At 49.1% G+C, this 129,170-nt stretch overlaps 1 protein-coding gene and 1 long non-coding RNA gene across 5 annotated transcripts; one reads left to right on the top strand and one right to left on the bottom strand.

Annotated features, from left to right (window-relative positions):
• Window positions 1-13,405: 13,405 nt before the first annotated feature.
• Window positions 13,406-79,199, bottom strand: COLQ (collagen like tail subunit of asymmetric acetylcholinesterase). Of its 4 annotated transcripts, none has more exons than XM_027549292.1 (17): window positions 78,960-79,199; window positions 47,750-47,862; window positions 46,575-46,676; window positions 42,131-42,175; window positions 41,780-41,806; window positions 39,974-40,045; window positions 38,144-38,206; window positions 37,610-37,636; window positions 36,660-36,704; window positions 35,999-36,034; window positions 32,772-32,852; window positions 28,171-28,276; window positions 20,682-20,821; window positions 19,577-19,696; window positions 19,135-19,255; window positions 17,299-17,401; window positions 13,406-14,810 (listed from the first exon to the last, which is right to left on the bottom strand). In XM_027549292.1, the coding sequence occupies exons 1-17, from the start codon at window positions 79,063-79,065 to the stop codon at window positions 14,741-14,743; spliced, it is 1,377 nt and encodes a 458-aa protein (XP_027405093.1). In that variant the 5' UTR covers window positions 79,066-79,199; the 3' UTR covers window positions 13,406-14,740. The 4 variants fall into 4 exon arrangements, with proteins under 4 accessions (XP_027405093.1, XP_027405082.1, XP_027405071.1 ...); XM_027549281.1 differs by having other exon boundaries at window positions 47,750-47,865; XM_027549270.1 differs by lacking the exon at window positions 78,960-79,199 and adding an exon at window positions 55,566-55,696.
• Window positions 78,051-79,398, top strand: LOC113897037. Its single transcript, XR_003512218.1, has 2 exons — window positions 78,051-78,213; window positions 79,367-79,398. It is a non-coding gene; the product is annotated as an uncharacterized LOC113897037 (long non-coding RNA).
• The last annotated feature ends 49,772 nt before the right edge of the window (window positions 79,399-129,170 follow it).

Below are 129,170 nucleotides of genomic sequence, written 5' to 3' on the forward strand. Positions count from 1 at the left end.
GGCATCACCGACTCAATGGGCATGAGTTTGAGTAAACTCCAGGAGTTGGTGATGGACAGGGAGGCCTGGTGTGCTGCAGTCCGTGGGGTCACAAAGAGTCAGACACAACTGAGCAACTGAACTGAACTGAACTTCTGTGGTGGTTCTTAGGTGAGACATCTACCCAGAGCAGGCTCCTAGGTCCCCCGTCCAGCAGCATCAGCATCCCTGTGACCTTGTTAGAGACCCGAATTCTCACACCCCAGACCTGCTGGGTCAGAATGACCAGCCCTTCAGCTCATTCTGATGAACCCTAAATCTTGAGAACCACTGCCCCAGGACATAACTCCCTTGATGAGCCTCAGTGATGACCGGTGACCACAATGACTGCCGGAACTTCCCATTTAGGTGTTGGATGAAGGTGACTAGGGGTGGGGCACCCGCGGAATGTGGTATGTACTGTTTATAGGTTGGAACATCGAAAACAAAATTCATCATTGCCCTTGAATTGTCTGGGGGCAGAATTTAACTGTAATGTGGGCTCTTTTCCCTTTCTGTGAAGGGACTGGGGCAGGTGGGGAAGAGAGGCAGGGGAGTTGGCTGGTTTGATAAGGTTGTTTCTTAGAGGCTTGTCTAAAAGTCAGCTGCCTGGAGCTGAAAGGAGTTCAGGTGGGCCCTCAGAGAGAAAGCCCCTTTGATAGAGGCAGTGTGCATCCTTTCCCTCTGTTCCTCGGGGGGTTGGTGTTGGATGAAGTGATGGGTGTGTATGTGTGCTTAATTGTTCAGTCTTGTCTGACTCTTTGCAACCCTGTGGACTGTAGCCCGCCAGGCTCCTCTGTCCATGGGATCCTCCAGGCAAGAATACTGGAGTGGGTTGCCATGCCCTCCTTCCTCCAGGGGATCTTCGCAACCCAGGGATCGAACCCAGGTCTTGCACACTGCAGGCAGATTCTTTGCTGTCTGAGCCACCAGGGAGGCCCAACTCATCACTCCTTCACTCCTGCTGCTCCCCTCCCCCCAGCCAGGATGGTTACAAATGGAGATGCACGTGGGGGACCAGCCCACACCCTGGAGCCTCTGCGTCTGTGGTGGTAACTGGGCTGCTCCAGGGTAACAGTCTCCTTGGTGAGTCGCCAGGGTCCTCGAGCTGTGCACTCATTTATCACACAAAAGGGAGATCTGAGTTTCCTTGAAACTTTAATACTGTCTGGGGTAGATAACCCAAGTAAAGCAGTCACTGGGGTTGGCTCGTTAATTGTAAGGGAATGTGGAGAGTTAAGCAGTTTGCCCCATGTGTGCCCTGCACACTGCTCTCAGGGTGATGGATGACAGGCGTGTCTGTCCCAAGATGTGCAGGAATTTCATCCTGCCATCTTCCCAAGCCCTGGCTCTTCTGTCCTCGTTACCAAGTTTCCTGCAGAGACTGCTTACCAATTTGTTACTCAAACAACTTTGCCTGGGGTCAGACCCCATCCCCACACTTCCTTAGTGATGATGGGAGCACCTGGGCTGGCCTAGGGAATCCCAGCCAGGGGTGGATCCTTGGGGATCAGTTTAACAGAGCTTGGGCCCCCCGTTACTGGTGAAAGAGTAAAAAGCCAGTTCAGACTGGGAGAGTGCAAGTCAGCCCCTGTGCCCCATTCACAGACTGCAGGCCCAACAATTGATAACTGCAGAGTTAGCAGGAAGCAATCTGTCCCCCAGTCACTGTGGCCCTGAAGGGTCATCATCACGCCTTCTTTTCAGTGACATCCCCAGCCTCGCCCTTGTCACTTCTGCCACCCGCACAGAAATCACTGCGAAATTTTGAGACTAAAATCATGGGCTGTCAAAACTTTGCAGTCTGTAAGTCTGTCGTAAGTCAGGAAGCTTATTATACAGTGACGTAAGGCAGAAAGAGAGAGACCAATACTGTCTATTAATGCATATATATGGAATTTAGAAAGATGGTACTGATGATCCTACATGCAAGGCAGCAAAGGAGACACAGATGTAAAGAACAGACTTTTGGACTCTGTGGGAGAAGGCGAGGGTGGGATGATTCGAGAGAATAGTATTGAAACACGTACATTACCGTATGTGAGATAGATGACCAGGGCAAGTTTGATGCATGAAGCAGGGCACCCAACGCCGGTGCTCTGGAACAACCCAGAGGGATGGGGTGGGAAGGGAGGTGGGAGGGGGGTTCAGGATGGGGGGACACATGTATACCTGTGGCCGATTCATGCTGACATACGGCAAAAACCATCACCATGTTGTAAAGGAATTATTCTCCAATTATACTAAATTAATTTTAAAATAAAATGAAAAAAAAAGGAATGTTCCATTCTCGCCTGGAAGACCTGAGCCGTGTGCACCCCTTCAACAGAGAAGCAGTTTCAGTTTCTACCCTAGATGCAGAACTTCTGGGGAACAACATCCCGAGTTTTTCATACCTTTCTAGTTTTCCACCAATCTCTGAAATTCAGCACAATGCTGAATAAGGTACGATTATTCCCGGTACGTGGGCTTCCCAGGTAACTCAGTGGTAAAGAATCTGCCTAAAATTCAGTAGATGCAGGTTCAATACCTGAGTCAGGATGATTGCCTGGAGGGGGGACTGGCCCGCACCAGTGTTTTTGCTGGGAAATCCAACAGACAGAGGAGCCTGGTGGGCTACCGTCCCATGGGGTCACAGAGAGTTGAACACAAGTTAGCAACTAAACAACAATTCCCAAATGAGAATTGAGACTCAGATGAGAAAGCAGAGACTCAGAGACATTAGGCAAATTAAGTAGGATAGTTAAGAGTGAATTGGTGACAGAGCCAGGATTCAAATCCAGATTTGTGCCTCTAAGTCCTCTGGTTTTTTTCACAAGCTACACCACATCTTTCATGACCGGCGTCACCCTCAGAGAGCCAGCCTCTCCAAGTAGACCCATCAGAACCAACCCGGAGGGAGACGGTCCTAAGATGGCGGGAGGAGTAAGACAGGGAGACCACTTTCTCCCCCACAAATTCATCAAAAGAACATTTAAACTCTGAGTAAATTCCACAAAACAACTTCTGAATGCCGGCAGAGGACATCAGGCACCCAGAAAAGCAGCCCATTGTCTTCAAAAGGCAGTAGGAAAAAATATAAAAGACAAAAAAAGAGACAAAAGAGGTAGGGATGGAGCTCCATCCCGGGAAAGGAGTCTTAAAAAGAGAGAAGTTTCCAAACACCGGGAAACACTCTCACTGCCGAGTCTGTGGCAAGCCTTGGAAGCACAGAGGGCAACATAACAGGGAGGAAAAATAAATAAATAATTAAAACCCACAGATTACGAGCCCAACGGTAACTCCCCCAGTGGAGAAGCAGCGCAGACGCCTGCACCCGCCACTAGCAAGCGGGGGTTGGGCAGGGAGGCGCGGGCTGCATTGCTTAGAGAAAGGATCTGGCCTGAATGCCCCAAGGGCAATCTGAGGGAACTAACTTGGGCTAGCAAACCCGACTGTGGGATAGCTACCACACAAAAAGCCAGCCCTAACCTAAGACACTGCCTTGCCCGCGTGCAGAACAAAGGACTGAACAGAGATAGCTGGCAGCAGACCATCCCCCTCTGGTGACAGGCAGCCAGAGCCGGAAGGGGGCAATCGCAGCCCCAGAGAGACATTATCTACAAAACTGTAAAAAGGCTTCTTTGCTAACTAAGACTTCCTGGGGTTCTGGACAGTCAACATTCGCCTGAGAAGGTGTGCAGGTTGTACACCCAGAAAACCGAGCGTCAGGGACGAGGGGAGGCGATAAGTCGCGGTGACCGCACTCACCAAACACCCCATCACCTGAGCTGCTCGGACCTGGGAAGGGCACAAAACGCTGGCCCAACTGAGTCTGCGCCTCTGAGGACTACCCGAGTGCCTGAACCTGAGCGGCTTAGACCTGGGAGGTACATACAGCCCAGGGCCGGCCTCGGACAGTTCCAGGCAGATGGGAGGGCACACGTTCCGTGAGGGGGGGCAGGCCCAGTGTGGTTGAGGCACTGCGAGCACACGCCAGTGTTATTTGTTTGCCGCGTCCCTCCCTCCCCACAGCAGGACTGAACAAGTGAGCCTAAAAAAGTGTCCACCACCGCCCCCTTGTGTCAGGGCAGAAATCAGACACTGAAGAGACCAGCAAACAGAAGAAGCTAAAACAGAGGGAACCTTCTTGGAAGTGACAGGTGCAATAGATTAAAACCCTGTAGTCAGTACCAACTACATAGGGAGGGGTCTATAGATCTTGAGAAATATAAGCCGGACCAAGGAACGATCCGAAAATGAACTGACCCCACACTGCCCACAACACCACCAGAGAAAGTCCTAGATATATTTTTTACCATTTTTATGATCATTCTTTTTTTTTTTTTCATTAAAAAAAAATTTTTAAGTCCTCTATTACTCCTTTAATTTCCACTTTTATAACCTACTATTACTTTGCAAAAAAAAAAAAGACCCTATTTTTAAAAAGCAAACTTTATATATATTTTTTTATATAATTTTTGTGACTTTTTTATTCTTCTCTTTTTTCTTCTTTTCTTTAATAGTGTATTTTTGAAATTCCAAACTCTACTCTAGAATTTTAATCTTTGCTTTTTGGTATTTGTTATCAATTTTGTACCTTTAAGAACCCAATCTTCAGTACCCATTTTTACTTGGGAGCGAGATTACTGGCTTGACTGCTCTCTCCCCCTTTGGACTCTCCTTTTTTTCCACCAGGTCACCTGTGTCTCCTCCCTACCCCCTCTCTTCTCTACCCAAATCTGTGAATTTCTGTGTGTTCCAGACGGTGGAGAACACTTAGGGAACTGATTACTGGCTGGATCTGTCTCTCTCCTTTTGGTTCCCCCCTTTTGTCCTCTTGGCCACCTCTGTCTCCTTCCTCCCTCTTCTCTTCTCTGTATAACTCCATGAACATCTCTGAGCAGTCCAGTTGTGGAGCACACATAAGGAAGTGATTACTGGCTAGCCTGTTCTCTCCTCTATTGATTTCACCTCATCTCATTCAGGTCACCTCTAACTCCCTCCTCCCTCTTTTCTTCTCCATGTAACTCTGTGAACCTCTCTGGGTGTCACTCACTGTGGAGAAACTTTTCATCTTTAACCTAGATGATTTACCAATGGTGCTGTATAGAAGGAGAAGTCTTGAGACTACTGTAAAAATAAGACTGAAAAGCAGAAGCAGGAGGCTTAACTCCAAACCCTGAGAACACGAGAGAACTCCTGACTCCAGGGAACATTAATTGACAGGAGCTCATCAAACGCCTCCATACCTACACTGAAACCAAGCACCACACAAGGGCCAACAAGTTCCAGAGCAAGACATACCAAGCAAATTCTCCAGAAACAAAGGAACACAGGCCTGAGCTCCAATATACAGGCTGCCCAAAGTTGCCCAAAGAAATCCAGCTCCACCTACCAGAACACCGACACAAGCTTCCCTAACCAAGAAACCTTGACAAGCCACCTGTACAACCCCACCCACAGCGAGGAAACTCCACAGTAAAGAGAACTCCACAGACTGCCAGAATACAGAAAGGACACCCCAAACACATCAATATAAACAAGATGAAGAGACAGAGGAATACCCAGCAGGTAAAGGAACAGGATAAATGCCCACCAAACCAAACAAAAGAGGGAGAGATAGGGAATCTACCTGATAAAGAATTCCGAATAATGATAGTGAAAATGATCCAAAATCTTAAAATCGAAATGGAATCACAGATAAATAGTCTGGAGACAAGGATCGAGAAGATGCAAGAAAGGTTTAACAAGGACCTAGAAGAAATAAAAAAGAGTCAATATATAATGAATAATGCACTAAATGAGATCAAAAACACTCTGGAGGCAACAAATAGTAGATTAACAGAGGCAGAAGATAGGATTAGTGAATTAGAAGATAGAATGGTAGAAATAAATGAATCAGAGAGGAAAAAAGAAAAACGAATTAAAAGAAATGAGGACAATCTCAGAGACCTCCAGGACAGTGTTAAATGCCCCAACATTCGAATCATAGGAGTCCCAGAAGAAGAAGACAAAAAGAAAGACCATGAGAAAATACTTGAGGAGATAATCATTGAAAACTTCCCTAAAATGGGGAAGGAAATAATCACTCAAGTCCAAGAAACCCAGAGAGTCCCAAACAGGATAAACCCAAGGCAAAACACCCCAAGACACATATTAATCAAATTAACAAAGGTCAAACACAAAGAACAAATATTAAAAGCATCAAGGGAAAAACAACAAATAACACACAAGGGGATTCCCATGAGGATAACAGATGATCTTTCAATAGAAACTCTTTAAGCTAGGAGGGAATGGCAAGACATACTTAAAATGATGAAAGAAAATAACCTACAGCCCAGATTACTGTACCCAGCAAGGATCTCATTCAAATATGAAGGAGAAATCAAAAGCTTTACAGACAAGCAAAAGCTGAGAGAATTCAGCACCACCAAACCAGCTCTCCAACAAATGCTAAAGGATATTCTTTAGACAGGAAACACAAAAAGGGTGTATAAACTCGAACTCAAAACAATAAAGCAAATGGCAATGGGATCATACTTATCAATAATTACCTTAAACATAAATGGGTTGAATGCCCCAACCAAAAGACAAAGACTGGCTGAATGGATACAAAAACAAGACCCCTATATATGTTGTCTACAAGAGACCCACCTCAAAACAGGGGACACATACAGACTGAAAGTGAAGGGCTGAAAAAAGATTTTCCATGCAAATAGAGACCAAAAGAAAGCAGGAGTAGCAATACTCATATCAGATAAAATAGACTTTAAAACGAAGGCTGTGAAAAGAGACAAAGAAGGACACTACATAATGATCAAAGGATCAATCCAAGAAGAAGATATAACAATTATAAATATATATGCACCCAACACAGGAGCACCACAATATGTAAGACAAATGCTAACAAGTATGAAAGGGGAAATTAACAATAACACAATAATAGTGGGAGGCTTTAATACCCCACTCACACCTATGGATAGATCAACTAAACAGAAAATTAACAAGAAACACAAACTTTAAACGATACAATAGACCAGTTAGACCTAATTGATATCTATAGGACATTTCACCCCAAAACAATTAATTCACCTTTTTCTCAAGTGCACACGGAACCTTCTCCAGGATAGCTCACATCCTGGGCCATAAATCTAGCCTTGGTAAATTCAAAAAAATTGAAATCATTCCAAGCATCTTTTCTGACCACAGTGCAGTAAGATTAGATCTCAGTTACAGGAGAAAAACTATTAAAAATTCCAGTATATGGAGGCTGAACAACATGCTACTGAATAACCAACAAATCACAGAAGAAATAAAAAAAGAAATCAAAATATGCATAGAAACGAAAATGAAAACACAACAACCCAAAACCTGTTGGACACTGTAAAAGCAGTGCTAAGGGGAAAGTTCATAGCAATACAGGCATACCTCAAGAAACAAGAAAAAAGTCAAATAAATAACCTAACCCTACACCTACAGCAACTAGAAAAGGAAGAAATGAAGAACCCCAGAGTTAGTAGAAGGAAAGAAACCTTAAAAATTAGGGCAGAAATAAATGCAAAAGAAACAAAAGAGACCATAGCAAAAATCAACAAAGCCAAAAGCTGGTTCTTTGAAAGGGTAAATAAAATTGACAAACCATTAGCTATACTCATCAAGAAACAAAGGGAGAAAAATCAAATCAATAAAATTAGAAATGAAAATGGAGAGATCACAACAGACAACACAGAAATACAAAGGATCATAAGAGACTACTATCAGCAATTATATGCCAATAAAATGGACAACGTGGAAGAAATGGACAAATTCTTAGAAAAGTACAACTTTCCAAAACTGAACCAGGAAGAAATAGAAAATCTTAACAGACCCATCACAAGCACGGAAATTGAAACTATAATCAGAAATCTTCCAGCAAACAAAAGCCCAGGTCCAGACAGCTTCACAGCTGAATTCTACCAAAAATTTAGAGAAGAGCTAACACCTATCCTACTCAAACTCTTCCAGAAAACTGCAGAGGAAGGTAAACTTCCAAACTCATTCTATGAGGCCACCATCACCCTAATACCAAAACCTGACAAAGATGCCACAAAAAAAGAAAACTACAGGCCAATATCACTGATGAACACAGATGCAAAAATCCTTAAAAAATTCTAGCAATCAGAATCCAACAACACATTAAAAAGATCATACACCATGACCAAGTGGGCTTTATCCCAGGGATGCAAGAATTCTTCAATATCTGCAAATCAATCAATGTAATACACCACATTAACAAATTGAAAAATAAAAGCCATATGATTATCTCAATAGGTGCAGAGAAAGCCTTTGACAAAATTCAACATCCATTTATGATAAAAACTCTCCAGAAAGCAGGAATAGAAGGAACATACCTCAACATAATAAAAGCTATATATGACAAACCCATAGCAAACATTATCCTCAATGGTGAAAAATTGAAAGCATTTCCCCTAAAGTCAGGAACAAGACAAGGGGGCCCACTTTCACCACTACTATTCAACATAGTTTGGAGTTTGGCCACAGCAATCAGAGCAGAAAAAGAAATAAAAGGAATCCAAATTGGAAAAGAAGAAGTAAAACTCTCACTGTTTGCAGATGACATGATCCTCTACAAAGAAAACCCTAAAGACTCCACCAGAAAATTACTAGAGCTAATCAATGAATATAATAAAGTTGCAGGATATAAAATCAACACACAGAAATCCCTTGCATTCCTATACACTAATAATGAGAAAATAGAAAGAGAAATTAAGGAAACAATTCCATTCACCATTGCAATGAAAAGAATAAAATACTTAGGAATATATCTACCTAAAGAAACTAAAGACCTATATATAGAAAACTATAAAACACTGGTGAAAGAAATCAAAGAGAACACTAATAGATGGAGAAATATACCATGTTCATGGATAGGAAGAATCAATGTAGTGAAAATGAGTATACTACCCAAAGCAATCTATAGATTCAATGCAATCCCTATCAAGCTACCAACGGTATTTTTCACAGAGCTAGAACAAATAATTTCACAATTTGTATGGAAATACAAAAAACCTTGAATAGCCAAAGCAATCTTGAGAAAGAAGAATGGAACTGGAGGAATAAACCTGCCTGATTTCAGGCTCTACTACAAAGCCACAGTCTTCAAGACAGTATGGTACTGGCACAAAGACAGAAATATAGATCAATGGAACAAAATAGAAAGCCCAGAGATAAATCCATGCACCTATGGACACCTTATCTTTGACAAAGGAGGCAAGAATATACAATGGAGAAAAGACAATCTCTTTAACAAGTGGTGCTGGGAAAACTGGTCAACCACTTGTAAAAGAATGAAACTAGAACACTTTCTAACACCATACACAAAAATAAACTCAAAATGGATTAAAGATCTAAATGTAAGACCAGAAACTATAAAACTCCTAGAGGAGAACATGGGCAAAACACTACGACATACATCACAGCAGGATCCTCTATGACCCACCTCCCAGAATATTGGAAATAAAAGCAAAAATAAACAAATGGGACCTAATTAAACTTAAAAGCTTCTGCACATCAAAGGAAACTATAAGCAAGGTGAAAAGACAGCCTTCAGAATGGGAGAAAATAATAGCAAATGAAGCAACTGACAAACAACTAATCTCAAAAATATACAAACAACTCCTGCAGCTCAATTCCAGAAAAATAAACAACCCAATCAAAAAATGGGCCAAAGAACTAAATAGACATTTCTCCAAAGAAGACATACAGATGGCTAACAAACACATGAAAAGATGCTCAGCATCACTCATTATCAGAGAAATGCAAATCAAAACCACAATGAGGTATCATTTCACACCAGTCAGAATGGCTGCGATCCAAAAGTCTACAAGCAATAAATGCTGGAAAGGGTGTGGAGAAAAGGGAACCCTCTTACACTGTTGGTGGGAATGCAAACTAGTACAGCCACTATGGAGAACAGTGAGGAGATTCCTTAAAAAACTGGAAATAGAACTGCCTTATGATCCAGCAATCCCACTGCTGGGCATACACACTGAGGAAACCAGAATTGAAAGAGACACGTGTACCCCAATGTTTATCACAGCACTGTTTATAATAGCCAGGATATGGAAGCAACCTAGAAGTCCATCAGCAGATGAATGGATAAGAAAGCTGTGGTACATATACACAATGGAGTATTACGGAGCCATTAAAAAGAATACATTTGAATCAGTTCTAATGAGGTGGATGAAACTGGAGCCTATTATACAGAGTGAAGTAAGCCAGAAAGAAAAACACTAATACAGTATACTAACGCATATATATGGAATTTAGAAACATGGTAATGATAACCCTGTATGCAAGACAGCAAAAGAGACACTGATGTATAGAACAGTCTTTTGGACTCTGTGGGAGAGGGAGAGGGTGGGATGATTTGGCAGAATGGCATTGAAACTTGTATAATATCATATATGAAACGAATCGCCAGTCCAGGTTCGAAGCATGATACTGGATGCTTGGGGCTGGTGCACTGGGATGACCCAGAGGGATGGTATGGGGAGGGATGTGGGAGAGGGATTCAGAATGGGAAACACGTGTATACCTGTGGCGGATTCATGTTGATGTATGGCAAAACCAATACAATATTGTAAAGTTATTAGTTCAGTTCAGTTCAGTTCAGTTGCTCAGTTGTGACTGACTCTTTGTGACCCCATGAATTGCCAGGCTTCCCTGTCCATCACCAACTCCTGGAGTTCACTCAAACGCACGTCCATCGAGTCAGTGATGCCATCCAGCCATCTCATCCTCTGTCGTCCCCTTCTTCTCCTACCCCCAATCCCTCCCAGCATCAGAGTCTTTTCCAATGAGTCAACTCTTCGCATGAGGTGGCCAAAGTACTGGAGTTTCAGCTTTAGCATTATTCCTTCCAAAGAACACAGGGCTGATCTCCTTTAGAATGGACTGGTTGAATCTCCTTGCAGTCCAAGGGACTCTCAAGAGTCTTCTCCAACACCACAGTTCAAAAGCATCAATTCTTCGGCACTCAGCTTTCTTCACAGTCCAACTCTCACATCCATACATGACCATTGGAAAACCATAGCCTTGACTAGACGGACCTTTGTTGGCAAAGTAATGTCTCTGCTTTTTAATATGCTGTCTAGGTTGGTCATAACTTTCCTTCTAAGGAGTAAGCGTCTTTTAATTTCATGGCTGCAATCACCATCTGCAGTGATTTTGGAGCCCCCCAAAATAAAGTCTGACACTGTTTCCACTGTTTCCCTATCTATTTCCCATGAAGTGATGGGACCGGATGCCATGATTTTCGTTTTCTGAATGTTGAGCTTTAAGTAATTAACCTCCAATTAAAATAAATAAATGTATATTAAAAAAAAAAAAAGAACCAACCTGGAGCCTTCTGGAGGGGAGTGCCACCAAGGGTTCACCCCAAGTGGCTCAGCACCCATTCCTGCCGAAAGGAAAAGCAAAACCGGAGAGACAGGTCCTGTAATAGACCTGTGCACTCAGCCCCCAGTGGCTCCATTCCTGCTCCTGACACCCAGTCCAGCAGCCACCCCCTCCCCCCACAGCCTGTGTGCTTCTGGAGAATTCCCAGGGTGTGGGCTAAGGGTAATCTTAAAACTTGTGCCATCCTGCATTCAGGAACCCAACTATGATCTGATCAGCAGGCAGCTTTTTTTCTGATAATAGGAACTGGTTCAAGAATGGGTGTGTCAATAAGACTCAGGTCAACAAGACTCAAGACAAGATTTTCTGGGGACTCATGGGGAAAAAAAAATCAAAATCCTTGAGAGCCACTGGAATAGATGTTCTGTTATCCTGTGGACATTGCAAGGTGCAGATGTCAGCCTCAAGCTGGAGCAGTCAGCTTGTGGCCACCCTAAGGCTCAAATGAACAGGAGAGGTGCAAAGAGCTGAGAGGATAGATCAAGCAAAGAGATGGAGCAGGAGCCTTGATTGAACCTTGCCTGACCTCCAATCCACTCCTAGAACTTGCATCGGTGATCCGAGCCAATAAATTCTACCCTACAGTTTAAATCAAAGTTGGATTTTCTGCTACTTGCCAGCAAAAGCATCTGGACTGACACAGCCTCCTTTGTTGATTGTATTCTGAAGGCCCTGCCATTCTCAGCCACTCCATCTGACAGCTGAGGAAATCTATCACCTGTCTAAGGACTGGCCCAGCACAGCCCGAGGGCAGCGTCCACCAGCAGAAATCAGCAGTTGAAGGTGGAGGGAAAGTCAGCCTCTGTCTCGCGTCTCGCAGGGGAGGAAACTGAGGCTGTGGGAAGTGATGGACCAGGCGTGAATCAGGCATGGGGGTCTCGCAGCTCAGCACCCTCCCGGCCCCTCTGGCCTAGCTCAGCTCCTTGCATGACCAGCAGACGACCCCGGGAGGTGTTCCTGTGATGGCCGGGGTCCCCACCCTTGGGGAAGCTAACACCGTGGAGCTGGCAGTCATTGGGGCCCAGGGCCCACCTTCCCCGAGCTCTCATCTTCCCATTTCAGAACGCTGAAGGGGTAGAACGACTCTACGGATGGTCTTAACACCTGTGACCTTGAGTCCTCTCCTGAGCTTTTCAGAACTCTCCCTAGAAATATCAGAGCTGGAGGCAGGCTCCCCTCTCATACTGTGGGGTCCCGGGACTGGAGCGTAGATGGGGACTCCCACACAACAGGAGTTGAATGGGGATCAGACTGACAAACTTATGCATTAAGTAGGTTCTGCTTACCCGACAATACAACTTCATAAAGACCTAGAACTTTTAGATTCCTCACAGTCTCCCATGGCCCCACAAGGAGAGCAGTCCCCAGCCCCGCCTCAGCCCGCCTCACACCAGGATGCGTGCCCACGTGGAGACCTCGCCTGTGTGTCCAAGCTCCATCGATGACCCCTGCAGACAGCCTGAACCTGGCCACCACGCCCCTCATGCTGACAGGTGTGTGAGAGCCACACTCAGGAGGACAGGCGTGCAGAGAGGGCCACGCGGCCCTGCAAACAAGCTCAGGACCACTCAGGTGGGAGCAGGGTGTCCTGGTACCTGCAGCCTTGTGGGGAGGCTCACAGCCAGAGGAAAGTCAGAACAGTGCCCCCCAAGGACTGGGACCCAGGACGTGGCCCCTCCTGGCCAGCTCCGAGGGCAGTATTGGACCTGCTTTCTTTCCTACAGGGGATGGTAGAACAAGGTTGTGGCAGGGCTGGCTGAGCAAACTGGGCTCGTTTGGGCTTGGTGCCCTGGGACATGAGTTTCCTCCTGGGGGAGCAGGACTCCTTCCCATTCTAGAACCCTCTGTGGAGTCTGGGAAACAGACTTGATTTCAGAGCCCTCATCCCATCCAGGAGTCCTAGGAGGACAGCAGCCCAAACCCCCAGGGAAGAGACAGACACAGCTGGGAAGTACAGGGCCTTTTATTTCTTGATTTCCCATCCGGAGATGCCGGGATGAAGGCGGTGGCTTCACATGGGACAGATGTGGGCCGTGGAATATCAATCAGCCCAGGACTTGCAATAGAGGCGGAAGGACCCAGACTGCCCAACGCGTCCACCTCTGGGGACACCACCCCAGGGTCCACCCCGCCCACGACAGGCCAGCAGCACAACTGCCAAGAGCCTAGGACGCCGGCACGCTGAACAGTCTGTACACACGGGCGGGAGGGGCCGTCCATCTGGGAGCAAATAGGTCCATGAGGTTTGCAGTGGGGAAGACGTGTCTCCCAACAACAGCTAAGCCCCACTCAGAGGATACGACGGTGGAAGGCAGCTCAGGGACGCGCGGGACTAGCGATCCTGTAGAAACGGGGCTCAGGCACGCGCACACGAGGACAAAGCCACGCGCCACGCAGACCAGGAGGGAGGTCCCAGGGCTCCCAGAGCGGCGCCCAGGACAGACGCCGGCGCGGCCCACAGCTCGCAATCGGTGGCGCGGCCCGGACGGGAAAGCCCGACAGCACAGCTGCTGGCGCACGTCCTGACGGAGAGATGGACACTGGTACGTTCACAGGACGGAGGCTGCTCGCGCAGAGCCAGGGGAGGTCAGGACGGCGCCCGGGCTGGAAGCTCTGACAGCGGGCCCTTCGGGAAACTTAGAGGAAAAGGCCGATGCTCTGCGCTTGTCCGCGCGGCTGCAGAGCGCGGGGTGGGCCGCCGCCCCAGTACTTATTCACATTTGGGTCGCTTGCCTGGGGAACCGCCTCCGCTTGAGGCCGTGGCCAGCTCGGGGGGCGGGGATCTCTCGGCGGGCCAAGATGTGGGCCCACCTCCAGAGAACCCCTCTCCCTACCCGGTGGTTCCCAGGCCCGGGGAGCCCCCCGCCAGCGGCCGGGGAGATGCCCGCGTTTCCAGAGATCAGAGGGGCGGAGAGGCTGCCCCCCCGGACGCCCCCCGCGGATGGGAGCAAACAGTCTGTGTGTGCCTAACAGTGCGGAGCCGAGTCTGCGACGTGGGGAAGGCAAAGCGCCCTGCCGACATGTATATTCGTCCCCGCCGCGAGGTCGCGCTGGGTGCGGGGTGGAGGCCCGGGGCTTGCGGGTGAAGACAGGGCGCAGGGGTCCTCGGTTCCTCCCGTCGGCCTGCGTTACAAGCTTGTCTTAGCAGCGAGAGTTTGTCCTTGTTTCTGTGGCACGGAGGCGGTGGACACTGGACCAGATCGGGGCGAGGTCAGTCAGTCTGCCGAGGGCGGAAAAGCTGCTGGCGGCGCTGCGGGCCGCTGCCTCCTCCCGGGGGTCCTCAGGTGAAGTAGCGGCAGGGCGTGGAGTCGATGAAGCAGTACGGGGTGCATCGCAGGTCTCCGTACGACCTGGGGGAGGACACGGGGCAGTGGGCAGGAGCCCGGGATGCAGCCACGTCCTGGGACTCTGCTGCAACCTCGGCACACGGCTGCTCCCCCTGCCAGCTGCCTAAGGGCCTGGGGCAGCCGGGTCCAGGCCTCCGGGGCTTTCTCCCTTGAGCACAGCAGAGGGGTCTGGGGGCACGGGCTTGGTGGGTAGCCTTGCCCTGGACGCAGCCTCTCAGAGACAACCGCCACCTCCTCCTCCAGCGCCACCCTTAGACCGCTCTGTACTACTTCTCAGCTGTCTATTTTGGCAGCCACTGGCCAGAGATCTTGAAACAAAGTGGGCCTGAAGAACTGGATTCTTAACTTTATCTAAACAGCTTACCTGTGTAGCTATTTAAAGACTACAGCTACCAAGTTGCAGAGCATGGCCTACACCTACACAAGCCCCAGTGCTAATTCTGAGATTCTGTCTTACCTCACGCCTATTTTCGCAAGCATGCCCCGAGGCTTCTTGGGATTAAGAGAGTAACAGCAGGGAGCCAGGGTAAGTCCTGGGCTCCATGCCATTCTGCACCCCAGGTCTGATTACCCACGCCCAGTGGTCTCCATAGGCCATCAGCCAGCTCAGACCCTTCGCCAACTCTCTGGCGGGGCCTGGCAGGAGCCTCCCTACTTCAGAGAAGGGTGGTGCACGCAGACACACACAGAGGCAGCGGGGTCTTGGCCCAGCCTGCGGTGCTTGAAATAGGGGTGACAACAAGTCTGAGCTCTTCCCCCCAGTTGGATTTGTTGCTGTGCATTTGGGGGTGGGCATCAGGAGACCCTCCTCCTTGGAGGATAGGGGCGGGCCTGGGGCCTGTTCCCCAGCCCTCCCCAGGGCTTGGGTCCAATCCCACAGAGGAGGGCAGCTGGAGGGAATAAGGGCTGGAGAGGCAGATCCCTGAGGGCCCAGCTGTCCACTCTGGAGCCACGCGAGAGGCAGGCCGGGGCCTGGGGGAGCAGCGGCCTCCCCAGCTTTCCCAGAAGCCCCGCAGTCCTGGTCCGGTGAGGTTTGGGGCAGGGGGCGCCATTCTGCTTGAACAGAGTTCAAGAGACCCCCACCTCGCAGGGCAGAGGCCTCCCCTGGGCGCGAGAGATGTCTTCGTGGAGGCCAGGACACTGGCATGCTTGTCCTAAGCCACACGGCTGCCCACTGAGGGGGCCTCAGAAACAACTGCCGGGGTGCCGGCAGGAATGCTGCATTTCTGGGGTTCTCTTGGAGGAGCCGAGGTCAGCAAAGTGAGGTACTAATGCTGGCGGGGCCTCCACGGCAGCCGCTGGCCCACCGGGCAGTTCTGGAGAGTTCAGGGTACAGATGCGTGCCCTCCGCCCTGGGCCTTGCTCCAAGGGCGTGCCTGCTTCTCTCGAGACCAGGCCGGTCCCGGGAGAAGTGGGGGAAAGAGCTGCTGAGCCCGAGCCATGGGGGTCTCAGAGGTGGTGGCCCCCTGACTCCAGGACCCATGTGGGGCTGGGTCACACGGCTGTGCTGATACAGCGCCCCGACATGAGCCGGGGATGCATGACCTGAACTGGGGCTGCGTATGTTGTGAGCCAGGGCTGCGTGACGTGACCCGGGGCTGTGTGTGTCCTGAGTCAGGGCAGCGTGATGTGAGCTGGGGCTGCATGATGTAATCTGGGGCTTCGTGTGTTGTGAGTTGGGGTGGCATGACGTGAGCCGGGGTGGCTGTGACATGAGTTGGGGCTGCATAACGTGAGTTGGGGTTAGCATATTAAAAAGCAGAGACATTACTTTGCCAACAAAGGTCCATCTAGTCAAGGCTATGGTTTTTCCAGTGGTCATGTATGGATGTGAGAGTTGGACTGTGAAGAAAGCTGAGCGTGGAAGAATTGATGCTTTTGAACTGTGGTGTTGGAGAAGACTCTTGAGAGTCCCTTGGATTGCAAGGAGCTCCAACCAGTCCATCCTAAAGGAGACCAGTCCTGGGTGTTCATTTGAAGGACTGATGCTGAGGCTGAAACTCCAATACTTTGGCCACCTCATGCGAAGAGTTGACTCATTGGAAAAAGACCCTGATGCTGGGAGGGACTGGGGGCAGGAGAAGGGGACGACAGAGGATGAGATGGTTGGATGGCATCACCGACTCTCTATGCATATGAGTTTGGGTGAACTCCGGGAGTTGGTGATGGACAGGGAGGCCTGGTGTGCTGCGATTCATGTGGTTGCAAAGAGTCCAACACGACTGAGCGGCTGAACTGAACTGAACGTGAGCAGGAGCTGCGTAACGTGAGCCAGCGCTGCGTGACGTGAGTTGGGGCTGTGTGACGTGAGCCGGGCCCCGGGGCTGCGTGTGACGTGAGCCAGGGCGGCGTGACGTGAGCTGGGGCTGCGTGTGTTGTGCGTCACCATTCCGCAGTGTCCACAAAGCCGGGGCACACAGATGCTCAGGAAGGTATTTGTGAAGGAAAGAAGGGAGCCCGGGAGCGGTCAAGCCCACGAGGCGGTCCCTACCCGGGGAGATAGGTCTCGCAGGTCAGGTGGCCGAAGTCAGCGCCGTCGCAGTCCTCCACGCCCCGGTGCCGGTGGCCGTCTCCGCAGTAGGCCCGGCGGCAGCCTGGGGGGGACACAAGGGGGACACAGCCCTGAGGGGCCGGGGAGGGGACGGCCCGGCAGGACCACGTGGCCGCAAGGGCCTTCCTCTCTCGCGCGGCCTTCCACAAGGGTCCAGACCCCAGCCCTACGGAAGCGGGGCGCTGGCCCTGGTCCAGGCCGCTGCGCGTCAGCCGATAGCCCACCCCAGCCTCCGTGTCCTTGTCCCAGCCTGGGGCCTGGACGCTGTCCCCCGTCGCGGGACCACTGCCGGTTCCCACACGGCAAGGGTCGGGAGACCGCGGGCCCGGGGCTCAGTGATGGCCTCGGGGGCGGGGGTGGGGGTGGGGGTGGAGGGAGCCTCCAGGCGACCCTGCGTCCCCCGGAAGCCAGACCGCGTCTTCCACCAGCTCTGTTCTCGCCCGAGGGGAGGCGCCGGGAGTATGAACCCTCGTCTTTACAGGGGTGTCTGAGCCAATAGGGGCTTGAGACCCTTAGGCGGTCCTTCCTGCTGTGTCACCTCCACGAGGGGCCGGGGGCCTGCGGGCAGAGCCGGCCTCCTAGGAATCGCGGCCCCGAACCGTCAGGGGAAGAGCAGCTTCCAGGAGAAGCAGCTGCTTTACCCGCCTGCCCTACGTGCCCCGCTCCTCCCGCCGAGCTCCTGGCTGGCGAGGGACCCACGCTGGGCACCTACGCGTTCCCGGCCCTGGACCGGAACCCGGCTCCTCACCGCAGGGAGAAGCCGTGCAGGGAAGGGGCGTCAGGCCCCTACGGCACCCAGACTGTCCCTGTGACGTCGGCTCACAGGATCTCAAGACTTCAGCCATCCATGCCTGTCGCACCTAGTTTTCAGGGAAGCCCTCGGTCACCCCACTCACCACGTAGCCGCCCCTCTGAGATGGGGTGACTCCGTGGAGACGGGGTGACTCGGTGGCTTTCAGAGCCGCCTCCGAACTCTACCTTGACTCTGAAGCTCATGCTTTCCACCTCACCTCCTGCTTTCGTCCCTTGAGTTTTAAAAGAAGAGGGACCAGGGACGCTCCGGTGCTAGGCCGCCTGCCTGTCCTGGTCACGTCCGTGAGCCTGAGGGCCACTCGGCAGCCCAGTTCCCTAGCGGTCGGCTCCGAGGACTCCGTCTGCTGAGAGGGAGCCCAATTCAGAGTCTCGGCTTCTCCCATCTGCCTCTCAGACCTCCTGCACCACCTTTGTCTCTCGATGAGAATGTGGATTTTGCCAAGAAGTAGGATTCAGGAAAAAGGGGAGGGCCCCGGGGCTTCTCTGGGGTCCAAACCCTTGACAGCAGCTCCATCACCATCCTCGGATGGTTGGGAGGCTTCACGTCTGGCCTGAGTGAGGACGGTCATCCCTTCTACCTGCCCAGTGCTGGCTCTGCTGCTGCTAAGTCACTTCAGTCATGTTCTATTCTGTGTGACCCCATAGACAGCAGCCCACGAGGCTCCTCTGTCCCTGGGATTCTCCAGGCAAGAATACTGGAGTGGGTTGCCACTTCCTTCTCCAATGCATGAAAGTGAAAAGTGAAAATGAAGTCGCTCAGTCGTGTCTGACTCTTAGCGACCCCATGGACTGTAGCCTACCAGGCTCCTCCGTCCATGGGATTTTCCAGGCAAGAGTTCTGGAGTGGGTTGCCGTTGCTGGCTCTAGAACCATCCAAAACCAGCGTGGCTGGTGTCCAGGGCCTGGCCTGATGGCAGCCCCGAGGTGGTGTGTGATGGTTCCCCTGAGCCGGGCCCCACTCACGGATGCAGGCGTCGCCTGCGTCTGCGTTCCCGTCGTCACACTCCTCCCCTGGCTGCAGGACCCCGTCCCCGCAGGAGCCGCGGTGGTCTCCAGGGTAGTCCCGGGGGTGGACAGGTGTCAGCTGGCCAGAGAAACACAACGAAGTTACCAGGGATGGTGTGCCAGGCATCCCGGGGTGCCGGGGACAGAGGCTCTGGGTGGGCACAGGGCGGTGGGGGCTCCTGTCCCAGGGCCAGAGCTCTGTGCTCGGCGGGAGAGGCTGGGCCGCGGGGAGCCCTGTCTGGAGACTGGACTCAGAGCAGAGGCTGCAGGCAGGGGCCCTGGGCCCAGGGAGCTCTCAGAGGCCGGGTGAGAGGGGCGCTCAAGCCTCCACAGAAAGCTCTGCGCCCAGCCTCCCCTTCCTTTGGAGATGCGTCCCTCTGTGGAGCGCCACCTTGGGTACCTGGACGGGGAGCCAGCCAAAGCTGTCCTTGAAGTACAGGGACCTCTGGTCTCTGCGGAAGGCGATCGCGTTCTGGGTGTTCAGCCTCTCCAGTTCCTCCTGGTTGTTGACCACAAAGATCTGCCGGAGAACACACTGGTGAGGGTCCCAGAAAACACTTCCCCGGGGAGCAGGGCTTAAAGAGCCAGAGGAGGAAAAACAAGCCTTGTGGGGGGCCGGTGGTCAGTGGGAAGAGGGTTGGCATTTGCACTCTTGCATCCCTCCTGAAGTGAGGGCTAACGATTCCCACATCCTCCTAACCCGGTTCAGAATGTTTGAGTTAGGGATAAAAATATCCACCAGGTTTAAGATTTTTAAATCTTCAAAGTGTTACAAAGACTTCAATAAAAAGGTGATGTCATCTAATCAAGTATTTCAACATCTGGAAATGATTCTTAAAATTCTTAGACTCAAAGACATTTATGACAATGCTATTATATGAGGGAAAAGCTTGGAGCACTTGATCGGTTTCTGAAAATAGGGCTCTGGTTAAATAAATCATAGCACAGCCACGTGATGCATGGATTATTATGTATCCATTCGAACAATGAATTTATGTCCACAGTTTACTTCAAAGTAATCCAAAGGAGGGTGGGCTGTCATACATCAAGTGTAAAGAAGAAAGGAGATGAGCTGGGACTTGATCATTGTTGAACTTGGGTAAAGAGGACGTGGGGGTTCCTTAAACTATCTGTTTCTGCTTTTGTATTTACTTGCAGTGTTCCATAATGTTTTTCTTTAAAAAAGACAGTCTAGTGGTTAGGACTCAGTGCTTTCACCGTCAGAGCCCAGGTTCAATCCCTGGTCAGGGAACTAAAATCCCGCAAGCCGGATGGCATGGCCCCAAAAAAAAAAAAACGATGCAGAAAATGCTCCACAGTGGACCCACAATGTTATCTTGGTTTTCTTCTTTGGATTTTCCCCTTATTTTCCAGTTTCCTATAACAAGTTTGTGCCCAGGGTAACAGGGAAATAAATTTTACTAAAAGGTTTTTACAAACCCCAGGGGGTCATCAATCATGACATGAGTGGGGACCACCCCAGATTCCTCCCAGAAGAGCCTTACCACAGGAACTCGTGGGGAGCTGGGCCCGTACACAGACTCCCCATAGGAAGGGTTATTCACATTCATGGGGGGTCCACAAAGACATCTTCCTGGGGGCCCAGGAAATCCTCTTTCCCCCTTGGGTCCCATTACAAGTTGTCCTAGAAAGCAACAAACTGCTGTTACCAGAGCAAAGGAAAAGAAAAGCAAACAGCCCAGGGAGGCATCAGCAAGTTTCACGACAGAAAGAAGCCTGAAGTCCACAGTGTTTCAGAGAGGCCTAGAGGAGAGGTCTAGAGAGGTGCTTATGATCCAAGCTGTGGGTCCCCTAAACACGCTGAGCGTGGCAGCACCTTTGCCAACCCTCCTCCTCCCCTCCCTCTCTCTACAGTTTGGAGACTAGACATTCTACTCTCCAGACCCCCTTGCCCCTGGAGGTGACCATGTGCCACAGTGATGGCCAATGCAAGGTCTGTGGTGGGAGAAGGGTGAGCTTCTGGGAAAGTCTATCCTAATACGGGAGAAGCAGGGCTGGATGGGGACATAGCTTCCTCCTTCTTGCCTGGAAGACAGACAAGATGGCCGGTGCTGTAGCAGCTGTGCTGCAACCCTGAAGTAAAATAAGCCAGCATACAGGGACGGCAAGGGCCTTATGGGACCTGGGGACTGAACCAAAGCCAGCCACTGTCTGACCCTGGACTTCTTTGCTGTAGGAGGAAAACAATTCTCCTTTATGTTTGTGTGCTAAGTTTCTTCAGTCGTGTCCAACTCTTTGCGACCCTTTGGACTGTAGCCCACCAGGCTCCTCTGTCCATGAGATTCTCCAGGTAAGATTACTGAAGTGGGTTGCCATGTCCTCCTCCAGGGGACTTTCCCCACGCACAGATGGAAGCTGCGTCTCTTATGTCTCCTGCTTTGACCTGCGGGTTCTTTACCACGAGCACCACCTAAGAACTTCTTACTGATGAGCATGTTACTGGCTGATGACTTTCATTTTTTTTCTAATTCATTTTATTCTGTTATTATATATAGGAACTTTACAAAGGAAACTCTGAATGTGGGTTTCTTTGATTTCTTCTAGAAGAAAATGGGATGTTTGAAAATGCTCAGCCTATTTTTTTCTTCTCTGATTCTGAGAAGAGTGTCTGAAAAAGATATGATGCAGGGAAATTCATTCCCTGCAAGGTAGGAGACCTGCTAGGGTTGGTAATTCTCACCTTGACTTGTAAAGGCCCTGAACGCCCAGACCACACTCCAGACCAATTCCATCAGGACTGCTGAGAAGGGAACTCAGGCAGCTGCGCTTTTCAAAGCTCTTGCAGTGATTCCGTGAGCCCCGAGGCTTCGTGCCGCCGGGCTTGGGAAATGGTCTTCACACAAACCCCTCCAGACTTCCTCTCAAGCCTCCATCCCCGCTCCATCCACCCCTCACCAGACACCTCCTCGCTCTCTCCTGATCCGGGTTCAGGAAGCCTTCCTGAGCTGTCCTGCTCACACTGAGGACAGTTCTGTGGTTCCCCATGCCCTATCTTATGTGTCTCTGTGATTCTGTTCCCCATGAGATCGCCAGGCCAGCAGTGTGTGTCTCCTGGAGGAGGGGACACTCACCTCCACAAGGGCAGGTGGATGCCTGTTTTCACTCACCAGGGCGTGGCACCCAGCAGGGGACACAGTGCATGTTTGATGTTTCGGATGAACGAACCCAGACAAACTAGCTCTTCGAAAAGACTAGAGGTCCCGCTCTAGTTGGCAGAAAAATGCTAGAGCCAGGGCCATCCAACAGGAAAAGATGGACACTGAAAACAGAAATAAGTAGATACCCCTCCTTCTGGGAAATTAAGCAGGGGCTTGGAGACGAGCCAGCTGTTGGTTTCAGGCTGGACAGCTGTGCCCAGGGCAGTCAGCAACTGGGGCACAGTCTGCAGATCCCATGAGGGTGCGGAGAACATGACCCCAGGGGAGAGGTCTGGGTCAGAACCCCACAGAGGCAGCTGCAGCGGCAGGAGGAGACCCCCGCGGGGCCACCCATACCCTGAGGCTTCCTGAGCCGGCGGACGGGTCGGAATGCTGTCAGCCTTCAGAGAAAGGAGGCTTGCCAGCATCTTACACCAAGTTATGGTCATTCGTCCTGACAAGAAATCAGACACAGTCTGGTAGGAATGCCAGTCTCATGTTCAGAGAGAGACTCCACCAGCTCAGGAACGTCCTGGGGCGTTTGCACCTGGGGCAACTGAGATGGGAGTGCCCTGTAACCAAGGATGGGAGAGCGTTATGGGGGCCACCTTCCAGCTGCCTGTGCGATCCCAACTTTTCCTCCAGAACTGTGGAGTCTGTCCCATTAATCCAGGGTGAGATTTGAATTCATGTCCACTTAATCCTAGGCTGTTCAAAAGACATACATCCAAGAATTACTGATGCGTGCAGGAAGCTGGCAATTCCCAGGTACCACGTTGATTCACTTATGCCCTGTCTGGGGGCAGGAAGGACTCCGCCAAATCCGTAATTTGTTTATTGCAAATTACATCTTCAAGGCCTTTTGCTGCTGTTCCCTCCTCCGCCCCCAGCCCCTCTTTCTTGGTTACCTTGGGTCGTGACAAGCTCCTGCCTCCTCCCGCTCCCCAGCACTGTCCTGCCCCCCCAGCACTGGGCACCAGCAACAGAGGTGGCCTCGAGACAGGTCAACAGGATGTGGCGGAGAGCCTGCTTCCTGCCCCCTCCCCCTGCTGCTTCCTCCCAGCTGTCTCAGGGCATCTGTTACATCTGCCCGATTCCTGCCAGGCTGCCCCGAAGGGCACAGCCGCCTGAACTCCCCAGCCTCAGCCTCTCGGAGCTTGTTCATCGAGCACCCTCTCCATCTCCTGGCAGCCAGAGGACCAGCTCTGCCTCTCTGCCTAAGGGGCCTCCCATCCCCACCGGCTGCTGCTGTGGTGGGAGCAAGTCCAGAGGGGAATCTGGGAGAAGGCAGAGGAGTCCCGGGCCATCCCATCACCTCCACCCTACTCTGTCCCTGCAGAGGCTGCATGGCTGCTCAGGAAGGTCTCGGGACCAGGAGTCACAGGTGGACTTCAGACCAGGAGTAGCCACCAGTTCGCCCAGTGACCTTGGGGGATCTCTGAGGCATGAAGTTCTCATCTACAGAGGGAGGGTGGGATCAGACCAGGGGAGGTTAACCCTGGGGCCCATAGAGCCCAAGAATATCCCAAGATGGATTTGGGACAAGGTATCTGGAGCTCGTAGGTAGACACATGTTTTTTTCCCCGAGAGTGGAACTTTACCAGGCTCTCAAAGGTAGTCTCAGAAATCAGTTTGGAGGCCTGTCCCAACTCCTGATGATGATCCAACTGGTCCCGAGCACAGGGAAGGTCTCTTCTAAACCCCTCCCTCTCCTGATGTCCCCACCCCCCACCCCCCCCAAAAGACACGTTTCCAAAGAGCAGGATTCTTGCCCCATTTTCTTCAGTCCTCTCACTCTGGGAGGTTCCACAGAGGGGACGTGACCCAAAGGAAGGCACAGGGAAGGGAATCAAACAGCCCGCCTGCATCCTGCTTGGCTGCTGTGCAATGATCCAGGGGGCCAGCCTGACAGCTAAAGGAGCCCAGGTGTGTGAGCACCGACAGGCGGGTGCAAATGGAGGTGCAAAGCTGACTCAGCCAGGACCCTGCCTCGAGGACCTGCCACCAGGAGGACGAGGAGACACACCTGCAGGAAGCAGTCACCAGCGAGGGGCCGGCGCAGTCGCAGCGGGGACTGCGGTCCGAGGGAAGGAGATGGCCCATCAGGGACCAGGGAGGGCGCAGAAGAGAGAGCTTGGAAGGAGGGGGAGGAGGTGGGGGGGTGGACCCGGGGGCTGACAGGAACGCTGTTTCAGGCCAGGTGCGCCCAGAGGGACTGTAGGAATATGCCCCCACTCAAGCAGGAGCGGGGTCCTCTGGAGGATGGTGTAGAGGAGTGGGCAGGGAACAGGGTGATGGCATAGAAGGCTGAAAGAGAAGATGCTGGAGAGCCAAGGAGAGAATACAGGGCTACACTGGCCCTGTGACAGGGAGGGGCTGCAGTCCACCAGAGGCTGACAAGACAATCCGGCCGGCTGCCAAGGGAGCGGCTGAGGGTCTCCAAGCCCTGCCCTTCCCACCCCACCCCAGGCTTGACGGGGGAGCCGGGATTCAAGTCGGATACACCGTGACACCACTGAGGTCTTTGTTTACGGGGGATGCCACCCAACCACAGGCCTCCTGGCTATTCCTCAGTTTTGTGAGCCCTTAAATACACCAGGACGAAGAGGTGGCAAGAATACACAGAAGAACTATACAAAAAAGATCTTCATGACCCAGATAACCAAAATGGTCTGATCGCTCACCTAGAGCCAGACATCCTGGAACGTGAGGTCAAGTGGGCCTTAGAAAGCATCACTACAAACAAAGCTAGTGGAGGTGATGGAATTTCAACTGAGCTATTTCAAATCCTAAAAGATGATGCTGTGAAAGTGCTGCACTCAGTATGCCAGCAAATTAGGAAAACTCAGCAGTGGCCACAGGACTGGAAAAGGTCAGTTTTCATTCCAATCCCAAAGGCAATGCCAAAGAATGTTCAAACTACCACACAATTGCACTCATCTCACACGCTAGTAAAGTAATGCTCAAAATTCTCCAAGCCGGGCTTCAACAGTACGTGAATCATGAACTTCCAGATGTTCAAGCTGGTTTTAGAAAAGGCAGAGCAACCAGAGATCAAATTGCCATGGAATCATGGAAAAAGCAAGAGACTTCCAGAAAAGTATCTACTTCTGCTTCATTGACTATGCCAAAGCTTTTGACTGTGTGGACCATAACAAACTGTGGAAAATTCTTAAAGAGATGGGAATACCAGACCACCTGACCTGCCTCTTGAGAAACCTGTATGCAGGTCAGGAAGCAACAGAACTGGACATGGAACAACAGACTGGTTCCAAATAGGAAAAGGAGTATGTCAAGGCTGTGTATTGTCACCCTGCTTATTTAACTTCTATGCAGAGTACATCATGAGAAACGCTGGGCTGGAAGAAGCACAAGCTGGAATCAAGATTGCCAGGAGAAATATCAATAACCAATTGATATTGATATATAAATATGAATAATCAATATCTGCAGATATGCAGATGACAGCAACCTTATGGCAGAAAGTGAAGAAGAACTAAAGAGCCTCTTGATGAAAGTGAAAGAGGAGAGTGAAAAGGTTGGCTTAAAGCTCAACATTCAGAAAACTAAGATCATGGCATCTGATCCCATTACTTCATGGCAAATAGATAGGGAAACAGTGTCAGACTTTATTTTTCTGGGCTCCAAAATCACTGCAGATGGTGACTGCAGCCATGAAATTAAAGACACTTGCTCCTTGGAAGGAAAGTTATGACCAACCTAGATAGCATATTAAAAAGCAGAGACATTACTTTGCCAACAGAGGTCCATCTAGTCAAAACTATGGTTTTTCCAGTGGTCATGTATGGATGTGAGAGTTGTACTATAAAGAAAGCTGAGTGCCAAAGAATTGATGCTTTTGAACTGTGGTGTTGGAGAAGACTCTTGAGAGTCCCTTGACTGCAAGGAGATCCAACCAGTCCATCCTAAAGGAAATCAACCCTAAATATTCATTGGAAGGACTGATGCTAAAGCTCAAACTCCAATAATTTGGCCACCTGATGCAAAGAACCGACTCACTGGAAAAGACCCTGATGCTGGGAAAGATTGAAGGTGGGAGAAGGGGACGACAGAGGATGAGATGGTTGGATGGCATCACTGACTCAATGGACATGAGTCTGAGTGAACTCCTGGAGTTGGTGATGGACAGGGAAGCCTGGCGTGCTGTGGTTCATGGGGTCGCAAAGAGCTGGACATGACTGAGTGACTGAACTGAACTGAACTGAACTGAAATACTCCAAGGGCCGAAAGCATCCCTTCCAAAGGCAAAACCCGGGCTTCAGACAGTGCTGTCAGTCTCTGGGGTTGGCAGCCCAGGGTCGTGGGCTCGAGGGAAGCGTCCTGCCTCAGAACCGAGGAGGGAGAGGACTGACGGGAAGAACTTTCATCCGGATCATCCAGTCATCTCAGGGAGACAGTCTGGGCAGGGACACGGGCCGAGCTACTGCTCGGCAAGATCTCCTAACAGACAGAAATGGGTTCGGCAGGATGTCGTAGTGACTGATGCTTGTCCTTCTGTTATTTTTTCCTTCCCAATTTCAAGGGGGCAGCAAGACTGTGCTTTCTTGCCCTTGCTGAGAAACAGGTCATATTAAAAGACGTTTGCCTTCTGTTCTCACAAGAGGGCAGCGCTGTATGAGGACCAAGAGGAGGGAGGGGCTGGAGGTCAGAAGAGGAGAGATCACCCCAGACGTGGGAGGACAGGGACCCCAAAGCCTGGAGATAAGGAGACTCCTAATCTCAGGAGGAATGGCTGTGGGGTGCTCCTGGGAAAGCTGACCTTTGAAGACCAGGATTCCCAGGTTTGGGGATGATCTGACACTGACGCCTGGTATGAAGATAGTGGTCACCCCTCTGACCACGTGGCCTCAGGCAACTGGTTTCAGGGGTGAATGGGGCCGGTCAAGGGCCGGAGGGACCTCCCATGATATCCTTTCACCCTAACCCCCAGGATCTCTGCCCCACTGTTCTGTGACAGTTGAAGAAGTGGAGGGAACCCCATTAACGTGCAAGATTGAATTTTCCCAGCATCCTAGCTGGTTGCCGTCTCAGGGCCACTCTTCATTTGGTTTCAAGAATCTAACAGAATGACATTTCTTGACCATCCCACGGTGTGGTTGTAAATATTTTCCCATAAACACAGTGGGGAAAAGCGTACTTTGGAATTTTTAAATACCTTCATTTTCTTAAGAAAAGAATTAGAATAAAAATGTTGGTTCCTTTTGGATAACTGAAAAAAATGGATCTTGCACAGTCAGCAAACAGTATTCCTCTACATAAACACAGCACCTAGAGATGCTATGTTAATACAGAGGATGTGCTGAGTTCAAACCAAATAAAAGGCTTAGCTCCTCAAATCAAAGTAAAACAAGGTAGCCGTGTCCCTATGGCCCTTCAAGGGGGACTTTCATGTCTTTGTATTAATTTCTCTCCATATTCAGTGCAAATCTGTAAGGACTCTGTCATAATGCCGTGTAAGGTAGAAACATTTGCAGTGTCATCTTTACTCCGAGTTGCTTGGAGCCATGAAATGTTTTTCTATAAAGAGGTGTTCACTGTTGGAGTGCTAGCTGGTTATTTTTCACTTTGCGTATAAATGACATCACCAATGTGATTTTTTTTCTTTTTCTCTCCTCTATTTGTTCTCCAAAATGCTAAATCAAAACCATAGTAGTGTTTATCACCCTTGTGTAAAACTCGAATTAGCCAAATGGTGGATAAATTAGAAGTGTATCGAATTGCTGCAGGCATTTCAAGTCTGGCCTCTGCTGGACTCCCTCTGGGAGGCTGGCTGGAGGGCGACACTGTGGACCAGGTGAAGCGGTGACGTTCTTACCTGCGGAGGGGGGACCTGGGGGGCCTGGGAGACCCGGACGGCCAGGTGGACCAGAAGGCCCGGGTTTGCCCGGGGGGCCTGTCACGCCGCTATCTCCTTTCTGCCCCTGATGGAGAAAAAGGCAGAGCCTGTTATAAGAGCAGGACATGGCAGACTTTCTTCGCCAGTCAGCTCTCCATTGGCAACCAGCTTGTACTTTGGAGCAAGTGCTGGAGGAGGAATGCACTTCCGGAGGTCACCAAGCTCATAAAAAGCTCAGGGCAAGCAACATTTGAGACAGTGCTGGATGCAAGTTTATAGGTACCCAATTTTTTTTATATTGAGGTATAGTTGATTCACAATATTGTGTTGGTTTCCGTGGTACATCATAGTGATTCAATGGGTTTTTTTAAAAAAGATTATATTCCATTATAGGCCATCATAGAATATTGCGTAGAGTTCCCTGTGCCACACTGTACATCCTTGTTGCTTATCTAGTTTACGTATAATAGTGTGGATGCGTTAATCTGCCCCTCTCCCATCCATCTCCCCCTGGTAACCTTAAATTTGCTTTCCACAGGCATCTCACATGGCATGTGACTGCAAATGGAAATGATCCGACCCCCTCTCTGGCAGCTGCTCCTTCCGCCACTCATCAGGCCATTTGTTTTAGCATGAAAGCTCTTCCCACCGTGTGGAGCACCCAAGGTGTGCTTTCAGGATAAAGACACAGCCCCTTCCTCAGCCTCCAGAGCCACGCATGGCTGGACTTGCCAGGCTCGTCCCAGCCTTTTGACGTTGTCGCTCTTCAAGAGCACACGCCTTTTATTTTGCTTCTCAAGACTCTTCTCTCTGCCCCAAACCGCTCTCCCCTCCCTTCTGCCTAGATAACTCCCTCCCATCCTTCCACTCCCAGCAAAAACACCACCGAGACAAAGCCTTCCCTGACCTCTCCTGGCCCAGTCAGTTCTCCCCAGCACAGGCCCTTTGCCTTCATGGCTTCACCCCCTGATCAGAGCTACAGTTGGTCTGTGGTCGTTTCATCCATGTCCCTCCAGGAGACAGAAGCTCCCCGCAGGCTGGAATCTGTCTTGCTCAGATCAAGCAGGGGGAGGAGGAGAAGCTGAATACACAGAGTGGACGTGGTTTATGGGCTCTAGGTCGGGAAATCTGGCTTGCCGTCTGGCCCACGAGACCCTGGGTAACTCAGGGCATTGCTCTGAGCCCGAGTTTTCTCGTCTGTGAAAGGTGGCCAGGCAATATACACCTGCAATAGGCTTGTCACGAGGCCAGCAAAGATCTCAGAGGTGAAAACGTGGTTTGCACAGAACCAAGGGCTCCATGCGTCAAGCTGATTATCACAGCAGCTGGCTTGGTTTCGTCTTTGCCCCATAGTCACAAAAGTCCTGACTCATAAAGAGATGTGTACCTGTATCTTTCCACATGAGATGCTCTCTTTGCTGTCTGCCCTTGGAGGGTTAAGAGCACACGTCTCCCCCGGGGCTGCCCTTAGGAAAGACCCCAGAAACCAAGACTGGCACACCTGCAGAGCTTCCCCCAAGCCATTGGCTGACTGTCCCCGCCTGGGCCCCGACCATGACGCTGGCTGCAGCCGGACAGCTTTGGACGGGCCGCCTTCACACAGGTGTGCCGGGGCTGCCTCGCCCACCTGCTGAAATGTAAATCTTCCCAAGTCTGGGGGCAGGCCGGCTGAGCACGCCTTTCAACCACCATGTGACGTGTGACCTGCCATCTTGCCCACGTGGCCCTGGGGCTCTCTCAGCAGTGTGCAAGGAGTTCTCAAATCCTTCGTGTGGGATGGCGAGGCCAGAGTTTGTCTCCAACTCCATCCTAAGGGAGGGAGTCTTAAGCCTTGCCTGAGCCTTAGCAATCTGCAAGGCCACTAAGACGGGTTCCCCTCGCAGATGACACAGGAAGTCACACCGTCTTAATATAGCCGCAGCGAAGGCTCATTTATCTAACAGCCACATCGGCTGGCTCCGAGCACAGGAAGTGACACAGCTCGAAGAAGCTGGAAACGCTCCTCGTCCTGGCCTCAGTGGTAACAGAATGTTCTGCTTATCGGTCATCTGCTTGCATCAGCCTCGCCTCTGTGAGCAGGACACACTGAGCAGTGCTTTCCAGGAAAACGCTCCTCGTTCTGTTGTTGCACAAAGTCTGGGGATTCCCATCCAGGAGGCCGCTGTGTCCCTGGGACGGAAGACGTGTATGATACGCTCGTGTGGTTTTCCTGGGCCTGCCCAAGGTCAGCTTGGAAGCAGGAGGCTGAGGGGAAGGTGCCGCATGGGCAGACTGGTCTCAGGTCTCCAGCTTCTGTCCCTGCTGGGGAGCTGGCTTGGCTGGGGGGTCCCGGGTGGTCATGCCGCTGCCCTGGCCCCTGGTTTCTGGGTGACTACATGCAAGGGAGTTGGGTTGGTGGGCTCTTCAGTCCTTCTGGATCTGAATTTCGTAATCCTGGAGCCGCTTCTGGATTTCTGATTCAGGGATCTGGGTTGTTTAACTTCCAGAGACTCAGCACCACAGCTCAACAAACACCCTGTGTATAAGACTCTATTAGGCAAATGATTCATGACAAAAAGAAACCATCACATCCATCCCCCAAGGCTGACCAGGCAGGCTGGGGTCGAAGCAGCACTCAGGTATCTATAAAGTCTTGAAGGAAGATGAGTCCATATTCCTAACTGAGCTCCCAGACGTGGTTCTGGTGTCGTCTTTAAGATGGCTCCAACACAATCATTCTCAACAGGGTCAAGAAATAGACTTCTTGGCTTCCGCCCTGACCAGGACCAGACAAACACTGTCCAAGGAAAGACGCAGATGACGGAAGCCAAGCGGCTTCTCGGATCCCAAGCATAGCACGTTCTGGATGGAACATGGCCATAGGGGAGAAAATGCTTTATTTTTAAAAAGGATTTTTCCCTTGTCTTTCTTTTTCTGAGCCTAGTTTTTAGGAAACTGTTATCTGTGGACTTGTGGCAAAGCCACAGCCATGCTACCCATGGTAAAGCTTTAGAAATTCAACTGGAGCCTTGTGACTTCAGGAGTCACCATGGCTGGGCTTCCCTGGTGGCTCAGTGGTACCCGGGGGGCACAAGTTTGATGTCTGGTCCAGGAAGATCCCCTATGCCGCCAGACAAGCAAGCCCATGTGCCACAGCTTCTGAGCCCATGCACCGAAACCACTGAAGCCTGCGCGTCTAAAGCTCTGCAACAGGAGAAACTGCTGCCACGAGAAGCCGGCACACACCTTAACAGACAGTGTCCCTGGCTCCCCACAGCTGGAGAGAGCCTGCACACAGCAACTAAGACCCAGCACAACCAAAACAAGGAAAAGTCATCGTGGAAGCTGATTCATCAGGTCGGAGTCTATGTCATTCCTAGGTCCCTTTGAAAAGACCAGATCTGGCTTCTTAGCGTTACTGTGGCTCTGAGTTCTGGCACACGTGAGACTCATGTGGAGCTTTAGAAGCAACAATCCACCCTGAAGCCTCAGCTGCGTATCAGAGCCTTTGGGAGGCAAGGGCTTGGTGGGGAGGAGGAGAGACACACATGGAGCACCACCTCTGCACCCGGGGGAGGGCATCCGCATTGAATCAGCCCCCAGGCGGTTCTGATGTAAGCTAGAGTCTGAGAACCGTGGATCTAGCCTAAGCAAAGAATGGGAACGTGCCCACACGTGTTCACTCCTCAGCATTATCTATAATCTGGTTAGGCTTCTCTTGTCCGAGCAGTCTTCTGGTCCCTCATTTACTAAAATCTGATGCAGAGATTTTAAAAGAAATGTTTTAAAATACTTAATGAATGAAGTAACAAGTGAAAATGCATATGTTGTGATTTTTAACTAAAAGTTAGGGTAAATAGAAATGTATATTGGTCATAAAAGGAACAAATGGCTAGAGATTCCGCAGGAAGGAAGACTACCAGCGTGGTAACAGAGTTATGCTGGGACGTTAGGTGCTTAGATGATCTCCTTCCTAGTTTTCTGAACTTTCCATTCTCCACGATGCTCATATATTACATGTATAGTGGGAAAGGAGGCAAAAAGCCAACAGAGTGGAACTGAAAGAGTAAGGGATACGCGTCTCATTCAAAGGGGTGAGGTTCTCTGAGGCCCTGGGGACGGCTCACCATCACATGGTTTTGACCCAAGAGCCTGCTGACCAGGGGAAGGAAGACTTTCCCTAAGCCCTGAATGGTGCCGATAAAGAGGGTCATTTACAAATGGGGGTCCTGAGGGAGGAGAAAACGCCCTGCTGTTGAGACCTAGAAGAGCCTTGAACAGCCCGGAAATATCTGGGCTGGTCCAGAAGTCCATCTGTGTCTGGGACACTGAGGCAAAAAGCAGATTTTTGTGGGGTCAGTGGTCTTGGTGGAGACAGACCTGTTCTTGTGAACTGAAGACCCACTCTTAGCTTCAGCATTGGACACAGCTAATTTTGAGCATTCTACCCATCCCCCTCAAACTCAGCTCACCTAGGAAGCCCAGGTGCTCTGCCCCCCAGCCCAGAGGATGCTGGAGACCAGACTGTGTGCCCAGAAGGTCCCTGACCCATTCTGCCCCCCACCCCCCACCCCAGATCCGGTTAGCCCTGGGATCCATACCTGCTTGCCTCGTTTCCCTGGTCTGCCTGTGGGCCCCCGGTGGCCGGCGAGCCCAGGCTCGCCCTTCGGCCCCATTTCTCCCTGGAAAGAAGAAAGAGAAGCAAGAGTGGGGTGGGGCTCGAGGCTCTGGCAGAGCTCCAGGTCTATCTGCCCCCTGCATGGGCCATCTCCTCCGTCACTCTATTCTAGGCAGGCTGCTTCAGGAGGTTGGGGGAGCTATAGGGTCGTGTGAGAGGGAAAGAGGTTCTTCACGCAAGAGGAGGGGAAGGAGCAGGTTACCCCGGGTGGGGTTATCATCTGAGAGACGCGGAGGCTGGGCAGCACACGGTTTGGTTCCCAAGTCCCCAGCCTGAGCGGCCAGGGTGGGAGGTACCTGCATTTGAGTCCCCTGTGTCTGTGCCTGGGACACCGTCGGGGGAAATGCTCTCTTTCTTAGTTGAAATTTTATGTTGTGTTTTTAGCATAAATTCAAATCTCTGGGGTTTTTGAATAATCGGACACAGTTTTGACAGCTGTCATCTTTGGGAAGCTTCTGCCGTGTTAGCTGCATCCCTCTGCTGTGTGTGCTTAGTCGCTCAGTTGTGTCCGACTCTTTGTGACCACATGGCCTATGGCCCACCAGGCTCCTCTCTACATGAGATTCTCCAGGCAGGAATACTGGAATGAGTAGCCCCTAACCCTAACCTTCACTCCCACTCCAATACTTTGGCCACCTGATGCTAAGAACTGACTCATTGAAAAAGACCCTGATGCTGGGAAAGACTGAAGGTGAGAGGAGAAGGGGATGACAGAGGATGAGATGGTTGGATGGCATCACCAACTCAATGGACACGGGTTTGGGTAAACTCTGGTAGTTGGTGATGGACAGGGAAGCCTGGTGTGCTGCAGTCCATGTGGTCACAGAGTCGGACACGACTGAGAGACTGAACTGAACTGAGCTACTGCCTTTTCCAACATACATTCCTATTCTTCAGCAAAAAACTGGTTGCCATTCCATCTTACTTCCATTTGATTCAGGGAGAAACACTTTGTGGGACAGATGTTCCAGACATGTGTTCAAATTCTTAATACAATTATTATAAATGGCATGGAAAGCAACATAAGCCATGCGTGTGTGCTAAGTCACGTCAGTCATGCCCAACTCTGTGTGACCCCATGGACTGTAGCCCGCCTGGCTCCTCTGTCCATGGTTCTCCAGGCAAGAATAGTGGAGTGGGTAGCTGTTCCTTTCTCCTGAATGTAAGCCATATTCCCAACTAAAAAGCAAATGCACCAACTGCAGAATTCGAGAGTTTAAGGTCAGCCTGTTGTAAAACTGGTCTCTGCATCTCAGGCTATCCCCTCCTTCCCTGTGTTCTTCCAGGATTCCAGGCCCACCTGTGGCTTCTTTGGCTCATGAACCCACAGGGCAGCCTTCTTACCCCCAGGAACCCCTGCACACCCCAGAAGGCATCACACAAACTAAGTTTCACACCAGCAGCCATGAAAATTTCTGCTAGGCAGCAGCCAGTGCCTGTGAAGAGCTTCCCTAACCACTTAGACAACAATAAACACCCAGACAACTTCTCCCAGGGACGCCAGAGGAGGTACAACACAATGGAAAATTCCAGGGAACACCAATTCACAGTGAGGATCAAGCATAGAGCTCTGAAATTACCTGCCAGTTCAGCCAGCGTAATGAATTTGTCAAGCTACCAACATCCTGCCTCACCGAGAACTGTCCTTAAACCTACGGTTTCTTTCCCATCCGTCATGCTCTTCAGCCTGCTTGGATAGGATGGATTCTCTGCGACTATGGAGATGTTTGCACAATTTTCCTTGGCTGTTTAGAGGAGGCTGAGAGATGCCATGCTTGTCTGGGAGAAAACAGTAGCATAAACAGCATAATTTTTTGGAAAAGATCGTCTGAGGGAAGTGTGGTCCTTCTCCTCACCAGTTGGAAGCAGCCAGTAATATCTTGATCTAATTTCTCTCTGAAGACCTAATTATGGTCATCACATTACCTCTGTCTTAAACAGGCTGCACGGGAGGGAGGGAGAACTCTCTATGGAAAGTCTAGCAAATGGAACAGAGCAGAGAAGCTGTCATATTTAATTTTACAGGAGTGTATTGCTCTCTGATACACAGAATGAAAACCTAGACTAAGTATTTTAAAATAAAATTGTTTTTCTCTGTTACATTCCCTTTCATTTGCTTATATAATTAATCTCTTTTCAACCCAACACTCCATGTAGGTAGCAGAAACAGAGCTTTTGACGGCTTTGGGCAGTGATAAATGATAATAATTTCAGATGACTGAAATTATTTAAATATAATCTACCAATGGGAGAAAGATATAACTTGTTCTTTCAAGCATGGAAAATAAAATTTTAAGGTGAACTTGGAAACAATTTAGAATTCTAAGAAAGCATCCCACTTGCCTGTTGGAAGAATATCATGCCCTGAGGCTTAGACAAAAATAAGTGTCCAATGTTAATGCCTTAACAACACGAGGACCCACCATTGCAATGGTGGTTGTCCTAAGTGGTCATTTAAGCACCCTTTCTCTATTGTCTGACATCCCCTCACCTTCACCCCTGAGCTCTTTTCCCCAGACCCTAACCTTAAATATAAGTTAAAAAAATCTGTCAGTCAGTTGCCATTTTCACAGTTTTTAGTATATCTGACACCACTCTGTTATTCAGTGAATACTTTTTAAGTCAACCAAATAAACTCCTTTTTATTAAGCCTCATCCTAGCAAGATATCCATGAAATCCTACTAAGTGCTTAAATAAATATTACATTTAACTGTCAAATAAAAAACGTTTTCGCTGTCTCCTGCTAAAACAACTCTGCGTTCCTCTGGCAGTGCCTTACCCTTCTGAAGGAGTGCGGAGCTGGGTGCCTCAGAAGTGGCCTTGAACCCTCATCAGGGCCGCTGGCCGCTGCAGCTCCGGTCTGAGTCCTGGGGCCCAAAGCTTTCTGCTTTTGAATTGTCTGATAGCCCCCTGACAGACAGGTGACACAGAGAAGCCATCTCTCTTCTCAGGTGGGGTGTCCCTTCCTCCTCTGAGTCGGAGGGAGGTCTCACCAATACGTTTGGCAACTTGCTCCCCTTTCAAACATGAACCTTCCACAAAGAAACCCACTTATCAGGCCTGATGGATGAAAGGCAGACCTCTTTTTGCTGTGCTTGGAGGATCTAACTTGTAACTGAAGGCTATTTTTACTGCTTCTGAGTACTTACTTTCTGCCCCAACATTCCAGGAAATCCTGGGAAACCCTGTGAAGAGAAAAACAAACATAATGACTGCTTCTGAAATAATGCTTGAAAAGGCTAAGGAAGAACTTGGTCAGCCATTTTCAAGATAAGGACTCAGCAGTCAGCCAGCCAACCAGTTAGTCATCCAGCTAGTCAGTCATTCAGTCAATCAGTCATTCAGCCAGCCAGCCAGCCAGTCAACCATTCAATCAATCAGACAGGAATTCATTCATTCAGCCAGTCAGCTAGCCAGTCATCCAGTCTGCCATTCCTTCAGTCTTTCAGCCAGTCTGCCATTCATTCACTCAGCCAGTCAGCCAGTCAAGTCAGTCAGCCAATCATTCAGTCAGTAAGCAGCCAGTCAGTCAGCCAGCCAGTCAGTCATTCAGTCAGTCAGCAGCCAGGCAGTCAGCCAGCAGCCAGGCAGGCAGTCAGTCATTCAGTCAGTTAGCTGCCAGTCAGCCATCCAGTCAGTCAACAGCCAGGCAGTCAGCCAGTCAGTCAATCATTCAGTCAGTAAGCAGCCAGGCAGTCAGTCATTCAGTCAGTCAGCAGCCAGCCAGTCAGTCAGTCAGCCCACAAGATGGGGATTGGTAGGGGATGTCCCTTCTGTGGTAGTTTGTCATTTCTATGAAATGCCCATTACCTTTTCTCCTTTGGGACCCAAGTCACCCCTTTCACCTCTGGATCCCTAAGGGGAAACCATAGGAGAGAGTCAATGAGTTGACTCCTAGGAGAAAAACTGGAGCATTTCTAACTGAAAACGCCATAGGTCAGCACCCTCACTTTTCTTAGAAGACTCGGTATGCCCAGGGAAGGCTTTCTTTATGAGATACCTCCTATTTGGATCCCCCAAACTGCTTACAGGAGAAGGCAATGGCACCTCACTCCAGGACTCTTGCCTGGAAAATCCCATGGACGGAGGAGCCCAGTAGGCTGCAGTCCATGGGGTCGCTAAGAGTCGGACACGAATGAGTGACTTCACTTTCACTTTTCACTTTCATGCATTGGAGACGGAAATGGCAACCCACTCCAGTGTTCTTGCCTGGAGAATCCCAGGGATGGGGAGCCTGGTGGGCTGTCGTCTATGGGGTTGCACAGAGTTGGACACGACTGAAGCGACTTAGCAGCAGCAGCAGCAGCAAACCGCTTACATCAATAAAGGACACTCCACAGAAAATTCTGGGACCTAGACTTTCTCCTATGTTCTAGGAAATTTGTCCTCAGGGTGTGGCTGGATTTTTTACTCCATTTCTGACAGACAACGAGGCTGTGTGGTAGAAGCGTGGCCTAAGTCACACATCTACCATCTTCGCCCAGCCCCCCCTGCCAGGTGTGTTCACGCAGCAGCTGGCACAACCTCTAGCCCTTACCTGCTCCACGTGAGGGGCTTCCACTTCCACTGGGAGAGCCTCCCTAACCCGCCTGTCCTGGCTCGGGGGCCCTCACTTCTGTCTCGCAGCCCACTGACAAAGGACAGGGTAACATCGAGAGGTGGCAGCTGCAGCCACTGACTAAAGAGACCCCTGGGCCCATGCTCTGTGCATCACTGACCCCAGACTCGGCTCCAGGGAGCCGTGAGAGACAAGCACGAACCTTTTCCCCTCTGGATCCAGGGTAGCCCTAAAAGAAAGCAAAAGGCACATTGACAGTCAGCCCTGTAGGACCTCCAGGTCTGGTGTAAGAGTGGAAGGAACCCCTGGAAGGGGTGGTGGGATATGTCTCCACACTGGGCTGAACGTTCTAGGGAGGGGGTCAGGGGAGGGTTGCAGCAGTGAGTGTAAAGATGTCCCTGAGAGTTGTGTTTACACCAGGCCTAAAAAGAGCATTGCTTTCCTTAACCCCCACCCCCAAAGGCCCATACAAAAGGCTTCCATCTGCTTTGTTGCCCAGAGGCTTGACCCTCATTTTCCAAGAGAACAGCAGGAATGGCCTCCCTCTGCCCCGTGTCCCAGGGCATACCTCCCCGAGGGCTAGTAAAGATAAGCACAGCCTGACACCGGCCTCTCCAACATCTGTGATAATCCCCAGCCCATGACAGCAGTCACCCAGTCCCCACTTTACAGACACCAGCTGCTCCAGAGCCTTAATCAGGAGACCTGGAACCATCTATCTGACCAACACACTGACCTTGGAGCCCATTGGTCCTCTTGACCCTGGCAAGCCCATCAGACCCAGGTCACCTTTTTCACCCTGTGGGAATCACAAGAAGGGGGGAAAAAAGACCTCCAGTGACATTTCCTAGAGAAGCTGAACCAGGAGAGGCATGGGCAAGATCAGGATGGAGCTGGGGACATCGAGGTTGGCCTGAGAACCTGAGGACCCCAAATGCTCCCTTGTTTACTCCCAGGGATCCAAGACTACAGACTCCAGGCTTCATTCTGGTATTTGTCATGAAATGTAGAGAGAAATTGTCCAAGGTAGAGCAGCTCTCCAAACCAAATGCTCACTCACGTGTTATAAATGAACTGACATTTGATCTTCTCCCAGAGAGGGTTGGGAAAGGGTGGGGAAGAGAGCATGCAGGCACTTGGGTACTCAAAGGACAAGGTTAATGTGCTCCAAAAAGCTACATCTGCCCTGCTGTTTGCATAGGGAGGGCCTTTCACATGTTTCCACATACTCTTACCCTAGGTTTGCGGCCAAGTAGAGTGACCTTTAACCTCTGAGTGGAAGCCGGGGACTAGGACTCATGGATGGGATCTGTTACCCTTCAGAATGGTTTACAGTTGGAACTTTCAGTACCTGCCTTGCTAAAAAACTTTAACCACCACTAAACAATAGAAATATAAGGTGAACCACATACTTAATTAAAAAATTTTTAGAAGTCACCTTAAAAGAAACGGATGAGATTAACTTTAAATTTAAACATTAAATTTACTCCAATTAATCTAATTATTAATCACTATTTAAGAATCCAATTATTTTAAACATGTCATCTATGTAAAAACTATCCATGAGAGTTTTACATTTGATTTTTCACAATAAATATTTGAAATCTGTTGTGTATTTAACATTTAAATCACAGCTCAATTCAGGTGCTAAATTTTCACCTAAAATGCTTGATCTGTATTAGATTTCATAAAATTTATAGTTAAAAAAGCAGATTTCAACTCAAGTTGCTCAAAAATACTTAAATGTTTTCAAATAACTGAATTGAGTAAAGATTCTTAAAATCAAACTTAAATTAATTAAAATTTCAGTTCCTCAGTTGCACTTCGCACATTTCAAGGGCTCAATAGTCACATGTGCCTGGTGGCTGCCATATTGAATGGTTCAGCATCATATACAGTGGATTTTTAAGAAAATATCCTTGGAACTTTTCCTAAGACGATTGGGAACAATTTTCTAGTCTCATAATAAATGCAGCCAATGCGTCAGAGCAGATAGTGACATTCCCCTACCCACCCCTGACTTCTGCAGCTCAGTTCTAAGTCATGGCCTCTGCCTGCAATAGTCTACAATGAAAGTGTGTAAAAAGACATGCGTGTGGGTATGTCAGCTTCTCCTCACCTGTTTGAGGAAGGGGATTTCCCCAGCATTTAGCAATCTGCCTGGGAATGCAGGGTTTCCGTGGTTCCAGCCCCCAACTACCTTGCCCTCATCCTCCACCCCCTGCCCAATTAGTATGACGGGCCAACTGCCTTCCAGACACGAGCTCCTTTGGGGTCATCTCCGGGAGCCAAAGAATTATGAACTAACTCTCAGGACAGAGCAGGACAGGGCTTGGGAAGGAGGCAGCAGGCCCTTGCTTCTCCTCCCACAGGAGCAGCTGTGGGACTGACCGCCGTCTCGTGGTCCAGGCAAGGGAGGAAGTGTTTGGGGCCCCCTGGGCGGTCCTTGGGCTCTCTCCTTTCTTCCTGTCTTGAGGAGGTTGAGTTTTGCCAGCTGTGCCAGGAGACAAGGAAGCCGCCACCTCCTCGCCTCGAGTTCTGATGCCCTGAGAGCCACCACACTTACCCTGGGGCCTTCAGGGCCGGGCCAGCCGACAGGCCCAGGCATGCCAGGAACTCCTGGGGGGCCGGGTCTGCCCTTCAAAGACAGAGAACAAAAGTTAGGACTATTGGGCTTGTTCCCCTCCCTCTGAAAACAGGTTTGTCTCTGTGGCCCGGTAGGGAGTATGGGCCCAAGCATGGCCCCAGGATGCTCATCCCCACCTCCAAAGACTCATGGCCTGGAAAGCTGGGCCTCTCAGATGGGAGTTAAAGCCCTTGGTATCACATGACATCAACACATGAGATTGTTCCATTTAAGAAATGGAAGGTGGTGGGAAGGGGCTCTAAACGTCTCGGTCCTTTGACCATTATCACCCACCCACACGTCCCCTGCATTCCAATATATTCTCTCCAAGGAGGCAACATAGAAGGGGAGGATGAGGTTTAGGGGAGCAGCAACAGAGGCTGGGCCTTTTCCCTTGAAGTCTTTCCCCTGCTCAGCATGCCCACCTCCCAGAGGATGCCTTCCTTGCCATAACAACTCACTCCTTCACATGTGGGTTTGCTGGGGGCTGCCCACCAATTGATGTACCACCTCTTCCTGAAGCCAACAGCCCAGCCCCCTTACATCAAGATGAAGCAGGACAAATTCTCTGTTGCCATTCCACTCCAGAGCTCCTCTGTGGCTCAGGCTGAAGCTGGATGTCACCTGGTACCACCCTCCTGCCCCCGTTGGGTTTCCTCCCCTGCCTGAGCTGGGTCTCCCCTCCCCTAGGCTCCTCTGGAGAGAGCTGCTTTAATCATTAATTCACCTGCACATGGCATGGACCACCTCTATCTCTGTGTCTAGCAAACCCAACAGAGGCCAAGGAGCTGTGGAAGAGTGAGCCCTGCAAGACAGTGTGGGGCAGGGAGGTGGGGTCTGCATTGACCTCTGCACCCACTGGCTAATTTCGGTTAGCCTAGCTGGGGATATGGAAGGCTCATCCCTGACCTGGAGATCACGGTGCTGGCGGGCACACTTGCTCCCACTCCTGCCTACTTCACCCACGGCAGACATCACTAAGCAATCACAGGCCTTGTTCTGAGCACAGAGAGGAGGCCAGAATCCTCCCAGCCCGGTGCTTCAGGCAACCACTAGGCCATGGCTGGAGTGGTCATCTGTGTCCTAAAGGGCTAGGACTTGGTCATACAAAGGTCTGTTTGAAGCTCTTATTGATAGTAAAAGTATTTGAATAAAATAACTGGGGAAATAGTAATTTATATTTAGAACCATGGGCATCTTTTCTTGGTCTTGAACCTTCTTCTGAATCCCCAAGACCGACAATTTCAGTGCCTGCACCCACTGACCGCAGTGGGTAATGGTTGGTCGACTCCTTCCTGATGCCAATGAGAGTCTTGATAACGTGTGTTTGGTTTATTCAGAGTCCCTGCAACCTTAGGTAACTCCCGTTTATTTCAGCTGGGCCCTGAGGCAAAGCCATTCGTTCTTGTCTGACACTTAATTCCAGTTTAATCAAATCGACAGTGAGAGTCATTTGGTGCCGCTGGCTGGGGCTCTGGAGGGTTTCTCTGATGGACGGCAGGATGAGGCTGGGGGGAGACCTGGCCAGGCTTGGCAGCTTCTGAAGTCCGAATGCCACCAGGAGCAGGCTGCAGACCCTGACTGAGAAGCGGGCAGAGGGAGGCAGTTGCTTCCGTCCTCATCAGGATAACTCCTGGGGATCAGGGCTGCGGGGGTGTGCAGCCGGTCCCCACCCCCGAGGGCACACACTCTCACATGCCCAGCACAGCTGCACGTGTAATTCTGACAGGGTAACGTGGACTGTACCTTCCTTCCTGGTCGACCAAGCTCCCCCTGTGGATGGAGAAGACAGGTAAGCAGAGACTGCTTTGGAGGAAAAGTTCTGGAACCTGAGGGCTTGGCAAGGTCTGATGAGCCAGCATGCCCACGTGGCGAGGTGCCCTGGAGGCTCACAGCATCCCCGCCATGTCACCGGGCCCCACTGAGACCAACGGGTGGGGTCCCACGCCCGCAGTCACCATGGAGCCCATCGTCACCCTCTAAGGCAGGATTAGTGCATGCTTCGAAATCTCAACCAGAAAATCCTCAGTGGCATCCCCAGAAACCAGGCCGGCATTACCCAGGGGAGGTGGGGGTGAAGACAGAGGTGCTTCATACCTTCTCTCCCTTTGGTCCAGTCTTGCCAGGAAGCCCGGGGGGGCCCTACACGATCAAGATAAGAAAAGAACAAAGCCCGCATCAGCCAGAGGCAGGATGGGTGCGGGGGGCCCTGGGTGCCCTGGCCCCTCAGTAGGCGGTTCTCGCCGCAGACTCAGGGGTCCCTGCACGGCAGGAAGGATCCTGCGCCCCATCCAGGCCAGGCCCATCCCTCTCCCTGGGACCCCTCTACTTGCTTTCTCTGGGCTGTTTTCAGCATCACTGTTACTACGGTGCTCACATACCTGCTTTCTGTGACTTTCCTTTTCTCTCTGGAATTCTCGGATGGCCCAAACATCCTGAGTGCTTGGCGAAGGCAACTCAAGAGACTTAAAAAGGGCTATTTGCTGAACACAAGATGCTTCGCCACCTCTCACCTCTTTTCCGCTGCTCTTACCAAGTTTCCCTGCGGCCCTGACCAGACAAAAGTCAGGCTTTGCCTGCAGGAGTAGCTAACATAGAAATTCCCATGGTGGATCTCTGGGTACCAGGAAGAGCAAAAGCCTTCTGTTTTAAGATGCTAAGAGTGTGGGCAGGTGAAGAGTGCATTTTTGTCCCACTGCCCGCCCAGGGAGAGGGGCTGAGTCCAGCTCGGGGAGCCCTGTGCCTTTCGCACTGAAGCTTGGCACACACACGGCAGGATGCAGCTGCCCTCGGTACACGTGCCTACGAAACCCTCAGTTGGCCAGCAATCTGCCAAGCTCCCCAGGACAGCAGAGCGGAAATCCACCAAAACCCCCAGGCCACTTCTTCATCCCCAAGATCTGAAGGAGAGCACGCCTTATGTGAAGCGTGTCTGAAATAGGATTTCTGTGAAGCTTGTTCAAACGACCCCCTCCAGCCAAGGGATTCTGATCCTCTCTGCACATCAGAAACCCCTGGGGGACCTTTTAAAATTCCCCAGGGACACAGGCATCCCACGGGATTCTAATGGGCAGAAAAGTTGGGGAACCACTGCTTTTGGTTTATTCTCCTTCTGTTTGCGGGGGGGAGGGAGAGTTTCAGTTCCATTCTTTCTTCTTTTCCAAGCCTCAGTAATTTTTCTGTTTTCTTCAAATGGGCTAGAACTATTTATCAGGCCATGATGCTGTCCCTAGCTCAGGGCTTCCCAAACTTTGACATGAGGGTGATTCCCTCTGGGCAGTCTGTTAAGATGCAGGTTCTGATGAGACGGGGTGGGGTGGGGGGAGGGGAGGCTGAGATTCTGTGCTTCCAGCAAGTTCCCAGGTGCTAGCAGTTGTGGGTCTGAGGCTCCCCCTCTGTGTGGATACAGGGTTGCCCTGTGTTTCTGGAGCACAGAGGTGGCTGTGGGATCCCCGGAGCCAGCCACACAGCCTCCCAGGGACCCACATAGGCTTCCACCAGGTCAGAGAGGCTCCTGTGGGGCTGGAGACCATGGCCTCAGGGCAGTGGGACCCCCTTCCTGTCCCGTGGATTCTCTGCAGGTGCAGACCACGGGAACTGAGAAGATGGAAATCCCCCTGGGAGCTGAGCCTTGGGCACCCACTTTGCATCTCTGCAGGCTTCCCAGAGCCTCTGTGGCAGTTCTGGCCAACTGTGGGTCCCAAGTCCTGCTTCCTTCAGTGCATTTAATAAACATTTACAGGGAAGCTCTACTTCCCAGCCAAGGGATTCCAAGCCTTTCTGCACATTACAAGCTCTTGGGGACCTTTTAAAATTCCCCAGAAACACGGGCCAGGACTACACCCCGGGTACTGGTGTGGGTGGGTGCCGGGAACCAGCGTGAGGAACTCCGCCCATGGCAAAGGTCATGAGGAAGGAGGCTCAGCATACGCAAAGGCGGGATTGAGCCTCAGGAGTCTCCCTGGAAATTCTCGAGCATCTACCCCCAAAACCAGAGTCTGCCTACTTTACTGCTTTGTGCTCTCACCTATACCTCTGACTTTACGGGGGGCTGTCCCCCACCACCTCTCTCTCTCTGAAAAAGAGTTAACTTACAGCTCCAGTTAATAAAGTTCCTGGGTGTGACAAGAGTGTTTTAGTTCACAAACTCCTTTGGAAGTTCTCTAGCCTGCCTGAACAGGTTCTTCCGGCCACATGTGATTGTTCACAGCCTCCCAACCATGAGAGGCACGAGATGTTCTAAACTTTCTAAATACAGATTCCTTTGAGCAGTTAGAAGATTATTAGTATAGTATAATGGATTGATTAGAAATTATATTGGTGAAGGGTTTTCATTTATTGGGCCAATGTTTGCTGCTAAGTTTCCATATCCCTTACCTACTGTGTCCCTGGCAGTGTATTGATTAATATAATTGGTGTATAGGAATGTAAGTAGTAGCTTTAATGTTTGTAACCTTGGACCCTTGAGTTAATTCTTTTCTTGTTATAGCCCACCACACCTTTGCCCTATAGGAATGCAACTTTATCTAATACTTTCAGAGGGTGGTGCCTGACTTTAGAATAATCACCTTTAGAGAAAAATAAGTTTTCTGAAGAAAGGATCATAAAATGTTAACAGGCCTCCGGGCCAGAAGATGATGTAAATCACCTAAACTTTTGCATATGATAAGTTTGCAGGAAGAAAGCCTGGCTTACTGCTGACTCTACCCCTTCTCCCATTATCCTCTATGCACAACTTAAGGTATAAAAACTACTTTGGAAAATAAAGTGCGGGCCTTGTTCACCGAAGCTTGGTCTCCCCACATCGTTCTTTCTCTCACCTTCTGGCCAAATTCCCATCTGGAGTGTGGAGGCTCGTCAAGCCTACTAATTTTGCCTGGGCTTCTAAGATCTGACCGGGGAGGCCTTAGTGTCTCCTCTCCTTTGGGAGAACGGGAGGATGCCTATGGCCTATGTAGGTGGCGCAAATTCCTTGTCTTGGAATTTTATTGGTTTTCCACGTAAACCAAGTTATTCAGCCTCTTTTCTTCACTGAATTTCTTCGCTGAGCTATCCCTATTTAACCACTCTTTTTATCTTTAATTCTATCGTATCCTGATCGCCAAAGCCGTCTCCCCTTCGAATTCCCTGAATCCACGGGGGCAGGACCCCGGCAGGTGGGCACAAGGCAACGTGGACAATGCCCCTGTTCGCAAGAGCTGGTCTGCAAGGAGCCAGAGGGGAAATACTTCGGCTTTGCCTCTGATACAGCAATTCTGTCACAACTCCTCAACTCTGCCCTTCAGTGGAAGGAGTCGCCAGAGAATGATAAACTTTAATTACAAAACATGCCGGACTGCACTCCTGGCCATAGCTTGCCAACCTCAGGCACAGAGCTTGTATTTTATGGAGGCGGGGAGACCCAAGAGTCCAGGAACAAGAATAAAACTGTGACGACATGAGAAAACTAAGCAGAGAAGGAAACCTGGCCCCTGGGTGGAGAGCGATGGGGCGGCTACTGCGACGGAGGGTGGAGGGGCATGTCTGGGGGCGGGGGTGGGCGCCTGGGTTCTGAGGGACAGAGGAGCGGGCCATGGGGCAGTCAGAGGGAAGGGCATTGCAAACAGCCAGAGCCACAGGCAAGGCCCGAAGGCTGCCACAGACTTCGGGTGGATGAGGACCCAGGACACACACGGCGGCTGCACTGAGTGGGCTGGGGCATTGTGGGAGACAATTTGCAGGAGATACGGGTCCCCACGCGGGGCTTTGCTCCCAGGGTGAGGAGTGTGTTTTGGTCTTCCTGTGACAGAAAGCCACAGGAGAGGTGACAGAATTCCTCTCTCCTGTCCCCATGCAAGCCCAGACCCCACGTCCTCCTCGACGGACCCACTCCACCAGGCCGGCCAGAGGGCTCAGGAGTCTGTGAGACAGTCTCTAGAGGGGACCCTTTGTCTGTCTAGAAAACCCTTCCATCAGCATTTGACCTGCTCCTCACTCTGACCTGAGCTCTGGTGGGGAGGGGCGGGCTGGCTGGGGCCCGTGTCTAGGGCTAAAGTGAGTTCAGAGCACTACGTTCCCCGTTGCCCCAGTTTTCTGCCCTGCATGCAGGCCCCTCTGGGTGGGTTAACAGTTGCGCTTCTCCTGAGCGTTTTTCTGATGACAACTATAACAATAACCACCGCCATCTAGGCAGTAGCTCGCCTGGTCACCTCCCACATCTGGTACTGCAGGGGAAGTTATATCCCCATTGTGCAGATGGGCACACTGAGGCTGGGAAGCAGAATTGGCCAGAGAAGAACCATGTGGTTCCTCCAGGACCCTGAACAACCCCAGGGCACCTGAAGAGGGGAAACTCTTCCCTGGGGGTGGCGGACAGGGGAGGGTCCCTGCCCTGTGATAGGACCTCAGAGGAAGGGCCTGGGGTGCACTGACCTGGGGACCCGGACCTCAGGGGAAGGGCCTGGGGTGCACTGACCTGGGGACCCGGACCTCAGGGGAAGGGCCCGGGGTGCACTGACCTGGGGACCCGGACCTCAGGGGAAGGGCCTGGGGGGGAACTGACCTGGGGGCCCGGAGGCCCGGATGAGCTGAGCGACCCCTGCACACACGGGGACTGCGCCGTCTCCAGCTCCAGGACAAGATTCTTCATGTCTGGGGAGAGAAGCTTCAAGGCAAGGTGACACAGGTTCTACGTGTGACCAGGGGCGCAGAAGAAGGGTCAGCCCCGGACACAGGCCTGTTCCACAGCCCAGCCCCGAGGCTGGCCGTACCCTGACTCCCCAGTGGGCGTCTCACAACGGCGACCTCTCACTCCCAGTCTCCTTCCTCTCATCTGCTCTGAGACAAGCCTGGCTTCAATGGATTACAGAGAAAAAGGAACCACTCTGGACGGAGTTAGGAACTCACTCGGGGGCCTTTACCCAGCATCCAGGACAGCACCATCCAATAGAAGTAAAATGAGTCACTAATGTGACACTAATGTGTCGTCTTAAATGTCCTGGTAACCACATAAAAAGGGTAAAAGGGAATAAGTGAAATTAATTTTGATGAGGGTTTTATCTTACCCAGTATATCCCCAATATTATTTCAATGTAAAAAAAATACTGAGATATTTTGCGTCATTATAAAGGCATTCAGTGTGTGTTTTATACTCTACACATCTCAGTTGGAACAGGCCACATGGGGCCAGAGGCTAGTGTATTGGACAGTATGGGTCTAAGAGGCTCTGGAAAGATCCGAGCATCTAGAGCCCCTGGAATGCCTTCCAGCTCAGCTTCCCCCATCCTGCTCTTTCCCTGCCTTCCCCTCCCTTTCCCCACCTTCCCCTCTCTTTCCGCAGTCCCATTCCCCCTCTCAGGACTGTTTTTTGTGTCACCTTGTGGATAACGGTGGATAAGAAGGAAATTTCACATGCACTTAGGGAGAAGACAAAACAAGAGGGGGAAACTCCACGTCTGAGCCGCTGACAGGAGCCCAGAAAGTTATCAGTTCACCTCAGTGTCTCTGAGTGGACAGGACCCTCGCCCGATGTCTGCCTGCTGGCAAGCTGAACCGCCCAGCCGAACCGTCCAGCCCAGCTCCTGGTGAGGAAGCGTCTCCCTCCCTCCTGCTTGAGGTCTGTTGGGGGGTGCAGAGAGCTGGCCCCTGAGGACAGCCCCGGGAGGAGCCCCCGCCCGAAGGAGGGGGCATGGCTGGGCGGAGGAGCAGCCCAGGACCCCGACAGTCAGCGGTACTCACCGGGCCCCGGGCCCCTCGGAAGAAGGGCGGCGGGAACAGCGGGGGCGGTGGGGGCGTCAGCAGGCAGCATGCTCGGGGGCCGCCGCGCCTCTTCTGATCCAGGCCGGGCAGGGCTGCTGGGAGGAAACCCCTGCTCATTAGTGTGGGGGCTGTGTCAGGGCCTCTGGGTGCCCACTGTGCCCGGGGAGAGGGGGTTGTGTGACACCCTGGACAGCCGCTCTCACTTGCAGCCTGCTGGGCGGGAGCACCACCCCTGCCTATCCCTGCCCGGGCCCTCCCCACTTCGCAGGGTAAGCGAGTGGGCACTGCGGCCGCTGGGACCACCGGGAGGCCAGGCTCCTTCTCCAGACGCTGACGGTCACTTTGTAGACGGGACAGAGAACAGACGATTCAAACGGACCCACCAGGGGCCCCTTCTCTCAGCTGGGGAGAAGGCAGGCTCTGCTCACACCCTTGACACATGCCTGCAAGGAACCGTTTTGTGGGGGAGGCAGTGACCCCGGACCAAGATGTCAAGCATCCGTTTGACTCCAGACTTTACACAGACATTTGGGTCACCCGAGCTCACAGGAGAGCTACAGGTTAATGTCTTCAGACACAGGAGTGAGATGAGGAGGGGGCCCTGGATCCTTGTAGCTTCACGGTCAGACGTTCAGCGTTAGCACACATTCAGTGCTGAGGTGGTCCTGGCAGAAAGGACACAGATCCCTGGGGATTCCTGCAGCACCCAGGTAGAGATCCCGAACCCCCCAGCCTCCAGGAGCCCCTTCAGCTCCTGCCCAGTCTCTACCCTGCTCCCTGCCCACCGCCCTGGCTCCCAGCCTGGGGGAGTCCTTGCGGCTGCATTTGAGCTTTGTATGAACGTCAACTCTTGTGTCCTTCTTTGGCTCGACATTGCGTCTGTGACAGGCATCCTGATCGCTGCTTGTCGTCGTCACGCCGCTGAACAGAGTCCCCCTGTGGGACATGACCACAACCCTCTTATCCATCCTGCTGCCTCTGAACACTGGGTCGACACGGCTACATGCCCGCCAGACCGGCTAAACTGAGAAGGCCAGAACGTAACATTTGTCAGTAAGGGCGTGGGACAACCAGAATGCTCACTCATTGGCTGGTGGGAGAGAAAACGGCCTCAATTGAAAAACTCGCTGCATCGTCTCCTAAAGCCGAATGCAGCCACATCCGATGGCTCGGCAACTCTCATGCCTACATGTTCACCCATGGAAAAGTGGACGTGTGTTCACCCAAACACACGCACTATGCAAACATCGCCCAGAGCTGTTGATTTTCCAGTGCCCAGTCCTGGTCTCGTGATGGTACCTCCTCGTCCACCCCTTCTCCGAATCTCTGACCTCACAGAACATGGGTGGGTTGCCTTTCACACCCCTCTCTGCCCTGAAACCAGTTTTCAGACTTGTCTCCCGGGGACAGTGCTTGTCTTTTCTTTCCACCCTGTGATCCGAGGCCTGACCCGACCTCAGGTAGGCAGCGGGTGCTTCCCAGAAGGCACGCAGTGTGGGCTGCCTGTATCAGCTCCAGCACCCTGGGAATCACTCTGCACACACCTACACCCTTGAACCTCGTGGAGGAGCAGCCCGCTATCTGGACCAGTGGTCCTCAGCCCCCTCAGACACAAGGCCCCATTGGTAAGAAGTATCTTTAAAGACCCCTTTGTTATCCTAAAATAAAATTCAAAAATAAGACAACATACCTATGCCATTTAAAAATCAATGTAACGCTCTGAATGTAATATAAAAGAGAGCTTTCAGAAAAGTGATTTATGATATAAAATGCATATTTTGTTGAGCACTAGCATGTCAGAAAACTTGATGACGTAGTTAGATGCTCGTGCCTGCATGTGAACCACACTGAACGCAAAGTCTACTCACATAAGGTGCGGTATCTGCAACGCACATGCTTCAAGTGAGGTGCCCACTGTGAGATGTGATTTTTCTCAAATGAGGAAAAATCATGCGTAAAATCCCAACCAAACAATGCACAGTCACTACTCAGCAGTTATCTGAGAAAACTCAGTTTCATACTATAGCAGTTCAACAAATATTGATGTGAAAGAGCATTAGCTCCTAGGATGAGATAATTATAAAAGGTATGCATCTCCCATTTGACATTTCACAGTCATGTGGGACATGGGACACACATATGATGCTGTCCCACTACAGGAAACCTCTCAGCTCAGCTGTTGTGACAACTGAAAATGAAAATTTCTAACAAGGCCCCATGAAACACTCTCTGAAATAAATTGTACCAATGTTTTCTTTGGTCAGTCTCCCAAGGCAATAGAAATAAAAGCAAAAATAAACAAATGAGACTTAACCAAACTAATAAGCTTTGGCACAGCAAAGGAAACCATAAACAGAACAAAGACAACCTACAGAATGGGAGAAAATATTTGCAAATGATGCAACCAACAAGGGATTCATCTCCAAAATATACAAACAGATCGTACAACTCAATAACAAAAAACAAACAAGCCAATCAAACAATGGACGGAAGACCTAAACAGACATTTCTCCAAAGAAGACACCCAGATGGTCAATAGGCATGTGAAAAGATGCTGAACGTCACTAGTTGCTGCTGCTGCTGCCGCTAAGTCGCTTCAGTCGTGTCCGACTCTGTGCGACCCCATAGACAGCTGCCCACCAGGCTGCCCCGTCCCTGGGATTCTCCAGGCAAGAACACTGGAGTGGGCTGCCGTTTAGTTGCTAGAGAAATGCAAATCAAAACTGCAGTGAGGTATCACTTCACACCGGTCAGAATGACCACCATAAAAAAGTATACAACTAATAAATGCTGGAGGGGGTGTGGAGAAAAGAGAACACTACCAGCCTGTTAGTGGGGTAAATGAGTGCAGTCATGGAGAACAGTATGGAGGTTCCTTAAAAAAGTAAAAATAGAACAACTGTGTGACCTGGCAATCCTACTCTTGGGCATATATCCAGAGGAAACTCTGATTCAAAGAGATACATGTACCCCAGTGTTCATGGTGGCACTGTTTACGGTGGCCAAGACGTGGAAGTGACCTAAATGTCCATCGGCTGAGGAGTGGATAAAGACAGTATTTGAACTCTGGTCCCAGAGTCCTTTCTGCTGATCTGGACTGACTGTGTGTGGAAATAAAGGTCATGAGGTATATTTATACAAAGGAATATTACTCAGCCCTAAAAGAGAATGAAATAACGCCATTTGCAGCAACACAAATGGACCTCGAGAGCGTCATATTAAGTGAATTAAGTCACAGAAAGACAAATATCATATAATATTACTGATGAAGTGAAAGCAAGAGTCGCTTGGTTGTGTCAGACTCTTTGTGACCCCATGGACTATACAGTCCATGGCATTCTCCAGGCCAGAATACTGGATGGGGTAGCCTTTCTCTTCTACAGGGATATTCCCAACACAGGGATCAAACCCAGGTCTCCCGCATTGCAGGCAGGTTCTTTACCAGCTTAGCCACAAGGGAAGCCCAATATTACTTATAATATTGTATAAATATTATATGTGGAATCTAAAAAATGAAACAAATGAGCTTATTTATTAATACAAAACAGACTCACAGAGAAAACCAATTTATGGCTACCAAACAGGAAAGGGAGAGGGATAAATTAGGAGTCTAGAATTAGAAAAACTGTACAGAAATGTCTTAATGACCCAGATGACCACGATGGAGTGGTCACTCACCTAGAGTCAGACATCCTGGAATGTGAAGTCAAGTGGGCCTTAGGAAGTATCACTACAAACAAAGCTAGTGGAGGTGATGGAATTCCAGTTGAACTATTTCAAATCCTAAAAGATGATACTGTGAAAGTGCTGCACTCAATATGCCAGCAAATTCGGAAAACTCAGCAGTGGCCACAGGACTGGAAATGGCCAATTTTCATTCTGATACCAAAGAAGGGCAATGACAAAAAATATACAAACTACCACACAATTGTACTCATTTCACAGGCTAACAAGGCAATGCTCAAAATCCTTCAAGCTAGGCCTCAACAGCACGTGAACCAGGAACTTCCAGATGTACAAGATGGGTTTAGAAAAGGCAGAGGAGCCAAAGATCAAATTGCCGATATCCACTGGATCATATAAAAAGCAAGAGAATTCCAGAAAAGCATCTATTTCTGCTTTATTGACTATTTCAAAGCCTTTGACTGTGTGGCTCACAATAAACTGTGGAAAATTCTTCAAGAGATAGGGATACCAGACCACCTTACCTACTTCCTGAGAAACCTGTATGCAGGTCAAGAAGTGACAGTTAGAACCAGACATGGAACAATGGACTAATTCAAAGCTGGGAAAGGAGTACATCAAGGTTGTATATTGTCACCCTGATTGTTTAACTTATATGCATAGTACATCATGCAAAATGCCGGGCTGGATGAAGCACAAGCTGGAATCAAGATTTATAGGAGAAATATCAATAACCTCAGATATGCAGATGATACCACGCTTATGGCAGAAAGTGAAGAGGATATAAAGAGCCTCTTGATGAAAGTGAAAAGAGAATGAAAAAGCTGGCTTAAGACTCAACATTCAAAAAGTCAAGATAATGGCATCCAGTCCCATCACTTCATGGCAAATAGATGGGTAAAAAATGGAAACAGTGACAGACTTTATTTTCTTGGGCTTCAAAATCACTACGGTGACTGCAGCCATGAAATTAAAAACGCTTGCTCCTTGGAAGAAAAGCTATGACAAACCTAAAGAGCATATTTAAAAGCAGAAAGATTACTTTTCCAGCAAAGGTCCGTAGAGTCAAAGCTCTGGTTTTTCCAGTAATCATGTATGGATGTGAGAGTTGGACTACAAAGACAGCTGAGCACTAAAGAATTGATACTTTTGAACTGTGGTGTTGAAGACTCTTGAGAGTCCCTTGGACTGCAAGGAGATCCAACCAGTCCATCCTAAAGTAAATCAACCCTGAATATTCATTGGAAGGACTGATGCTGAAGCTGAAACTCCAATACTTTGGCTACCTGATGCAAAGAGCCGACTCATTGGAAAAGACCCTGATGCTGGGAAAGATTGAGGGCAGGAGGAGAAGAGGACAACAGAGGATGAGATGATTGGATGACGTGAAGATGTGAGTTTGAGCAAACTCCGGGAGATGGTGATGGACAGGAAAGCCTGACACGCTGCTGTCCATGAGGTTGCAAAGAGCAACTGAACAACAATCCTCAGAGCAGCCCTGAGAGTTAAGTACTATTATTACTGTGATCCCATTTTACAGATCCATAAGCTGAGGCAAAGAGGTGAAGCAATTACCCAAGGTCATACAACTAGTAAGTGACAGAGACAGGATTTGAACTCTGGTTCAAAGAGTCCTTCTTGCTGATCTGGACTGACAGGGTGTGGAAATAAAGGTCAGGAGCTAAGAAGGCCAGAGGCTCCTGGAACAACCACCTAATACATTATAGAAAGTGTCAATGCCTCCACAAGTCACACCTGTTGCTGAACACAGTGGGCTCCACTACCTCATCGCGAGGAGCGAGGACACGCACCAGGGTACCCACGGGCATCTCGCAAGACGGGGCGAGGAAGGATTTATTCTAGGAGTGAGGCTTTGCTACATGATGCTGGAGGGCCGCCTATGGGGAAGCCCAGTCTGACCTGGCTCTGGACGGACAGCTGCAGCCTCTCCTTTGCCGCTGCCTGGCCTCGGTGGATGGCCAGGGCTGAGCTGTTGTCCGCGGGGCCTCTCCCAGCCAGGGGCACCTGTGGGCGGCTCAGGAAGGTGCACTGCTCATCACTCCTGTTTCCAGACTGTCCAGGCCCCGGAGGCCTCTGCAGCCCGCACCTTGCGTGGCCCCCACCAGTGGAAGACCCTGGCTCCGTCAGAGCCCCACCCCAGGCCTCCCCCCGGACGCTGGCGCTCCCCTGGCAAGCACACTGTGGCCGCTGCTCCTCCTGTTAAGGCTTCTGCAGGGCTGCCCCCAGCCCTACCCCCTAGACCCGCTTCATGTTCAGCAGGTGAGGACCATCTATTTCTGCCTGCCCCCCGTCCTGCCCCGCGCCCCGCCACCGGCCCCAGCTCCCTGGAGAAGTTTGTTTTTAGCACCATCTAGTTTATTTCCAGCTCATTCCAGCTCAGAATATTTCCATCAGGTGGACGTGTTTGGGAACAGCTTCCCACTCCCCCCACAACCCTGCCCTCCCGGTCACTAAGACAGGACTTCACACGTCTATTTTGGGGTCATCAGAGTGGCCTGCGGGTCTCTTTGGACCAGGCTGCCTCCATGGAATCATGTCTGAGCTCAGATCAGCCTGGAAAGCCCCAGAGGCTCTGTTGTAATGGAAAACATCGTGTGTGTGTGTGTGTGTGTGTGTGTGTGTGTGTATGCAGCCTACAGAAACCTTGGTGCTCCACAAGGCTTAGCCCTGTGTGTGTGTGTGTGTCTGTGTGTGTGTGTGCATATGTGTGCACGGGGCCTACAGAAACCTTGGTGCTCCACAAGGCTTAGCCTTGTGTGTGTGTGTGTGTGTGTGCGTGTGTGCATGAGGCTTGCAGAAACCTGGGTGCTCCACCAGGCTTAGCCCCAGGAAATGCCAACCTCCAGGGAATCTCGGGAGTGCCCGCCCTGACGCACAGACACGGGAGTTCCACTGTGTGTGGCTCAGCTGTGCCACATCCTGGGTGGGGACAATCCTGGGTGTGACGCAGGCTTTTGCAAATGCGGGGGGGTGTTTCCCTTTGCTGTTGTTGATGCCATCTTCGCACTTTGAACAAAACCTCCTTGAGTCTTGGAAAGTGATTCACTCAGACCTATGCTTGGAAACTCGGACTTGGATCACAGTGTGAACCCAGGCACAAGGGGCCATGGGGCCCAGCGCGACTCCCCACTGCCACCTGAGACTCAGTTTACCCAACTGCACCACATGGGATTTGGCCCAAACCCCCTCCAGAGTGCTTTTTCATCCATGGTGAACCTCAGCATCACCACTGTCTGGGCCATCTGGGTCTCACTCACTAGACCAGCCCATCCTCAGGGCGCTAGAGACGGCTTCCTCTGTTTCTGCCTCCTTGTTTTGCATCAAGCGGCATGGGAAAGAAGTGACCAAACTTTCTACCTTTGCAGGTTGGGGAAATTGTAGGTGCAGCCACACGCTAGCTGCAGCTGCTGGCGCTCAGCCTGCTCCGCCCGCCCCTCTGCGGCTCCCCTGCGTGGTGGAACATGCACTCACAGGAGCCAAGGCGCAGAGAGCAGAAGGCACACGTTCACAGCATCCCTAGGGCTTCTGACCATGAGTCGGAAGGCTCAGCGACAGCCCCGTTCTCAGCCCGCCTGCCTGCCGACTGCCTGCTTTCCCCTGATGCACAGATTCCAGACCAGACTGCACCCCTCAGTTTGGCTTCAACCCCACTCACACCACATGCGCCTTGAGACACAAATTCTGACCCTAGGTCTTGAAGGCGTTTGCACTTCTCTGAAAGACCATGTTAAAGTTGTGGGGCGGCGGTGAGCCACAGAACCCGGCCTGGAGAGGGCTGGAGAACCTCTCTGCCACCCATGCCTGGGTGGCCCCGGGCCACAGAGCACCACGCTGCTTCAGAGCCAAGGGGGCAGCTGCCAGCCTGCCACCCAGGGTCACTGAAGGGGCACACAAGCGTGGGAGCCAAGATCGCACGAACTCCAACGTCAAACCCCTTTACACGGCAATTCCAACACCAGCAGAGGACTTGGAGATTTAAAGGCTGCTGGAAGTTCCCCAGAACAGCTTGGCTTTCCAAGAGTCTCTTTTTTCCCAAAGCATCACACAATACACACACACACACACACACACACACACACACACAACTCACCCAAACAGCAAGCCGAGTAACAGAGCAATCCTGAAACTGTGAGCAGATGAGCGAGGCTGAGGGGTGGGCCGGTCATCGCGGGCAGGGCCCAGGCACACTGGCAGCGGGCACCCTCTGGAGGCTGGCTGAGAGTTGTCACGCCCCCAGCGCTGCCAGCACCTGCCCTGCTGGGCATCTGGGGTGGGAGCTGGCCAATCCCTGCCTCTGCCCCGGAGGCCAGGGGTCTGGAGGCCAGTCCTGAGCTCCCGGGAACAGGAAGGGGGAGGCAGGGTTCTCGCCTCTCAGGAGGATGCCCTGGGCGGTGGGGGGCGGCTTGGGAGAGGAAGAGCATCCTGGGGAGCACCAGGGGAGGAGGTGGAGTTGGGAGCCCGGGATACTGACGCCCCTGTGGCAGAGAGGAGGCAGAGGGTCAGCCGTTGAACAGGCTGCTCTTGATTCTGGCAAGCCTGACAGGGCCGGCCTCACTGTCACCCCCACCATGAGGGGCCGGGGTGGGGCAGTCTGCCCGCCTCCACTCCAGGGAAGGTCTTTCTTTGGTCTTTGTTGCTTCACCATATCTGTGCCAAAGTGCTGGCAACAGAGCTAATCTTAATTTAAAAATATGTATATATTATGAAAGAGCTGACAGAGCAAACTTTTTCTAGATGAAGCTTTCCTGTAAAATGATTAAGTGATATATACCAGATACATGTGGAAACCTGACACTTGATAGGCACCCAGAGCACAAACACATGCACACACACGCACACACAATATTCTAGATCACAGAGGCAGTAAGCACGGTTGCTTAAATCAGCCCAGTGAAGACCATGAACTACAGCAGGAGTTGGCAAATCTGTCTGGAAAGGGCCGGAGAGGAAGTGTTTTAGGCTCCATGGGCAGCCTCTGCTGCACTGCATCCCCGCCATCGTGCGTGAAAACAGCATAGACAACATGGGCAGCGGGCATGTGGCCACGCTGCGGTGAAATGTTATTTACAAAAGTAGGAGGCAAGCTGGACTTGGGTCCCAGGCTGTAGTTTGCCGACCACTGAGCTACACCCATCAAAAGAAAGGATACTTCTTGTGTTCGTCCATTCAGTCATCGAATGTTTCATTCATTCAGGAACACGCAGAGGGTGAGAGCCAAATGCCTGCCAGACACACCGACTGGACACAGTCCCCGCCCTCAGTACGTGTCATGAGCCTTCGTGGAAAGAGTCAAGGCCCTGGAGCCTTGACTGGGCTGGAGCCCTGCTTTTGCCTCTGTCTGAACTTAAGGAAGTTTTTATTCACTTTCTGAGAGCCTTAGCTTACTTCTCTGTTGAGAGGGTAGGAAGAAATGAACCTAGTTCATTTGTTGTGAGGATAAGAGCAAGGCTTGTGAAGTTCCTGTGGAATAGGGACTCTTTTGTTGATATTTTCAGATAACTATGAAAATATGAGGTGGAAAATTAAAAGTGGCTGACATGGAGCTGGGTATCTAGAGGGATTTACAGGAGGAGGTGATGGATACCAGCTGGGTTAAGTGAGAAATCAAGGAAAGCTTCCTGGAAGAGGTGGCATTTGAGCTGAGCTTTGAAATTGGAGATCTGCTGGTAGCGTGATGGGAAGAGCTAGGGAGGAGAGGGCTCTCTTTGTCTCTGGGGCATTTCCCTCTGTCGGCAGAAACATCAGGAAACTCTGGACAGAGGGCACGCAGTCCTGAACCCTGGCCTGTGGCAGACAGGCCATCTACGTCCCCTTTACCCAGATTTCCTGGAGCTGGGTCATGTTACTGCAGCTCTTCAGTTTTTCAAACCTCATTTCAAACACCCTCAGAGACAGAAGTTTTGCCAGTTTAAGCACCCGAAGCATTTTTACCATTCCACGTCAAACTTCTCCAAAGTTTTATACAAGGAAACCACTCAGCTATACGGTTTCATTATTGTCAAAACAAAGGTGACTGCCCGGAGGGTCGTGGAGGTCCTGTCCAGCCCTTCTGGTGTCCACGTCTCTGCTCCGGACCTAATGTCTCAGGCTTCCCGGGGTCTCTCTCTGTCTCTTTCCTGCCTCAGCCCCACTCCCTCCCTGTCTCCCCATCTCTCACACTTTGTCTCACTCTCTCTGTCTCTCCAGGCACTAACGAACTTCCTTGAGTCAAATGGCCTGGAGGTGTGCTCACTACCTGACTGCCCCTCAGGCAGGCGTGCCATCCTGGGATGAGGGTCCTGGTCTCCAGCCCCGGTGTGACAGTAACGTGGAGCATGGCTTTGGACAACTCCCTTCTGTGCTCGGGGTTGGTTTTCCCATGTGTAAAATGGAGTGAAACAGGAGGGGAGGGGGCAGAGCACACCCTTAAAAGAATGGCATAGCCCGAGGACACGACATTCTATTTGATTAGAACCAAATGGGTCCAGGATTGCAGAAGATTTGACTTCCAGCAGACCTTGAGCCTCCGTACACGCTCATAACATATCTGAAAGCTAAGTGACTCACCTAGAGGCACCAAGACATTTCTGAGGCCAACCACCAAAGACCAAAAAGTGAAGTGAGTGGTGGCCCAATTCCTGGAAATCCTCACCCTTCCCTCGAAATAGGTGGAATAATCCTCCCACTCAGCAGCCTATGAAATTACCCAGCCCATGAAAACTGTGTCATATTCTGAGCCACTCTTTTTCTCTGAGTTGGCCCACGCCGTGGAGTGTGTTTCTGTCTAAATAGGTCTACTTCTTACCTATCACTTTGTCTCTCATTGAATTCTTTCTCTGACGAGAAAGAACCTGAGCTTCATTACGTGCTGAAACCAAGCATGCAATCTCAGCTGGAAAACAGTGTGGGTTCTGGCCAGGTTTGGGTCCTGGCCCATGGGTTTGAGGCCCAGTCTGTTTAATGGTTTCAGGAGCATTGGACCAGAGGTGCTCTAAGCCCGTTCCAGCCCCAGCTTCTCCCAGGGGAGGCAACTCCTGAGACACAAACAGCCCTCCATGAGAGCCCGCGGCCAGGGTGGAGGGCCACGTTCCTCCCCTCTCCCCTGGAAAGCAGTTCTTACCTTCAAGGCAGCCGGCCTGTGGCGCAGCCTTTCACCGGCCCAAGCACCAGCTCACCCAGCAGAGTTGCCTGCAAAATCTAATTCATAATAAAAGTTTCCAGGGCCTTCCTGCAGCTGGTGTCAGCAGGTGTCATCTTCACAGTCTTTTGTCTTAATTTCAGCTCTGGGATTTATCAGCCGGGCCAGAAGACCCTTCTGGAATACTGCCGCCCCGGGCACCAGGCCAGTGCGCCTGTCCCCACTGTGGCACGCACAGGCCTGCTTCCTGGTGAGCCCACCAAAGCGGGGTCTGCTTTGCGTCTCCCCATCCCCCACCCCGGCATGACTCCCACCCTTGCTGCCCAGAGAGACTGTGCAGCCTGGCTAACTCGGCACCCTTCCCAAGGACCCAGGAGCCCAGAAGAGGCCGGAGGGCCTGGGTTCTCCCTTCTCACCACCTGACACACTCACCTTGACCAAACTTTGGTCAGGCTCTGAACCAGGCCCCCACCCTCGGCTTCCTTGTCAGCCTGCTGAGTCCTGTTTTTGCAAGAATCCTCTAAGTCAGTTTTGAGAGACTCCCCACCCTTGACATTTTCTCACCCTTGACATCTGATCAAATTCCTCATCCCCCCCCATACCCCTGATATCTCATCACGTGGCCTGCCTTTGGCAAGAGTCCTCTCAAGTGGCTTTAGCTGGATCCCCTACCCTTGGGATCTCTCGGTAGTTTTTCACATCCCAACCTCCCAACCTGCTCTTCGACTACAAATCATCACATTAAACAATTTCTGTTTAATTCGGAATTGAACCCACTCTCCTCTCTTGGGCTTCCCTGGTGGCTCAGATGGTAAAGACTGCCTGCAGTACAGGAGACCTGGGTTTGATCCTTGGGTTGGAAAGATCCCCTGGGGAAGGGAATGGCAACCCACCCCAATATTCTTGGGATTCCCTGGGGGCTCAGCTGATAAAGAATCCACCTGCAATACAGAAGACCTGGGTTTGATCACTGGGTTGGAAAGATCCCCTGGAGAAGGGCATGGCAGCCCACTCCAGTATTCTTGGCTGGAGAATCCCATGGACAGAGGAGCCTGGAGGGCCACAGTCCACGAGGTTGCAAAGAGTTGGACACGACTGAGTGGCTAACACACTACTGCGTGCCAAGCCCTTGCTGTGCCACCAGGATGGAGACACAGACATGCCCACAGCCTGGCCTCTGGAGGGTAAAGGGCTTTCATCTCCTCTGCTAGCTCCAACAGCTGGTGCCGATTTCCTGGAACGCTGTGTTAAGAAGGACTCTGAGGAAAGAGGGCCTCCCTGAGATGGGAGGAGGGAGCAGCATCTCGGCTGATGCCGGTTGGGCCTCATTTAGCAAGCTCTCCTCGTGGAACAGTAACTACACCAGAGTCAGCACGTCCCACTCTTTATGACACTGAGTCCCCAGGGGACAATCATCCCCGATTTACAAAGGAGGAGCCGGGTCACTTGGTCCAGCTAGAAGAGAAGGTGGTGGGGTGGGGGTGGGTCAGAGTTCAACAGGACTCTCATGCAGCCTTGGGAGAAGGTGGCCTCCTGGGGGTGGTCCCCAGCCCCTGGGGTGACTCCCTGCCAGACCACCGTAACCCTCGCCGGCTCCTCTCTGCTCTCACGGTGCAGGTGGCTCCCCCTGCACCCTGACCTGGCCCTTCCCTGGGGGTGAGCTCTCAACCCCAAGCTGCTGACTTGACATTCCAGGACCTCCTCCGAGTTGGGGTGGAGAAGGCTGATATTCCCCAGGAGGTGAGCTTCCCCTTCCATGGGACAGAGCTGTCCCTGAGAAGTGGCAGCAATGCCCAGTGCTCCCTCAGTGAGGGGCAGGTGGCCACGTGACTCTTCCTGCTGATGGCTCTGGTGATGCAAGGGCCGATACAGAGAGTGTCCGCATCCCTGAATGCCAGCGAGGAGGCCGGCCGCCTCCGACCAGAGCCTCCGGGCTCTTGGATAAGCAGGAAATAAATTTTCACTAGGCAAAGTCACTGAAATGCTGGCATTTGTCACAGCATATATCACTACCCCGAATTGGGACCAGGCGCCACCCGGGGGAACATTCGTGACTCTGCAGCGCCCTTCCCTGGTCCCCACACACGCTGTGTACCCGTATCACCAGCTTCGTCTCCAGACGAAGGAGGCACCTGAGGACGCACACAGCCTGATCTTGACTATATCGGTTGAATCCAGGTGCCTGACCCTGGAGACTTCTGGACGTTTGGCGACCAGCATGAAGTGCTGACCCCGCTCCACACCCCCACGCGCAGGGGAGAACCAGCAGGGAGCCTCAGAGAAATGCAGTGTGTCCTAGCCAGGCAGGCTTGGGGGCATTCACACCCAGTCCCTGGTGTCTCTAACCAAACCTCACGATCACTCATCTTCAGGTTCTAGTTTTCTGGTTGGTCAACACACACGAGCAGGCAATTCACCAATCAGTTGCCTCCCTGACTATCCCAGGCACAGAGAGGGCACAGTCATGCATGCATTTACCTTCTCTGTGGAATAGTTTACTCTTCAAAGTGGGCAAGGGATCTGCAGCTCACTTTGAAATTCACCAAAACAAAAAATAAGATGGATAAATAGAGGATAAGTAAATATCGCAAAATGATAACAATCGCAGAATCTACGTAGTGGGTGTTATTTGTTTGCTAGGGTGGCCTCAGCAGAGCACCTGAGTGGCTGAAGCAACAGGTAATCACTTTTCACACTTTGGGAATCTAGATAGCGAAGACGAAGGGTCAGGTTTGGTTTCTCCTGTTTCTCTCCTTGGCTTCCAGACGGCTACCTTGCCCTGTGTTCTCTTGGGGCCTTCTTCCCCTTTTCAAACATCCCTGGTGTCTCTGTGTGTGTCCAGATCTCCCCTACTTAAAAGGACACCAGTCAGAGTGGACCGGAGCCATGCGTATGGCCTCGCTTAACCTTAATCACTTCTCTGAGTCACTCAGAGAATTGTAAAGTAACCTTAATCGCTCCAAATACAGTCACGTGCTGAGGAAAGGGGGGTTGGGACTCCAACAGACTCATCTCAGGGGAGGGCGAGATACAAGTCAGCCCGTGAGAGTAGGCATCCTGGTGTTCTCTGGACAGTTCTTTCCACTTTTTTTTTTTTTTGGAATGTTGGGGATTTTCTACAATAAAAGTTTTAAAACACAGGGAGACAACAGAGAACCAAAGACACCTCTACAGGGTTAGGAGTGGAGTGGGCATCCAGTGCCCTCGCTGGCAACATCTGGGTGCTCAGGAGCCGCACTAGAGTTGCCTGGAGGAGTCCCGAGTCATTCACCAGGAGACCCTGAGCGAGTAACTGGTCCTCAGGAAGGACGTGAGATGACCATCCTCTTCTGCGCCCCACCCAGGTAAGGCTGCCCAACTTACAAGGATGAAGGAAAGTCACCTCATGGTGGTCACTGTTCCGTAGTAAGTCTCACACCAGAGGCCACGTCTGTGGTTGTACAGAAGTTTGAGGAGACACACCTATCTCTCTTCCCATCGCCCACAAGGGGACTTCTCTGGATCTTATCTAAAGGGAGGCATCTGCTTTTTCTGAGTTCCAGTTCTAATTTGACCAAATGGCATGTGGTAAATAGAGAGGAAGGAGGAAGCAGCGCTATTAGGAGGCAAGGGAACATCCAGAAACCTCCCCAAGGCGGGCTGTGCCTTGGCTCTGAATTTGATTAGAGAGGCCGGGATAAAACAGCAAGTCCTATTCTATCTCCTGCTTTGGCTTGACAGGGAGGCCATGTTTCTAGAGTGATTCGGGAGATCTGGCCACAGGTCGCAGGCGAAACCCTCCAGTCACATCGGGCCCAAAGGCTGGGTTGTTTCCCATTTGCTCCGGCAACTGGGGCTCAGTGGAAAGACCCTAGGTTTCTACCAGCTACGTTTCCAGGCCTTCATTCATCCGCAGAGACATTTTAGCTCTAAGGACATTTATGATTCAAAATCATGTGGCTCACACAGCCCTTTCCCTAGAACCTCCCCCTCCCACCTCCACCGCCTCCAGGAATTGTTACCTAAGGGTCCACAGCAGGTGGGGAGGAGGGAACCAGGGACCCTGGGAGCCCCAGCTGCCTGTTGGTTACCCACTGGCACAGGCAACGTTTCTACCCTTTGGTCTCGTGAGTCACTGAAATCCCTGGATTACAGAGCTCGGGGGACCTTGGCTTGACCTGCTTGAACTCAGCTGAACGATGGAGCTTCTCAACTGAGCAAGCTGGCAGAGAGAATCTTATAAGCAGCGTTGTAGTTACGTGGTTCTATCATTCTGGAAATTCCCTGAGATCTCAATTCCCTTCTGTAATTTGTGTTTAACAAATATTTCTTATTAAAGTTTTTTCTTTTTAATGCACACTATTTTTAAAAGTCTTTATTGAGTTTGTTACAATATTGTTTCTGTTTCATGTTTTCTTTTTCTTTTTTTGGCCTCAAGGCATGTAGGATCTAGATCCCTGACCAGGGATCAAACCCTGCCTTGGATGGTGGATTCTTGACTACCTGCTCTGCCAAGAAGTCCCTCTAGCAGAGTTTTAAAGAGAAAAATCTCATCCTGTGCTCCAGGTGAGAGGTTCGCTTTTGTATGTGTATGTGGGATTTTCTTGAATTGTTTACAATAGGAAATACATTCATGTAATTCACCATTCAGAAAGTATAAACGGCTATACTTGAAAACTCTCCTATCTGTCTCAGTTCCAATTGTTTACTTTCAATTAGTCTCCTGTGTCCTTTTCCATGAATATTTTATGCACAGTGGAGGAAATAGGTAGTGTCTCCCTCTCTTACTCAAAGGGTTACTTGTAATATAAGACTATATTTCTGATACTATCTCAGTTTCTTTTTTTTTTTAACTGTCTCAGTTTCTTCACAGTATTTCTAATAGTTTATTCCGTACTACTGTACTGGACAAAATGCATCCACATTCCTTTCTGTGGCTTTGGAATAGTCCTTCATTTGGAAGAACCGTAGTTTGTTCATCCTGCCCCATACTATCGTGCATTTGGGTGATTTGCAAACATCTGCTCAAACAATGATACAATGAAATAACCTTCTGGATTTCCCTGGTGGTACAACGGATGAGACTGCCTGCCAATGCAAGGGACATGGGTTTGATCCCTGGTCAGGGAAGATTCCACATGCCCTGGAGCAGCCAAGCCACTGTCACAACGACTGACCCCAAGCTCTAGAGCTGCAGCCACTGAAGCCAGCGTGCCTAGGGCCTGTGCTCTGCACCAAGAGAAGCCGTTGCAATGAGAAGCCCACGCACTGAAACTAGAGTAGCCTCTGCTTTACGTAGGAGAAAGCCCTCGTGCAACGGTAAAGACCCAGCACGCCAAAATAAATCAATCTTCTGCATGCATCTTTGTATCATTGGTAAGCATGTCCATTTGATGAATTTCTAGAATAGAATTGCTGACTCAAAGAGTGTGTGCATTCGTAGTTCTTACACACGATGCCTAATTCATCGCCACAAAGTCCTCATCAAGCTACATTCCATCCCACAAGCACAGAATGAGGATGTCTGTTTCCACACACCCTCACCAACACACATGATGTCAGACCTTTGAATGTCATCCATCTGACTGATAAAAAATGACACTTCAGTGTGATTATAATTAGCATGTCTCTTAAACTGAATAGGGCTGGGGATACGTTCATATGTTTTAGAGCCATATGTATGTATTCCATTTTTCCATTAGTTTGGTAGCCTTCTGTTATAAATTTTTTGAATATATAAAAAAGTAGCATTTCATGATCGGAGAAGGCAATGGCACCCCACTCCAGTACTCTCGCCTGGCAAATCCCATGGACGGAGGAGCCTGGTAGGCTGCAGTCCACGGGGTCGCTAAGAGTCAGACACGACTGAGTGACTTCACTTTCCCTTTTCATTTTCATGCATTGGAGAAGGAAATAGTAACCCACTCCAGTGTTCTGCCTGGAGAATCCCAGGGACGGGGGAGCCTGGTGGGCTGCCGTCTATGGGGTCACACAGAGTCAAACACGACTGAAGCGACTTAGCAGCAGCAGCAGCACTTTATGATATGACTTGCAAATATTTCCTCCAGTTTGTTTTGGTCTTTTGATACTGCTTTTTGAATTGTTTTTCTCATACATAACTTTTTTCTTTTTATGTAGTATAATTGATTGCAGAAGCCTTTTTTATAGCTTCTGAGTCCTCCTCATTATAGGTCTTCCCCCAAATCTCCCAAGTTTTCGCCTAATAATTTTATGATTTCATATCTTATGCTATCAATCTTAATTCGTTTGTGATTTATTCTGGTGTAAGATGTAAGTTTGTTTGCTTGCTTTCCCGGAGACATTTTATCTGTGACCTAATGCATCGGAGGTCATTAGGAAGGAAACAAAAGGGCATTGCAAGGAAACAAAACCCTTCCTTACTGAAGGTAGCCCACACACGTCAGCTGTCACACCACCCGGGAACATGCACGGCGGCCCAGGACTGGAACCCAGATCAGCCGCGTGCTTCCCTTCACTGCTCTGTTCACTCAAATGCCAACCACCTGTGTGCACCCCGGATCCTACCACCGTGACCCGCTTCACTTCTCATGGTTATTTCACTTGTGTTACTTTAATGTCGTAAACAGACTATGGGCTTCTCGTGTTAGTCTGTCTTGTGAATCTGCTTGTGACACACTGCAGTCGTGTCCGACTCTTTGCGACCCCATGGACTATACAGTCCAGGGAATTTTCCAGGCCAGAATACTGGAGTGGGTAGCCTAGCCCTTCTCCAGTGGATCTTCCCAAACCAGGGATCGAACCCAGGTCTCCCACATTGCAGGCAGATTCTTTACCAACTGAGCCACAAGGCAAGCCTAAGAATACTGGCGTGAGTAGCCTATCGCTTCTCCAGCAGATTTTCCTGACCCAGGAATCGAACCAGGGTCTCCTGTATTGCAGGCAGCTTTACCAACTGGGGTATCAGGGAAGCCCACGTATAGGAGGAGGTACAATAAAAATTGGTCATTTGATTGATGGGAAGTATATAAAAATCTGTATATATCAAGTAACAGTCATAATTTAATTTAGAAACAGATGCTATAATAATGATGACAATGATCTGAATCTATTCAAATGGATTTTCTTGTCTCATACAGGAAAAAAATAATAAGTGGCAGCAGATGAGTATGTGGCCCCAAAATCGAGCATCTCTGGCAAATCAGCACACATTTACTGGCATTCCATTTGAAATTTTCATGTTTAATAACTTGTCTCTGATTTCCCTGGAGGTCCCATGCTGGCAGGCCTGATCGGTGACTTGGCATCGCTGTCCATTTGGAAGGGGGCAAGACTGTCATTCCAGATGCTGTGTGGACAGAGGGCCCAGTTTTCCCAACGTAGATGAACTAAATACAGAAAGTGACTTGTCTACCAGCTAGGGACTACATTGGGTCACACAACTTCCCAAAGGGGGGTCCCCTCGGGCCTGCAGTTTCCTGGGGGACCCTAGAGTGCTCACCCTAGAGTGCTCACCCGGTCTAGGGAACTGAGAGCTTTCTTACTCACAGCTCAGGGGGGTGCCTCTAGGTGGACTCTGCCCATCAGCTCAGGACTCAGTAGCTAAGGCCTTACCCTCGCTGTGGGCCCGTGTTTCCAGGTCATGCCCTCCCAAGTTTCTTCCTTTGATCATCATTGCAACCCTGTGAATTATGCGATTCATGGGGTCGAAAAGAGTCAGACACGACTGAGCGACTGAACTGAACTGAACTGATGCCCCCTATTTCCAGGTGAGGGAAACTGAGGCTCTGACAGCCAACATCCTGTGGAGTTGAGTGTCTGAGCCCAGAACTCCGGTTCCGTAGCCCACACTCTTGTGACGGTCCCTGCTCAACCCAGGGTCTGATGGAGACTGAATGCTGAGACTGGACTCCAGTGCCAGGAGCAAATCCATCTTGCCACCAAATAAGAGCAGGTGGGAATAGGGCAGAAATGAAGCAACTCAGGAGGAGGCTAGTGGCCTGGATTCCAACTCTCTCGCTGCCATCTGGAATAACGGTTGCAACCAGTAACTGAGAGCTTAACTATGTTCCCCGTGGAGAAGGAAATGACAACCCACTCCAGCATTCTTGCCTGGAAAATCCCATGGATGGAGGAGCCTGGCAGACTACCGTTGATGGGGTTGGAAAGAGTCGGACACAACTGAGCGACTTTCACATACATACATACAGACATACATAACTATGTTCCAGGTGCAGTGCGAAGCTCTGTACCTGCTACACTGCCATCTGATGAGGCAGGTACTCTCCCCCCGCACATTTTTCAATTACTGTTCATTGTGTGTTTGCTAGGTGCTGGACACAGTGCTATGCACGCTCAGCATACTCCGTTATTCCTTCATTGTGATGGCTCTAAGAGATCCAAGTACCTTTTTTGTTGTTGCAGCACCGCAGGGCATGTGGGATGTTAGTTCTCTGACCAGGGGTTGAACCTGTGACCCCTGCAATAGAAATGTGGAGCCCTAACCACTGAATCTCCAGGGAATTCCCAAGAGAAGGGAAATCAAATAAAGCAGAGATCACAATGATAAAGCAGGAAGAGAATGCTTTGAAAAATGAACAAAATGAAAACTAGCCCCTGGACCACCAGGGAAGTCCCCCAAGTACCATTTTAACCTGTTTTACTCGTGTGGACACTGAGGCTCAGAGACGGTTAGCAACTTTCCCAAGGTCACAGAGCTGTTCTGAGTGGGTTGAAATGGAAACACAGGTTCCTCTCATTCTGCTCAGTTCCTCTCATCATTTTTTCACAGTAAGAGCTGTGGTTCTCAATGAAGGGCAAAGGGTGGGGGAAGCTATTTTGCCCCTCTCCCAGGCGACCTTCTGCAACATCTGGAGACATTTTTGTTGTAACTGAGAAAGGTACTCTTGACTTCTAGAGGGCAGGAGCCAGAGGCAGTGCTTGATTCGTTTCCCAAGCTTGCCATGACAAATTGCCACAAAAAATGGCTTCAGTTCAGTTCAGTCGCTCAGTCGTGTCCGACTCCTTGAGACCCCATGAATCGCAGCACGCCAGGCCTCCCTGTCCATCCCCAACTCCCGGAGTTCACTCAGACTCCTGTCCATCGAGTCAGTGATGCCATCCAGCCATCTCATCCTCTGTCGTCCCCTTCTCCTCCTGCCCCCAATCCCTCCCGGCATCAGAGTCTTTTCCAATGAGTCAACTCTTTGCATGAGGTGGCCAAAGTACTGGAGTTTCAGCTTCAGCATCATTCCTTCCAAAGAACACCCAGGGCTGATCTCCTTTAGAATGGACTGGTTGGATCTCCTTGCAGTCCAAGGGACTCTCAAGAGTCTTCTCCAACACCACAGTTCAAAAGCATCAATTCTTCGGCGCTCAGCTTTCTTCACAGTCCAACTCTCACATCCACACATGACCACAGGAAAAACCATAGCCTTGACTAGACAGACCTTTGTTGGCAAAGTAACATCTCTGCTTTTGAATATGCTATCTAGGTTGGTCATAACTTTCCTTCCAAGGAGTAAGCGTCTTTTAATTTCATGGCTGCAGTCACCATCTGCCGTGATTTTGGAGCCCAAAAAAATAAAGTCAGCCACTGTTTCCACTGTTTCCCCATCTATTTGCCATGAAGTGATGGGATCAGATGCCTTAAGACAACAGAAATTTGTTCTCTCAATTTTGAAAGCTAGAAGTTCAAAATGAAGGTGTTGCCAAGGCCATACTCCTTCTGAAGGTTCTAGGGAAGATGCTTTCCTAGCATCTCATGGCTCCCAGCAATCCCTGGCATTCCCTGCCCTTAGCTTTACCATTCCAGTCTCTTCCTGGATCTTCACGTGGCCTTCTTCCCTGGGTCTGGTGTGGCTTCTCCTCTTTGTACAAGGACAATAGTCGTTTGATTCAAGATCAACCCTAAATCCAAGATGACTTCATCTAAGATCTGTAACTAATTGCATCTGCAAAGATCTGTGTTTCAAACAAAGTCACATTCTGAGGTTCCAGATGGATATGGATGTTCAGGGATGCTTTTCAGCCACCACACTGTTAAGTACCCTTCAAGGACAACATCCCACAGCACATATTTATTTCAAAATATCACAGTGCTGAGGTTGGGAAATGTTGCTTCAGAGAGAGGCATTTCTTCTCTGGGAAATAGGAGAATGGTCTCTGCTAATCACAAAAAGGGTCTCAGAGCAGCTTCAAGTCCAGAGACCAGAGGCAGTTACTCTTATTAATCCCGTTTTACAGAGGTGGAAACTGAGGTGTTCCCCAAATCAAACTGAGACCACTAGGCCAAGATCATTTAGCTACTGAGGTCACGAAGCTGTCACTCAAGACCAGAGCTGTCTGTACGTGGACCCCCAAGGCTTTTCCTGCCAAGAGTGAGCTCTCAGGTACCAAAGCTCTGAAGAGAAACATGGGCCGAGACTCCTTCTTTGTGGAGGAGCTAATTCTGTAAATCAGCAAGTGACTTGTGAGCCACTGAGTCAGAGTAAGTCTACGGCAAGAAGGAGCCCTGGAATCTGGTCCATTCTTTCGTTTTACAGTTGAGGACACTGTACAAGAACAGATGGCTGGTCCCACAGGACACATGTCCCAGAGGCAGCGGTAGGTCAGAGAGAGAACCTGGGTTCCCCCAGTTCGACCTCAGGGCCTTGGTGCTTCGCTGCAGCACCTCTCAGGGGAACCTGAGTGTAAACGGGCTGATGGCTAACTCTCCCCACGCCGCCACCTTCTAGGTGGGCCTGGACAAGAGAAGCTGAGCTGCAGGCCCCAAGCTGGTCGGGCAGGTGTCCCGTGCGACACAGGAGGTGAGGGCTGGGCAGTCAACTCCCATAATTAAAAAAAGAAAAGGAAACCTGTTACTCAGGTGCTCTGAGGAAAGCGCCTCCAGGACCTACGTCTTCCCTGACAGCCTCTGGGCCTCCCGTCAGGGGGTGGGCCTCATGTCACAGGCGGAGACAGGGCGTGGGGGAGCGCCACCCGACATCCTCTGCGCCTCACGTCAGGGGCGGAGATGGGGCGTGGGGGAGCGACACCCAGGCCCACGGCCTTCCCTCAGGACGCTCCTCCCTGCCGTTGACCTTCCCTGAGCTCCGCTCAGCTCTCAGAAGGACAGGCAGGAGAGTTGTCTTCCCTCGGAACCGCACCCCCGCACCCCCTCACACACACCCTGCACATTAACCTCGACAGCGGAGAACCTGGCTCCCAGACGACCACAGAGAATCTGGAGGCCTTTTTGGTGGTGGGGTCACCCTGTGAGGTCCACCCCAACACAGGATCTCGGAAAACCAGCCAGTTCTGTTTGGGGCACAGAAGGCAGCCTGGTTTCAACTGTCAGTGGTAAGGATGCACCTACAGGCCCCTCACAGAGGAGACGAGTTCAGCCCAGAGTCACAGTGAGGTAAGAAAGCCCCAGTCTGGCAGGTAGGCCTCTACAGGTAGGACGGCCATCATCGCCACATCCCCTACCCTCTCGGTTCGCCGAGACCGGCATGCCAGGTCTGAGACCCCGAAGGTCCTTCCTGGAGCGTGTAGCCCCAGACAGAACTACCAGCTGCAGCCGGAAAGCTCCAGGGCTTTCTCCAGGCTCCTCAGAAAGATACCAAGAAAGCCAGGTGAGCAGCGGCAGGATGCCTGAGGAGGCCCGGAAGGGGAAGAGCCTGTCCCAGTTCCATTCACAGTCCCTTCTTTTCTTTCCTCTCTGTTTTCAGATCTGGTTCCTGGTGCAAACCCCCCAGCAGCCACCAGCCCCACCCCCTTCAGCTGTCTCACCTCCCAGCACACACCTCCCACTTGTGTTTGTGCTGGTTGCCCTGGAAACCTAAGTGTGGGCTTGAATGGAGCCTAACACACCCAGCAAGGAGATGGAATAGGGCCAGGTGTATTTTTAAAGCTGGTCATCACGAGAAGAGCCTCCTTCCCTGGTCACTGGGTCCCTGCTTCAGGGACTGGCTCACAAACGCAACACAGCTAAACACTGAGCCTCCTGCATGGCTTTAACCTACTGGATAGTTTAAGCAGAAAGTTATCGTCTGTATTGTATTTCGGACTTCTGCCTTTTGAGACAGTCATGATCTCCTGGCGTGTGTAGTCACTGTGAGATTCTGGAAATAATGAGAGAAAGGCTGACACATTACACACCAGGCGCTTCTTAAAGTTCTTTGTGTTTGTAATTAGCCCACTTAATCTTCACAACTGCTCTCTGAGTGAGATCCTACTCTGAGCCCCATTTTACAGTTAGGGACACTGAGGCACATAGAGGGCGATTGGTCTGCCCAACACCACGAAGCTAAGGGAGACACAAGAGTTGAACCTAAGTAGCATGACACCAGACGCCCCACTCCTAATCAATGGGCCCTTCTGCCTCTGCAACGTTCTACCCAGACAGTCCTGATTTGGAAATCTGGCCCTGGCCCTGTGCAACCTCAGGGAAGTGTCTACACCTCTCTGAGTGGTAGTTCCTCTTTTGGTAACACGGGGTTACTAATGTCTTGTGAACGTGTAATCAGAAGTCAGGTATGTAAGAGTCTAGCAGATAGGTAGTGCTCTATGCAAGGTAGCTTTATTGGTGTTAGTGGGGCTCCCTTGGCAGCTGGACCCCAGCGCTGGTATCGCAGCAGTGGGTGCTAAGCCATAACTGCTACTGTCCAGAGGTGCGGGCGGGCAGGCAACTGCACGAGGGCCAGCAGGACCACGGCTGCTGCGTTAACGAGTCCACTGCTGTAGCTCTCAGCAATCACCAGGCCTGAGGGCTTCCAGCTCCTGCCACAAGCCCCTGGGCCTATGCTGGAGGGCTTCTCCAGCAGTGGATGTCACCTGCGAAGCATGTCCCCAGGAGCTGGTGGGTGAGCATCCAGTCCCCTTCTCTCTGAGGTCCCAAGAGGTCTGAGTGCCGGCTGCCCCCAGCCGGAGTCTGCTCGTGACCTCCCCCAGCATCGACTGCCTTCTCTTCCCTGTCTGGATTCCCAGTGCCCTGCTGGGATCACCCCCCCAAACACACCACATGCACCCAGATCCTCGTCTCAGGGTCAGCTCTAGAAGTGAAAGTGAAGTCGCTCAAGTCATGTCTGACTCTTTGCAACACCATGGACTGTAGCCTGCCAGGCTTCTTCGTCCATGAAATTTTCCAGGCAAGAGTACTGGCGTGGGTTGCCATTTGCTTCTCCAGGGTATCTTCCCTACCCAGGGATTGAACCCAGGTCTCCTGCACTGCAGGCAGATGCTTTACCCTCTGACAGGGATCCAAATGACGATAGTATCCACATGCCTCTGATTCCAATGTCCTTAAAGAAAGTCCTCGGAAGACCCTCTACACAGTGGAAAAGGCAACTGTGGGAGAAAAACTGATTACTGGCTCCCAAAGAGGTCCAGACTCTAATTCCCAGAACCTGTAAAGGTTACCTTAAATGACAAAAGGAACTTTGCAGGTGGGATTAAACTAGGAAATTTAGGATAGACTACCTGAGCGCACCATAGATGTAATCACAAGTGTCCTGATAAGAGAGAGGTCGAGGAAGACTGGCACAGAGGAGGGAGGCCGTGTGACCAGGGAGTGGCCATAGGAAACAAATGCAGGAACTCAGAGGCAAACGGGCAGCGGTCCTCAAAGCACGGCCCAGGAGCCAGCAGGATTAGCAGCACCTGGCATCTCATTAGAACTGCAAACCCCCGGGCCCCACTGCAGGCTCCCGCATCAGAACATCTGAGGGTGGGCCCAGCAGCCTGGCTTAACAAACCTTCCCAGTGACTCTGGTGCTGGCTGTAATGGTTAACCATGGCCATACATTAGCATCACCTGGGGATCACTCAGCACTCACTCTCCATGCCCGATCTTAGACCCCAGAGAGTCTGATGCAGTTGGCCTGTTTGGCCAGGACACTGGGCACCTGTAATACATCCCAGGTGATTCTCATGTCTCTCCGAGGAGAACCAGTGCTCCAGTTTGAGAACCATTGATCCAGAACGTTAAGTTTCAAACTGAGCTTTGTAGAGTTGGGACTTCTGGAAAAATGTCAAGATGGATAAAGAAGGAGGGAGCAAAGTCCAAAACAGTGGGATGGGGCCAGACAGGCAGCAGTAAGGAGGAAGGCAGCCCAGTTGTGAGACGGGAGCATGCGGTGGGGACTCAAGAGCCGACAGTTGTTTTGGTATCAGGATGTGGGTCAGGATGGCCAGGCTGCCCTGGTTTCCAAGAGGTGTTTTGGTTTTTAAGAGACATCAGAAATACACTTTTAGGAGCCTCCGGAGTTGGTGATGGACAGGGAAACCTGGTGTGCTGCAGTCCATGGAGTTGCAAAGAGTTGGACACGACTGAGAGACTGAACTGAACAGGTGACTTCAGTGGTAAAGCATCTCCTGCCTGTCAGTGCAGGAGACATGGGTTCGATCCCTGATCCGGGAAGATGCCACACGCCATGGAGCAACTAAGCCTGTGTGCCACAACGACAGAGCCCGCGTTCTGCAGCCACTGAAGCTCTCGCACCCTAGAGCCTGTGCTCAGCAGCAAGAGAAGCCACCACGATGAGAAACCCTCGCACCGAACTAGAGAGAAGCCCCTTCTCTCCACAACCAGAGGAAAGCCCACATGCAGCAATGACGACCCAGCACAGCCAAGAATAAAATTACTTTTAAAAAACGAGTAATTTTTTAAAATTGTTAAATAACTTGATTTTTAAATATTAGCAAACAAGGCAACTAAAAAATTTTTATCTCTTTTTTTTATTGGTACTGCAACACAAAGGCTGGGTACAGAGCCACATGAAGACTGGACGTGGTCCTCGGGCAGCTAGTTTGCTGCAGGGGTCTTTCATTCACCCCTTGGGCCCAGGAGACTAGTCTTGTTAGGATGACAGCAGGAACTCCGCGGGAAGAAAGTATTTTTCTGCTCACTGCTGCATCCCAGCTCCAGGTACAGAGCTGGGCCTTATTTAGTGTTTATTGAATGAATACATTTAAATTTATTGTCTTATAGCAATCCTGTGAGATTATTGTACCCACTTTACAGATGAGGAAATCGGGACTCACACCACAATTATTATGTGAACATCCAGCAATCACACAGGATTCAAACTCAAGATCCCCTCAGGAGGGACACCTGTGAAGAGCAAATAAGCTGCAGCTGTGAAAAAGTCTGGCAAAGAAGGGTCTGGGGTGCTTGGTGCCAGTTAGAAGAGCAATGAGAGCGGGCAGCAGTTACCATGTGAACTGCATTTCAGGAAGACCGGTCACCTGCCTACATGGTGACTCATTCTGTGTCACAGGGATTTCTCTTCTTCCTGGAGCTGTCGTTTTTGTATGGCTGTGGGTCTGAGGGGACTTCCCAGGTGGTGCTATCGGTAAAGGACCCGTCTGCCAGTGCAGGAGATGCAGGAGACATGGGTTCCATCCCTGGGTTGGGAAGATCCCCTGGAGAAGGGAATGGCAACCCACTCAGATATTCTTGCCTGGAGAATCCCACAGACCGAGGAGCCTGGTGGGCTACAGTCCATGGGGTCACAAAGAGTTGGACACGACTGAAGTGACTTAGCATGCATGCACGCGCATGGGCCTGCGGAAAGCAGGCTTGGGTAGGATGAATGACAGTGTCCGGCTTGACCCAGCTAACCTGGAGAGGAAGCCGTCATCTTTCACTCCCACTTCTCTCTGAGCTGAGAGGCATCTACGGCTTTATTAGGAGGCTTAGGGTGGGGCGAAGTGGGCAAGCTGGGACCCCTGGAGGGCCCTCTAATTTAAGAACCCTCTCTGATTATATTATCCAGAGGAAATATGGGGAGCTAAATCGGAGGAGACGGCTGGGAAGTACATTACAGAACATTAAACAACAGTCGACCAGCTTCAGACACAAATAAATGGCCCGTAATCTACTGCCAAGAACACAATCGGTCCCGAGCGGTGGTCTGGCTGGCTTCCAGGCAGGGGAGTGCAGGGCTGGACACCAGTCCTATAGGCCACGAAATCCTGCCCTGGTACCATCCCAGCACCCACAGGAGAAGACTGAGGCAGCCAGGCAAACCTCACAAGTGTCCCCGTGACCTCACTCTTCAGAACTGGATGTGGGCCTTCTCTCCATTTTGTCCTGAACCCTGGACCCAAGCATCACCTGGTGAGCTCCTGCCTGCTTGAGAAATCCTGTGATGCAGAAGGGAAGCCACGCATGTCTCTGGGCAGAGCCGCCTGGTTCACACCCTGGAGAGAATGTCTGTGAAATGCTGGTGCCCTGGCTCCAGGAAGCCTCATCCCCCACATGCCCTGGTTGATGCCCACCTGACCAAAGCACACTTTGGCTTAGAGCTTTAACTCCTCTTATAGCACAAATGGGCTTCCCAGGGGATGCTAGTGGTAAAGAACCCTCCTGCCAATGCAGAAGATATAAGAGACACGAGTTTGATCCCTGAGTCAGGGAAATCCCCTGGAGGAGGGCATGGCAACCCACTCCAATGTTCTTGCCTGGAGAATCCCATGGACAGAGAAGCCTGGTGGGCTGCAGTCCATAGGTCAAAAAGAGATGGATGTGACTGTAGTGACTTAGTATACACACACACACACACACACACACACACACACGACACAAATACCTCTGAAGAAAGATAAACCTGTTCCCTGGCAAGTCATTCACACTTTAGTATGAATTCATCATGTCAATCTTTTGCTAAAGGCACTGATAATCCTGAGGAGAAGGCAAGAAAGTATGGAGAATGCAGACCTGGAACTGGATTTTTGGAGGCTGGGGTATACATAGGACTTTAAAAGCTAGTATCACTGTCTATCCATGGCCATAGCAGATTTGGCCTACGATGGTAAGAGCCCTGGAATTAGAGTCAGTGGGTAGGTTCCAGGCTCCAGCTCTCCCAACACCAGCTGTGCCATCTTGGGTGGTCACTTAACCTCTCTGAGCCTTCATTGCTCCTGCTGAAAAGCAGGAACGAGACCACACCCATCCCAGGTGCTGTGAGGGTTGCAGAGATTGAAGTGTGTGACAGGCCTGTCCTATAAATATCCCCACCCTTGAGTCTGTGCCACCACATTCTAGAAACTGCTCAATGACGGAGCCACGTCTGTGGATGGACCCTTGAGCTGAGTGAGTGCACAGACCACCGTGATTCCAGCCGGGTCCACCAGACCCAAGCCAGATCAGCTGACCCTTAGCTGACCCACAGACACATGCGCTTCAACAATAAACAACTGTTGCTCAGCCACTGAGTGTTATGGTGGTTTATCACCCGGCAAGGATTGAAATGATACTCCAGAAGTTAGGCCTTCTGACACTTTCTATTTTAGGGCCACGTTCAATAGAAGTTAATATACCTGACACGTCTCTGCCTTCTTAAGCAAAATGAAGCAAACACAATTTTCACAGTCTTCACTGGGTCATTCACATTCATCACAGTGCCAGCCAGTCAACGAGCTACAAGTCGATGGTGCCTTTGCAGACAACATGCAGAACAGAGGCTCTAGAAATAATTCCAACCTGCTGTCCTTTTTGATCAAAGAATTATTCCCTTGGTTCTTTACCCCTTCTCTGGTGATCCATCGTGTCAGCTGTCTCTGTGGTTTGTGTCGTCACTGTGTCTGTTTAAAGTAGCGGCCCCTGTTAGGCCCTAGTCTACGGTGCTCAGCTACCTCACCACCCCTGAGAAGCCTGTCCTCCCAGCCTTCTGAGCACTCCCAGGCTTGCAGTGGGGCCTGAGCTCGTTTCCGGCACCCGATGAGGGTGCTGCAGCACTGGAACGGCTGTCGTGGTTGCAGCCTCTTGGATGCCGTTTGCTCCCTTCCCGGGCCTCTCGGGGACCCGTCAGTGGGGCTGCCAGGCCCTGACCATCTGCTTCAGAGCTGTACTGTGTCTGGGGGTGCTGGAGGCCAGTCTTTCCTGAAGAGAGTGAAGGAAAGGACCAGGCTTCCTCCGTCTCGGCCTGCCTCTCCCCGGCCTGGCTTGTCTCGTGCCCCGTGTGGCACTGAGCACAGGGCCTGGCACACAGCAGGCACCCCCTGAGCTACGGCGGGTGGAGTGGAAGGGCTTCCTGGTGGCGCTTCTCCCTGTGTGCACAGGGCTGGGCTTCTTCAGAAGGGTGAGCTTCTGGATACAGACTGTTTCACATCAGATTGCTGGAAAATTGTTTTCAAAAAGTTAAAGTTCTCCTGTGTTTAAGGAACAAGTTCCCATTTCTGAACTGTGCTCTCTGGTGACCTGATGACAGGGACAAGGCAAAGTGACTCCATGGGAGGAAGAAGATGTTTTTTTGCTCCGTTGAGCTGACACGTCAATGACTTCCCCTAGAGCAACCCCTGTCATTTTACCAAATGTCCAAAGACCACCAGAAGATCTGGATTTAGCAGCTCACGACGAAGGGCCTCTGGATGGGTGGGCTAACTCTTCTTAGTTCCCAGTTCTTCACTCAACCAGGGGCTGACGCCCACGACTGCATCGGGGGCTCCCTTGCCCCGGCTTCCAGTTGGGCTTGGCCCAGGGGAGGCACTGCCAGTAGGTGGTTGGGTTGCAGGAATGGGTTGGAGTGGCCTGGGGATGCTGTCCGCTTTGAGTCCCTCTTTAACAAAAGCTCCTGCTCAGCAACTCCTCCTCCAAGTCCCAACTCTCCCGGGATCCAGTTCCCGCTTCTCCCTCAAGCACAGGGTGGGAAAGGCTCCCGGAGTTGCTAATTTCTCAGCCTCCCTTCTGGGCTCCCTTACACCCACCCACACCTCTGAATGCGGTCCCCTCATTCAAGTCTCAGTCCCTTGGTCTCCCACCATTACCCTGACTGAGCAGTCTGTACCAGGTCTCACGTAAGGATGTCTAAGCCATGCTGAGCCTCTCTTGAGGGCCAGGAGTTCAAAAACACCCCAAGGTTCGCTTCTCTCCAGCTTTCGGAACTTGTTAGCCACTTTGGCCGCCTCTAAATTAAGTTGTGCGAAAGGAAGGCAGACTCCAGCCTACAGATGAGAAGAGTTCTCACTCCCTCATTGACTCATCCAGTCACCAAATAGTTATTGGACACCTCCCTGCTATTTCCCTGGGGAATTAGGAGTAGTGGCCAAGATTGTGTAGTGCCTGCCCACCTGGTGCTCACAGTCTAATGCCAACCACCTCCCAGAAGCCAGAGAGCACCCCCCCCAACACACACCCCAGATCAGGGCTGGAACCACAAGACTGAGTTTCCTCGAGTCCCGAGACTTCAGCAGATTCTCAAAGGAGTCAAGCTAGGTTGAGAACCACCAAACAGACCAAAGGAACCATGGCACTTCGCTCCTGACTTGGGGAGTAAAGACCTTCTTCACTCCCAGAAGCCCGGCGCTCTCCACTTGAATGGGGGGAGAGGGTGCAGACACACACCTGTGGCAGCCCGGCCATCTGCCGTTTCCTGCCCCCCAACATTCTCCACCAGCTCTCATCCCCTCCTCTAGCTCCCCTGCATGTTTATAATTCGCCCCACGCCCTTCTCTGAGCCCCTCCCTAGGGGCCCACAGGCGTTGGCAGCTCAGTATGTCAGCGGAGCGTTGTTATGAATGGACGGGGCTGGGCACTGGGAGGGAGCTATGTCCTGCCTCTGGGGAGCCTGCATCCAGCAAAGCGAGGGACAGGGCGATTCCTGCCTCAACTCGGGCATGTCTGAGAGGCGTTGGAGGCCTTACGGAAACAGCTTTCTCTGCAGAGTCAAGGGTGACTGAGGTGAGCTGAGGGGGGAGGTGAGGGTCCAGGCTGTCAAACATGGGGTGTGTCCTCAGGAAACATCTGAGATTCCTCAGAAAGGTTGACACAGGCCAGCCAGTAACCCAATACTTCCTCTGTCCGGGGTCGGGCAGGATAAGGGCACCAGCCTGGAGCCCTCTGGAGAGGTGGTCGGGCTGGGGGCTCAGAGAGCCCCCTTGACCACCCAGCGCTTCAGTTGTCCACTCTGCAGCCCCATCCCCCTCTCCCTGAGAAGCCCCCTTCAGGGTGAAAGTTCAACGGGAAAGGAGACAGCGCGGGAGAGACCGGAGACCTGGTCTCAAGGCTGCAGGGGGCCCCGAGACCCCCAAGAGAACCAGTGGGACACCCCTCACGGCAGGCCAGCCTGCAGGGCAGCGGGCCCCTGTGGGCCAAGCGCCCCCTGCCCCAGGGGACGGGGTCAGGGGTGCATTGATGGCAACGTCTGGACTCACTTCCCTCACTTGCACATCTGTCTCTGTGACGCTCCCCACAATTCCTGACCAAAACGCCATCCCGCGGCAAGTGAAGCAGTCTGTTCAGGGGTCCCGGGCTCTGAGCAGCTGCTGGGGACAGGCACAGAAGGGGCGTTCCCACAAGGACAGCCAGCCGCGACCCCAGGCCGCTCCCAGCCAGCCCCCCTCCAGCCCGAGGCGCCACGGCCAGGCCTCCTCCCTCCCCGGCCGGGGCGACGGAGGGGAAATGGGGCAGTCGTGGTCCCGCTTTACCTGCTGAAATCGGGAGCACGCTGGTGAGGAAAGTGGGCTGAGACACGATGAAGCGGAAGAAAAGCTGAAGATAAATTCCCAGAGTCACTGGATGCAGGACAAGCATGCTGGCTGCGGTCTGGAAAGTGTCAAGTTCTCAAAGCAGGGCTGCGGGGAGCCTGGCTTATCTCTGCTTTGTCTTCCTCTCGCATTGGCCTCTCTCCCTGCCTCTCTCTCTCTCCTTCTCTGACTCTCTCTCTCTCTCCCTCCATCTCCCTCCCCTCTCTCCTTTCCCCATGCCTTTACCAAGAAAGAATGCCAACCATTTCCCACTAAACCTCCTCCGTACTACACAGGGTTATATTTATCTTAACCCGGGATCAAATGCCCATGTTAAAATTAAAATATCTGAATTTTCTTTTCTGCAGACTATGGAAAGAGGCCACTGAAGAAGTGACTTTAAAAAAAAAAAAAGGGCAGTGAAATCTCAAATGTCCCCTAGAAGTGGTCCTCAAGGGCAGACAGACTTCTTGATTGATCATCCACCAGCACCTGCCCCCTCCCAAGCAAGGTGCTCTGCAGATCCCAGAGTCAACTCAGACTCTCAGGATTCAAACTGAATTCCATGGAGACAAAGCCTTCTGCTGTCAGCCTGTGACACTTTGACCCACTGGGGGACAAATGTTATGTTGACCCTGGATTTTTTTCTTTAATTATCCAATAAAAAGTGGGGGGGGGGTGTGATGGTGGTAGTGGTGAATTTATATTTTCCAAAACAGCTTTCTTTCTCCATTAAAAAGTGCTTATTTTCCCTCTACTATTTCTAACCTTTTTTAAAAAAAAGAATTTGTAACCCTTTATCTATGCAAAGCAATGAGTGAAAAATGAAGTCAGTGGATTCTAAAGCAAATGATTATTGATCATAGTGCATTAGGGAAACATCACAGACTTGACTTTTGGCTAAGCAAAATTCTTCAAATAAAATGTCACATCCTTCAGTGAATCCTCTTATGAGCTTTAGAGACTGTTAAAGAGATCTTTATGTCTCTCTATATAAATAATTAAAGTAATAATCCACAGAGATGCTCATTTTGCTTTAATCTACATAACATACTCCCAGTCCCTCATGGGAACGAATTCATACCCTGAGAAAACCATAATACAAAAAGACACGTGTATCCCAATGTTCTTTGCAGCACTATTTACAATAGCCAGGGCATGGAAGCAAACTAAATGTCCGTTGACAGATGCGTGTATAAAGAAGTCATGGTACAGATATGCAGTGGGATACTAGTCATAAAGAGGAACAAAACTGGGTCGTTTGTAGAGGTGTGGAGGGACCTAGAGTCTGTCATACAGAGTGAAGCAGGTCAGAAAGAGAAAAGCAAGTACCGTATGTGAATGCATATATGTGGAATCTAGAAAAGGGTACGGATGAACCTATGTTCGGGGCAAGAATAGAGGTGCTGACGTAGGGAGCACACGCATGGACACAGAAGGGGAAGGAGGGGGCAGGACAAATGCAGAGAGTAGCACTGACATGTACATGCTGCCGAGTGTGAGACTGGCGGCTAGTGGGAAGCAGCTGTGCAACACAGGGAGCTCAGCCTGGTGCTGTGACGACCTAGAGGGGATGCGGCGGTGGGAGGCTCAAGGGGGACGGGATGAACTTTGCACAGAGCTGATTCACACTGAGGCACAGCAGAAACTAGCACCACGTTGTAAAGTGACTTTACTCCAATAGAAAAAGAAAAAAATAAAAATAAAAACCTCCTGACTCTGGGGTGCTGGAGCTGAGCTCAGGAAGAGCAGGACGGGGAGAGGTGATGCCCACAGCTCCGGGTCCAGGGGGCTGGAGCTCTGCTGTGTCTGGGGTCAAACTTCCTGATGTCTGAGCCTCAGTTTTCTCCTTAACGGCCTGTTGGAAAGGTTACATGAGGTGGCATGGGCTGAGTCATACACGGATTGAAGGTTATGTATAGAGAGAACAGAAATGAAGCCTGAGGAGCCGCGGCGGACAGGCGGCTGAGCTGGCCTCCCGCAGCCTCCCCCATCCCTGCGGGGCACGCCCCTCTCCCCCACAGGAGGTGGGGGCCTGTTTCCCCTCCTGTCGACTCTGGGCTGGCCTTGCGGCAAGCTCTGACCCTCAGAACGTGGCTGAAGTGACACTGCCATTTCTGGGCCTGGCCTTAACAGGCCTGGCAGCTTTGGCTTTTGCCTCTTCTTGGAAAACAGCCGCCACATTCAAAAGTCTGGACTACTGACTAGGCCACAAGGAGAGGGAAGCTGCTGGGACTGGCCATCTGGCCATCTCATTCAAGGCCCTCTACAGGAGAGCGAGGTCAGTTTGGATCATCTGGGCTCATTCAGGTCCCCAGATGATGGCAGTCACCGAAGGGCCCAGGTGAAACCAGCTAAAGAACTACACAGGTGGACCCAGCCCAGACGACAGAGTCAGGAGCAAACAAGTGGCCTGTTGATTTGCCTTCAGTGTCCCGAAACCACTAGGTTTTCAGATGATTTGTTACAGCAGCAATAGCTAACTAATAGACGATTTAGGAGAAAAGTATGAAGAATATACTCAAGTTACATGCAAAATTAACAACAGGACAGCTTAGAGAAAGGGGTACCCCATGTCGCTGTTCCCAAAATGTTTAACAGAAGGATCATGATTTTTGGCTAAGTCCAGCCAGGAAATTCTCATGCTCGTTTGCATAACTCTGGAAGCCTCCAGCCCCAGCAGCGGGCTTTGGGTGCCTTGCAGAAGGTGTGGGCTACGTGAGGGGAAGGTAATTTTTCAGTCACTTGGTGCCAGAACCTGGACTTTCACCATCCAGTGCTGATTCCTCCTCTGAGAAGCCAGAGGGTGCTCCTCTCAGCACCCAGATCTCAATACTGCCCATGTAGTTGCCACAGATTCTGTTGCTACGTCCTGCCTGTGACAACGGCCTGTATAGTGTCCGAACTGCTTCTCCTCCACCATGCGTTGCTGTTTAATCTGTGTGAATGTCTCCGAGGGCTTCCCTGGTGGCGTAGCGGTGAAGAATCTGCCAGCCAATGCAGGAGACACAGGAGATGGGGGTTTGATCCCTAGGTTGGGAAGGTCCCCTGAGGTAGGAAACGGCAACCTGCCCCGTTTTCTTGCCTGGAAAATCCCACAGACAGTGATCCCTGGAGGGCTACCGTCTGTGGGATCTCAGAGAGTTGGACATGACTGAGTGACTGAGCGAGTGCGCGCATGCGCGCGCGTGCGCGCGCACACACACACACACACACACACACACACACACACACACACACAATTGTCCCTAAAGATAGGGGACTGTTTAAGAGCTCTGTGCAACCCCCTCAGCTCCCAGAACAGTTCCCGTGTCAGTTAATGTGGTCCAATCACACCACTGTAAGATGAAAAGGAAGTAGGAAATGGTGATGTAACCTTATGCTCCAGCCATGCTGAGCAGCTGGAGCTTCCCAGCAGCCCTTGCCTGCGCACATGCAGCTGTGGGCCGGGGCCTGGTCCAGGGAGACCTGGGGCCAGTGTGGGGCGTGTGGACCGCTGCCTGCACGCAGGAGGCTGAGCGTGCACTCAGGCCATGCAGGGGAAGTCACTGCTCATCTAAATATGCAACTGAGACCTCCACCCTCTGGGCAGGCCCCAGCACAGAGGCATTTATAGGCCTCCTGCTGCTGCTGCTGCTGCTGCTGCTGCTAAGTCACTTCAGTCATGCCCGACTCCGTGTGACCCCATAGACGGCAGCCCACCAGGCTCCCCCGTCCCTGGGATTCTCCAGGCAAGAACACTGGAGTGGGTTGCCATTTCCTTCTCCAATGCATGACAGTGAAAAGTGAAAGTGAAGTCGCTCAGTCGTGTCCGACTCTTAGCGACCGCATGGACTGCAGCCTCCCAGGCTCCTCCGTCCATGGGATTTTCCAGGCAAGAGTACTGGAGTGGGGTGCCAATAGGCCCCCAATATTTATTAAACCATGTTTTGTAAATTTCCACTTCCTCTGGACCAGGTATTTTATGAGCCTGTTCATATGAGGTTACTCTAACTGACCGAGGAAGAAATTATCATCTCTCTTGAAACTCTTCTGGAAGGGCTCTGAATCTTTCAGAATCTAATAACACAGGCTATTACATTTCTCTAGAAGGAAATGATCTGAGGTTTGTGAAAGGCTGACACCAATAAAGCCAATCAAAGTTAGAGCCTTCCTTCCCAGACCCTGGAGGTAGGGGTGCACACTGAGGAGCAATGTGAGAGTGCCCATCACTCAGCGCTGAACAGACACATGCCCTTTCACTCAGAGATTCCACAGAAATACTCACGCCACTGCCCAGTGGTTCAGAGGCAAAGATATTCATCACAGCCTCAGATGCGAAACAGACTTTCCCTCCGTTCAGTTAAACATTATACAGACACCACAAAGAAAAAGGTTTGCTATTGTTTAGTCACTCTGCCGACCCTTGGTGACCCCAAGAAGTGTAGTGTGCCAGGCTCCCTGTCCTTCACCACGTCCTGGAATCTGCTCAAACTCATGTCCATTAAGTCAGTGATCCTATCCCACCATCTTACCCTCTGTCGCCCCCTTCTCCTCTTGCCCTCAATCTTTCCCAGCATCAGGGTCTTTTCCAATGAGTCAGCTCTTCACATCAGGTGGCCCAAGTACTGGAGCTTCAGCTTCAGTATCAGTCCTTCCAATGAGTATTCAGGGCTGATCTCCTTTAGGATGGACTGGCTGGATCTCCCTGTTGTCCAAGGGACTCTCAGTGTCTTCTCCAGCATCACAATTTGAAAGCATCACTTATTTGGCACTCAGCCTTTATGGTCCAACTCTCACATCCATACCTGACTACTGGAAAAGCCATAGCTTTGACTAGACGGACCTTTGTCAGAAATGTGATGTCTCTGCTTTTTCATATGTATCTAGGTTGGTCATCAGAGAAGGCAATGGCACCCCACTCCAGTACTCTTGCCTGGAAAATCCCATGGACAGAGGAGCCTGGTGGGCTGCAGTCCATGGGATCGCTAAGAGTCGAACACGACTGAGTGACTTCACTTTCACTTTTCACTTTCCTGCATTGGAGAAGGAAATGGCAACCCACTCCAGTATTCTTGCCTGGAGAAGCCCAGGGACGGGGGAGCCTGGTGGGCTGCCGTCTATGGGGTCGCACAGAGTCGGACACGACTGAAGTGACTTAGCAGCAGCAGCAGCAGCAGCAGCAGCAGGTTGGTCATAGCTTTTCTTCCAAGGAGCAAGCATCTTTTAATTTCATGACTGCAGTCACCCTCCACAGTGGTTTTGGAGCTCAAGAAAAGAAAATCTATCACTGCTTCCACTTTTCCCCCTTCTATTTGCCATGAAGTGATAGGACCATATGCCATGATCTTTGTTTTTTGAATGCTGAGTTTTAAGCTAGTTTTTTTCACTCTCCTCTTTCACCCTCATCAAGAGGCCTTTTTACGTTCCTTTTCACTTTCTGCCATTAGAGTGGTATCATCTGCATTTCTGAGGTAGTTGATACTTCTCCTGGCAATCTTGATTCCAGTTTGTGAGTCATCCAGTCCCGAATTTTGCACGATGCACATTGCATGTAAGTTAAATGATTAGAGTGACAATATACAGCCTTGACAAACTCCTTTCCCAATTTTGTACTAGTCTGTTGCTTCATGTCCAGTTGTAACTGCTGCTTCTTGCCCTGCATACAGGTTTCTCAGGAGACAGGTAAGATGGTCTGGTATTCCCATCTCTTGAAGATTTATCACAATTTGTTGTGATCCACACAGTCAAAGGCTGTCAAAGAAGCACAAGTAGATGTTTTTCTGAAATTCTCTTGCTTTCTCTATGATCCAATGAACGTTGCCAATTGGATCTCTGGTTCTTCTTCTTTTTCTAAATCCAGATTGTACATTTGGAAGTTCTTAGTTAACAAACTGCTGAAGCCTAGTTTGAAGGATTTTCATCATTACCTTGCTAGCATGTAAAATGAGGGCAATTGTGTGGTAGTTGGAACATTCTTTGGCATTGTCTCTGCAGCAAATGATGCTGGAAAATTGGTATTCGATATGCAAAACAAACAAAAATCAACCCTAACCCTTTCATTATGTGCGTGCATGCTGAGTCACTTCAGTCGTGTCCAATTCTTTGTGACCCCATGGACTGTGGTCTGCCAAGGCTCCTCTGTCCATAGGATTCTCCAGACAAGAATACTGGAGTGGGTTGCCATGCCCTCCTCCAGGGGATCTTCCTGACCCAGGGATTGAACCCGGGTCTCCTGCATTGCAGGCGGATTCTTTACCCACTCAGCTACCTGGGAAGCCCAACCCTTACATTGCCCCCTACAAAAAAATTAGCTCAAAGTAAACTATAGACCTAAAGGTAAGAGATAAAATCATTACACTTTCAGAAGAAAATAAAAGAAAATCTAAGTGACCTGGGTTAGGCAAAAACTTCTCTTTTTAAATAAAAAATATTTAATAAAATTCTGTATATTTAAGGTTTAACAACATGATTTTTTGGATGTACACATACATTGTGAAATAATTAGTCAAGCTGATTAACATATTCATTACCTCACATGTTTGTTTGCTCTTTTTTTCCTAATGAGAACACCTAAGAAGCAGTCTCTTAGGGACTTGCCTGGTGGTTCAGTGATGAGATCCCACCCTTCACTGCAGAGGCACAGGTTCATCGATCTTTGGCTGGCAAACTAGGATCCTGAAGTCATGCAGTGTGGCCAAAACAAGGAGTACTCTCTTAGAAAATTTGAAGTATACAAAACAGTATTATTAACTATAGTCACTATGCTGACCATTAGACCTCTAGAATTTATTTATCCTAGTTAACTAAAACTTTGTACCTTTTGATCAACATTTTTCCATTCACGTCCTCACCTCTATTAACCATCCATGCTTCTATGAAAAAAAATATTTCTTAAGGACAGAAAAAGCACCAACAATGAAAGGGAAAAAAAAATCTTCACTGGACTCATCAAAACAGTAAAACTTCTGCTCTTCGAAAGACAACATTAAATTGAAAAGATAAGCCAAAAAGCTAGACAAAAATACTTGCAAGACACATACAAGGGACTTATATTCAAAATACACGAGTAACTTTTACAACTCAATAATAATGAAACAACCCAACCAAAAAAACTGGGCAAAAGCTGTGAGTATGAATGGATACTTCACCAAAGAAGATACATGAATGGCACACAAGTACATGAAAATGCGGCATTCGGTTCACTTCAGTAGCTCAGTCGTGTCCGACTCTTTGCAATCCCATGACTTGCAGCACGCCAGGCCTCCCTGTCCATCACCAACTCCCGGAGTTCACCCAGATCACGTCCATCGAGTCGGTGATGCCATCCAGCCATCTCATCCTCTGTTGTCCCCTTCTTCTCCCGCCCTCAATCTTTCCCAGCATCAGGGTCTTTTCAAATGAGTCAGTTCTTCACATCAGGTGGCCAACGTATTGGAGTTTCAGCTTCAACATCAGTCCCTCCAATGAATATTCAGGACTGATCTCCTTTAGAATGGACTGGTTGGATCTCCTTGCAGTCCAAGGGACTCTCAAGAGTCTTCTCCAACAGCACAATCATATATAAATAACACCTTAATCTTCTTATACCTGTTAGACCTTTTAAACCTTATACAAATGATATTTGTAATAGTGGATATTTTTACAGTGAGCATTCTTTCATCTGTAATTTAAAAATAAGAGGACTTCTAATTTTTTCTGAAATCAAATTCTCAGCAGCCTTAGGAGTACAGCAGAAGGAAGAAAGGGAAGAGGTGTCTTTCCTGCAGGTCCGAGGTCCAACAAGTCCCTGCTGACCTGTGGAGCGGGGCAGACAGACCGTTATTGTTTGGTCCTGGGAGAGAAGAGAGCTGTGAGCCTGGTCTTTCTGGCCCAGAATGGAGGCTGATTCAGGGACACTGAGCCCTGGCTGCCACCCCACGGCTGCCGGCAGCTGCGTCAGAGGAGGCACACCAGATGGGGCAGCTGGGAGGCCGGAGAGAGGCCGTCCTGGCGGCTCTGCTGGAGCTGTCGGGGCAGTGGAGTGCTGGGCTGGAAAGCTCCCGAGGGGCCCAGGCCCCAGCCTGCTGGTCCTCCTGCAGGGCAGGAAGGGGCTGTCCTCACTGTCGGGGAGGAGACTTGCCCTGGGTCACCTGGAGTGCTGTCACAACAGCGACAATAATCTCACTCAATGCAGCTTTTCCAACACTGTGCTGGAGGTGCACCCATTCTAACTCCACTTTTTAAAAAGCAGAGGGATTTAGTAACTCGAGACATGTGGCCTCTTGTAGGTCCCTCTTGGTAGCATACCAAAGCCCCTGGGAAGTTCTCCTAAAAAAGCATTTGGCACAAAATCTCTTTTAATTTAATTCCTATTATTTAATCCTCCTCCCTTTTCTTTTTTTTCCTGCCAAACATTAAACTTTTAATTTTGTTTTGGAGCATGAAAGTGAAGTCACTCAGTCGTGTCCGACTCTTTGCAACCCCATGGACTGTAGCCTACCAGGCTCCTCTGTCCATGGGATTTTCCAGGCAATAGTACTGGAGGGGATTGCCGTTTCCTTCTCCAGTGGATCTTCCTGATCCGGGGATCGAACCCAGGGTCTCCCGCATGGTAGACAGACACTTTACCATCTGAGCCACCAGGGAAGTTTTGGAGTATAGCTGATGAATACTGTGGTGGTTGTTTGAGATGAGCAGTGAAGTGACTTAGCCATACATGCACAGGAATCCATCTCTCCCCCGAACTCTTATTCTTTTTTTGAAAGTATTGATTTATTTTGCTGCCTCAGGTCTTGGTTGCTGCATGAGGGATCTTATTCCCTAACCAGGGACTGAGCCCAGACCCACTGCACTGGGAGACTGGCGTCTTAGCCACGGAACCACTTGGGAAGCCCCAGTCCCCTTCTTTTCTCGCGTGTTATACAATAAACATGTCATTGGTGTGCTAAGTGAATAATTACTATGCAGGGCTTTACTTTTTAATATGTTTTTTAACAGTTTATTTTTTTCCATTTGCAGTGCACCAGGGAGGCAGCAGGACTAGATTTATAATAATTCCCGTATTACAGATGAGAAAACTGAGGCTTATGCGAGGCTCCAGGGACAGCAGCAGAGGTTCAGGCCATGTTCCGGCAGCCAGAGCCGTCTCTGATGAGCCTGGACCTGGCCCCTCGCGCCACCTCGAGAGCCAGAAGCCAGTCTGTGCTCCGGGGCCTCAAGCCAGCCTGCTCCCCAAGGGAGTATCAGCCAGCCTTGTCTCTACCTGACGCCAGACTCAGATGTGCTATGGGTCCAAGAGCCGTTCAGCTGTGAAGAGGGGATGCCTCGTCATTGGTGGGGAAACAGGAAAGTCACAGCTTCAAGACAAGAAGTTCAGGAGGGGGTGGAGATGCCGGAGGAGGCCCCCGGTGATCTCTGACAAGCGAGGATGGATGGTTCTGAACTGATGGCCGCAGGCCAGGAAAACATCCTGACTCCTGGGCAGAGCCAGCTTCCTGACCTTAGTTATTTCAAGAATCGTAGACATAAAGAGCACAAAACCATTGCTAAGCCACCAAAGCATCTCAGCATACTCAACCCCACTCTCACAGGTGGGGTGGGGTGAGGACCCCAGGTTTCTCAGAGGGTGAACCCTAGAACACAGCTGACTTTCACTTTCTTCTTTTCTAGCCAGGCCGAACTATGTTCCCCATTTACTGTTTGTACTTGCCGCGTGTTCATTCCATATTCGTTGGGAGAACGTGTTCATTCTGTATTTATTGGGAGAACATCCCCCCCCACCCTATCGCCTCTGCCTACCTCTCCCCGCCGCCCCGCCCCATCACCCCCACCATCCCACCTTGGATGCCAGGAGACTGCATGGGGTGAGGAGGATGCTGCCTCACAGATAGAGCTGGCCCAGGGTAAAGCCAAGGCCTCTGTCTGGAAGCTTGGATCTAGTCTCCATGCAGCTGGAGGCAGAGGTCGCTGGCCACCCTGGAGCAGGATGACTCCTAACGCACTGCTGGGCCAGGGCCGCCCAGGACTCTGCAGGGAGGGCGGGGCCAGGGCCCCAGCTCTGTGTCATTACCTCACGTCTACCCAGCCATGGGAAGGGGATCTAAGCCAATGCGAGCAGTAGCAGCAGCTGCTGAGGGACGTCCTAGAACCAGGCTTCTGGTGGCTCAGAGGGAAAAGCATCTGCCTGCAATGCGGGAGACCTGGGCTCAGTCCCTAGGCCGGGGAGTACCCCTGGAGAAGGAAATGGCAACCCACTCCAGTATTCTTGCCTGGGAAATCCCATGGTTGGAGGAGCCTGGTGGGCTACAGTCCATGGGGTTGCAAAAAGTCAGACATGACTGAGCAACTTCACTATCAACCTCAGGGGAGAAGACACGTGGGCACAGCAGCCCCGTGCTCTGTTCAACAAGGCCCTGTGGTCCCTGCAACCAGGAGGTTCCCCATCCTGCCGGCTGTCTGTGAACAGACTGTACAAACTCAGGATGGGCAATATTTAATCCTCTCCTTAAAATACTGCTAATGCTAACTCACTTCAGTCGTGTCTGACTCTGCAACCCCATAGATGGCAGCCCACCAGGCTCCCCCGTCCCTGGGATTCTCCAGGCAAGAACACTGGAGTGGGTTGCTATTTCCTTCTCCAATGCATGAAAGTGAAAAGTGAAAGTGAAGTCGCTCAGTCGTGTCCGACTCTTCGTGACGCCATAGACTGCAGCCTCCCAGGCTCCTCCGTCCATGGGATTTTCCAGGCAAGAGTACTGGAGTGGGGTGCCATTGCCTTCTCCGTCCTTAAAATATTAAACTGCTTTAAAAACAGTCACAGCAAAAGGACTATATCCACAAGGCCCAAATATATACCTACGGAAGCTGGGTTAAGAGAACAGGTGATTTTTCTTTTTTAAGGACTAGAGAGAGCAAAGAAAAAATGCTCCCTGTGGTTACCGTGGATTATGCGATAACTGGTTTCATTATATACAGAGTTTTGCAAACACACATGTGTCCTTAGGAAATAGATGGACAAGGCTAAATTGCAGAAGATGGAAATGGAAAAAAAAAAAAAAAAAGGAAGGCAAGAAAGAGATTCATTCATTCAGCTAGTTCCTGCTGTGTCCCATGCAAAAATCTAAGAGTTGGGGGTTTAGTGCGAACTGAATCTATAAAATTGTTCACCCTTGGGAAATCGCTTTCTAGTGAAGTTGTCAGGGCAGACAAGAAGCACAGTCCAGGCATGAACCAGACATTCGGACTAATACAGATTGGAGAGAGAGAACTAATCAGGGTGGGCCTCGCCGAGGAGGTGACAGCTTGGCAAAGAGACCTGAGGGGACATGGTGTTTGTTTCAGGAGCAGAAAGGAGGCCCCTGCGGCTGGAGTAGAGTAAGCAGGGGTGGGTGAGGGAGAAAGCCTGGGCGAAGGCACGGGGTCAGGTCATCAGAGTCTGGCTTTAAGATGGAAGCCAGTGGAGGGTTTGAAGACAGGAGAGAGAGGCAAGCTCTGACTCGCGTGGTAATGGGAGCACCCTGGCTTAAAACGGTAAGAAACAGACTCGGAAATGGATGTGGGTGTGCAGGGGCGCCTGAGGAGGGTCGGGAAGGTGGAGATGAGAGGACGTGAATCACCGCCAGGCTGGGCGTCTCTAAGCTGGAGCGGGGCTGCGCCAATGGACGCCCGGCCGCCGCCGCCTCCCCACCACGCGCCCTGGCCGCTCCGCCCAGCTCCCCCCCTCGCCCCTCTGGACCTCTCTGTCTTTCTCCTGAAACACTGGCCCTGAGACAGGCCTGGGCCCCGGGACTCTTTGCTGTGGTGCTCACACCTGGACACACCTCTCCTCAAGCAACAAAACACAAAGGAACGACATGGGACTAAGCCAGCTGGGTGCCTGGCACTTGGGGTGAATTCTGGACCCCAAAGGGTAGCAGAGACCAAAAGGCACAGCTGCCACCTGTGAAGAGCAGGGTACCGCGTGTGCAGACACCACCAGCTAAAGCACAACAGCCCTGCTCAGGGGCCTCTTCCTCCCTGTCTTTATAAAGTCAATAGACCTGGCGTGCTGCCGTCCACGGGGTCACAAAGACTCAGACACGACCGAGCCACTGCACAACAGAAAGGAGAAGAAATGGCAGCCCACTCCAGTCTTCTTGCCTAGAGAACCCCGTGGACAGAGGAGCCTGGTGGGCTGTTGACCATGCAGTCGCAGAGTCAGACATGACTGAAGCGACTTAGCGTGCATGCATGCATTGGAGACGGACACGGCACCCCACTCCAGTGTTCTTGCCTGGAGAATCCCAGAGACGGGGGAGCCTGGTGGGCTGCCGTCTATGGGGTCGCGCAGAGTCGGACACGACTGAGCCACTGTGCAACAGAAAGCACTGGTGAAGGGCAGATGTCTCACGGGCTGGGTGGCTGTCGGACAAAGTGGAGACTGGGCGGGACCGGAATGTCTTTCCTCAGACTGCGGAAGTTCTGGGCAAGGCCTGGAGGGGCTTAGGACTGTAGATCCAGGGTCAGAGGCCTCTGCCACGCAGGCTCCTGGAATTTGGCAGGAGGCGGGTCAGAGCCAACAAGGAAGGTATGAGGTGACTTTTGACTGTCGTTCCCAGGGAGGGATTCTGGGGAGACTCTGAGGTCTTTCTGGCTTCAGAGGATAAAAACCCAGTCATCCAACACCTCCTGCGCTGGCCCACATGTGATTTCTCGACAGTCTCACCCGCGGGAGGAAACGGTCACTCTCTGTGTTACAGATGCAGGAACAAAAGCCAGGGAAGGCAGCTGAGGCGACCACGCCAGGGCCACAGAACCAGCGTGCAAATATCCTGGAGCCTGGTTTCTCCACACACCTCCAGCCCCAGTGCAGACACCGCAGGGAATGGGGAGCGGGCCCTCCCTGGCATGGGGTGGGCATGGACATGGCCCACTGGGGGCCAGCGGCAGGGCCTCATGGCCACAGGGGCCTCAGAGGAGAGAGAATGGGCCAAGGTGCTGGAGGAAGGCAGGGCCCGGGGGCCTGGGACACAGGAGGTCTCTTAGTGCGAAAGACGGGCCGGGGGGAAGATCCCACACGTGCACAGGGCACTCCCGCTGCAAGCCGCCAGCAGGGACGGTGGCCTTGCCTTTCCCGCCTGTCTCCGCCGATCCCAGAACCCCAGCTCTCTCCTCCAGGCAGAGCCTCCCTCCCTTCATGTCCAAGTCCTCCCGGGTCTCCACATTTCAGTGTCCCTCCTCCATGAAGGCTCCCCGCACTAGGTGCAGCTGACCTCTGGACTCACCTCTCCCCACCCTGTACACCTGACCGGGGGTTCTCAGCACCCAAGTGGGAACCAGGAGCACTTTATTAATTGTAAAAAAAAAAAAAAAGGCAAGACAGATTCTGGTGAAGGCTGAGCTGGGGAATATGGGGCAGACCTGGAAGCCACAGAAGGTTGCTGCTTCCTCCTCAAGGAATTGAGATCATCAGGCCTTATTCTGGCTTCTGCTTACCTCCCCTCCAGAGAACGGGGTTGGAAGCCAGACCTGGGTGAGCCGCCCCTGTGATTCTCAGGAGGCCACAGAGCTGACCTTTGAGGCAGAGTAAGCCCATCCATGAGCTACATGACCCTGTGAAGGTCCTGGGTTCTGACCCATGAGACTGATAATTCATTTATTTTGAGAGAGCATGGGCATATGGCCTTAGACAGGGCAGCCCAGGGTGTAAGTGTGGGGAGAGGGGTCTCCTCTTCCACACTATGGATTCAATACACTACTTCTAAATGCCTTAGACAAGGCCGTGCCACGTGGTAGGAGGTCGTTTAAACTATTCAAAAGAAAATGCTTGTGTATATGTATGTGTGCCACTGTAAATGGAGCTCTAGTCTGTGCTTGCGATCTTGCAGTATAGGTACATGTCTTACTTCTCTGAGTAGATGATTAATTCCTGGAGTACAAGGCTCTTGACTGGCTCATCTCTTTATCCTCCCAAGTGTCAAATATGATACTAGACCTTCGTAAGTATTACATGAATTAATGAATGGATTTCCATGGTTTATGTGAGACAGATAAACTACACTGCAATATACCCAAATCCCTAAGAGTAATTCAACCTGGGTCAAGATTCCCCTTGCAACGTCTCAGAGCAGACTTGCCTCTTGTCAAGAGAAACATATGTTTGCAACTGCAGAGGCCTCAGAGGCCTTGGCTGTAAATGAAATGACACATGTAAGGCACCTTTCACACAGTCTGGCCTATAAATGTGAGGTTCCAGGTTCCCTGTGTAAAGTGCAGGATTGGTGCATGCCTTTTCCCCTACCTGCCCCAGGCTCTCTCCACCATGTCAGGACACCTCCCACATCAGGCATGCACCTGGCCTGGAACAAAACAACCAGTTCTGCCCCGCTCTGGCCTCTGTGCCTTAATGCCACGTCAACAACTCCTGAAAAATAGTCTTCAGAGGAGAAGATGTTCACGTATCCTCAATTACAGTCTGTGATTCTCTACAAAGTGTCTGGAAAGTACATTAGCATATATTCATTTGCTAGGGCTGCCATAACCAAGAGACCACAGATTAGGTAGCTTAAACAACAAATGTATTTCCTCACAGTTCTGGAGGCAAGAAGTCCAAAATCAAGGTGTCTGCAGGTTTGGTTTCCTCTGAGGCCTTTCTCCTTGGCTTGCAGATTGCTGCATTCTAGCTGTGTCCTAAGATGGCCTTTCCTCTGTGCCTGGGCATCCCTGAGGTCTGTGTTCAAATTTCCTCTTCTTATAAGGAGACCAGTCAGATTGCATTCAGTCAGTCATCAGATCAGTCGCTCAGTCATGTCCAACTCTTCGAGACTCCATGGACCGCAGCACGCCAGGCCTCCCTGTCCATCACCAACTGTCGGAGCTTACTCAAACCCATGTCCATTGAGTCGGTGATGCCATCCAACCATCTCATCCTCTGTTGACCCCTTCTCCTCCTGCCCTCAATCTTTCCCAATGAGTCAGCTGTTTGCATCAGGTGGCCAAAGTACTGGAGTTTCAGATTCAACATCAGTCCTTCCAATGAATATTCAGGACTGATTTCCTTTAGGATTGAGTAGTTTGATCTCCTTGAAGCCCAAGGGACTCTCAAGACTCATATCCAACACCACAGTTCAAAAGCATCAATTCTTCAGCGCTCAGCTTTCTTTATAGTCCAACTCTCACATCCATACATGACCACTGGAAAAACCACAGCTTTGACTAGATGGACCTCTGTTGACAAAGTAATGTCTCTACTTTTGAATATGCTGTCTAGGTTGATCATAACTTTTCTTCCAAGGATCAAGTGTTCTTTAATTTCATGGCTGCGGTCACCATCTGTAGTGATTTTGGAGCCCCCTAAAATAAAGTCTGTCATTATTTCCACCGTTTCCTCATCTATTTGGTATGAAGTGATGGGACCAGATGACATGATCTTAGTTTTCTGAATGTGGAGTTTTAAGGCAACTTTTTCATTCTCCTCTTTCACTTTCATCAAGAGGCTTTTTAGTTCCTCTTCACTTTCTGCCATAAGGGTGGTGTCATCTGCATATCTGAGGTTATTGATATTTCTCCCATAAATCTTGATTCCACCTTGTGCTTCATCCAGCCTAGCATTTCTCATGATGTACTCTGCATATAAGTTAAATAAGCAGGGTGACAATATACAGCCTCGACATACTCCTTTTCTTATTTGGAACCAGTCTGTTGTTCCATGTCCAGTTCTAACTGTTGCTTCCTGATCTGCATACAGATTTCTCAGGAAGTAGGTCAGGTGGTCTGGTATTTCCATCTCTTGAAGAATTTTCCAGTTTGCTGTGATATACACAGTCAAAGGCTATGGCATAGTCAATAAAGCAGAAGTAGATGTTTTTCTGGAACTTTCTTGCTTTTTTGATGATGCCATGCATGTTGGTAATTTCATCTCTGGTTCCTCTGCCTTTTCTAAATCCAGCTTGAGCATCTGGAAGTTCATGGTTCACGTACTGTTGAAGCCTGGCTTTTAGAATTTTGAGCATTACTTTACTAGTGTGTGAGTAAGTGCAATTGTGCGGTAGTTTGAGCATTCTTTGTCATTACCTTTCTTTGGGATTGGAATGAAAACTGACCTCTTCCGGTTCTGTGGCCACTGCTGAGTTTTCCAAATTCGCTGGCATATTGAGTGCAGCACTTTCACAGCATCATTTTTTAGGATTTGAAATAGCTCAACTGGAATTCCATCACCTCCTCTAGTTTTGTTTGTAGTGATGCTTCCTAAGGCCCACTTGACTTCACATTCCAGGATGTCTGGCTTTAGATGAGTGATCATACCATCATGATTATCTGGGTCATGAAGCTCTTTTTTGTTTCCCCCTCAGTCAGCCTCTCAGTCTTGTTTTTGCTGACTGTATAGAGCTTCTCCATCTTTGGCTGCAAAGAATATAATTAATTCGATTTTGGTATTGACCATCCGGTGAAGCTTATGGAAGCTTCCATAAGCCTCTTATCCTTCTCCATCAGAGGGCTGCTACTGCTGCTGCTAAGTCGCGTCAGTCATGTCCGACTCTGTGCAACCCCATAGACAGCAGCCCACCAGGCTCCTCTGTCCATGGGATTTTCCAGGCAAGAACACTGGAGTGGGGTGCCATTGCCTTCACTGAAAATGGACTAGAATGGGTGAATTTAACTCAGATGACCATTATATCTACTACTGTGGGCAAGAATCCCTTAGAAGAAATGGATTAGCCCTCTTAGTTAACGAGAATCCAAAATGCAGTACTTGGGTGCAATCTCAAAAATGACAGAATGATCTTTGTTCGTTTCCAAGGCAAACCATTCAGTTTCACAGTAATCCGTGTCTATGGCCCAACTAGTAATGCCAAAGAAGCTGAAGTTGAACAATTCTATGAAGACCTACAAGACCTTCTAGAACTAACACCCAAAAAAGATGTCCTTTCATTATGGGGGACTGGAATGCAAAAGTAGGAAGTCAAGAGATACCTGGAGTAACAGGCAAATTTGACCTTGCAGTACAGAATGAAGCAGGACAAAGGCTAATAGACTTTTGCCAAGAAAATGCACCGGTCATAGCAAACACCCTCTTCCAACAACACAAGAGAAGACTCTACACGTGGACATCACCAGATGGTCAACACCGAAATCAGACTGATTATATTCTTTGCAGCCAAAGATGGAGAAGCTCTATACACTCAGCAAAAACAAGACTGGGAGCAAGCTGTGGCTCAGATTATGAACTTCTAATTGCCAAATTCTGACTTAAATTGAAGAAAGTAGGGAAAACCACTAGACCATTCAGGTATGACCTAAATCAAATCCTTTACAATTATACAGTGGAAGTGACAAATAGATTCAAAGGATTAGATCTGATAGACAGAGTGCCTGAAGAACTATGGACGGAAGTTTGTGACATTGTACAGGAGGCAGGGATCAAGACCATCCCCAAGAGAAAAAAATGCAAAAAAGCAAAATAGCTGTCTGAGGAGGCCTTACAAATGTTGTGAAAAGAAGAGAAGCTAAAGGCAAAGGAGAAAAGGAAAGATATATCCATCTGAATGCAGAGTTCCAAAGACGAGCAAGGAGAGATAGAAAGCCTTCCTCAGTGATCAATGCAAAGGAAGAGAGGAAAACAATAGAATGGGAAAGACTAGAGATCTCTTCAAGAAAATTAGAGATACCAAGAGAACATTTCATGCAAAGATGGGCACAATAAAGGACAGAAATGGTATGGACCTAACAGAAGCAGAAGATATTAAGAAGAGGTAGCAAGAATACAGAGAAGAACTATACAAAAAAAAAAAAAAATTTGTATGAGAGCCCCTCTTTAAAGGCCCTAACTTCAAATACTGTCACAATTTGAAGTACCGGGGTTAGAGCTTCAGAATACAAATTTGGGAGTGGTTACAATTCAGAACTGGATTCACTCCTGTTTCCTGGCTGTGTGATCTTAGGCAAGTTGCTAAGCCTGTCTGAGCTTCTACATCCTCATTTGCAAACTGGGCTCTTGGGTTTTATGATAATGAAAGGAATTCCCATGTGGTGAAAGCCTGGCACACAGTGGGTGCTCAAGGAATGCTGGTTTCCCTCTCAGCCTATATGTGGGACTGTCTAGACTCTTATATATACAAAACACATTACTTATGGACCTGGTGGGGTGGGAGGAAAGGACTGCTAATGGCTTCTTTTAGCCCTGCCCTAACCCAGGAAGAAAGAAGGCTGCTACAGAGCAGAGGCATGAAAGATGTTTCTCTGACCACCGTGTGGTGCAGGACACAGAAAATAGATCAGGTGTCAAGCATATAAAAGATTGAGCTGGACTTTCTAAAGCCTGAAATGAGAGTGGTTTATAGCTGAAACTGACAGCAAAAGCTATAATTCCTGTTTGAACTATTGCCTGAGATCTGTGAAAAAGCAATGTGTTAGAGCTTGTTTAAGAACCTAAAACTTGCGATAAACTGGTTATTAGTACTTACTATTTCTTGTATCTCTGTTGTCTTATATTCCTTCAGTTCAGATCAGTCGCTCAGTCGTGTCCGACTCTTTGCAACTCCATGAATCGCAGCACGCCAGGCCTCCCTGTCCATCACCAACTCCCGGAGTTCACCCAGACTCACGTCCATTGAGTCAGTGATGCCATCCAGCCATCTCATCCTCTGTCGTCCCTTCTCCTCCTGCCCCCAATCCCTCCTAGCATCAGAGTCTTTTCCAATGAGTCAACTCTTCGCATGAGGTGGCCAAAGTACTGGACTTTCAGCTTTAGCATCATTCCTTCCAAAGAAATCCCAGGGCTGATCTCCTTCAGAAGGGACTGGTTGGATCTCCTTGCAGTCCAAGGGACTCTCAAGAGTCTTCTCCAACACCACAGTTCAAAAGCATCAATTCTTTAGCGCTCAGCTTTCTTCACAGTCCAACTCTCACATCCATACATGACCACTGGAAAAACCATAGCTTTGACTAGACTCTGCTTTTCAATATGCTGTCTAGGTTGGTCATAACTTTTCTTCCAAGGAATAAGCATTTTTTAATTTCATGGCTGCAAATACCCCCCAAAGCACCCCAAATTCAGATTTTTTAATTTTTCTTGCTATATAAGGGTCAATTCAAAGCATTCTCTTAGTTGAGTTTTCCCCTTTGAATAAAATCTTATATCTCACTTGATTTTTCCAATTTTCCACAGACAATTCCAAACATTTTACAAAGAACATTTTTTTGAAAAGCATGTTTTAAAAAAAGATCATATATGACAAGCCCACAGCTAACATCATACTAAATGGTGAAAAGCTAAAAATTTCACTCTGCTATCAGGAAAAAGACAAGAGTTCCCCCTCTTATCATTTATATTCAATATAGTACTAGAAGTCCTAGCCAGAGCAATTAGACAAGAAGAAGAAAAGACATCTAAACTGGAAAAGAAGAAATAAAATTGTCTCTGCAGATGATATGATATTGCAAAGAGAACACCTTAAAGATTCCACAAACAAGCTATTAGAGTTAATAAACACATTCAGTAAAGTTGCAAGATGTAATATCAACACAGAAAAATCAGTTGCCTTTTTATATGCTAACAATGAACTATGTAAAAAAGAAATTAAGAAAATAATTCAATTTTCAATAACATGAAATAAAATAAAATGCTTAGGAATAAATTTAACCAAGGAAATTAGAGATTTGTACACTAAAAATATAAAACATTGATGAAAGAAACTGAAGAAGACATAAAAATGGAAACAGATTCTGTGTTCATTGATTGGAAGAATTAATATTATTAAAATTTCCATACTACCCAAGACCATCTAAAGATTCACCGCAATCCCTATCAAGATTCCAATGGCAGTTTTAAGAGGAGGAAAAACAATCCTAAAATTTATATGAAACCACAAAAGACACCAATAACCAAAGCTATCTTGAGCAAAAAGAACAAAGCTGGAGGTATTTCATTTCTTGATTTCAAAATATATCACAAAGTTATATTAATCAAAATAGTAAGATACTGGTGTAAAAACAGACATATACACCAATAAAATAGAATAGAGAATGCAGAAATAAATCCACATTTTTACAGTCAATTGATCTTCCACAAAAGTGCCAATAACAACAATGGGAAAAGGACGGTCTCATCAATAAATGTTTTTGGGAAAATTGGATAACCACATGCAGAAAAATAAAATTGGATCCTTACTGCACACTATATACACAACTCAATTCATGTATTAAAGTCTAAAACATAGGATCTGAAACCAGAAAAATACTGGAAGAAAACGTAAGGGGAAAGCTTCTTGACATTGGTATGTGCAACGCTTTTTTAAAGATATGGCCGGAAAAAGCACAGGCAACAGAAACAAAGATAGCCGAACGATATTTAATTAAACTAAGCAGCTTCGGTATAGCAAAGGAAACAAGAAACAGTGAAGAAACAACCTACAGAATGTGGAAAATATCTGCCAACCATACATCTCAGAGGGGATTAATATCCAAAAGATAGAAGGAATTCAAACAATTCAAGCAAGATTACAAATGACCTAATTTTTAAAAGGGCAAGAGGGACTTCCCTAATGGTCCAGTTGTTAAGAATCTGCTTTCCAATGCAGGGGACATAGGTTCAATCTCTGGTTGGGGAACTAAGATCCCACATGTCGTGGGACAGAAGCCCACACACTGCAACTTGGGGGAGAGCCTGCGTGCCACAACCCGTGCAACTCTGGAGCCCGCCTGGCACAACTAGAGAAGTCCTTGGACCATGACAAGAAAGCCTTGCTCTGCAACAAGGGAAAACCCACATGCCACAACAAAGAGCCAGGGCAGCCAAAATTTTTAAAAGCTTTAAAAATAAAACTAAAAAGAGTAAGAACCTGAAAAGACATTCTTCCAAAGACACCCAAATGCTCAACAAGTATGAGGGAAAAGACATTCAACATCATAATCATCAGAGAAATGAAATCAAGCTGCAACAAGATACCACCCCACACCTATCAGAATGGCTGTTATCAAAATAATAAGAGAAGCATTGGCCAGAAAAGAGAAACGCTGTGCACGGTTGGTGGGAATATAAATTGGTACAGCCTTTATGGAAAAGAAAAAACATTCAAATCACATCAATACAAGAACCTGGAGGACATTACAGTATATGAAATAAAATAAGCCAGGCACAGAAAGACAAACACTACAGGACCTCACTTACATATGGGATCTAGAAAAGTCATGTGCACAGCAAGAAGGAGTAGAATGGTGGTCGCCAGGGGCTGCAGGGGTGAGGGAAATGGGGAGATGTTGGTCAAAGGGAAGGACTGAGCTATTCGTTGGAAGGACTGATGCTGAAGCTGAAGCTCCAATACTTTGGCCACCAGATGCGAAGAGTTGACTCACTGGAAAAGAGCCTGATGCTGGGAAAGATTGAGGGCAGGAGGAGAAGGGGAGGACAGAGGATGAGGTGGTTGGATGGCATCACCGACTCAATGGACGTGGGTTTGGGTAAACTCCAGGAGCTGGTGATGGACAGGGAGGCCTGGTGTGCTGCGGTTCATGGGGTCGCAAAGAGTCGGACACGACTGAGTGACTGAACTGAGCTGGTCAAAGGGAACAAAGCTACTGCTACACAGGATGACTAAGTTCTGAAGACCGAATGTACAGCGTTATGATTAATATGAATAATACCATATTTACACCATTTAAAATTTTCTAGGAGAGTAGATGGAGGAGGAAACGGCAACCCACTGCAGTGTTCTTGCCTGGAGAATCCCAGGGACAGAGGAGCCTGGTGGGCTGCCATCTATGGGCTTGCACAGAGCCAGACACAACTGAAGCGACTTAGCAGCAGCAGCAGCAGCAGCAGCAGGACACTAGATATTAAGTTTTCTTACTCCCCTTGTATGGTAACTACATGAAGAGGTGGATATGTTAGGTAATTTGTAGTTATCACTTCACAGTGTATACATATATCAAAACATCATATTGTAGATCTTAAATATGCATCATTTTTATTTGTCAAGTATGCCTCAATAAGGCGAAGGAGGAAAGCATGTTAAAGGCGCCACAACACAACTGCAGCCTATGCCTTTGTAACACGGGTTTCCCCAGCCTCGGGGTGTGATGTGCTCATAGTGAGTTCAGCCCTTCTGTGGGGAGTTCAGGCGCTCAGCGGCCCCCCAGACTCCGCCTGCAGGAAGTGCTCCTATTCAGGTCTACATTCAAGCAGCCCTAACCATCCACGGGGACTGTCCTCACACGGGGCCCTTCTGCTCGCCACGGCTCTTCCAGCTCCAGGCACGGGCTTTTCCGGTGCTGTAGTGCCAGGCAGAGCCCCCCAGTCGTGTTCACTCATCGGTCTACTCCCACTGCTCCTCCGTCTGCCCCCGTGGGGTGGGCTGTGGGCTAAAGAGAGGGAAACACACCAAAAGCCCCGTGATTTAAGATCCTTATCTTCTGAGGGCCCGACGGCGTGTGTGGGTGATGGGAGGGGAAGAGGGCGGGAGCCAGGGTCCTCACACTGGGGAGGCGGGTTGCGGGGGTCTGGTCTCGGCAGTCATCTGAAGGTTTGGCTGGGCGAGGAGGCTCTCTGGAGACCTCGCTTGCTGGCCGCACAGACTCCTTCTCAGGGATTTGTGTCTTCATGACGTATCAGCAGGCTTCCCCGAGAACAGCGATCCAAGAAGGAAAAGGCCATATGCAAAAAGGAAAAGGCCACAAGCCTTCTGTGACCCAGTCCCAGAAGAGCCACGCTGTCACTGGGGCCAAGTCAGTGAGTCCAGGCCACACTCCGAGGAAGGAGGGCTACGCTCCCTCCTTGAAGGCAGGAGCACCTGAGAGTGTGTGCGGTCCTTCCCCCAGTTTCTGTCTGCTCTTCCTGACTCCAGCCCGTGCTTTCTAACCTGCTCTTTCCTCCTCCAAAGGTGTCTTGGTTCCTCATGCATCCTCACCAGCTCTCCATCCTGAATCTGCAGGGTGCACACAGCCAGTCCTTCTCTTGAGCTCAGCATTCTTTCTCCAAGTGTAGCCCAGAAGCCATTCACACCCAACACTGTCTTCCGTCTCCTGACATCCTGTGCTTTGGAAATGAGACACACCCCAACAGGACAGAAATGGGCCAAGTTTTCTCCCTTAGATGCCCAGAACGTGGGGCTCCAGTGGTTAAGACACTGCCTTCCAAGGCAGTGGGTGTGGGTTCGATTCCTGGTCTGGGAGCTAGATCCCTCATGCCTCAGGACCAAAAAACAGAAAACAGAAACAATATTGTAACAACTTCAATAAAGACTCTTAAAAAAAAAAAAAGGCTACTTAAGTAGCTTAAAAAAAAACACCAGTTCTTGAATTAGGAGCTATACAAACTCAGTGCAAATGATAAGTGGTAGCATCCAATATTCAAATGACCTTCTAAAGTGATTTTCCATTTTTATTCCTGCCTTATTTCAGTCAGTCTGGGAGATTCCTGGAAAGAGCATGTGCTAAAAGCATTTCCATTTCCATTAGTAGCTGCTCCATAAATAGCCAGTCTGTTTTATTTTTCTATGGATCATTCTCAACTCCATTTACCCAAGCTGAGTCACACTGTCAAAGAAAGCTGAAACGGTTTATACTCAAATAGCTAAAACTTGTTTGTCCTGGTATGCAATTATATACACCTTTAGAGAAAAAGGAAAGAAAGCAATACCAATATATACTATTTTTCTGTCCGTGACCTCTCTCTCTCCAGTCTATTTTTGTTTAAAATGGAGTCTGGCATTTAAAAATTTATAAGTGTAAAGTGTTTTTTACATGATGATTTACAGGCAGCGTCACTGTATATCTAAAGACCTGAAAAGTAAAAGTCATAGTTGCTCAATCCTTCCGACTCTCTGTGACCCTGTGGACTGTAGCCCGCCAGGCCCCTCTGCCATGGGATTCTCCAGGCAAGAATACTGGAGTGGGTTGCCATTCCCTTCTCCAGGGGATCTTCCTGACTCAGGGATCAAACCTGGGTCTCCCGCATTGCAGGCAGATTCTTTACCATCTGAGCCACCGGGAAAGTCTATTTAGAGACCTACTGGGAAGCAATTTTCCAAGTTAAGAGTCCAAAGCCAAGGTCTCCCATGTCTGAGGTCTTACGGACACCCTCTCACGCTCTGGTGTGTGCCTTCAGACAGGAGCTTGAGGAGCAGCCTCAGGTGCTGACACTCAGACACACTGCCAGGAGCGGCTATTGCTGAGAGGCTGGCTTTAGGCTCACGCGGCTGTCGCTCAGGGCCCGGAACCTTACATCCTTAGGCCCCTCCCTCCTGCTCCCCTGCAGCCCCTTCGCTCTCAGTCTCACGAGTCAAATATCAGCCCAAAGTCTGGCAGCCCCGTTAGCTGGCCCAGGGCACTGGGCGTGGTGTGTGTCTTTTCTCAGAAGAGGAATCCAGAGGCTCACGTCTTCCACACACAGGGTCAGCAAAGTGAGCAGTGGGGATTTGATAAATGTCGAATTAAATAGGAACAATGTGATCTATTTCTTTTTCACTTAATCATGGTTGTTCTCCATACTTTGCCATTGCTATTCTTTAGGAATCCTGAGGTTTTCCCCCACCCCCAACCCAAAAGCCCAGTATTTTGCAGGATAATTTTAAAAAAAGTTTAAAAGTCCTCATTTAAAACCACAGGCCCATTTGTTTTCTTTCAACTCTTTTTTTTTCTTTTAAAATGGTCCCTTCAAGATAAAACCATTCAGTATGTGACCTTGGAAAAGTCCCTTGATTCCCCTGAGCCTGCTTCCTCATCTGTAATATGGGAATTACAGATAATCTGTAATATGGGAATAATGATAAACACACCTTTCAAAAGATTGCTGTGAAGATGAAATAAATTATATGTATGAAAGTTCTTGAGTTATGTAAACTTGATTATCATTACCTCAAATTCAGATCAAAACAACACTGATAATCAACATTAACAGCTGCCTGGTACTTCCCTGGTGGTCCAGTGGTGAGGACTCTATGCTTCCACTGCAGGGGCCCAGTTCCTTGTTGGGGACCTACCGTCCTGTAAGCTTCAAGATCCAGCCAAAAAAAAAAAAAAAAAACACCACACATTAATAGCTATCTAAAACAGAACATCCATATGAATGTGAAAGTTGGACTATAAGGAAAGCTGAGCACCAAGGAATTGATGCTTTTGAACTGTGGTGTTGGAGAAGACTCTTGAGAGTCCCTTGGACTGCAAGGAGATCCAACTAGTCCATCCTAAAGGAAATCAGTCCTGAATATTCACTGGAAGGACTGATGCTGAAGCTGAAACTCCAATACTTTGGCCACCTGATGTGAAGAGCTGACTCATTGAAAAAGACCCTGATGCTGGGAAAGATTGAAGGCAGGAGGAGAAGGGGATGACAGAGGATGAGATGGTTGGATGGCATCACTGACTCGATGGACATGAGTTTGAGTAAACTCCAGGAGTTGGTGATGGACAGGAAGGCCTGGCGTGCTACAGTCCATGGGGTCACAAAGAGTCGGACACAACTGAGCGACTGAACTTGAACTTAAAAACAGAATACCCATCACTACTGGAGATTTCCTAGAAAAGTTGTACTAAATATTTAGATTTTAACTGTCTTCTCTTCCACATCTTGTTTTTGTTTTCCCAAAGCCCCCCATTCCTTCCATCAGTGGCATGCACTACCTCAGAGGATGGAAATGTTTACCAGGTTTGGGGAGCCCCCAGCACAAGAGGCCTGAACCCCACCACCCCAGAGTGTGGACCCCAGGGAGAAGCCACATCCAGCATGGCACCTGAGAGAGGCCTGGGCATCTCAGCACAGTGTGGGCAATGTAGCCATATACTCCCCGTGTCCCACAGAGAGCCAGAGAAATGACGTGATAACTGTCCCACTCCCAAGTCTTCAGAAAGACTAGCAGCTTTCAGTCTCTGTGGGAGTCAGCCCCCCAGGTGAGGAGCCCAGGTCCCCTGCTGGAGAGAGCAGCCTGCGGAGGGGCCCCTGAGGGTCAGATACCCCTGCTGGAGAGAGACCACGTCCAGGATGCCTCGGGACCAGGGTTCTCTCCAGCCAGCTTACGAGTGTCAGGGACGTTGCAGAGAAGGACCACACCCCAGAGGAACCGTGAGGGGGAATCACCAAACAAGAGTAGAGGAGAATTAGCAAAAGGTTTGGGGGAAGTATTGGGCTGGCAGAATACAAATGAAGCTGAGTTTTCTGTGTGCTTCTAATCGGAAAACAAGTTTATTCAATTGAGTCATTAAAGCAACTCAGTGTACAGTGACGCTGTTGTTGTTTAGACGATAAGTTGTATCCAACTCTTTGCGACCCCAGGCTGCTCTGCCCAAGGGATTTCCCAGGCAAGAATACTGGATCGCGATGTCATTTCCTTCTCCAGAGGATCTTCCCGATTGCAAGGCAGATTCTGTACTGCTGAGCCGCCAGGGAAGCCAAAGTGACGTTGTTTGTGTGCTCAGTCGCTTCAGTCGTGTTCGACTCTTTGCAACCCTATGGAGTACAGCCCGCCAGGCTCCTCTGTCCATGGGATTCTCCGGGCAAGAATATGGAAGTGGGTTGCCATGGCCTCCTCCAGGGGACCTTCCTGATCCAGTTATTGAACACATGCCTCTATGTCTCCTGCATTGGCAGGAGGCTCTTTACCATTAGTGCCACCTGGGAAGCCCTAAAGTGACGTTAAGGCCCAGCAGTTTTCACGCCCAGTTCTTGTCTATCGTTCTTTAAACTAGATGTCATATTTCTCAGGCCATAAATTCACATACTGTAGGATTCACCACATTAGAGTATACAATTCAGTGATTAGAGTATTTGGGGTTTAGCCAGGTAACAATGCTGTGGTACTTTCAGGGGAACAGCAAGGGATTCAGACACACACACACATGCATCCGTCCTCCCCCAAATGCCCCGCCCATCCCAGTGGTTAGAGCACCGAATCAAAGGTTGGGTAGACTCAGAGCAAAGCGGGCTCCATATAGATTCCACAGCCGTTCATGACTGAAATGGACCCCGAGGCTGTGTTTCCTCAGACACTACAGGGTTATGGCAGACGGAAAATGTCATGTGCAGAAACTTGGTACCTGAGGAGTTGGATCTGAGATTTGCCCAGCAGCAAACCAAGGCTGTTTCTCTGCGTCCAAGTGACTTAGCTCCTCTGGGCAAGAATGACACATGTCATTCTTACTGATGAAACTTTCTGATAGTCTATGATTTTAGAAAACAAAGCTACTTAGGAATAATTAAAAAAAAAAAAAAAGACTGTTTTTAGGCATTTTCACTTGAGTGAGTCCCTGGATGGACTATTTCCTTCTGTCCATTTTGCATATCGTTTGATCCATGTCTCGTACTCCAGCCCGAAGAAAGGCCGAGCATCTGTTGACATTCTTCAGTTCAGTCCAGTTCAGTCGCTCAGTCGTGTCCGACTCTCTGCGACACCATAAACTGCAGCACGCCAGGCCTCCCTGTCCATCACCAACTCCCATAGTCCACCCAAATCCATGTCCATTGGGTCGATGATGCCATCCAACCATCTCATCCTCTGTCATCCCCTTCTCCTCCTGCCCTCAATCTTTCCCAGAATCAGGGTCTTTTCCAATGACTCAGTTCTTTGAATCAGGTGGCCAAAGTATTGGAGTTTCAGCTTCAGCATCAGTCCTACCAATGAACACCCAGGACTGATCTTTATGATGGACTGGTTGGATCTCCATGCAGTCCAAGGGACTCTCAAGAGTCTTCTCCAACACCACAGTTCAAAAGCATCAATTCATCAGCACTCAGATTTCTTTATAGTCCAACTCTCACATCCATACATGACTACTGGAAAAACCATAGCCTTGACTAGATGGACCTTTGTTGACAAAGTAATATCTCTGCTTTTTTAATAGGGTGTCTAGGTTGGTCTGGAGAAGGCAATGGCATCCTACTCCAGTACTCTTGCCTGGAAAATCCTTGGATGGAGGAGCCTGGTAGGCTGCAGTCCATGGGGTCGCTAAGAGTCGGACACGACTGAGCGACTTCACTTTCACTTTTCACTTTCATGCTTTGGAGAAGGAGACGGCAACCCACTCCAGTGTTCTTGCCTGGAGAATCCCAGGGACGGGGGAACCTGGTAGGCTGCCATCCACGGGGTCGCACAGAGTCGGACACCACTAAAGCGTCTTAGCAGCAGCAGCAGGTTGGTCATAACTTTCCTTCCAAGGAGTAAGCGTCTTTTAATTTCATGACTGCAATCACCATCTGCAGTGATTTTGGAGCCCCCCAAAATAAAGTCTGACACTGTTTCCACTGTTCCCCATCTATTTCCCATGAAGTGATGGGACCAGATGCCATGATCTTAGTTTCCTGAATGTTGAACTTTAAGCCAACTTTTTCACTCTCCTCTTTCACTTTCATCAAGAGGCTTTTTAGTTCCTCTTCACTTTCTGCCATAAGAGTGATGTTATCTGCATATCTGAGGTTATTGCTATTTCTCCTATAAATCTTGATTCCAATTTGTGCTTCTTCCAGCCCAGTGTTTCTCATGATGTACTCTATATATAAGTTAAATAAGCAGGGTGACAATATACAGCCTTGATGTACTCCTTTTCCTATTTGGAACCAGTCTGTTGTTCCATGTCCAGTTCTAACTGTTGCTTCCTGACCTGCATATAGGTTTCTCAAGAGGCAGCTCAGGTGGTCTGGTATTTCTACCTCTTGAAGAATTTTCCACAGTTTATTGTGATCCACACAGTCAAAGGCTTTGGCATAGTCAATAAAGCAGAAATAGATGTTTTTCTGGAACTCTCTTGCTTTTTCCATGATCCAGCAGATGTTGGCAATTTGATCTCTGGTTCCTCTGCTTTTTCTAAATCCAGCTTGAACATCTGGAGTTTCATGGTTCATGTATTGCTGAAGCCTGGCTTGGAGAATTTTGAGCATTTACTTTACTACCATGTAAGATGAGTGTAATTGTGTAGTAGTTTGAGCATTCTTTGGCATTGGAATGAAAACTGCCTTTTTCGAGTCCTGTGGCCACTGCTGAGTTTTCCAAATTTGCTGACACGTTGAGTGCAGAACTTTCACAGCATCATCTTTTAGGATCTGAAATAGCTCAACGGGAATTCCATCACCTCCACTAGCTTTGTTCGTAGTGATCCTTCCTAAGGCCCACTTGACTTCACATTCCAGGATGTCTGGCTCTAGGTGAGTGATCACACCATCAAGATTATCTGGGTCATGAAGATCTTTTTTGTAAAGGTCAGGAGTGGTGGCCATGAGGAGATGCCCCACATTCAAGGTAAGAGAAACCCAAGTAAGATGGTAGACACTGAGAGAGGGCATCAGAGGGCAGACAGACTGAAACCACAATCACAGATAACTAGCTAATCTGATCACATGGACCACAGCCTTATCTAACTCAATGAAACTAAGCCATGACATGTGGGGCCACCCAAGATGGAATGGTTGTGGTGAAGAGGTCTGACAGAATGTGGTCCACTGGAGAAGGGAATGGCAAACCACTTCAGTATTCTTGCCTTGAGAACCCCATGAGAAGGATGAAAAGGCAAAATGATAGGACTCTGAAAGATGAACTCCCCAGGTCAGTAGATGCCCAATATGCTACTGGAGATTAGTGGAGAAATAACTCCAGAAAGAATGAAGGGATGGAGCCAAAGCAAAAACAATACCCAGCTGTGGATGTGACTGGTGATAGAAGCAAGGTCCAATGCTGTAAAGAGCAATATTGCATAGGAACCTGGAATGTCAGGTCCATGAATCAAGGCAAATTGGAAGTAGTCAAACAGGAGATGGCAAGAGTGAACGTCTACATTTTAGGAATCAGCAAACTAAAATGGACTGGAATGGGTGAATTTAACTCAGATGACCATTATATCTGCTACTGTGTGCAGGAATCCCCTAGAAGAAATGGAGTAGCCATCATGGTCAACAAAAGAGTCCGAAATGCAGTACTTGGGTGCAATCTCAAAAACGACAGAATGATCTCTGTTCGTTTCCAAGGCAAACCATTCAACATCACAGTAATCCATGTCTATGCCCCGACCAGTAATGCCAAAGAAGCTGAAGTTGAATAGTTCTATGAAGAACTACAAGACCTTCTAGAACTAACACCCCAAAAAGACGTCCTTTTCATTACAGGGGACTGGAATGTAAAAGTAGGAAGTCAAGAAACACCTGGAGCAATGGGCAAATTTGGCCTTGGAGTACAGTCCATAGGGTCACAAGAGTCCGACATGACTTAGCAACTAAACCACCACCATGATGTAAATAAAGATTTATGCAGGAAAAAGATATTAATTATGAGTCTAAACACTGAGTGACCAAGATGCCAAAGAGGATGATTGAGAGCAGGGAATTTTAGAAGAATATAAAATTACAAAGTTGCTGGAATATTCACTCACACAATTCTTATTTTATGAATTAAATTAGAAGTAAGCAGTACCCTCTTCAGTATCACTGTCCCTGGAATTAGAGATGGAAAAAAGCTTTGAAATTGTCTTTTACTTGTTCTCAAACTGATCTGCAGACTGGCATCACCAGGGGAGCTTTAAAAGACACTGATTGATGCCTGGGTCCCATCCTAGAAATTCTAATGCAATTGGGCTGGGCTGTGAACTGAGGACCAGGATTTTCAAAAGCTCCCCAGCTAAAGTGAAAAAAACAACAACAAAAAAATCTCTTTTAAAATTGTATCAACAAGACAAACAGGAATAAACCTGACCAAGAAGGTGAAAGACTTATGTGGTAGGAACTTTAAAACACTGATAAAGGAAATTGAGGATTATTCAAAGAAATGGAAAGATATCCCATGCTCTCGGATTGGAAGAATTAATACTGTTAAAATGGCCATACTACCCAAAGCAATCTACAGATTCCCATGATATCTTACACAGAACTAGAACACATAATCCTAAAATTTATATGGAACTATAACCCAGAATTGCCAAAGCAATCCTGAGGAAGAAGGACAAAGCTGGAGATAGAACGCTCCCAGACTTCAGTGAATACTACAAAGCTACAGTAATCAAAACAGTGTGGTCTTAGCACAAAAACAGACACATAGGTCAATGGTATAGAGTCAAGAGCCCAGAAATAAGCCACACACCTGCAGTCAGTTAATCTTTGACAAAGGAGGCAAAAACATACAATGCAGAAAAGACAGTGTCTTCAGAAAAGACAGTGATTAGGAGAGCTGGACAGTGTCATGTAAACCACTGAAGTTAGAATACACCCTCACACCACATATAAAAAATGAACTCAAAATGGCTTAAAGACTTAAATGTAAGACATGACACCATAAAATTCCTAGATGAGAACATAGGCAAAACAATCTCTGATGTAAACCATACCAATGTCTTCCTAGGTCAGGCCCTCAAGGCAATGGAAATAAAAGCAAACAAACAAAAACCAAAACAAGTGGAATATAATCAAACTTTATAAGATTTTGCACATCAAAGAAAACACAAACAAAATGAAAAGACAACCTACAGATTGGGAGGGACTATTTACAAATGATGCAGTTGACAAGGGCTGAATTTCCATAATATACAAACAGTTCATACAGCTAATATCAGAAAAGCAAGCAACCCAATCAAAAAATAAGCAGAAGACCTGAATAGACATTTCTTCAAAGAAGATATACAGATGGCCAACAGGCACATGAGAAGATGCTCAACACTGCTAATAACCGTAGAAATACAACACAAAACAAAGATGTATCACCTCACACTGGTCAGAATGGCCATTACTAAAAAGCCTGCAAAAAAAATAAACGCTGAAGAGGATGTGGAAGAAAGGGAACCCTCCTACAATATTGGTGGGAATGTAAATTGGGGCAGCCACCATGGAGAACAGTATGGAGGTTTCTCAAAAAACTAAACACAGAGCTACCCTGTGATCCAGCAATCCCAGTCCTGGGTATATATCTGGAGAAAACTCTAATTCCAAAAGATACATACACCCCATGTTCAGTGCTGTGGTTGTTCAGTCACAAAGTCATGTCTGACTCTCTGCGACCCCATGAACTGCAGCTTTCCAGGATTCCCTGTCCTTCACTATCTCCCTGAGTTTGTTCAAACTCATGTCCATTGAGACAGTGATGTCACCCAACCATCTCATCTTCTGTCTCCCCCTTCTTGTCTTGCCCTCAGTCTTTCCCAGCATCAGGGTCTTTTCTAATGAGTCAGTTCTTCGCATCAGGTGGTCAAAGTATTGGAGCTTCAGCTTCAGCATCAGTCCTTCCAATGAATATTCATGGTTGATTTCCTTTAGGATTGACTGGTTTGATCTCCCTGCTGTCCAAGGAACTCTCAAAACTCTTCTCCAACATGACAGTTGAAAAGAATCAGTTCTTCAGTGATCAGCCTTCCTCATGGTCCAACTCTCACATCCATACAGGACGACTGGAAAGACCATAGCTCTGACTACATGGACCTTTGTCAGGAAAGTGATGTCTCTGCTTTTAATGTGCTGTCTAGGTTTGTCATAGCTTTTCTTCCAAGGAGCAAGCATCTTTTAATTTCATGGTTGCAGTCACTGTCGACAGTGATTTTGGAACCCAAGAAAATAAAGTCTGTCACTGTTTCCCCATCTATTTGCCATGAACTGATGGGAATGGATGCCATGATCTTAGTTTTTTGAATGCTGAGTTTTAAGCCAGCTTTTACACTCTCCTTTTTCACATTCATCGAGAGGCTCTTTATTCCTCCTTGATTTCTGCCATGAGGGTGGTGTCATCTGCATATTTGAGGTTATTGATATTTCTCCCAGCAATCTTGACTCCAGCTTATGAGTCATCCAGCCCAGCATTTTGCATGATATACTCTGCATGCAAGTTAAATAAGCAGGGTTACAACATACAAGCTTGATGATCTCCTTTCCCAATTTTGAACCAGTCTGTTGTTCCATGGCTGGTACTAGCTGCTGTTTCTTGTTCTGCATACAGGTTTCTCAGGAGGCACGTAAGGTGATCTGGTATTCCCATCACTTGAAGAATTTTCCACAGTTTGTTGTGATCCACTCGGTCATTTACACTATTCACAACAGCCAAGACATGGAAGCAACCTAAATGTCCATTGACAAATGAAAGGATAAAGCAGATGTAAAACCTATACTGTAGAATACTATGCTATGCTAAGTCACTTCAGTCGTGTCCGACTCTGTGCGACCCCATAGACGGCAGCCCACCAGGCTCCCCCGTCCCTGGGATTCTCCAGGCAAGAACACTGGAGTGGGTTGCCATTTCCTTCTCCAATGCATGAAAGTGAAAAGTGAAAGTGAAGTCGCTCAGTCGTGTCCGACTCTTAGCGACCCCATGGATTGCAGCCTACCAGGCTCCTCCATCCATGGGATTTTCCAGGCAAGAGTACTGGAGTGGGGTGCCATGCTCAGCCATAAAAAGGAATGAAATCATACCATGTGTAGCAACATGGACGGAACTAAGTGAAGTAAGTCAGAAAGAGAAAGACAAATATCTTATATCACTTTTATATGGAATCTAAAATATGACACAAACTTATTTATGAAACAGAAACAGACTCAAAGACATAGGAAACAAACATACAGATACCAAAGGGGAAAGGAGTGGGGGTGGGATAAATTAGGGATTCAGGATTAGCAGATACAAGCTTCCACATATGAAATAAACACCAAGGTCCTACTGTATAGCACAGGGAATTATATTCAATATCCTGTAATAAACCATAATAAAAAATTGAAAAAAATCACTTTGCTAAACATCAGAAAGTATGCAAAGACAGGAATGGTATGGACTGAACAGAAGCAGAAGATATTAAGAAGAGGTGGCAAGGACACACAGAAGAAATATACAAAAAAGACCTTAATGACCTGGATAACCATTATGGTGTGATCACTCACCTAGATCCAGACATCCTGGAATATGAAGTACAGTGGACCTTAGGAAGCATCACTACAAACAAAGCTAGTGGAGGTGATGCAATTCCACCTGAGCTATTTCAAATCTTAAAAGATGATCCTGTCAAAGTGCTGCACTCAATATGCCAGCAAATTTGGAAAACTCAGCAGTGGCCACAGGACTGGAAAAGGTCAGTTTTCATTCCAATCCCAAAGAAGGGCAATGCAAAATAATGTTCAAACTACCACACAATTGAACTCATCTCACATGCTATCAAGGTCATGCTCAAAATTCTCCAAGCCAGGCTTCAACAGTATGTGAACCAAGAACTTCCAGATGTTCAAGCGGGATTTAGAAAAGGCAGAGGAACCAGAGATCAAATTGCCAACATCCACTGGGTCATCAAAAAAGCAAGAGAGTTCCAGAAAAACATCTACTTCTGCTTCACTGACTGTGCTAAAGCCTTTGACTGTGTGGATCACAACAAACTGTGGAACATTCTTAAAGAGATGGGAATACCAGACCACCTTACCTGCCTCCTGAGAAATCTGTATGCAGGTCAGGAAGCAACAGTTAGAACTGGATATGGAACAACGGGCTGGTTCCAAACTGGGGAAAGAGTACGTCAAGGCTGTATATTGTCACCCTGCTTATTTAACTTCTATACCAGAGTACATCATGAGAAACACTGGGCTGGGTGAAGCACAAGCTGGACTCAAGATTTATGGGAGAAATATCAATAACCTCAGACATGCAGATGACACCACACTTACGGCACAAAGAGAAGAGAAACTAAAGCGCCTCTTGATGCAAGTGAAAAAAGAGAGTGAAAAAGTTGGCTTAAAACTCAACATTCAAAAAACTAAGATCATGCATCTGGTCCCATCATTTCATGGCAAATAGATGGGGAAACAGTGTCAGACTTTATTTTTTTGGGCTCCAAGATCACTGCAGATGGTGAGTGCAGCCATGAAATTAAAAGACGCTTACTCCTTGAAAGAAAAGTTATGACCAACCTAGATAGCATATTAAAAAGCAGAGACATTACTTTGCCAACAAAGTCCATCTAGTCATGGCTATGGTTTTTCCAGTGGTCATGTATGGATGTGAGAGTTGGACTGTGAAGAAAGGTGAGCGCTGAAGAATTGATGGTTCTGAACTGTGGTGTTGGAAATGACTCTTGAGAGTCCCCTGGAATGCAAGGAGATCAAACCAGTCAATCTTAAAGGAAATCAATCCTGAATACTCATTGGAGGGACTGATGCTGAGGCTGAAACTCTAATACTTTGGCCACTTGATGAAAACAGCCGACTCGTTGGAAAAGACTCTGACCCTGGGAAAGATAAGGCGGGAGGAGAAGGGGGCAACAGAGGATGAGACGGTTGGATGGCATCACTGTCTCAATGGGCATGAGTTTGAGCAAGCGCCAGGAGTTAGGGAAGGACAGGGAGGCCTGGCGTGTGCAGTCCATGGGGTCGCAAAGAGTTGGACACGACTGAGTGACTGAACAACAACAGGCAAGTAACACAAAGCTGTAAAATACTTCAATTTATAAAAAGCTGAGAAAAAATACAAGCGCCCCAGGTGATGGCAGGATGCTTCCAAGGTTGAGAACTAGGGATCAGTTTCAACCACTTTCCACAAATGAGTGCACGGAGGTCAGTGCAAACAAACGGCTGCAACATGTGCATTAATTGGCTGCAGTCGATTTTCTCTGATGCGCTGTAACAGGATGGAGCTGGGGCAGGGATAATGAATAATCTAAAAATAATTTCTGTTTGGTTTGGGAAAGCAGCACGTGACTTCCCAGCCGCCGACTGGCCTGGCTAATTCGGTTTGGCTCAAATGAATGCGCCTTTTCCTGGTTTTGCACGGACAGCCCAGGACTGTGCTGAGGTGTGGAAGGAAGCAGGGGAGTCAAACGCTGGCGGCAGCCCAGATTCCCAAGGGGGACAGACAAGCTGTCAGAGGCTCATGAATCACTGAATGGACACAGGGACATTTCTTACCGCAGTGGGGGCAGGCCTCCACGTGGGTCTGGGGGCCGGAGGGTGTGAGGGAGAGGGGTGCTGGAGATCAGAGCGCACCCTTGAGCATGGCTTCCTGCGAAGCGCACCTGTAAACACACGCGCACCGGGCAGCTCTGAATTAGGTGTTCCATTGCCTCCCCCCATTACAGAGATGTGGAAACTGAGGAGAGGAGAGGAGGATGCAAACTCACGCTCTACCCAAGAGGACAGTCCCAGTCCAAAGCCGAAAAACGAGCTGCTGAGAGACCTGGGTCAGAGCCTTAGATTTTTAGGTCTTGCTGAACGAACTTTGGCCCCCTTATTACTCAGCTCAAACAGTCTGCAGTAGAGACACCACCAGAGGCGGCCCGTGGCGGCGGCACCGACAGAGAGTCCCTGCGAGGCTCCCCGAAACCTGTCCGCGGCATCTGCCGGGGTCCAGCCCCGGCTGATGCAGGGTATTCGAAGGGGAGACGGAGTCGGCGACTATTTACATATTTATCAAAGATATAAAGAGTAATGGAATGAGGATAGCTCAGTAGGAAAATTCAGTGGGGAAAAGAGGCTGAGTAGCTTGGTTTACGCGGGAGACCAATAAAACTTCAAGACAAGAAGTTTGCACCACTTACGTAGGCCGCAGGCGCCCTCTCGAATAGCGGAAGGTGCCCCACCCCAGACACCTTCTCAAGTGGGTCTTAGAAGCCCAGGCATAATTAGTAAGCGTGGTGGGTTCCGCGCTCCAGATGGAGACTCAGCTGGAAGTTAAAGGGAAGAATGACATGGGGAGACCAAGCGCTGGTGAGCAAGGCCCGTAGCTTTATTTTCAACAGGGGCTTTTATAGCCTAAGTTACACATAGAGGATAATAGGGGATGCAAAGTCAGCAGCTTTTGATCCTTATCAAAAACCAGGGTTTCTTTCCTGCAAATTTATCGTATACAAATGGTTTAGGTGATTTACATCATCTTCTGGCCAGAAGGCCTATTTACATTTTATGACTCTTGACAAGGACTTATCAACAAAGACTTATTTTCTCTAAGAGTAATTATTTTAAGGTTTGGCGCCATCTTCCGAAGATAAAATTGCATTCCTATAGGGTGGATGTGTAATGGGTTTACAACAAAGGAAAGACTTTATTACCTTAAGGGTCTAAAGTTACAAACACCAAGGTCACTACTTATTTTTTCTACATACCAACTATATTAATTAATACACATTCAAGGATACAATTCAGGGGATGTGAAAACTTGGCAACAAGCATTGGCTCATCAATGAAATCCTTTACTAGTTTATTCTGACAGTTTCTAACTCTCTGAGAGGCTCTAAACTATTTGAATATCTTAAGCTTCCCGTGCCTCTCGCGGCTGGGAGACTGTAAACAATCGTATGCATAGCTGTAGGAGTCCGGGTAAACTTGTCAGGCGAGTTAGAGAGCCATCTGAGGGGTTTGGATTTAAACACTCCTAATTGCCCAGGAACTTTATTAATTGGAGCTGTAAGTTAACTCTTTGACAGAGAGAGCGAGATGGTGGTGGGGGACAGCCCCCAGTAAAGTCAGAGGTGAGAGCACAAAGTAATAAAGTAGGCAGACTCTGGTTTTTTGGGGGAAGATGCTCGAGAATATCCGGGGAGACTCCCGAGGCTCGATCCCGCCTTTGCGTGTGCCGAGCCTCCTTCCTCCTGACCTTTGTCACGAGCGAATGTCTCTCGCCGGCTCCCGGCAGGCATCCGAGCTGCTCCCCTCCCAGGTCTGCGCCCAACACTTCCTGGCACTGCGCGGCGGCCAGGGCGCTCCCACCCAGCCTTGCCGCCTCTCCCCTTCCCTGGGGTCTGGTCTGCATTGCGTCTGAAGGCCCTCCCAGCCTTCCCGGCCCCTCCTGTTTTCTCTCACACAGACGTTTCCCGTAATCAGATTCTCGCATGCTTAATGCCATCTCTGCATCCGCTTCGCGGAGCACCGGGACTAAAAAGCAAAGTCCCCTGCTGGGGCCCCGACCGTGCACACACGGGAGGGAGGCAGCAAAGGAGGTCGCCTCCTGCTGGTTCACCTGGGGCCCTTGGTCTGAGATTTTGAAGGCACAGATGACAGAGGCAGTGCATTGCCTGCATCCCTGGCCTTGGTGCCGTGAAGGAGGGAAGTCGAGGTGGCGAGTAACTTGACCAGCACTGCCACGAGTCTAAGTCGATTGCCAAGAAGTCAGTTTTACTCGCCGGCGACCACAAGCATAAAAAACTGGGATTCTTTTTCCATCTTGTTATATCCCTTGGGGAAGATATTCAAACCCTCCAGCCTCAGTAACTCCTGGCGGGCAGATTTCTTGCCATCTTTTGCTCCTCCAGAAGGAAGAAAGGAGGAAAGGACATCCTGATTCTAAGCACCTCGAGGAAAGTGGTCTGGGCGGCAGTCACCAGGGTCATTTAGCATTGTTCTGGAAGTACTAGCCAGTGCCAGCAGGCGACAGAAAGGAAGAAGAGGTTTGAGGGAATTCACTGAGGTGTGGAAATAACACACAAACTACGCAAACAGCAGCCAAGTGTGAATAGAGTGGAAGATAAGAGCTTGTTTACGAGAGTGACAAAACAGATCAACGTCTGTGTGCTTGGTCGCTCAGTCGTGCCCGACTCTTGCGACCCCATAGACTTTAGCCCGCTAGGCTCCTCCGTCCATGGGATTTCCCAGGCAAGAACACTGGAGCCGGTTGCCATTTCCTTCTCCAGGGGATCTTCCTGACGCAGGAATCGAACCCGGGTCTCCTGCATTGCAGACAGACTCTTCACCGATGGAACTATGAGGACGTCTAGGAACCAGTTTAACAAAGGCTGCGTAGTGCCAATACTATGAGAATTTTAAACTCCACCGAGGGACAGAAAAAATACTTTAATAGATTCAAAGATGCCTGATTCTTGAACAGACATAATTTAAGATTCACTAATGCAAATATTCACTTCAGATTTAATATTTAAAAGAATATTTAATAAGTATCCATTTACTGCCACTCTGCATTAAGTGCATCAGCTTATTTTCTGTCATCCTGTTTATTTAACTTATATGCAGAATACATCATGAGAAACGTTGGACTGGAAGAAACACAAGCTGGAATCAAGATTGCTGGGAGAAATATCAATAACCTCAGATATGTAGATGATACCACCCTTATGGCAGAAAGTGATGAGGAACTAAAAAGCCTCTTGATGAAAGTGAAGGTAGAGAGTGAAAAAGTTGGCTTAAGCTCAACATTCAGAAAACGAAGATCATGGCATCTGGTCCCATCACTTCATGGGAAATAGATGGGGAAACAGTGGAAACAGTGTCAGACTTTATTTTTCTGGGCTCCAGAATCACTACAGATGGTGACTGCAGCCATGAAATTAAAAGACGCTTACTCCTTGGAAGGAAAGTTATGACCAACCTAGACAGCATATTCAAAAGCAGAGACATTACTTGGCCAACAAAGGTCCGTCTAGTCAAGGCTATGGTTTTTCCAGTGGTCATGTATGGATGTGAGAGTTGGACTGTGAAGAAGGCTGAGTGCCGAAGAATTGATGCTTTTGAACTGTGGTGTTGGAGAAGACTCTTGAGAGTCCCTTGGACTGCAAGGAGATCCAACCAGTCCATTCTGAAGGAGATCAGCCCTGGGATTTCTTTGGAAGGAATGATGCTAAAGCTGAAAGTCCAGTACTTTGGCCACCTCATGCGAAGAGTTGACTCATTGGAAAAGACTCTGATGCTGGGAGGGATTGGGGACAGGAGGAGAAGGGGACGACAGAGGATGAGGTGGCTGGATGGCATCACTGACTCGATGGACGTGAGTCTCAGCGAACTCTGGGAGTTGGTGTTGGACAGGGAGGCCTGGCGTGCTGTGATTCATGGGGTTGCAAAGAGTTGGACACAACTGAGCGACTGAACTGAACTGAACTGATCTGAATGCTTTGACATAGGGTCTTGCTGGCCCCGGTGACTGCCCCTCCCAGGTTAATGAGTTCCTGGTGAGCAAAGAACTCTTTTCACATACAAATCCATCCTGAGCCCATCATCCCCACCTCCCTCTGTCTCACTCTGCATTGGGCTCTCACATTCCAGGCTTCTCTCCCCGGCCCTAATCACCGCAGGGTCCAGATGCCTGGGGCACCCTGGAGCCCATGGATATTGTTTAAACTGGCTAAGCCTAAACCTGCTTACTCTGACTCACCTCTTTCTTCCCAAGGAAAGCACGGGAAAGGCCTCCACCGTGCATCCCCTCTTTCTCGGAGACCACCCCCACCACCTCCCGGCCACCTCTCCAGAACTGTGAGCAAGAAACCACCTTTACCTGTTGACCTTGCTGTCATCGGCAGTTCTTCTATTAATGCACTGAATTTTAAAATAGACTCCAATGGAAATACTATCTTTTTGTGCTACTAGACTTAACACAGAATAATTAAATGGAGAAAAGCCTATAAACTCCGCAGAAGAATGAGGTAGGCAGGGTGGTGGGGAGAGGGCACACAGCTGGAGCGGTGGCAGGGTGGGGCGGGGTGGGGCAGGAGTGGCACTGAGTCAGGAGAGGGAGTCGGGAGTGCGGCGATGGGTTAGCCCACAGGACTCACGTGTGAAAGAAGCATGTATTCCCAGGAACTCAACTTTACTTTGGACCTCCATTTTGCCAAGGTAGGAATTTGGCCCAGTTCTGTCAGGATTCTTGTGGCCCATCCCTACCCCTACACGACTCTAAGGATGGTTCAGTTCAGTCCTTCAGTCCTGTCCGACTCTTTGTGACCCCATGAACCGCAGCACCCCAGGCTTCCCTGTCCATCACCAACTCCTGGAGTCTACCCAAATTCATGTCCATTGAGTCGGTGATGCCATCTAACCATCTCATCCTCTGTCATCCCCTTCTCCTCCTGCCCTCAATCTTTCCCAGCATCAGGGTCATTTCCAATGAGTCAGCTCATTTAAAACGGTGGCCAAAGTACTGGAGTTTCAGCTTCAGCATCAGTCCTTCCAATGAATATTCAGGACTGATTTCCTTCAGGATGGATTGGTTGGATCTCCTTGCAGTCCTAGGGACTCTCAAGCATCTTCTCCAACACTACAGTTCAAAAGCATCAATTCTTCTGCGCTCAGCTTTCTTTACAGTCCAACTCTCACATCCATACGTGACTACTGGAAAAACCATAGCTTTGACTAGATGGACCTTTGTCAGCAAAGTAATGTCTCTGCTTTTTAATATGCTGTCCAGGTTGGTCATAACTTTTCTTCCAAGGAGTAAGCATCTTTTAATTTCATGGCTACAGTCACCATCTGCAGTGACTTCTGTCACTGTTTCCACTGTTTCCCCATCTATTTCCCATGAAGTGATGGGACCAGATGCCATGATCTTAGTTTTCTGAATTTTGAACTTTAAGCCAACTTTTTCACTCTCCTCTTTCACTTTCATCAAGAGGCTGTTTAGTTCTTCACTTTCTGCCGTAAGGGTGGTGTCATCTGCATATCTGAGGTTATTGATATTTCACCTGGCAATGCTGATTCCAGCTTGTGCTTCTTCCAGTCCAGCGTTTCTCATGATGTACTCTGTATAGAAGTTAAATAAGCAGGGTGACAATATCCAGACTTGATGGACTCCTTTTCCTATTTGGAACCAGTCTGTTGTTCCATGTCCAGTTCTAACTGTTGCTTCCTGACCTGCATACAGGTTTCTCAAGAGGCAGGTCAGGTGGTCTGGTGTTCCTATCTGTTTAAGAATTTTCCATAGTTCATTGTGATCCACATAGTCAAAAGGTTTGGCATAGTCAATAAAGCAGAAATAGATGTTTTTCTGGAACTCTCTTGCTTTTTCAATGATCCAGTGGATGTTGATCTCTGGTTTCTCTGCCTTTTCTAAAACCAGCTTGAACATCTGAAAGTTCACGGTTCACCTCTTGCTGAAGCCTGGCTTGGAGAATTTTGAGCATTACTTTACTAGTGTGTGAGATGAGTGCAATTGTGCAGTAATTTGAGCATTCTTTGGCATTGCCCTTCTTTGAATGAAAACTGACCTTTTCCAGTCCTGTGGCCACTGCTGAGTTTTCCAAATTTCCTGACATATTGAGTGAAGCACTTTCACAGCATCATCTTTCAGGATTTGAAATAGCTCAACTGGAAATCCATCACCTCCACTAGCTTTGTTCATAGTGATGCTTCCTAAGGCCCACTTGACTTCACATTCCAAGATGTCTGGCTCTAGGTGAGTGATCACACCATCGTGGTTATCTGGGTCGTGAAGATCTTTTTTGTATAGTTCTTCTGTGTATTCTTGCCACCTCTTCGTAATATCGTCTGCTTCTGTTAGGTCCATACCATTTCTGTCCTTTATCGAGCCCATCTTTGCATGAAATGTTCCCTTGGTATCTCTAATTTTCTTGAAGAGATCTCTAGTCTTTCCCATTCTATTGTTTTCCTCTATTTCTTTACACTGATCACTGAGGAAGGCTTTCTCATCTCTCTCTGCTAAGGATGGTGGGGGTGTCTAACCCAGGCCCCAGGGCTGGCCTTTGACGCCGAATGGCTCACCCTCTCCACTCTGCACCCTCAGGGTTGTCTGCTGTACCTTTTGTGACATAAACCCCTCCTGGGTCTCCACCCTTGCAAGAAAATGTCTGTGACGTCCATGATGTATATTTCACTACATGACTTGTGGGAGTAGATTCTTCATGGGAGCCCTCAGAGGAGCTTGCCAAAGAGAGCAAGCGGATGCAAGCCCCGGAAGAGGAGGGTGGGCAGCACCTGGGTGCACAGGGACTCAGCCAAGGCGGGAAGGGGGATGGGGATTCATTTCACCAAGCATAATGTGAGTAGTGAACGAGGTGCTGTAGGAGGGCTGGGAGAGTGGACGGCTTCGTGGAAGAGGTGACAATACAGCTGACACCACACGCCAAATGGGGGGCAGCACACGGAGCACTGGAGCGGAAGTGGCATGGCAGGGCTCAGGCTGAGGTGACTCTGGGCCTGATGTCCTTCTCTCCCTGAGCCTCGAGGAGCCAGCTCCTGGGAATACGCTGGGGCCGGAGAGTGAGGCTCAGGACAAACGCGCTAGCTATAGAGTGACTACAGAGCCAGCTCCAGTGACACCTGGGAAGGAGACGGTGGATGATGCCATCTCTGGGTATTTCCAGGCCTGAGTCATAATTTAAAGCGTTCCCTTCAAACTTTGAAACTGGAGATCCAAGTGTTTTTAGCTGGGCCTTTTCTCTCTCTAACTGCAGGGGTAACCATACAACTGGTCCACCATGGGTTCACTGACCAGCTAGCCAGCCTCTCTCCTGGAAAGAAAGGGCTTGGAGGAGAGGGATGATCCAAAATAATCTGATGAAAACCAGAGGCATAGGCATCCGTGCCTGTCAGATCCAAATCCAAGGTGTCCCTTAATCTGCATCTTATCTTTGGGAGGATGTCACCGGATTTTCAATTTCCTTTACCCACATGACTTCACTATTCAGATTGCGAGAGTGCATGTGTGTGTACTCAGTCATTCAGTCGTGTCTGACTCCTGGAGACTCCATGGTAGCCTGCGAGGCTCCTCTGTCCACGGAATTTTTTCAGTCAAGAATACTGGAGTGTGTTGCCATCTCCTACTACAAGCGATCTTTCCCACCACCCAGGGATCAAACCTGCATCTCTTGCGTCTTTTGCACTGGCAGGCAGATTCTTCACTGAGCCACCTGGGTTGCCCCTGTTATTCAGATTAGCAGCCAACAAATGCAACCAGCAAACACCAGATGACTCAGACTGCATCTGTATACATTTCACTGTCCACAGCAGTCAGCACACTCTGCTTTATTAGGGTTTCTCAGTCATAATTCCCACCTGGAATTTAACTGGTTTCCAACTTTCTTCATACATTCATGTGAAACTTCATCACAGTCACTTTTAAATCTACGTTTACTTTAGCCATGTACCACTTCTTCATGGCAGTGTACTACTTCCCCATTGCCTAGAGAAATGTCTTAAAAACACTAAAGGAAATTGCTGCAGCCACTATGGAAAACAATATGGAGGTTCTGCAAAAAACTAAAAATAGAATTACAGTACAATCCGGTAATTCCACTTCTGGGTATTTATCCAAAGAAAATAAAAACATTAATTCAACGGATACATGCACCCCTATGATCACTGCAGTGTTATTTACAATAGCCAAGATATGGAAACAACCTCAATGTCCATGCATAGATGACTGGATAAAGAAGATGCGGTATTAATATAATACTACTCAGCCATTTAAAGAACAAGGTCTTGCCATTTGCAGCAACAAGGACTGACCTGGAGAGTGGTATGCTAAGTGAAGTCAGTAAAACAGAGAAAGACAAGTACATGATTTCAATATGCAATCTAAAAACTGAAAAACAAATGAACAAACAAAATACAACAGATTCATAGGTAGAACCAACTGGTGGTTGCCAGAAGAAAGTGGGGTGAAGGACAGATAAAAGAGGGGACAAAGTTTAAAAGGTAAAAACTTCCAGCTGTAAGATAAATAGCTCATGAGCGTATAACATACATTGGCAACATAATATTGTAACAGCTTTGCATGGTGAAAGATAGCAATTGGTGTTACCACGGTGACCATTTCATAATGTATAAAAATACTGAATCATTAAATTAAACATTTGAAACTAATACAATATTGTATTGTATTGTACTATTAAATTAGAGGTAATAAAAGAACAAATATATTTCTGGAAGCAATATTACTTTTACTTTCCTTTAATGTTCAAAATTCTATTATTTCTTTGTAATAGATTTGAGACTTTTTTCTCTATGGAAAATACACGCCAGTCACAGAATAAGCTGAGCTACTCCAAAGGTGCACACATGAGATAACCACAGAAAATATCCACTGAGCTGTTTCCAACATGATGAGTTCTCAGTCAACTATCATCCAGTGAGTTCAGCTCAGTCGCTCAGTCCTGTCCAACTCTTCGTGAGCCCATGAATCGCAGCACGCCAGGCCTCCCTGTCCATCACCAACTCCCAAAGTTCACTCAGACTCATGTCCATCAAGTCGGTGATGCCATCCAACCATCTCATCCTCTGTCGTCCCCTTCTCCTCCTGCCCCCAATCCTTCCCAGCATCAGGGTCTTTTCCAATGAGTCAACTCTTCGCATGAGGTGGCCAAAGTACTGGAGTTTCAGCTTCAGCATCAGTCCTTCCAGTGAACACTCAGGACTGATAACCCTTAGGATGGACTGGTTGGATCTCCTTGCAGTCCAAGGGACTCTCAAGAGTCTTCTCCAACACCACAGTTCAAAAGCATCAATTCTTCAGCGCTCAGCTTTCTTCACAGTCCAACTCTCACATCCATACATGACCACAGGAAAAACCACAGCCTTGACTAGACGGACCTTTGTTGGCAAAGTAATGTCTCTCTGCATTTGAATATGCTATCTAGGTTGGTCATAACTTTCCTTCCAAGGAGTAAGCATCTTTTAATTTCATGGCTACAGTCACCATCTGCAGTGATTTTGGAGCTCAAAAAAATAAAATTAGACACTGCTTCCACTGTTTCCCCGTCTATTTCTCATGAAGTGATGGGACCAGATGCCATGATCTTCGTTTTCTGAATGTTGAGCTTTAAACCAACTTTTTCACTCTCCTCTTTCACTTTCATCAAGAGGCTTTTTAGTTCCTCTTCATTTTCTGCCATTAGGGTGGTGTCATCTGCATATCTGAGGTTATTGATATTTCTCCCGGCAATCCTGATTCCAGCTTGTGCTTCTTCCAGCCCAGCGTTTCTCATGATGTACTCTGCATAGAGGTTAAATAAGCAGGGTGACAATATACAGCCTTGACGTACTCTTTTTCCTATTTGGAACCAGTCTGTTGTTCCATGTCCAGTTCTAACTGTTGCTTCCTGACCTGCATATAGGTTTCTCAAGAGGCTGGTCAGGTGGTCTGGTATTCCTATCTCTTTCAGAATTTTCCACAGTTGATTGTGATCCACACATTCAAAGGCTTTGGCATAGTCAATAAAGCAGAAATATATGTTTTTCTGGAATTCTCTTGCTTTTTTGATGATCCAGCAGATGTTGGCAAATTGATCTCTGGTTCCTCTGCCTTTTATAAAACCAGCTTGAACATCTGGAAGTTCACAGTTCACGTATTGCTGAAGCCTGGCTTGGAGAATTTTAAGCATTACTTTACTAGCATGTGAGATGAGTAAATGGCATGGAGAAGGGAATGGCAAACCACTTCAGTATTCTTGCCTTGAGAACCCCATGAACAGGATGAAAAGGCAAAATGATAGGATACTGAAAGAGGACCTCCCCAGGTTGGTAGGTGCCCAATATGCTACAGGAGATCAGTGGAGAAATAACTTCAGAAAGAATGAAGGGATGGAGCCAAAGCAAAAACAATACCCAGCTGTGGATGTGACTGGTGATAGAAGCAAGGTCCAATGCTGTAAAGAGCAATATTGCATAGGAACCTGGAATGTCAGGTCCATGAATCAAGGCAAATTGGAAGTAGTCAAACAGGAGATGGCAAGAGTGAACGTCTACATTTTAGGAATCAGCAAACTAAAATGGACTGGAATGGGTGAATTTAACTCAGATGACCATTATACCTGCTACTGTGTGCAGGAATCCCCTAGAAGAAATGGAGTAGCCATCATGGTCAACAAAAGAGTCCGAAATGCAGTACTTGGGTGCAATCTCAAAAACGACAGAATGATCTCTGTTCGTTTCTAAGGCAAACCATTCAACATCACAGTAATCCATGTCTATGCCCCAACCAGTAATGCCAAAGAAGCTGAAGTTGAATAGTTCTATGAAGAACTACAAGACCTTCTAGAACTAACACCCCAAAAAGATGTCCTTTTCATTACAGGGGACTGGAATGTAAAAGTAGGAAGTCAAGAAACACCTGGAGCAATGGGCAAATTTGGCCTTGGAATATGGAATGAAGCAGGGCAAAGGCTAATAGAGTTTTGCCAAGAGAATGCAATGGTCATAGAAAACACCCTCTTCTAACAACACAAGAGAAGACTCTACACATGGACATCACCAGATGGTCAAACCAAAATCAGATTGATTATATTCTTTGCAGCCAAAGATGGAGAAGCTCTATACACTCAGCAAAAACAAGACTGGGAGCTGACTGTGGCTCAGATCATGAACTCCTTATTGCCAAATTCAGACTGAAATTGAAGAAAGTAGGGAAAACCACTAGACCATTCAAGTATGACCTAAATCAAATCCCTTATGATTATACACTGGAAGTGAGAAATAGATTTAAGGGACTAGATCTGAGAGATAGAGTGCCTGATTAACTATGGAGGGAGGTTTGTGACATTGTACAGGAGATAGGGATCAAGACCATCCCCATGGAAAAGAAATGCAAAAAAGCAAAATGGCTGTCTGAGGAGGCCTTACAAATAGCTGTGAAAAGAAGAGAAATGAAAAGGAAAGGAGAAAAAGAAAGATATAAGCATCTGAATGCACAGTTCCAAAGAATAGCAAGGAGAGATAAGAAAGCCTTCCTCAGTGATCAATGCAAAGAAATAGAGGAAAACAAGAGAATGGGAAAGACTAGAGATCTCTTCAGGAAAATTAGAGATACCAAGGGAACATTTCATGCAAAGATGGGCTCAATAAAGGACAGAAATGGTATGGACCTAACAGAAGCAGAAGATATTAAGAAGAGGTGGCAAGAATACACAGAATATACAAAAAAGATCTTCACGACCCAGATAACCACGATGGTGTGATCACTCACCTAGAGCCAGACATCCTGGAATGTGAAGTCAAGTGGGCCTTAGAAAGCAGCACTATGAACAAAGCTAGTGGAGTGATGGATTTCCAGTTGAGCTATTTCAAATCCTGAAAGATGATGCTGTGAAAGTGTTGCCCTCAATATGCCAGCAAATTTGGAAAACTCAGCAGTGGCCACAGGACTGGAAAAGGTCAGTTTTCATTCTAATCCCAAAGAAGGGCAATGACAAAGAATTCTCAAACTACCACACGATTGCACTCATCTCACAGGCTAGTAAACTAATGCTTAAAATTCTCCAAGCCAGGCTTCAGCAATACATGAACTGTGAACTTTCAGATGTTCAAGCTGGTTTTAGAAAAGGCAGCGGAAACAGAGATCAATTTGCCAACATCTGCTGGATCATCAAAAAAGCAAGAGAGTTCCAGAAAAACATCTATTTCTGCTTTATTGACTATGCCAAAGCCTTTGAATGTGTGGATCACAATCAACTATGGAAAATTCTGAAAGAGATGGGAATACCAGACCATCTGATCTGCCTCTTGAGAAACCTATATGCAGATCAAGAAGCAACAATTAGAACTGAACATGGAACAACAGACTGGTTCCAAGTAGGAAAAGGAGTATGTCAAGGCTGTATATTGTCACCCTGCTTATTTAACTTCTATGCAGAGTACATCATGAGAAACGCTGGGCTGGAATCAGGATTGCCAGGAGAAATATCAAAAACCTCAGATACGTAGATGACACCACCCTAATGGCAGAAAGTGAAGAGAACTAAAAAGCCTCTTGATGAAAGTGAAAGAGGAGAATGAAAAAGTTGGCAGCTCAACATTCAGAAAACGAAGATCATGGCATCTGGTTCCATCACTTCATGGGAAATAGACAGGGAAACAGTGGAAACTGTGTCACACTTTATTTTATTTATTTTTTTTTTGAGCTCCAAAATCACTGCAGATGGTGACTGTAGCCATGAAATTAAAAGATGCTTACTCCTTGGAAGAAAAGTTATGACCAACCTAGACAGCATATTCAAATGCAGAGACATTACTTTGCCAACAAAGGTCCGTCTAGTCAAGGCTATGGTTTTTCCTGTGGTCATGTATGGATGTGAGAGTTGGACTGTGAAGAAAGCTGAGCGCTGAAGAATTGATGCTTTTGAACTGTGGTGTTGGAGAAGACTCTTGAGAGTCCCTTGGACTGCAAGGAGATCCAACCAGTCCATTCTAAAGGAGATCAGCCCTGGGTGTTCTTTGGAAGGAATGATGCTAAAGCTGAAACTCCAATACTTTGGCCACCTCATTCGAAGAGTTGACTCATTCGAAAAGACTCTGATGCTGGGAGGGATTAAGGGCAGGAGGAGAAGGGGATGACAGAGGACAAGATGGCTGGATGGTATCACCAACTCGATGGACATGAGTTTGGGTGAACTCAGGGAGTTGGTGGACAGGGAGGCCTGGCGTGCTGCAATTCATTGGGTTGCAAAGAGTCGGACACGACTGAGCAACTGAATTGAACTGAACTCTACGGCACGTGCCCTCCAGAGGCCAGCGTCTGCCGGGAGCCAACGTGAGGAACTCCGCCCGTGACCTTTGCCCGAGGAAGGAGGCTCGACATACGCAAAGGCAGGATCGAGCCTCAGGAGTCCCCCTGGAAATTCTCGAGCATCCACCCCCAAAGCCAGAGTCTGCCTACTTTACTGCTTTGTGCTCTCACCTACACCTCTGACTTTCTGGGGGGCTGTCCCCCACCACCTCTCTCTGAAAAAGAGTTAACTTACAGCTCCAGTTAATAAAGTTCCTGGGCATGACAAGAGTGTTTCAACCTACAAACTCCTTTGGAAGTCCTCTAGCCTGCCTGAACAGGTTCTTCCAGCCACATGTGATTGTTCAGAGCCTCCCAACCGTGAGAGGCATGAGATGTTCTAAACTGTCTAAATACAGATTCCTTTGAGCAGTTAAAAGATTGATTAGAAATTCTATTGGTGAAGGGTTTTTCACTTGTTGGGCCAATGTTTTCTGCTAAGTTTCCATATCCCTACCTACTGTGTCCCTGGGAATGTATTGATTAATATAATTGGTGTATAGGAATGTAAGTAGTAGCTTTAATGTTTGTAACCTTGGACCCTTGAGTTAATTCTTTTCTTTTTATAGCCCAACACACGTTTGCCCTATAGGAATGCACTTTATCTAATGCTTTCGGAGGGTGGTGCCTGACTTTAGAATAATCACCTTTAGAGAAAAATGAAGAAAGGGTCATAAAATGTTAACAGGCCTCCTGGCCAGAAGATGATGTAAATCACCTAAACTTTTGCATATGATAAGTTTGAAAGCCTGGCTTCGATAAGGATCAAGGACTGCTGACCTTCCCCCGTTATCCTCCACGCACAACTTAAGGTATAAAAACTACTTTGGAAAATAAAATGCAGGCCTTATTCACCGAAGCTTGGTCTCCCCATGTCGTTCTTTCTCTCACCTTCTGGCTGAATTCCAATCTGGAGCGTGGAGGCTCGTCAAGCCTACTAATTATGCCTGGGCTTCTAAGATCTGACTGGGGAGGCCTTAGTGTCTCCTCTCCTTTGGGAGAACGGGAGGACGCCTGCGGCCTACATATGTGACGCAAATCCCTTGTCCTGGAATTTTATTAGCTTTCAAGGTAAACCAAGTTATTCAGCCTCTTTTCTTCA

This window comes from Bos indicus x Bos taurus, chromosome 1 (assembly GCF_003369695.1).
Source record: "Bos indicus x Bos taurus breed Angus x Brahman F1 hybrid chromosome 1, Bos_hybrid_MaternalHap_v2.0, whole genome shotgun sequence".
NCBI lineage: Eukaryota > Metazoa > Chordata > Mammalia > Artiodactyla > Bovidae > Bos > Bos indicus x Bos taurus.

Excerpts from the sequence above, each read along its gene's own strand:
- COLQ (XM_027549281.1), bottom strand. The coding sequence starts at position 79,065 with ATGCTTGTCCTGCATCCAGTGACTCTGGGAATTTATCTTCAGCTTTTC. Across the intron at positions 37,637-38,143 it reads GAGGACCAATGGGCTCCAAG|GGCTACCCTGGATCCAGAGG; the intron begins GTCAGTGTGTTG and ends GCTTTCTTTTAG. Across the intron at positions 19,697-20,681 it reads GCTCCCCACGAGTTCCTGTG|ATCTTTGTGGTCAACAACCA; the intron begins GTAAGGCTCTTC and ends GTTCTCCGGCAG.